Below are 121,595 nucleotides of genomic sequence, written 5' to 3'. Positions count from 1 at the left end.
GGTCATCATAAAGAGTTCTTGTCTTTAGGGGTAGTTCTGAGTTTATATTATTTTGAGAAGGTGGCAATTTTATGATAGATGTTTCAACCATATCATGGCTTGATTCAAACAAAAAGGAAGAGCTGTAGCATTACGACTCTGGAGTGTTTATGGTGTTAATGGGGGAGGGGGTAGTTGAAAAAGGGTAAATGACCTCCTATAAGTAGTCATAAAAGGTGATGATTTTAATCCTCCAATGGCCTGTAGGAAGACTTGTTGGTTAGTTCCATAGAGGGTGGTGGTTTAAATAAACAAGTCTGAGCTTGGAATGTGACAGTACAATGTGCCACTTCTTTATTTAAACCATGAATTTCAAAAGATTAATAGATCATGAAATTTAATAGGATTTTTTTTCAAGTTTAAAAGAACATAAAAACAAAAACATTATGTATAGAATCATAGAGAAAAATGGAGAAAGATAATCTGAACAGGTAAATATGTCCCCCAACACACATTACCTCAAATGCAAAGGTTTAACTAAAAAGTTTAAAGAAAGAAATAGCAGGCTGAGAGAGGGAGAGGGAGGTATAGAGAGAGAGAGAGAGAGAGAGAGAGAGAGAGAGAGAGAGAGATATAGAAGGATAAAGAGCCAAACACACTGTCAAATGTTTGTCAAAACATCCGTCACTGCATCAGAAACTCTATACTAGCTCAGATCTACTGAATTAGAAAGTTAAGAGCCTCTTATTATTGAATGTGGAGCTTCTCGGTTTGTTTTCCACAGCATGACCAATGTGAACATTTTGGAGAGAACATGCAGTACCACACCTTCTCACTGGGTGTATGAGCTTTAGGCTTGACTTGATGTTCAGCATAGGACATAACATTTCATTTAATGCTTATGTTTTACAAATAGTGTAAAAATAAAGAGGTGGTTTTCCCCAAAAATAGACAGAAATCTGGGATGTGTAAGGTTACACTCACTACTGCTGATATTCTCCACAGCTTTTAGTGCACTTGTGTGTCTTTGCAGTCTTTGAATGCCTGAAATTTTTCCCACACTCTGAGCAGTAATACGGTTTCTCTCCTGTGTGAATGCGTTGGTGTTCTTGTAGATGACTCTGTCTATTAAAACTCTTCCCACACTCTGTGCAGTGATATGGCTTCTCTCCTGTGTGAATGCGCTGGTGTGTTTTGAGATGACTCTGTACAGTAAAACTCTTCCCACACTCTGAGCAGTGATATGGTTTCTCTCCTGTGTGAATGCGCTGGTGTATTTTGAGACTACGCTGTTCAGTAAAACTCTTCCCACAGTCAGAGCAGTAATATGGTTTTACTCCTGTGTGAATGCGCTGGTGCTTTTGGAGATTATTCTTTTGAGTAAAACTCTTCCCACACTCTGAGCAGTGATACGGTTTCTCTCCTGTGTGAATGCGCTGGTGTAGTCGAAGATTACTCTGTTGTCTAAAATTCTGTCCACACTCTGAGCAGTGATACGGTTTCTCCCCTGTATGAATGCGCTGGTGTCTTTTGAGATGACTCTGTTTAGTAAAACTCTTCTCACAATCTGAGCAGTGATACGGTTTCTCTCCTGTGTGAATGTGCTGGTGCATTTTGAGATTACACTGTTCAGAAAAACTCTTCCCACACTCTGAGCAGTGATACGGTTTCTCTCCTGTGTGAATGCGCTGGTGCTTCAGGAGATTACTCTTTTGAGTAAAACTCTTTCCACACTCTGAGCAGTGATAGTGTTTCTCTCCTGTATGAATGCGCTTGTGTCTTTTGAGATGAGTCTGTTTAGTAAAACTCTGTCCACACTCTGTACAGTGATACGGCTTCTCTCCTGTGTGAATCCGCTGGTGGTCTTTGAGATGACTTTGTACAGCAAAACTCTTCTCACACTCTGAGCAGTGATATGGTTTCTCTCCTGTGTGAATGCGCTGGTGTGTTTTGAAATGACTCAATACAGTAAAACTCTTCCCACACTCTGAGCAGTAATATGGCTTCTCTCCTGTGTGAATGCGCTGGTGTATTTTGAGAGTACCCAGTTCAGTAAAACTCTTCTCACACTCTGAGCAGTGATATGGCTTCTCTCCTGTATGAATGTGCTGGTGTGTTTTGAGAAGACTCTGTTTAGTAAAACCCTTCCCACACTCTGAGCAGTGATATGGTTTCTCTCCTGTATGAACGTGCTGGTGTGTTTTGAGATGACTCTGTTTAGTAAAACTCTTCCCACATTCTGAGCAGTGATACGGCTTCTCTCCTGTGTGAATACGCTGGTGGTCTTTGAGATGACTCAGTACAGTAAAACACTTCCCACACTCTGAGCAGTGATACGGTTTCTCTCCTGTGTGAATGCGCTGATGGTCTTTGAGATGATTCTGTATAGTAAAGCTTTTCCCACAGTCTGAGCAGTGATACGGTTTCTCTCCTGTGTGAATCCGCTGGTGTGCTTTGAGATGACTCTGTACAGTAAAACTCTTCCCACACTCTGAGCAGTGATATGGCTTCTCTCCTGTGTGAAGGCGCTGGTGTATTTTAAGAGTACTTGGTACAGTAAAACTCTTTCCACACTCCAAACTGTAGTGATTTTTCTCCTTGCTGTGTTTCTGTGTTTGTCTGTGAGATGTCTTCATGTGGAGGGTACCAAATGACATTTGCTGAGTATGTTTTCTTGATGCCATATTCTTTTACCTCGCCTGTTTCAGCAGCTTAACTTTCCTCTTGGTGGAATTTCCTGACGTGTTTACAGAAGCACATTTACACTGAGTAGAAAAGTGTAGGAGAAGTCTTGAAACAGGCTATCATTCATTTCTGCAAGAAGAAGAAAAAAGGAAACTATAAACTCAATTTGCAATGCAACAAAACTAGTCAAATTCAAATCGACAATTACATCAACTGGCAGAAAGTGTAAAGAAAGAAAACTTCCATCTGATGTGGAAAAGCCAATAACCTAATAAATCAAGCTCCTTAAATATACATATAGACCTCTGAAGCCATGTCGCTATGCTGATATTGGAAATTGCAGGACTAAACTGGATTTCTCCTTGGTCAAAATGACTGGGATCATTCAAAAACCACCACCATTTCATACTGTCATCAAATTTGCAGATGACACCACGATTGTGGGCTGGATCTCCAATGACAATGAGGAGGCCTACAATGTCAACAAGACCAAGGAGCTCATAGTGGACTTCAGGAAACAAGAGAAAGTGCACACCCCCATCACTATCAATGGAGCCACTGTAGAGAAGGTCAGCAGCTTCAAGTTCCTCGGTGTTCACTTTTCAGAGGAACTGACACGGACCAAACACACCACACAGGTGGTAAAGAAGCCACAGCAGTACCTTTTCTACCTCAGGTGGCTGAGGAGGTTTGGCATGAACCCCTGCATCCTCAGAACATTTTACACATGTACTGTGAAGAGTATTTTAACATCACCACCTGGATTTGGTTTCCAAACCTCCTGGATTTATACACCAACCACTGCCTGAAGAACACCAGAAGATTCTAATGGACTCCACCCACCCAAGCCACTGTTTATTCTCACAGCTGCCAAGTGGGAGAAAAAACAGAAGCATAAGGTCCAGGACCAGCCGGTTCCAAGGCAGTTTCTTTCCCCGGGCCATCAGACTGCCTAATAGCCAGTAGTGCTGGTGCATTGGTCTGTGAGCCTGTCACTACACGTCTGAATCATCATGATGATAATCTCCATGGACAATACACACTGCATCCACACCTCAAACAGACTCAATTTGATCTCACTGTAACTTCTGTCTAGCAAATCTATGCTGGCACATTTAGATGCACATCTACTCATATCTTGCATAATCTGGACATATCTGTACATATCAGTATTCTATTAGTATTGAGAACTTCCCCGTTGTGGGACTAATAAAGGATTATCTTATCTCCTGTGTACTCTGCATCTCATTTATCTACATCAGACTCACAAATTGCATACATGGAAATGTGTAAAATTGTACATGTTACAGCTTTTAATTTCATAACTATATTAGTTTGCATAACTGTACATTGGAAATAGTGCAATCGTGGTGTTTCAATTTCAGTTTCTTTGAGCCCATCTCCCTTTCATTTCTAAGATCAGTGGTTTTTCACATGAAGCTTACATCCTCTCCCAGTGATATCATTCCCACTTCTCTCTTGAAAGAAATACTTGACACATTAGGTCCCAGTTTGTTATTCATAATCAATATCTCCCTATCTTCCGGCACTGTTCCTGCTTGTTTCAAGCATGCTGCTGTCCAGCCTTTACTTAAAAAGCACAATTTTGAGCTTCAACACATGGTAGGCCTCAATGGGACAGTGCTGAGCTGGTTTAAGTCCTATCTTTGTAACTGAACTTTTACAGTACACATTGGTAATTACCATTCCTCTACTTCTACCATCAGTTGTGGAGTTCCTCAAGGATCCATTTTAGGTCCAGTGCTGTTTTCATTATACATGCTTCCACTTGGAAAGATCATTAGAAAGTATGATATTAGCTAGATTGCTTAGCCAGCTGGCTAACTAAATTCAGTTTTTTGCTTTGTTATTTAAACCTGAGCGAATGTCCACCACACTACCACTCCCTGCTTTAGGGGACAAAAACTCTTTTCTGTTATTTTACTGCTATTTACAGTCACAATTTATGATCGCGTAGATATTGTAGGACATATTCCAAGTAGTGGTGAAGCTGTGTACTCCACCCACCCCTTAGCTATGCCCTCCAAACACTCAACCTACCCAAGTGAAGAAACGATAGGTGGTGACGAAAAGGAAGAGGGGGAAAAAGAAAAAAGAGGAAAAAAATGAATAACACAATCATTCAAGGAAGTCTACTCTTATGTTCTGCAATATATTGAGAGTTAATTCCTCGTCCCACATTCTCTCTGTGAAAACATTAGAAACACATGTATAAGTTCACTTACGTCATGGTCATAGTATGTAAAACGTTGGGGAAAAGCTCTTAATATATTGTAGAAAGTAAGGGTTTCCTCGAATGATTTAGTCTTACTTATTTATTTAGATCTGCTCTGAGTCGGTCCAGGTTGGCGTGATCTTTAAAGCCGGTGCTTTATGGAGATTTGGGTTCTGTCTTTCCAGTTCAGTAGAACACTTTTCAGCAATGGTGAGTGACATTAATATAAAGGGTTTAAGATATTTTGGAATTGTTAATGAGACGTCATTAAAGAGGAATTCAGAGTGGTTTGGTGTGAAATGGTTCAGATTTCTTTACAGTGGTCGCCATGACTACAACACAAATATAGCCATTTTATTTACTATTCAAAACCACCAGTGAACCTACAAGTGTCTTCTGAGCTTTTACATAGAATGTTGATGATGCTAAAATAGTAGAAAATCTGAAATATGAGCTTTCTTTTTCTTAGGGGACTAAAATTCATAGTAGACTATTTTGCCTAACAACATCCTGCAAGTTCCGCTCCAGCATTAAGATATTTTTTTTTTTTTAAAATGCCTTGCATGAAAATCTTCATATATATTTAGTATTCATATTCAGCATATTCATAACCATTTCATGTAATAAACTTCTATGAGGGAGCATTTAGAGCAAGGGTGTTCAATCTGATCAACAAAGGGCCAGTGTGGCTGTGTTTTTATTCTAACAAAGCAGGAGCTCACTTGATCAGTTGTTTGAAAACTGAGACCAAAAGATTAGAGAAAAGTCAGGTGTGCTCCTGCTGGTTTAGAATGAATACAGGATTCACAGCGGCACTTTGTGGATCAGACAGGACACCACTGTTTCAGAGAAATTACACTCCTTAGACATCTGGTTCCTATCACCGCCACTGTGAACAATTCTGACTCCAAGTTTCTCTAAAATGGAGCGTTTCACAACTAACCACACTGAATGAACACCGTTTACATCTTCACCATTTAATTATGCAGAAATTTTGAAAAGATTCAAGAGCCTGTGAAAATGGAGAGACTATGTAAAAACAGCTTTAATTCTTTAAAAGTTAATGCAATCATTTTGTTAAAACACCTGATTTAAATATAAAAATCTAAACTTCAATCAAATCATGACTGGCATTTCAAATACATTGTGGTGGTGTACAGAGGCAAAATTACAAATATTCTCGTTGTCCAAACACTTATTATTTAACCCTGATTAGATACATCTATGGCTTTAGACACGTACTCTTTATTAAAGCGATACCTAATTTTCTGCTGAAAATCAGTTTCTGTATTTGGAAAAGTCAGTCTCTGAAAATTTTTACCTCAAACACCAATGAATCTGCATTTAATTGTGCTGAAGTACTGTTTACTATTAAGACCACAAAGCATGAATATGACTACCCACCCAATCACATCTCAACTAGACCATCAAGCTCCTGAACTGCTCTCACACACACTACACCTCCTCTAGAACAAACTACTATTTATTCTCTACATTCATACATATAATGGACTCCTTGGAATTCAATGATGAATCTGGTAGAATTTGTTAATATTTAGCTATACTAGCTAGATTCCATTGTTAACAGCGGCTATTATCCCAAACTGTTATCTGGCTGACATAAAGCAGCTGTCTGAATCACATTTATCTGAGATTTTTGTACTCATGTCTTTAAAAGGCTGATGCTCCAGACAATAAACCACCAACAATGTAATTTCTCTGACATCAGCTCAGTATAAACAGCTAACATTAGTGTAAAGTCTACTTGTGTTTAGGTTTACCTTATTAATTAATTAATTAAAGGGTCCCAAAATACAGCAAATCTAACATTATTCACAATTTACTGAAAGAACATCTGAAAGTCAATATATGATTCATGCCATTATAAAAACACCATGTATCTGTAATGTAGAGGATCAGGTTCAACCTTAAAAAGACTCACTACAACCAGAACAAATGACTAGTTTGGTTGAGTCATTTGCTACGGGATAAACACTCATTTAAGATTATATTAAGCAGTGACTGATTAATCCATATCCTACAAATAAATACAAAAAGCATAATCACTTTATCACGTAATCAACTGCCGCAGCCAGTGTATAAACCCACTTTAAGCTTCGTGTATTCTTATAAAAACACCTCCATATCATACACAGAAAGGGAAAAGCCACATCTGCGTCTCCTCAGACACACAGCCCATTTACAAACCACCATCTGAGACACCCAAACACACATAAATTAAGATGTTTACATTAACTATCTGAATATTTCAGACGGTAGACATTAATAAACACAGCGTGAAGAAACACATAAGTTCCCCAAACCCGATCACAGCAGCTCCTCCTCTAAATCACTGAAGGATGAGCAGCATTTCCATCAATGAGGCTCTACCAGACATTTAAAGACCCTCATCAGTCAGTTACACCGACATATAAAGACTGAAACCAGCTTAAAGCAGCACTTACAGCTCTTTAATCTCAGACTGAGTCTCCGTTTCAGAGTCTCCCCCAAACACACCGCGCTGTGTGGAGACTACAACAATAGCGAGCGGAGTCCGACCACAACCGGAAGTGTATTTTTCAAAATAAAAGTTTCTAGCGCTCAACACGTTTTACATTAAACAAGCGTCACCACACATGTAGGAGTCTCTCAGACTGTGGGTCTGAAATGCCTTGTAGCCTATTTCATTCACATTAATGAAGGATGGACATAGTTTTAACTGCCTAGTGTGTAAACAATTCACTGTGTCAACATAAACCCACACTGAAATGAAATCACCAGACCCTCCTCTGTCTGGAAACATGGAGTTTTATACCAAACAAGCATCACCACACACGTAGAAGTACTATGGGTGTGACATTCCTTATAGCCTATTGCTTTATTTTAATAAAAGATGGACTATTGTTTGTTGCTTCATTGTTATAATTAATTCATCAGTTTGTATATATTTTTGTTTGTGTATGAAAAAAATGTGTTCATTAAAGGTAATTGTTGAAAACTTTTGGTGATTGTTTAAAAGTCCTAGGTATGATATGGGGGTGTAGTAGTGATGGTACACTCTGTATACTCAGCATGCCATACATACTCTAGTTACTTAAATTGTTATATTGGTTTATATACTTACTAAATATTACATAACATCTGAAACATATTTTTTAATGTCTTACAATTTTCTACTAAATAAATAAGCAAATAAATAAAATGTCATGGAAATATGGAGATTATTAACCAAACAATCAAATTATGAATCAAATAATCAGAATAAAGAGTTATGAGAAACTTTATATAGTTAAAAACAAAAAATTGTTATATTTTCTTAAATTTATTAAAATAAGCATTAAAACAAAAATCTTTTTTCTCAGTACATGTAAGGTTGCAAAAATACAAATTGTTCACCTTGTAAAAAAAATAGCAGTTGAAAATCAGATGAAAAAATGTGAAAATTCACATCCATACAATAAATATTAAAACACCTTAACTGCAGTGTGATTCATAGAACTTTTTGTCTTGCACATACATAGCGTTTTTGAGGTGGTCCACCGGCAGTTAAGCGGAGTATTAGACAAAATTTCACTTATCATCACTCCTTTTCTACTCTAAGTCCAATTTACTTATTTTTCCTTCCTTCCTGTCTTACTTATACTTTATAAATTAGTTTAGTAAATAATTTTACTGTAGCTCAGTGTCAGCAACAACATTTACTATAAAATCATTTTACAGGCCTCGTCAGTATTTTTGTCTCTCAGTTGTTTGTAAAATTTGTGTAAGTTTATTTTCTAAAATAAAAGTCTCTGTGCATTTAAAGTCTGTTTGAGGAGAATAAAAACTAGTTAGAGCTTATATGCAGGACAGTAATCCAGGTGGTCCGAGGGTGAACCAGCAGTGGCAAACAGTCAGTGGGTTGCCAACCTTATCAAGCCAGCGGACTGATATATGCTCGCTGTTTGGGTATTCTCATGACTGATTTTCTTATGTATTAAATGTCTGTTGAGACAGCATATAAATATCAGGGTGGGCAATTATTTGATTTTATGAAAATCTCTTTAAACCAGTGGGGTTTAGCTCCACTCCTGGTGGGTGGAGTCCATCACAGTTTGGAAATGTCATCTATTGCTTAGCTGAATTCTGTTACAGCAAGAAAGTTACCAAACAGGGCTGGACTAAAACCGGGATTGGAGTTGAACACCCCTCACATTACACTCTTCTATTTCATGTCATCTGAAATGTTTAAAGATTCAGTTGATTTAGTTTAAATATGAGTTGGAAATGTGTAGATGACAATACAAGCTACAGCTATATAGTTAATTTAAGGAGGTTTAAATAATAAAGCTGTCGTGTAAAGTCCTTTAAGCAGAATGAGATGACTTCTCCATGAGATGGAGAAGTCAGCTGTTAGCTGTTTATACTGAGCTGATGTCAGAGAAATTACATCGTTGGTGTTTTATTGTCTGGAGTATCAGCCTTTTAAAGACAAAAATCTCAGGTTAATGTGATTCAGGCAGCTGCTTTATGTTAGCCGGAAAAAATTGGGATAATAGCCGCTGTTAGCAATGGCTGCCAGTTAGTGTAGCTAAATATAACAAATAAAAATATATAAAAATATAAACAAAGTCTATCAAATTCATCATCAAATATCAAAGAGTCCATTATATGTAGAACTGTGGAGAGGAGAATGTAGAATTTGTTCTAAAACAATATGAAGTGCTTCCTGAGAGCTGTGAATGTCTGGGCTGCACCCCGCAGGTCAATGGCTGGTAGATCTGGTGGGAGTGTCTATGGTGGGTGTTTGAGGTGGTCTGTTTAGAGGGGGGTGTAGTGTGAGAGCTGTGAATGTCTGGGCGGGGGGTGCAGATTAGGGAAAGTATCAGATTGTGTATAGTGTGCACCCTTCAGTTCCTTGATCTTTCAATCTTTCTTCAGTGTGAGGGTGTGGTGGGGCGGGTAGTCCTATAATGAAGTCATTCTTGCTGTAGATCTTTGTGGTCTAAACAGTAAACAGCACTTCAGTACCAATAAATACAGATTCATTGGTGTTTGAGGTAAAAAGATGTTTTTTTTTTATAGTTCATAGAGCTAAATGCTTTGGTAGCAAACATGCAAAACTGAATCATTACTTCAGTATCAAAATAACAGTCAAAATAGGCCTTAGTTAATTTCTGATGTGGTGGATCTTTGTTTTAGGGATTAATATGTAGGAAAGTCTTTTAATGGTCAGAGAATTCCTGTCTAGGCCTGACCACTCACAATTATTACATCATCTCCTGACTTGGATTATTTGTGCTGACTGTTATTATTCGGTCTGACAATGATCAGTTCTTTCTGTATTTCTTTACTAGGTGTGTAAAATACACAAAAATTGATTCAGTGTGATACGGGGCTGTCTTAGTATGGTTTATTAATGAGCAGTGCCTTAATATGTGCCTCATGATCATGTTTTAATGTCAGTATGTTAGTCGTTTATTCATCAAATCCATTTTAGCAAACTTTAGTTTTGTTTAGACCTTTTTAACATCAGTGACACTAGCTGTGCGGCTAACTATCATTTTCAGCAAGTTTACAGTTCAGCTGTGTGTGTATGGTCAGTTGTTTGGTAACAGGCATGACAGTTGATTGTCTACTTTAGTCTAGTAGTTTTTAAATAAACTTCTTACCCTTATTCTGTGTTGAATGGCAAGTTAGGGAACCCCTGGTCAATTTTTTGTTAATGGAAATAGTAAAGTGAGTAGAAGATGAACTGATGTCTAAAAGACATGAAGTTAAAGATTAAACATTCTTTTCAACGTTTTAAGCAAGATCAGTGTATTATTCTACTGTGCAGTGACACCTACAGAAATATGACCTTTGTGGAAGAGTTACCAGAGGAAAAGCTTTCCTGCATCCTCACCACAAAATTCAGCATCAGAAGCCATTGATGTATCTAGTCATGTCCATAAGTATTTGGACAATGACAGATTTTGTAATTTTGCTTCTGTACACCACCACAATTGAAATGAAGCAGTCATGAGTTGACTGAAGTTTAGATTTTATCTTTAATTTAAGTGCTTTAACAAAATTATTGCGTTAACCTTTTAGGAATTACAGTCATTTTTTTACATAGTTCCTCCATTTTTACAGGTTCAAAAGTAATAGGACAAACTAACTTCATTATAAATACAACAATTATTTTAATATTTGGTTGCAAATCCTTTTTTCATCTGATCGTCAGTCAACTGTCCAGTTACGTCTGAGGAATGAAAATGGAAGAACTCTCTAATATTTTCGCAATATTTTGCTTAAGTCCTTGAATTAAGCTGAAAGTCTGAACTTCAGTCACATCTTGATTACTTCATTTCAGTTCCATTGTGGGGGTGTACAGAAGCTTACAACTTACAAAATCTCCAAATGTTGTGGATTTGCTGTATATTATTTAATAAAAACAATTCTTTCTCTGTAGCCCCTGTGTTTGTTGTTGTGTTTGTTGTTATTGTGTTTGTTGTTGCTGTTGTTAATGTGTTTATTGTTGTTGTCTTTCTGTCTCTGTCCTGTTTGTGCCTCTGCCTCACTGTTGTTTTCTCACAGAGATCCACACTTACTGCTGAAAATGTAATGAAATCCTCAATTATAGTTTTTCTCCTGCTGAGCTTAGTTCTTTATATGAGGTGTTTATTAAGTCATTTGTAGGGAGTTGTCAGGTGGTAGCTATGTGTTGTTGAAAATAAATGAAAAAGAAAAGACAAACAGATGAGTCAGAATGCAGGTGTAGTTATGTTCAGGTCTGTCATTGGTGATGTGGAGAAGGGCATGTGAGTGCACAATCATGGGGATTTACGCAACTTGAAGAAATAGTAATGAGGATGATGCTGAGCCAGGGGATGCTGGCATTGTGATGGAGGGCATTAGGGTGCTCAACAATCTTGGAAGTTTATTCACCGAGGATTTTGGGCTCATTCATGCTTTTGATCTCAGCTCTTTGGGCTGTTTTTCTCCAGCTCTGCTCTCAGCTTGGTGGTGCTTTATTAAGCATAAAAGAGAGAACTCGTGCTCGTCCTCCTGATTAGGATGGGGGTCTGTGCTGACAGGTGGGCATATGTCACGTTTAACTGGCAATTACGCAACAATGTATCTCAGTAATGCAGAACTAACATACCGAGTACATTGATGAATTACTGTCAACAGGGAGTAAATCATTTAATAAATACAGTACTGCAGTACTGTAACATTAATGAGTCAGTCAACACTGTTTTAGAGTAACAACGCTAACACTGATGCAGGGCCCCTACACTAAAATACTTGAGTTTTATTCATTTTACTGCATTTGGAACTCTACAGAAATATATTCAATGTATATACAGCTCTGTGAAAAAAAGCTTCCTAAACAGTGTTTAAACCATTTATCTCAGAAGTGAGTGTGATTTTACATCTACATACCATTAGAATAAATGAAAATAAAACATCAGTACAGTAAACTAACACAGTTTATATGTGTGTATAATAAATGTGTTTGTGTAATAATACATATATATATGGTATTTCAGATTCAAAAACACGGTCATGTATTTCTGTTTTGTTTACTGAATCTTTTTTCTGAACTCACATTTTAGAGAAAACAGTTTATTTTTATTCTCTTTTTACTTATTTTTAATAATTACAACACATTTGATTTCTTACATATTTTCATGAACATGCTCTCTCTCTCTCTCTCTCTCTCTCTCTCTCTCTCTCTGTTACTTTCACTGAGGAGTCAGGAGGAACACAGAATCCAGCGTAGAGCGGTTCAGTGAATGTGGTGGTGAATGTGTGTAGGTGGGTCAGTGTGTGTGTGTCAGGGGAGATGGTGTAGAAGGACAGGGAGCCGGACACTGAGTCTAGATTCACTCCTACTCTGTTAGAGGGGGAAGGGGTGGCAGGTAGGTCAGTTCTCTGAGTTCTCTGATTATTGTGTCAGACAGAATAATTATTATTATAGCTCTCCAGACTCCAGGACTGACACACAGTCCAAACATACAGTCATCGCTGACTCCTTTCCTCCTGATTCCTCTGTATGATAGTGATATTTCAGCTCCTTCACTCCACTGAACCTCCCAGTATTATCGTCCAGTCAGACTCTCCACACTCAGAACTTGCAGCTGATACTCAAATCTGTCTTGATGATCTGGATAATGCTGATCTTCTCCCATATACTCCACCTTTCTGTCCCTCTCAGACAGCGAGAGATCACTGTTCACTGTGTTTGGATCCAGAGTGAGATCACACACATCTGTACACACACATAGAGGAGACAAAAACAGATAGAATTGATGTGTATGTGTGTGTGTGTTGTGAGTGTGTATGTGTGTATGGTGTGTATGGTGTGTATAGTTTCTTTGTATGATAAAAATGTGTGTGTGGTTGTGTATGTTTGTATATGTGTGGGGGGGTGTATAGTATGTATTGTATATTGTGTGATAGTTTGTGTTTGTGGGTGTACAGTGTGTATAGTGTGCACAGTGTGTTTGTGTGTGTGTTACATTTCTTCCGTCCTGGTTTCATCCTGATTTTCCCTCCATGATCCACCCTGAAGAACAATCACACATAATTATACATTCATTAAACTTCATATCAAATGAAAACTAAAACACCACTAAAGAATAAAACAGATCGTTGCAGTACAAAACATCCCCCAGATCTTAAAGTCCAGATAAAACTAAACTAAAATAAAGAAAAAAAACAGATCAATCAAACTGCCATGTTAATTAGTTTTAAATTACACTGTCAGGATAGCACGCTGCTAGGCTAGTTGGCATTATGTCACATTGCTAGGATAGTTAGCTCTAATTTACACTGCTAGGCTAGCGTGTCTGTAAGAAGTTAAATTTAGTGTGTAAGATGTGTTCAGTCTATAAGAAGTTAAACTCAGTATGTAAGACGCATTCAGTCGCTCTGTAAGAAGTTAAACTCAGTGTGTAAGTTGTGTTCAGTCACAATTCAAAAACAAACACATCTACAGTAAAATATCATAGTCAGTAATGTGTATATTTAAAGTTAGTGTATAGAGACAGTAAGTCAGTAACTCACTGTAGCTTCTCTAATGTGCAGTGTGGATCCTCCAGTAGATCAGAGAGCAGCTTCACTCCAGACTCTCCTGTTTGATTATAGGTCAGATCCAGTTCTCTCAGGTGGGAGGGGTTTGATTTTAGAGTTGAAGCCAGAGAAGAACAGCCTTCATCTGTAACCATACAATCAGACAATCTGCAGAATGGAAGGTAAAAGGGAGACAGATGGCATTTACAACACCAAAGACAGACAAAGAAAACTGGCTACAGCTCTCCTCATTGGAAAGCTTTTTAAAGAGACCCAAACACCTGCAAGCTGGGGTGTCTCAGTAACCAATTAAGTCAGAGCTCTGCCTCCCATTTTTTAAACCCTTACCTTGGACAAGGTCTGTAAAAACAAGTAGCTCTTTGCAGTGGCACCAAAAAATAGCTAAACTAATGCTACAAACCTGAACATTATTGGCCCTGACTGAAAAAAGACACCTCTATCAGACTCTAACAATTGAAAATAAATTGTTCAGAAGCCCCAGTGTCATGCAAGACTTTCCCTGCCACCCTAACCCCATCTCCTTGCAGGGATACAAAACCGTCTGATAAAAAGAACAAAAAACTAGAACCAACAGAACAAGACTCACTGGAAAGTGAAGATGGGTAGAAAACGACAGAACTTGAACCTGAAGAAGCCAAAACAGTGGGCTTTACTAAACCCTTGCATGCTTTCCTTTTGCTTTTAAAATAGGGCAGTTAAATTTCCAATGATCCTTTCCCACACAATACACATGATTCAGATCTGACTTTCCCAGTGAACGCTCATGAGATGCCTCAGCAACCGAACCAGCAACATGGTTAGCAAAACGTGGAGGGGAATTTCCTTGATTTGGTGTTTAGTGGATCAAAACATACTTGTATGCTGTACACAGTATGTTCGCTAACATCCATCACAATTAACAAGTAACATCAGATTAAATAGACCTGAGGCAGTTTAAACCAATCAGCTACATCTTGTAACTGCTGTAAGAAAAAAAAACAAAACAGTCAAGCATGGTGGCAGAAGGAGCCTGAAAAAACCCTCCAGCTATGACTAAAAATGGAGATAATTGAGCCAAATCAAAATTCAAAAACACAGGAAATCCCAAAACATTTGCCAACCATAAGACTAACCCTCAAACTTCATGCAGGCACAATACATGATACAAAAGATGCCAAACAAGTGTGTGAAAGCCCCTCTCCACCTGACACTAATAAAAGACAAATAAGTAGACCTTGGTCTGTGAACAGTTAGTGGTGGCAGGTTTTTATGCACTGAACCCGCAAGTGCCAAATAATCCCAATAACAGGCCATTCTCAGCACCTCAGATGTGCCCCCAAACAACTGCTCCAACCACAGTCACAATAAAAAACTAAAACCAAAAATGGCTGATGTGACCAAATGGGCATGCCGCTGTACCTACCAAGGGAGAAGGCTTCCAAGTGATGGAATAAAATGAAGATTTCTAAAATAATAATCAAACATGATGGTTAAAGAGAACATCATTGATAAGAGGTATACACAGGAAAATGGAAAGTACTAAGAAAACATACTTACTGCATGCAAAGTAACTCTGTAGGGATGTTCCAGAAAACTTTAAGCCCTTTAAGTAAACATTTGAGCCTTAAGCTAGTACATTTTTGAATCTTGAGCACAAGTAGGCCAGTTGTATAACAGGTTGTGTAAGTGTTTATATAAGGGTTTGAAAAGGACCAAAGGATGCAAGGTACCAAGGACAGCTGGACCTTTTTCAATTATGGTTTGGATTTAATTGGGTCCAAAAAAGTGATATATTTTCAGGTTTAATGATGGGCAAAACAGGTTATGAAACATCAGAAGAGAGAGAGGTGATTACCTCACCTCTGAAAATTATATTTCAAAATTGGAACTTTGTACATTGCATTGGCATTGGTCTCTAGAGCCCATGTCCAGGCTGAAATGCTTTTTGCTAAGCCTTAAGTAGAGATCGAAGCCTATTTAGAAGTAATTATTTAACATTTGTCTGGTGTAGGTGATTTCTGTCATGGAGATTTGTGGAGATATAATTAGCAAGACATTTTGTGAAGAACTGACATGATTTTTCTCCTGGAAGCATCACAGAGTGAAGATATACATAAATAGGCATCCAGGAAATTACATAAACACCATTTAAAGTAAACCAAATTTCAGTTGGAAGAAAACATTTCCTGTGACCTCATCACAAAAATCAATGTCTGAGATATCTAGGCAATGTTGGCATGCATCACTGTGACTAAATCCCATATGGTGTAGTTTAGGGTCTGTAATGTTTGTTCTGTGAAGAGTTTCATGTTGAATTAACTGGAGTTTTGAATTGCTGGTCATAGAGAAGATGTCGTTGCATGTATTTTGCCAGTTTAGATTATATGTTTCTTTTATATCTTAGGTCCATTTTTCCATTGGAAGTGAGATAGTGTTGTCCTTTGAGGCTATAAGTTCATGTATTTGTAATGACATTTTTTATAGTTTAAGGCAGTGTAGTTTTAAAAAGAGGAAGGGAGTATGATTGCAGAAATTTCCACTATTAACTGTTTTTTTTTATTGACATCTTTGGGTAGTATATACTGAAAATGACAGTTATCTGATATACTGTATTTTTCTTAGATGTCATCAAAGGTCATGAGCAAGCCATCAGAGAACAATGGTGCCAGGCTGGTTATTCCTCTCTGCTTCCAGGCTTAGAATTTACATACATACATACATACATACATTCATCATCTAAACCGCTTATCCTTCTGGGTCGCGGTGGGGTGCTGGAGCCTATCCCAGCTGTCATTGGGCAGAGGCTTAGAATATAAAGCCTTTTTATTTATTAAAAACATGGGATTGTTCTATATAGGAGTTTCACCAGAGGAGTTTAACCACTAGTTGTTTTTTTTCAGCATCACACAACTTTACCAGCCTTTTGTTGCTCCATCTCAACTGTTGTGTTTGTACTATTTTCAATGAAATATAGTTTGAATGATCTGCAAATCATTGCATTTTGCTTTTATTTACATTTTGCACAGCATCCCAACTTAGAAAATGGGGTTGTATTTCAACACCTTGTAAAAATACTCTGGCACCTCCCATCCAAGAGATTTCTGAGGAAAATATTTTACCAATTTTTTTTAACATCACAGTAACTACAATTAAATAACAACGTTGTAAAACTATTTAAACTACGTGGTCTTAACGCCTTAACAAGTCATGAGCCCACTGTTGGGCCCAAAGTTTCATTACACACTTATGTGACCCAAGAATAGCTCCGTTAGTTTGCATTGAAGTACTTGTAGCTACTGAATAATAAGATATTACTGCTCCACTTCTAAATTGAAGTAGGATTAAATAAGTTTAGTGAAAAACATTTCACTATACAAATAAATGTAGAGTTGTGTCATGTAGTCTGTGATCACTATTTAGCCTATCAGAGCACATGCTAAATACTAGCCATTACAATAACGTTTTTGTATATAATTACAATAAGCTTTATAGCAGAAACAAGAAAACTGAAAAAGAAAATCTAAAAAACATTTTGTTTTTCATTTTTACTGGTGGTTAGTCTAGTTTCTTGCAACAGACTCAAAGAAAGATTTCTGAATTGAATGAGAGAGAACATGCCATGACAACTCATTACAGAAATCAGTACAGAGAGAGAGACAATAGAAAAAATTATGTAAATTTATTGAATTGCTAGTTCATTGATTCTTTCTTTAACTTTTTTTATTCAGGATTGAATTCACAGATGCTCACCTGAGTGTCTCCAGTTTACAAAATAAAGTCTTCAGTCCAGCAGAGAGCAGCTTCACTCCTGAATCCTGCAAGTCATTGTTGCTGAGGTCCAGCTCTTTCAGAGAGGAGTACATTGATTGTAGATCTGATCCCAGATTTTCACAAGCTTTCGCATCAAGACTACAGATATGCAGTCTGCAAGCAGGCATTACAATGTAGTCAAATAAGGATTTATAAATACAGTAACAAAATAGGTATATCATAATTTTTAGATAACATAATACAATTTTTGTTTATTTTTATATTACTGTTAGGGCTAGAATGAGAGAAAACAGAATTCTGACATCCAAAATAATTGTTAGTACTTTATTTTTAGATTTTAAAGTACCTTTTCAGCTTATTACCATTCAAGAATTAATTCACATGAAGCTCACCCGAGTGTCTTTAGTTTACAATATAAGCTCTTCAGTCCAGCAGAGAGCAGCTTCACTCCTGAATCCTGAAGATCATTGTTACTCAGGTCTAGCTCTTTCAGAGAAGAGTTTACTGATTGTAGAGATTCATCAGATTGTGGTGAGATTACACCCAGCTAGTCTGTAAAAATCAGAATAAATGCAGTATATGGTGTAATCAGGGGAACTGTAATAGAATGACCTTACTCTCCATGTTCTACTTTGTCTTTACTTACAGAAATAAGTACACAAGATATTCTTAGCTTGACTATTCGTCCACATGATCCCATTTAAAACAGAAAACATAGCTATTGTTTTTTTCTAAGTAGAAGCTACCTGTTTAGTAACATAAAAAGTTAACTGCCACAATAATCCAGTCAATATATGATACAATTAAACTCAGAACAGATCTTGCAATATACTGAAAGAAGCATGTCTGAATAGATTAAGAGAAAAAGAATATCATGTTTTTTCAGTAGCACATTACACTTTTAGTGTGTTTTTATACTTCAGGCATGGCTAGAGAAAGAGATTCAGTAGAAGTCTAAAACCATGTGAAATGAATATTAATATTACACATAAATCTACTATTGTAAGGTTACAGTTTATTATGGCTTGTCAAATTTTTTATTATAAATGAATTCACAGAAAGTCCACCTGAGCATCTCCAGTTTACAGTGTAAGTTCTTTAGTCCAACAGAGAGCAGCTCCATGCCTGAATCCTGAAGGTCGTTACTCAGATCTATCTCTTTCAGACAAGAGTTTACAGATTGTAGAGCTGATGATAGATTTTCACAGGAATTTGTGATGAGACTACAGCCACCTAGTCTGTAAAAGTCAGAATATAGTATATGTCCCACTGTACTAGAATTACCTTACTCTCTATATTCTATTGTCTTTACTTTCAGAAATAAGTACACAAAATATTTATAGCTTGATTATTCATTCATATGATCGCATTTACAACAGAAAACATAGCTATTGTTTTTTTTTCTAAGTAGAAGCTGCTTGTTATTAGCATAAAAAGTTAACCATCACAACCATCAATATATCATACAATCATATAAAAGAGAACGAGATAGTACCTTGGATTCAGATTGGATAATAAAATCAGCTTTGACCAACATGTAATGGACCTCTATAACAGATTTCAGAAGACTTCTTGTTATCAGAAAGCTAAGGGCACTTCATGTAGCTCCATCATTGCTGCTGCTACTCTACAGAAGCATAATTGAGCCTATCATCCTGTACTGCTCAACCTGGTTCTTTACAATGTTAAAAGTGTCAAACATTAACAAACTCTTACACATTACACATATAGCTTCAAAAATCATAGGTCTTCCCACACATAGCCTGTCACATCTAAACAATAAGGTGAAGTCAAGAGGCTTTTATTTTTATTCCATCTACAAGTACACAGTGGAGCTAAATTACATTCCTCCAGGACCATGGTGCAACATGGAACAAAATAGACAATACAGACAAAGTGCAAACATGCAGAGGAGCAAGTAAGTATGTGTGTGTGTGTATGTGAGTTTAAAGTATGAGTGTGAGGGGGTTTCAGTTCAGTCCTTGTGAGTTTAAAAATCTGATTGCTTGCAGGACAAAGCTGTTGCAGAGTCTGGCAGTGTTGGCACAGATGCTCCAGTACCCTCTGCCAGATGGCAGCAGTGAAAAAAGTCTGTGTGAGGGATGGATGGGGTTGTCCACCATGCTGGTGGCTTTGAGGATGGAGCGTGTGGTGTAAATGTCCATGATGGAGGAGAGAGAGAACCCGAAGATTGTGGTCAGAGGCATTGCAATACCCAAACCAGGCGATGATGCAGCTGCTCAAGATGCTCTCCACAGTCCCTCTGTAGAACAGGGTGAGGATGGGAAGGGGAAGATGAGCTTTCTTCAGTCTTCGCTGGAAGACTGAGGTAGTAGAGGTGCTGCTGAGCTCTCTTGGCTATGGAGTTGGTGTTGAGGGACCAGGAGAGGATCTCTGTGATGTGAACACTGAGGAACTTGGTGCTCCTGACAATTTCCACAGCAGACCCATTGATGTTCAGTGGGGGGTGGTCACCTTGCATTCTTCAGAAGTCAACCACCATCTCCTTAGTTTTGTCCACATTTAGAGACAGGTTGTTGGTTCTGCACCAGTCCGTTAGTTGCTGCACTTTCTCTCTGTATGCTGACTCATGTACTTTGCAGTACAGTCGTGGGTCAGCAGAGTGAACAGCACTGAACTAAGCACACAGTCCTTGGGGGCATGTTTTGGAGATGGCCTGGCTCTGCCAATTGCAAATTAAAATTCAAACAAAAATGCAAACAAAAAATTGCAGTTACTAGAGACTAGCGCTGCATTTTTACACCATTCAGTGTTGATGTAAGCACACGGGCCCCCTCCTCGAGTCTTACAATCTTTGTTCAGCGTCTCTTCCAAGAAGCAAACGTTAGAGAACACGACCGATGGCACAGCTGGTCGCCTGGAGTTAGCCATTAGCCTAGCATGCACCCCAGCTTGTTTGCCTCACTTCCACCTTCTCGCACACTGTTTTCAATGAGCCAATGATTTCTCAGCTGTTGCAGGCTCTGGCAATGGCAGACGTTGGTGCTCGTTGTTGTAGTCATGATTTTTGAGATTTGGTCAGGTTACAGCAACAGATAAAACAAAAACAAAAACAAAAAGAGCAAAAAGCACCGCTTTGTTGTTCCCGAAGTGCCCGCTGCAGCTATACACTGCACCACCAGAAGTAATGAAAAGACCTAAATCACCCACTGCACCCTTTCTTTACTTCCATCAGGCTGGAGATATAGAACGCTAGTATGTAAGAAAAAAAACCCATCTTGCAAAAAGTTTCATACCTTCAGCCATATCAGCACTTAACAAGCTACCCTGCTGAAACAGATGTTTAAAGCCTGCTCTCAAAGAGAGTAACTGATGTGTATATGTAGGCCTTATGTGTTTAAATGTGCTTTTTATGGATGGGTTTGGTTGCTTGCACTTTGTCTTGATAGTGTTTATCCAAGTGTATGTAATTTTTCAAATGTCTGATCTCGTATGTGCCATAACACTGCATGAATGGCACAGGCTGTGAAAACAAATTTCCTCTATTGGGGACAATTAAATAAATTCATGATTTTACGTAAACATACATTTATTATTGTATGCACAGTTTATTATTTTATTTTCTGTTAAAAAAATGCATTCACAGAAAGTTCACCTGAGTATCTCCAGTTTACAGTGTGAGTTCTTCAATCCAGCAGAGAGCTGCTTCATTCCTGAATCCTGCAGGTTATTCTTACTGAGGTCCAGTTCTATCAGAAAGTTCACAGATTGCAGAGTCGACCACAGTTTCACAGGAGTCCTTGGTGATATAACAGCCAATTAGTCTGCCAAAAAAAAGATAAATAAATACAGCACAGCGGCAGAAAGAGACTAGCATGAATCAGAACATAGTAGTTCAGCTCTGCACCCCTGCACTGGCTGCCACACAACCACAAAGCATAAAAGATCCTCCCCTATGCTTTTGACTGAATATTAAGATAACACTGGACATTTCCTCAGCTGCAAAGACATTCCCCGCGATACAATGCGGTGCAACTTTGTAACACTATGACACTTTTGGCCTTTGAGGCTTCCTGGGCTGGCTGCCTGTGTGACGCACCGTAGTTGTGGAGTGAGACTTTCCCCATGGCTAAAGACTCTTTTTGGGCTAGCAAAGTGACCCTATATTGTGGTCATTGTAATCCCCCCTTGCTAGCTGTTGGAAATCTAGTGGTGTGTGTGTGTTTTTCTATATTGTTTTATTTATTGTTATTATTTATTGTTTGTTGTGTTGTTATTTTCTGATTTTTCACCTCATTTCATTGGCCGCATCACTGGTGAGATACATGATGCACAGTGGAACAGGGCATTGAAAAAACAGTAACACAAACCAACCAGCACCTTCATTAAGTATACCTCATTTTGTCTACAATCTTTATCCATTTTATAGTTTTACTCTCTGCTCTCTGCATAGTTTGTTAGCACACGTCCCCATCTGATCCTTTTGTACCAGTGCAACACACACTAATGCCACCACCACGTCAGTATCACTGCAGTCCTGAGAATGACCCACCACCCAAATAATGCCTGCTCTGTGGTGGTCCTGTGAGTGTCCTGACCATTAAATAACAGGCTACCAAAGTATGCAGAGAAACAGATGAATTACAGTCTGTAACTGTAAAACTATATAGTGTTTCTATATGGTCAGTGGAGCTGATAAAATTGAACAATGAGAATAGATACAAGGAAGTGAACTTAATAAAGTGGCTGGTCCGTGTATATGTTTATTTATGGAAATTCATTGTAAATGAATTACTTACTTAAATTACTTACTTAAACTGTAATAATATTACTGTATATAGTTGCATAAATAGTTTGTGTCATGCATCTGTCCAGCACTGACTCTCTTGTGGACTGATGGTAAAACGCTGAGGTGATTCTGACGGCTGGGGTCAGTAAATACCGGTCGTGTGCAGTGGGCAGGAACAGGGGTGACATTGCTGTCTAACTAGAGCAGCAGTGTCCTGACTGTGTGGCTGCAGGTTTTCAAGCTCCACAATGGACAACATGATGCACACCATGACGGAGGACAGCTGTGGCTGGCTGTGTTTCACTCCATCAATAATCAGAGTCAAAGTCAGCTTCATTCTGATCAGCTAAGACTGTGAAACACTGTTAGTTTATCAGAACAGCTGCTGTTCCCTGAATATCCAGAAGATAGCGCCAGAGTGGAGCTAATGACACCTCCTACTGTTTGGCATTGCATTTTGTCTCCGTTGTCATGCCATAGTTTTCTTCGCTCTGTGTACTTTTTAATAGGTTGATTGTTTCCGAGATTCTTTATGAATGGACTTAAAATACATTTTACAACAACAGTCTGTCCGAACTTTCATGACATCAACTCATGGTGCTCTAAAGGCCTAGCACAGTATTTTTCCTCCTCACTTGAAATCTTATTGTTGTTGTTTATTAGCAGGTAGCAGGAAGTTTGTGATTATCTTCATACTTCTGATTCAGTCCAGCATTTACAGCATTGAAAAAAAGATTCTTTGACTCAACAAGCCTCACTTACAAAATTCAGTTGCTTCTACTTTACACCAAAATCTTTTTAGCTTTACTTTTGAAATATGAGCAACGTACAAATGTAATTATTATCTGAATACATTCAATTAAATAAATTAAATGAAAGAATAATAGTCAATTAATTCAACAACAAGTTAAATTCAAATTCATCCAGCTTATTTTAGTTCAGTAACTACATCATATTCGTCCTGAGCCGCATTTTACAAATCCTCACAGTGCAGAGATCTTTTTTAATTTTTGGAAATTACCACTTTTGAACGCAATTCATTATATTTGTGCCGTTTTATGTTTTGTGCTTTGTGGCCAGTAAGACAGTTATGCTATACTATGCTACGCTAGGTAAGCAGCTAGTGACTGCTAGCTAAAGAAAATGAATAAAGTTAGCTATCGTGAAATAGCTAACCTTAAAAAAGTGATGTTTCTTCAGCCTAAAATTTTAAGATACTCTCATGTATAAATTGCTAATGTTGTATAGTTGCTTTAGAGACACAGAGACTTGTAAAATTGTAACCTGCCTCATTAGCTGTTTGGAATAATAGCTGCATCTGGACCACTGCAAGGTAAAATTAACCTTTACTAAACCTTAGTTAGCTACTGTCAACAGTTTGTATTAGTTTAGTGATTTAAAGCTTTTTTGATTTATCTGTTTATTGAAAAACAATGTGATTTGAATTTGAGGGGCTGTTTAATGCAGCTGAGGTCGAGTCGGAGGGGAGTGAGAGAGCGAGAAGCAAGTGCAGGACCTTACTTAAAGTTAGCTTGATTCGCAAGGCTGCCTAATGCTACTACATGTAATTAGCAAAGTTGTCCAGGCTGAATTTGCTTTCGCCTTGCTAGGGTTTTCCACTTCATGAAAATGTGTGACCGTGAGATGATAATGTGGTCATCCTGAACAACATTATTCATGACTCAGTGCTCTACAGGTGTTTAATCTGCTACCCTAAAAGTTCATGATTAATCGAAATTTTAAGGCAGTTAAAAAAAAATCTCCTGAGGGAGCATGCTACCACACTCCCTTAGTAAAGGCTTAGCCCCCATCCATAAATCTGTAGTGATGTACCTGCTCAGAAGCTAAAGCAGAGTAAAGCTTATCTAGTGTCGGAAAGATTTACCACAGCCTAAGATAAAAAATGAGAAATGTATGAAAACACCCATTCATAGAACCCAGAAGCTAAAAAGAGAAGACCACAGAGTTGTAGCAGTAGGAGCAATCTAACTTACTTTACACACGGTTTTATTCAGTCTCAAATCTGGGCCATGAATTCCTTTGTAGGCAGGGATCTGAACAGGCAGTTACAAAATCATCCACACAACGGATAGCTTCAATAATGGGCTTATTTATTCAGTAACCAGTAAATAATGCATTACAAGGTAAACATTGCATTAACTGATGGATTTAATTGACTAATATGCATGAGAAATATTATTTAAAGAATAAAAATAGATAAAATGGTGAAAGAAACCAGTAGGCTGAAAAAAAAGAGAGAGAGACAGAAGGATAAAGAACCAAGCACACTGTCAACTGTCACTGTCAACTGTCAAATCATCCATCATTGCACATATAATACAAATGAAACGCATTTGGGGGAGAATATGCAGTACCACACTTTCTCACTGAGTGTATGAGCTGCGGGCTTGACTGTGTTCAGTAACAGGAACATAACAGGAAATTACATTTCATTTTATGCTTAGCTTTTAGAAACAATGTAAAACAAAATGACAGCGTAAAACAAAAAAAACATCTTGAAATCAGGCCTGAAGTCACTTTAATTCCCCGCAGGCCTTTACTCTCAAGATGTTATGTGCTTTGGTTATTGGTCGTTACTGCTCATTTCCAACACTGCCCTTAGTGCACTTGTGGATTGTCCCAGTCTTAAAATGCCTGAAACTCTTTCCACACTCTGAGCAGTGATACGGTTTTACTCCAGCGTGAAAGCGCTGGTGTGTTTGGAGATTACGCTGTATAGTAAAACTCTTCCCACACTCTGAGCAGTGATACGGTTTCTCTCCTGTGTGAATGCGCTGGTGTGTTTTGAGAATACTGTGTTGACTAAAACTCTTCCCACACTCTGAGCAGTGATATGGTTTCTCTCCTGTGTGAATGCGCTGGTGTCTTTGGAGAGAGCTCTGTTGACTAAAACTCTTCCCACACTCTGAGCAGTAATACAGTTTCTCTTCTGTGTGAATGCGCTGGTGTCTTTGGAGAGAGCTCTGTTGACTAAAACTCTTCCAACACTCTGTGCAGTGATACGGTTTCTCTCCTGTGTGAATGCGCTGGTGTGTTTTGAAATTACTTTGTACAGTAAAACTCTTCCCACAGTCTAAGCAGTGATACAGTTTCTCTCCTGTGTGAATGCGCTGGTGTGTTTTGAGAATACTCTTTTGAGTAAAATTTGTCCCACACTCTGAGCAGTGATATGGTTTTACTCCTGTGTGAATGCGCTGGTGTGTTTTGAGATGACTCAGTTGCGCGAATCTCTGTCCACACTCTGAGCAGTGATACGGTTTCTCTCCTGTGTGAATGCGCTGGTGTATTTTTAGATTACTCTGTACAGTAAAACTCTTCCCACACTCTGTGCAGTGATAAAGCTTCTCTCCTGTGTGAATGCGCTGGTGTGTTTTGAGATTACCCTGTTGATTAAAACTCTTCCCACACTCTGAGCAGTGATACGGCTTTTCTCCTGTGTAAATGAGCTGGTGTGTTTTGAGAGCACTCTGTACAGTATAACTCTTTCCAGGATCCAAGCAGAAGTGATTTCTCTCCCTGAAGCATTTGTAGGATGTGTTCACATGGAGGGTACCAGATGATGTTTGCTGGGCAGTTGAACATCTACTGGATGCCATATTCTCATACTTCATCTGTTTCAGCAGCTTAATATTCCTCTTGGTGGAATGTCCTGATGTGTTTAAGGAGGCACCTTTAGGCTGAGTAGGAAAGTGCAGGAGAAGTCTTCAAACAAAACATGATCCATTTCTGGAAGAAGAAAAAAGAAAAATCTCAACTAAACTCAAAGTGCAATGCAACAAAAACAGTCTGATCCAAATGATGAATGCTCCACTTACAGCAACTGGCAGAAGGTGTAAAGAAAGAATGAACTTCCATCTGATGTGGACATTCACAGCTCTCACACTACACCCCCTTTACTAAACAGACCTCATACACCCACCATAGACAGCTATTGACTCGCTATAAATTCTTGTCTGCATTAAAAATGTTCTTCCGAGTGAAAATAAAGATTGACTGACTGAAGTAAGAAGAACTTAGCAAAAAAGTTTTTTGTATCTCTATATTACACACAAACTTTAGGAGTTTCATGACCATGTGTACTTCTAAAGTGGTGCTTAATAAATAAAAGGAAATAAAGCAACCTAACCAGGCTGAGACGTGTTCATTTTTTCTGCTCTGTCCCATCAACAATCTTTCCGCCTGCCTTGGAGGCATCTTAACTAAGTCATGTTTAAGAAATTAAATAAAGTAAATCAAAATAAGGATGTCAAGCAACAGGGTGAAAAGGCCTTCACTGGCCTTCTAATCAGCCTGGGTGGTGTTAATTTTTAGTATCATCCTTTAAGACCACCAAAAAAGCCAGATATTCAATATGAAAATATAAATAAAAAAAAAAATATATATATATATACATACACATATACGTATGTATGTATGATGACAGAGCTGGTGGTCCAATGCCATTTTGCTCAGCGTTTTCTGGCAAAACTTTGCTTATCATTTTTCAACCAAATTTCTGATTTTTCCTTCATTTCTTTAGTTACACTTTGTAAATTAGTTTGGTAAATAATTTTAATTTAGCAAAGTGTCAGCAACAACAGTGACTATAAAATCAATTTGTTTTAGGCTTAGTCATTATTTTTTTCTCAGCTGTTTGCAATATTTGTCTATAAGTTTATTTTCTAAAATACAAGTCTCTGAAAAATGAGTTTGAGGAGATCAAAAACTAGGTACAGCTTGTATGGAGGGTCCGAGGGTGGACCAGCAGTGGCAAACAGTCAGTAGGATGCCAACCTTTTCAAACCAGCAGACTGATACATGCTCGCTATCTGGGAAGTCTGACTGTAAGCAGTGTCCAAAAAGTCTTACTTACATGAAATACAGCCATATTTTTATTCTTCTCCATTCCAGTCCTTCAATGCTGACTCTGTTTACTGGAACCTTAGCTTACTAGCTAGCTAGCCAACATGCTAAAAACATTCAGAGCTGCTGCTCTGTTCAGCTCTCCAAACTCAGTAATGAATAGTTTTAAGTAGTTTTACTGATTTATCAAACACTGCAGTCGTATTTATAACTGATATCACTTTACAAACAACGTGCATCTTTATGTTTTTATGATTATTACTTACTGAACATGTAGCAGCTGCAGTGACTGTCTATCTGTCCGAGACTGAGCCGCTGAGATTTTGAATCCCAGCGCAGCTCCGTGATTCCGCGAGCTCATTGGTCGAGCTCGAAGGCGAAGCTGTCAATGCTGTTATATGATTGGCTGTGATCGAGGAGGCGGGACGTAGCCTGGCAAGCTGAGCAGCCTGTAAATCCACGTTCAGAGCCATGAGGACCGCGTGTTGTGTTTGGGGGAGACTCTGAAACGGAGACTCAGTCTGAGATTAAAGAGCTGTAAGTGCTGCTTTAAGCTGGTTTCAGTCCTTATATGTCGGTGTAACTGACTGATGAGGGTCTTTAAATGTCTGTTAGAGCCTCATTGATGGATATGCTGCTCATCCTGCAGTGATTTAGAGGAGGAGCTGCCGTGATCGGGTTTGGGGGAACTTATGTGTGTCTTCACGCTGTGTTTATTAATGTCTGCCGTCTGAAATATTCAGATAGTTAATGTAAATATCTTAATTTATGTGTGTTTGGGTGTCTCGGTGGTTTGTAAATGGGCTGTGCATCTGAGGAGCCGCAGATGTGGCTTTTCCCTTTCTGTGTATGATATGGAGGTGTTTTTATAAGAATACACAAAGTTTAAAGTGGGTTTATACACTGACTGCAGCAGTTGATCATGTAATTAAGTGATTATTCTTTTTTTTTTTTTGTATTTGAGGATATGGATTAATCAGTCACTGCTTAGTATAATCTTAAAATTAGTGTTTATCCTGTAGCAAATGACTCAACCAAACTAGTAATTGTTCTGGATGGAATGAGTCTTTTTAAGGTTGAACTTGATCCTCTACATTACAGATCCGTGGTGTTTTATTAATGGCATGAATCACATATATTGACTTTCAGTTATTTCAGTAAATTGTGAATTATGTGAAATTCTCTGTAGTTTGGGACCTTTTATTAGTAAGGTGAACTTAAACACAAGTAGACTTACACTAACTTGAGGTGTTTATATTGAGCTGATGTCAGAGAAATTACATTGAGTGTGTTTACATGCACTCAATAATCCAATAACTGCAGAAAATCAGATTTTGTCAGTAATCTGATCAACACGTTTACATGCACTTGAGTAATCAGATAATGGGAAACTCCAGGACTCACAGAAGAAGATATGACGAAAATGTAACGTAAAACCTTATACCGTGGCTTTTTTTTTTAAACATTGCGCCACTTTACCTGAAAATATGAACATACATCATTGAGAAAATGAAGAATTTTTAAATCCTTTGTTACATATTTGGTTTAAGCACCACTCCATCAGTGTTTTGCTGCGTCTCGCGACATCCACCGACTGAGAAATCCAATTTCTGCAGCTATCCGATTATTCAAATTATCATGTAAACATCATACAGTTAAGAGTCGTTGCCATGGCAGCAGCATGGGGTATGTGCTTTGGTAGCAAACATGCAAAACTGAATAACGAAACACTTCCTTATTAAAATAACAATAGGCCTTATTAAATTCTGATGCAGTGGATCTTTGATTTATGGATGTAATATGTAGCCAGTGCTCTTACAATTGTTACATAGTCTCCTGACTGTGATTATTTGTGCTGACTGTTATCATTCAGTGTGACAATGATCAGTTTGCAGTCATTAGATTTTACATTAGTATCTCCCTGTAATTGATTACTAGGCAGGTCAAGATATACAACATGTAAAATTTGATTTCGTGTAATACAGCGGTGTCTTAGTATGCAGAAATAAGTATTACCTTAATATGTACCTCATGGTCATGTACTAATATCAGTATGTTAATGTCTTTTCATTAAATCCAGTTTATCATACTTTTGTTTTGACCTTTTTAACATCAGTAACATTAGCTGTGTGGCTAAATAACCTACATTTTCAGCAAGTTCAAATCAAATCAAATCAGATTTATTGTCACATCACAAGAGTACAGGGACACAGGTGAGTGAAGTTTACATTTGAGCTGTGTGTGTATGATCGGTTGTTTGGTAACAGGCATGACACTTAATTGTCGGCTTTACTTAAGTAGTTTAGGATTTAAATAAACTTAATTTATTCTGATTTATTTATTTATGTTAGTTCAGAGAGACTTGTAGATTCTTATTGTCCTTATTTTGTGTTAAATGGCAAGTTAGGGAACCCCTGGTCAAAATTTCTGTTAATGGTAATAGTTAAGTGAGTAGAAGATGAACTGATCTCTGAAGGGTGTAAAGTTAAAGATTAAACATTCTTTTCAACATTTTATGCAAGATCAGTGTTTTATTCTACTGTGCAGTGACACCTACACAAATATGACCTTCATGGAAGAGTCATCAGAGGAAAAGCTTTCCTGTATCCTCACCACAAAATTCAGCATCAGCGATTTGCAGAGGGCCGTCTAAACAAGCCTACTGCATTTTGGAAATGAAGTTAAACTATAACTTTTTGGCCACACTGAGCAAAGGTGTGGTTGGAGAAAAAAGGGTGCAAAATTTCATGCAAAGAACACCTCTCCAACTGTTAAGCACAGGGGTGAATCGATTATGCTTTGGGCTTGTGTTGCAACCAGTGGCATGAGGAACATTTCGCTGGTAGAGGGAAGAATGGATTAAACTATTTCAGGAGTTTAATGTGCAGCTGTGTGGTAAAAGCCTGATCGATGCTGTAGTGATTAAATTTTTCTCTAATTCAGTTCAAAACCTCAGTGTGTGCAATACAGCATTTAATTAAAACATGCCATGAAGTTCACAAAATATCATGGTGGGAGGTACACCGATCAGGCATAACATTATGACCACCTCCTAGTTTCTACGCTCATTGTCCATTTTATCAGCTCCACTTACTATAAGGTGCATTTTGTAGTTCTACAGTTACAGACTGTAGTCCATCTGTTTCTCAGCAAATTTTGTTTGCCCTGTTTTACCCTGTTCTTCAGTGATCAGGACTCCCATGGACCCTCACAGAGCAGGTACTATTTGGGTGGTGGGTCATTCTCAGCACTGCAGTGACACTGACGTGGTGGTGGTGTGCTGGTGTGTGTTGTGCTGGTATGAGTGGATCAGACACAGCAGCGCTGCTGGAGTTTCCTTCCGTCCATGTCGTTCGTTTTCATGTCAGCTAATCATTTAAAAAATGCTATGGACATATCTTTAAGTGAGTGGCTACATGGTCTTAGTTGATTCCTAATAGAAAAGACAGCATTGTGCACAGTGAGGCCCAGTGACGTTCAGATGAGATTTCTGTATATTAGATCTTGAATAAATATTAAGCTTTTACATTTAATATGTTAGGATAGGTAGGGCATGCTTAGTTAGACAGTACATTGTCAATTACACACTTCATCCACTGCTAGCTTGCCTCCTGGTACTCTGGGGAGTATAAAAGGCCCAGAAATAGAGTGTCAAGAGAGAGAGTCGGCATGACGGAACGTGTGGTGGCACCGAACTTGAAAGTTAAAGCCGACAGCCGTCCTTCTCTGCTGAGTCGTTGTATGGTGTGGGGAATGTGTCCCAGCTTCCCACTTTTAAACCTCTGCACAGAACTAATGGGCTTGTGCTTGTGGAGGGACTGTGCTTGGGCTGGCCTGGAGTGGTGGAGGTAAACTGACCACACTGGTCATCCCAGGCCTTTCCTGGCCTTCCACTAGCTCTCAGGATTCAAATGGCAGAGATACTGGTCAGGGCCACTGCAACCTTTCTGAGATGGAATTTATTTCCACTTCCAAGCAGGCACACCAGTCTCACACAACAGAGGAACACATTTTCCCCATGCACGCACACACGAGTTCCAAACTCAAGTGAGCCACAGGTGAGCTTAACAAGGAAGCAGTGAAACAATGTTAGTTCGTAAGAGCTGCCATGCCATTGTAGAGAAGAGAATTACCACTCTGCAATGTCTTCCGGGTTTCTCAAACACTAGAGGGCGCTTCCAAGCGAGTCCAAAATGAATAGGTTGATATGGAGCATTTGAGCAAAATTATTGTTTCTAAATACTTAAACATTTTTAATGTAAAAGAATGCAATAATTTCCTGACAACAGAACAGCATAAAGCATTTTAATCCTGCTGTTATATTTTAAGAACTTTTAAACTTGAGCTATAGGAGTTTAAAACTGCACCCCATGTATGTCCATTATGTCAGTGAGCGTGAACAGCCAATGAGCTGCTCCGCTCGCCAATCAATCAGCACTCACTAGCAGTAATGCCTGCCTTCTGCTGCCCAAAACCCGTTTGCTATAGAAAAAAGGAAAAAAATAGGTAAGATTTCTTTGTTTTTTTTAGTGAAATACTTCTATTTTATAAAATTAAAGAAACGTTCTGGGCAAGTGATTAGAAACTATTTTAACTTTTCGTTTTTTTAGCCGTTTTACTCCCATTCATTGAGGACTCCCTTGTGGGCATCCTCTGCTTTTTAGCAGTCCTGTTTTTGATATATAACGGGGGAATAGGAAGTGGCTAGGCTCCTCATAAACCAGCTGTGCCTTTGGGTCCTACTGTCCCTCAGTTAGCTGTAGTGCTGCCGGGTCTTACTGCTGTTCTATTAGCCACAGCTGCTGGGTCCTAGTGCCCTATAGTTCACCCACTGCTCCCCAATCCTCTTAGCTCCTACCGGTTACGTACATAACACTAAATATATTTATGTGTTAGAGCCATAATTAATCTTTTAGTACTTTCACTTTTGATACTTAAGTACATTTGAAGGCAAATACCTTTGTATTTTTACTCAAGGGAGGACTTCTACTTTTACTGGAGTTATCTTTTTTTTTACCGAGCTGGCAGGGGACCACAGATGAATGCATCAATTTTAAATTTGCTCATGAAGTCCATAAGTTCACAGAAATCCCTTTTCAGAATTTCAGTGGTTTCTTGAATATCATTTCCTACAAGTATAACAATGCAATTTGCCGATCAGTGATCCGCAAAAATTTTGGGGAGTTTGTCTTTGATGTCTGCAACCATAGCACTCGGGAGGCAGCGGGTAGTGAAGTTCTGGTTGGCTACGTGTCTGACTATCAAATCCTCCACTATCAGTGTGCTTGGTGCGGCTTCATATTCAAGTATATTCAAATCTACGCTGGTCAGAAAACAATGAAAAATATCTGCTTTTGGCCACATAATGCTCTTGACCTTTCTATATATAACAAGCTCAAACCTTGTAGCTTGAAAAAAGAATATAAACTTTTGAAAATAAAAAGCCAAATGAAAGATAGCATAGCTAAACAAAGAAGCATCTGAATAGCACAACACAGTCTTAATACAGATTAAAAAGATTTTTTATTCTTTATTGATAAAGATTCAGATGTGTTTATTCTCTGTTAATACAGATTGACAAGATATGCTTATTCTTTATTAATAAAAATTGTTTTTTTATTAATACAGTTTAAAATTTGTTCATTCTTTATTAATACAGATTGAGAAGAGTTTATTCTTTGTTAACACAGATTGACAAAATGAGTTTATTCTTTATGAACACAGATTGACAAGACATGTTTATTCTTTACAGTGATGGGGATAGAAACAAGGGGTCACCATGACTACAACACAAATATAGACACTTTATTTACATCCAAAACCACCAGTGAACCTACATGAGTCTTCTGAGTTTTATATGGAATGTCGATGATGAGCAAATATAAGGTATATAAGTTATATATAAGGTATAGTTCCCGTCCAATGGTCAGTGATCCACACTTCTGCAGTGTGTATGGTCATTCAAACAGCCCAGACAGTATAAATGAAGTGCTGTCTGGGCTATTTGAATGAGAGCTGCTGTCTGTACTTTTACACTCTGATTAACCTTTAATTAGTCAGATTAAGTTTAATCAAACACTCTTCACTGTGTGATGTATCAGCATCAGTTAAACACATCCATTATATTAAATGGTCTGTTTTGTACAGTAGTGAATAAAAGTCTTAGATCAGTCGAGAATCAGCTGTTTCTGAGACTCTAATAGTTTAATGCATGTTTGTCAGCGTTCACGGCTCCAAACTGAACTAATAAAAACCTAAACCTGATAAACCTAAGTGTTAAACTCCATCATGGAGAGAACAACAGATCTGATCCAGATTAACTGATCTGAACTAGATTAACTCAGTAACTCAGGATTAGATAAGCAGTGTGTTACTGGATTTGAATCAGTAATTTCAACAGATTAGTAAACCCAAAAACTCAGGACAGTTATGATGTTTTGCAGGGATCCTCGGCAGGGGTCTCTACAATGTGTAGTTTTTTCTTACAATGCCCTGTTCTGATATCCATCCTTATTCCTGAACTGCTTGCTGGATGAACAAACAAACTTGGTAACATGATGGCTCACTATTTGGCAGGCAGACTAGCTTGAGTGGTTGCGGTTTAACTGTTTAATCTCAGCACATGCAGTGAGCTGTGAGGGTCAGACCTAATAAATGAATCTCTGGACAGCCACAGCAGACCATAGTTCTGAAAGAACAGTGCTGTTTCAGAGCCGTGTCAGAGTGTGTCTGCAGAGGGAGAAGAGACTAGATGAGTTAACCAGCTTAAATATTTGATGGGAAAAGAAGGTGCTTCATTACTGTCACCCCTAAAACAAAGCTTGCTCCTGCCCCCTTGTGACACCCGGTGTGTGTTTTTCTGAGCTGCTGCTCTGTGCAGCAGAAATGAAGTGCAGTTGGAGCCTCAGCAGTGTTGGGGGTCCATAACAGCACTGCTGAAGGGTCTTCAGTACTGACTTGACTCCTGTGCGGGCTTAGTGTGCTCCCCCCACAGGTAATATCATAATAATTTCAGGTGTTTTAGGGGAGATTGCTGTTGCTGCGATCATCAGCTGTGGATGGAATAGTATAAGGAAGAAGATTCAGAAAAGAGAGATAGAGAGACAGATACGGAAGTGCCAATCAATGCCAACGTAGATGGTCTAAAACAATACCATCCAAACACCAATGTCAGAATGAGCTAGATGATCTATCAGCCGCTGATAGATTATTTACTAATAAATGAAAACATGCGATTATGATATTGATCTCACTAACTGATCCATCTGTACAGACTGATGTTCACGGCTCTTCACATGAGGATCAGTTTAATATCTATCAGCCATAATTAACTGCTGTCAGTCAAAGCAGATTTGTAATTTATAATTAAGCATGTAAAAAGTAATGTTCTTATATAATAGATTACAGATGCACCATAAATTAAGCTAAAAATGTTGTAACCAATGCTGTCAGGGCCATGTCGGCACTGCTGCAATACTACATTTTTGTAATTTTCATTTTGATGTTATCCCAGTAAGCATTGAATCATGGGTAGTTGGTTAGAATGACTGCATTATCATCTGACTGTCACACATTTCCATGAAGTGGATGAGAAACTTAGAGGAGAGAAAAATTAGTTTAACAATGTTTTCAGATATAGTTCCTTCAAAAAGAACCAAAGTGAACCTGAAAGGGAACCAACTGCAAATGACCTCCAGTTCTGTTTGTGTTCACAATGTAAGAGAACTATAAAGAGAACTCAGTTTTCTTTCTGGTCTTTTGAGATTTTGGACCATTTTTTGTTCAGATCACAATACTAGTATTAATACTAGCATGAATAGTATTAGTGCTGATAACAGTGGAACTGTGATGTGCAGGGCACAATAATTTGGTGTGTTCTCTGCTGTATCAGATTTCATTCAACTAATCAGGGACTTCTTGTGTTAAAGTGGGTCTGTTGAAGCAGGACAAACTAAAAACATACCTGCCAGGGGGACTGCAGGATCCAAGCTGGGAGACACTAAAATCCTACCTGCTGGGGGACTGCAGGATCCAAGCTGGGAGACACTAAAGTATACTTGCTGGGGGGACTGCAGGATCAAAGCCGGGAGATGCTAAAATATACCTGCTGGGAGGACTGCAGGATCAAAGTTCGGAAGCGCTAAAAACATACCTGCCAGGGGGACTGCAGGATCCCAGCTGGGAGACTCTAAAATCTACCTGCCAGGGAGCCTGCAGGATCAAAGCTTGGAAATGCTAAAATATAGATGCGTTAAATATTGGTGGGTTATTATTGGGCAGTTCTTCCAAAGGCCCTGGACATTTTTTTCAGATACAAAGTATCACAGACTCAATCAAGTCTCGGAAGAAATAAATTCAATTCCTGGCTACCTCAGCCAGGAAGCTTAACACTGGCCATAGTTTGGTAAGCACTTGTATAGCAGCATTGTACCTGTACCTGTATAGCAGCAAGGAAAGGAGCATTAGTCTGGAACTAGCCATAATACAGGCACCAATGACAGTTCTAATAACTCATATTCAGGTGAGCAGTATAATATGTGGAAATTCAATTTAGCACACTGACAATAATATTACTACAGTCTGCATCATTTTATATGCAAGTACATTCTACTCATGCTAAAGAAAAAACACTGATTACACAATTCATAACAGGCTATTAAGAAAACTATTAATGCTGGAATTACATCCTCTTCCTGATCACTAAAAGAAGACATTATTGTAGTCTTTCAAAAAGAAAAAAGAACAAAAATATGCAATTCAGAGTTATATGAGAACTAACTACATCTTAGTGAAGCTTAAGACAATTTCAGTGACAATTGGGAGCAACAAATTCATGACTACAGACACAGAAAACCTTTTCAATATTTGATATTTAACCAAAATATGAGTCCTCTGAAAGCCTTAAATTTTAAACATATGACAGTTCCTACTTGAGCCACTGGATGACACTGTGGACATGTGTGACAGAAGCAGAGTCTTTTATCATAATCCATTTTATGGATTATTTATTTATTGTGTTGGGGCGGTATTTCAAAAGATTAATATTTTATGAAATTTAATAGGATTTATTTTCAAGTTTACAAGAACATAAAAACAAAAACATTATGTATAGAATCAAAGAGAAAAATGGAGAAAGATAATCTGAACAGGTTAATACGTTCACAAACACACATTACCTCAAATGCAAAGGTTTAACTAAAATGTTTAAAGAAAGAAATAGCAGGCTGAGAGAGGGAGAGAGAAAGAGTGAGAGAGAGAGAGAAGGATAAAGATCCAAGCACACTGTCAAATGTTTGTCAAAACATCCGTCACTGCACCAGTAACACTACATTAGCTTAGATCTACTGAATTAGAAAGTTAAGAGCTTCTTATTATTGAATGTGGAGCTTCTCGGTTTGTTTTCCACAGCATGAGCAGTGTGAACATTTTGGGGAGAACACGCAGTACCACACCTTCTCATTGGGTGTATGAGCTTAAGGCTTGACTTGATGTTCAGCACAGGACATAACATTTCATTTAATGCTTATGTTTTAGAAACAGTGTAAAACTAAAGAGGTGGTTTTCCCCAAAAATAGACAGAAATCTGGCCTGGAATCACTGCAGACCTTTACACCCGGGATGTGTAAGGTTACACTCACTACTGCTGATATTCTCCACAGCTTTTAGTGCACTTGTGTGTCTTTGCAGTGTTTGAATGCCTGAAATTTTTCCCACAATCTGAGCAGTGATACGGTTTGTCTTCTGTGTGAATGCGCTGGTGTATTTTGAGATGACTCTGTACAGTAAAACTCTTCCCACACTCGGAGCAGTAATATGGTTTTACTCCTGTGTGAATGCGCTGGTGCTTTTGGAGATTATTATTTTGAGTAAAACTCTTCCCACACTCTGAGCAGTGATATGGTTTCTCTCCTGTGTGAATGCGCTGGTGTGTTTGGAGATTACGCTGTATAGTAAAACTCTTCCCACACTCTGAGCACTGATACGGTTTCTCTCCTGTGTGAATGCGCTGGTGGTCTTTGAGACTACGCTGTTCAGTAAAACTCTTCCCACACTCGGAGCAGTAATATGGTTTTACTCCTGTGTGAATGTGCTGGTGCTTTTGGAGATTATTCTTTTGAGTAAAACTCTTCCCACAGTCTGAGCAGTGATACGGTTTCTCCCCTGTGTGAATGCGCTGGTGTTTTTGTAGATGACCCTGTCGATTAAAACTCTTCCCACACTCTGAGCAGTGATACGGTTTCTGTCCTGTGTGTATGTGCTGGTGTATTTTGAGATTACACTGTTGAGAAAAACTCTTCCCACACTCTGAGCAGTGATACGGTTTCTCTCCTGTGTGAATGTGCTGGTGTATTTTGAGATGATTCTCTACAGCAAAACTCTTCTCACACTCTGAGCAATGATATGGTTTCTCTCCTGTGTGAATGCACTGGTGTATTTTGAGATGACTCAGTACAGTAAAACTCTTCCCACACTCTGAGCAGTAATATGGCTTCTCTCCTGTGTGAATGCGCTGGTGTATTTTGAGAGTACCCAGTTGAGTAAAACTCTTCCCACACTCTGAGCAGTGATACGGTTTCTCTCCTGTGTGGATGCGCTGGTGCTTTAGGAGATTACTGTGTTGACAAAAACTCTTCCCACATTCTGAGCAGTGATACGGCTTCTCTCCTGTGTGAATCCGCTGGTGTGCTTTGAATTGACTCTGTACAGTAAAACTCTTCCCACACTCTGAGCAGTGATACGGCTTCTCTCCTGTGTGAATGCGCTGGTGTATTTTAAGAGCACTCGGTACACTAAAACTCTTTGCACACTCCAAACCGTAGTGATTTCTCTCCTTGCTGCGTTTCTGTGTTTGTCTGTGAGATGTCTTTATGTGGAGGGTACCAGATGACATTTGCTGAGTATGTTTTCTTGATGCCATATTCTTTTACCTCGCCTGTTTCAGCAGCTTAACTTTCCTCTTGGTGGAATGTCCTGTAGTGTTTATGGAAGCACGTTTAAACTGAGTAGGAAAGTGTAGGAGAAGTCTTGAAACAGGCTATCATTCATTTCTGCAAGAAGAAGAAAAAAGGAAAATATAAACTCAATTTTGCAATGCAACAAAACTAGTCAAATTCAAATCGACAATTACCTCAACTGGCAGAAAGTTTAAAGAAAGAATAAACTTTCATCTGATGTGGAAAAGCCAATAACCTAATAAATCAAACTCCTTAAATATACATATAGACCACTGAAGCCATGTCGCTATGCCAATATTGGAAATTGCAGGGCTAAACTGGATTTCTCCTTGGCTAAAATGACTTGGATCATTCAAAAACCACCACCATTTCATACTGTCATCAAATTTGCAGATGACACCACAATTGTGGGCCGGATCTCCAATGACAATGAGGAGGCCTACAGAGAGGAGGTCAGCTTCCTGACACACTGGTGCCAGGAGAGCAACCTCTCTCTCAATGTCAACAAGACCAAGGAGCTCATAGTGGACTTCAGGAAACAAGAGAAAGTGCACACCCCCATCTCTATCAATAGAGCCACTGTAGAGAGGGTCTGCAGCTTCAAGTTCCTCTGTGTTCACATTTCAGAGGAACTGACATGGACCAAACACACCACACAGGTGGTAAAGAAGCCACAATAGCACCTCTTCTACCTCAGGCAGCTGAGGAGGTTTGGCATGAATCCCTGCATCCTCAGAACATTTTACACACGTACTGTGGAGAGCATGTTAACAGGCTCCATCACCACCTGGATTTGGTTCCCAAACCTCCTGGATTTATACACCAGCTGCTGCCTGAAGAACACCAGAAGGATTCTAATGGACTCCACCCACCCAAGCCACTGTTTACTCTCACAGCTGCCAAGTGGGAGAAAAAACAGAAGCATAAGGTCCAGGACCAGCCGGTTCCAAGGCAGTTTCTTTCCCCGGGCCATCAGGCTGCCGAACAGCCAGTAGTGCTGGTGCATCAGTCTATGAGCCTGTCACTACACGTCTGAACCATCATCATGATGATCTCCATGGACAATCCACACTGCATCCACACCTCAAACAGACTCAATTTGATCTCACTGTAACTACAGTCTAGCAAATCTATGCTTGCACATATAGATGCACATCTACTCATATCTTGCATAATCTGGATATGTACATATCAGTATTCTATCAGTATTGAGAACTTGCCGTTGTGGGACTAATAAAGGATTATCTTAGCCCCTGTGTACTCTGCATCTCATTTATCTACATCAGATTCATAAATTGCATACATGGAAAAGTGTAAAACTGTACATATTACAGCTTTTAATTTCATAACTATATTAGTTTGCATAACTGTACATTGGAAATAGTGGAAACAGTTTCTTTGAGCCCATCTCTCTTTCATTTCTGAGATCAGTGGTTTTTCACATGAAGCTTACATCCTCTCCCAGTTATATCATCCCCACTTCTCTCTTGAAAGAAATACTTGACACATTAAGTCCCAGTTTGTTATTCATAATCAATATCTTCTGACACTGTTCCTGCTTGATTCAAGCATGCTGCTGTCCAGCCTTTACTTAAAAAGCACAATTTTGCGCTTCAGCACATGGTAGGCCTCAATGGGACAGTGCTGAGCTGGTTTAAGTCCTATCTTTGTAACTGAACTTTTACAGTACACATTGGTAATTACCATTCCTCTACTTCTACCATCAGTTGTGGAGTTCCTCAAGGATCCATTTTAGGTCCAGTGCTGTTTTCATTATACATGCTTCCACTTGGAAAGATCATTAGAAAGTATGATATTAGCTAGATTGCTTAGCCAGCTAGCTAACTAAATTCAGTTTTTTGCTTTGTTATTTAAACCTGGGCGAATATCCACCACACTACCACTCCCCGCTTTAGGGGACAAAAACTCTTTTCCTTTATTTTACTGCTATTTACAGTTTATGATCGTGTAGATATTGTAGGACATATTCCAAGTAGTGGTGAAGCTGTGTACTCCACCCACCCTTTAGCTATGCCCTCCAAACACTCAACCTACCTAAGTGAAGAAACGATAGGTGGTGACGAAAAGGAAGAGGGGAAAAAGAAAAAAGAGAAAAAAAATGAATAACACAATCATTCAAGGAAACCGACCCTTATGTTCTACAATATATTGAGAGTTAATATTTCGTCCCACACTCTCTCTGTGAAAACTTTAGAAACACATGTATAAGTTCACTTACGTCATGGTCATAGTATGTATAATGTTGGGGAAAAGCTCTTAATATATTGTAAAAAGTGAGGGCAGGTTTCCTCGAATGATTTAGTGTTACTTATTTATTTAGATCTGCTCTGAGTCAGTCCAGGTTGGCGTGATCCATAAGGAGGTCGAGCCGGTGCTTTATGGAGGTTTGGGTTCTGTCTTTCCAGTTCAGTAGAAAATTTTTTAAGCAATGGTGAGTGACATTAATATAAAGGATTTAAGATATTTGGGAATTGTTAATGAGACGTCATTAAAGAGGAATTCAGAGTGGTTTGGTGTGAAATAGTTCTGATTTCTTTACAGTGGTCGCCATGACTACAACACAAATATAGCCATTTTATTTACTATTCAAAACCACTAGTGAACCTACAAGTGTCTTCTGAGCTTTTACATAGAATGTTGATGATGCTAAAATAGTGGAAAATCTGAAATATGAGCTTTCTTTTTCTTAGGGGACTAAAATTCATAGGAGACTATTTTGGCTAACAATACCCTGCATGTTCCTCCCCAGCATGAAGATATTAAAAAAATGCTTTGCATCAAAATTTTCATATATTCAGCATATTCATAACCATTTCATGTAATAAATTTCTATGAGTGTTCAGAGCAGGGGTGTCCCATCTGATCAGCAAAGGGCCAGTGTGGCTGTGTTTTTATTCTAACAAAGCAGGAGCTCACTTGTTGATCAATTGTTTGAAAACTGAGACCAAAAGATGAAAGAAAAGTCAGGTGTGGAAAATAATAATAAATAAATAAATAAAAAAAACTCTTTTTACCTCAAACACCAATGAATCTGTATTTAATTGTACTGAAGTACTGTTTACTGTTAAGAACAAAGATTTGCAGGAAGAATGATTTCAGCATGAATATAACTACCCACCCAATCACATCTCAGCTAGACACACTACACCTTATATAGGGTGGTTGTTGTCGAAAAAGGAAACAGAACATATTGTCCTTTTTTAAAATGATCTCATCTATCTGGAACTAAGAGAGGAAGGGAGAGGAAGAGAGAGGGGCCCATTCCCTATGGGACCTTGACCCTTGGACCTTTGGACCAGGGGCCCCCTAAATTAACATTCCAAACCTGCAACGTCAGATAACACATGGAACTCCGAATACTACAACCTTCTCTAGAACAAACTACTATTTATTCTCTACATTCATACATATAATGGACTCTTTGGTATTTGATGATCAATTTGGTAGACTTTGTTTATATTTAGCTACACTAGCTAGATTCCATTGTTAACAGCGGTTACTATCCCAAACTGTTATCTGGCTGACATAAAGCAGCTGTCTGAATCACATTTACCTGAGATTTTTGTACTCATGTCTTTAAAAGGCTGACGCTCCAAACAACAAACCACCAACAATGTAATTTCTCTAACATCAGCTCAATATAAACGCCTAACCTTAGTGTAAAGTCTACTTGTGTTTAAGTTTACCTTATTAATAAAAGATCTCAAGATACAGTGAAGTTCACATAATTCACAATTTACTGAAAGAACTGAAAGTCAATATATGTGATTCATGCCATTATAAAAACATAGATCTGTAATGTAGAGGATCAAGTTCAACCTTAAAAAGACTCACTACAACCAGAACAAATTACTAGTTTGGTTGAATCATTTGTTATAGGATAAACACTAACTTTAAGATTATACTAAGCAGTGAAAGATTAATCCATATCCTACAAATACATACAAAAAGAATATTCACTTAATTACATGATCAACCGCTGCAGCCAGTGTATAAACCCACTTTAAGCTTTGTGTATTCTTATAAAAACACCTCCATATCATACACAGAAAGGGAAAAGCCACATCTGCTGCTCCTCAGACATACAGCCCATTTACAAACCACCATCTGAGACACCCAAACACACACAAATTAAGATATTTACATTAACTACCCGAATATTTCAGACACCAGACATTAATAAACACAGCGTGAAGACACACATAAGTTCCCCCAAACCCGATCACAGCAGCTCCTCCTCTAAATCACTGCAGGATGAGCAGCATTTCCATCAATGAGGCTCTAACAGACATTTAAAGACCCTCATCAGTCAGTTAGACCGACATATAAAGACTGAAACCAGCTTAAAGCAGCACTTACAGCTCTTTAATCTCAGACTGAGTCTCCGTTTCAGAGTCTCCCCCAAACACACCGCGCTGTGTGGAGACTACAACAACAGCGAGCGGAGTCCGACCACAACCGGAAGTGTACTTTTCAAAATAAAAGTTTCTAGCGCTCAATACGTTTTAGTTAATATGAATAAATATGCATGTTAATAATTCACGTTCTAAAAATGTTATAAAACACTTTATGGTTTTACATCAAACAAGTGTCACCACACATCTCTCAGACTGTGGGTCTGAAATGCTTTATAGCCTGTTGCATTTACATTAATGAAGGAAGGGGAGTTTTAACTGCCTAGTGTGTAAACAATTCACTGTGTCAACATAAACCCACACTGAAATGAAATCACCAGACCCTCCTCTGTCTGGAAACATGGAGTTTTATACCAAACAAGCGTCACCACACATGTAGGAGTACTATGGGTGTGACATTCCTTATAGCCTATTGTTTTATATTAATAAAAGATGGACATAGTTTGTGTGTTGTTTGTTTCTTCACTGTTATTATTAATTTGTCAGTTTGTAAATATTTTTTGTTTAGTTGTGTGTGAAAAAATGTGTTAATTAAAAAGTAATTGCTGAAAACTGTTGGTGACTGTTTAAAAGTCCTAGGTATGCTATGGGGGTGAAGTAGTGATGGTACACTCTGTATACTCAGCACTCCATACATACCCTACTAAATTCTACTAAATAAATAAGCAAATAAATAAAATGTCATGAAAATATGGAGATTATTGACCAAACAATAAAATTATGAATCAAATAATCAGAATAAAGAATTATGAGAAACTTTATATAGTTAAACATCATTGTTATATTAAATTTATTAAAACAAGCATTAAAACAAAGATCTTTTTCCTCAGTATATATGTTATAGTTTGCAAAAATACTAATTGTTCACCTTATAAAAAAATAGCAGTTGAAAATCAGATGAAAAAATGTGAAAATTTATATCCATACAATAAATATTAAAACACCTTAACTGCAGTGCGATTCATAGAACTTTTTGTCTAGCACATACCCTGATAGCAAGAGGACAGTGGACCACTGTCGGTCTGCTGATGAGCTGGTGGTCCACTGGCGTTTTGCTCAGCGTTTTCTAGGTGGTCCACTGGCAATTAAGCAGAGTATTTTAGAGTATAAAATTTCACTTATCATCACTCCTTTTCTACTCTTGGTCCAGTTTACTTATTTTTCCTTCCTTCCTGTCTTTAGTTATACTTTATAAATTAGTTTAGTAAATAATTTTACTGTAGCTCAGTGTCAGCAACAACATTTACTATAAAATCATTTTACAGGCCTCATCAGTATTTTTGTCTCTCAGCTGTTTGTAAAATTTGTGTACGTTTTTTCTAAAATAAAAGTCTCTGCGCATTTAAAATCTGTTTGAGGAGAATAAAAACTAGTTAGAGCTTATATGCAGGACAGTAATCCAGGTGGTCCGAGGGTGAACCAGCAGTAGCAAACAGTCAGTGGGTTGCTGACCTTATCAAGCCAGCGGACTGATATATGCTCGCTATCTGGGTATTCTCATGGCTGATTCCCATACGTTTTAAATGTCTACTGAGACAGCATAGAAATATCAGGGCGTGCAGTTATTTGATTTTATGAAAATCTCTTTAAACCAGTGGGGCTTAGCTCCACTCCTGGTGGGTGGAGTCCAACACAGTTTGGAAATGTCATCTATTGCTTAGCTGAATTCTGTTACAGCAAGAAAGTTACCAAACAGGGCTGGACTAAAACCGGGATTGGAGTTGAACACCCCTCACATTACACTCTTCTATTTCATGTCATCTAAAATGTTTCAAGATACAATTGATTTAGTTTAAATATGAGTTGAAAATGTGTAGATGACACTATAAGCTACAGCTATACAATTAATTCAAGGAGTTTTAAATAATAAAGCTTTTGATGGAGAAGTTCATACAACAAATGGATTTAGTGGATTTTTGCAAAATGGATTTTGCAAAACGGATTTAGTGGAACATTGAATAACACTGCCTTTGTAAAGAAGCACACAAAAAGACCCCAGTCGCCACCACACATTTGCCTCCAAAAATGAGGGCACTTGTGATAAAATTCGTATTGTAAAGACATGTCTATAATTGTTCCATGTAATGCCAAATATTGGACAACCATATTTTTTTGTATTTTAGGAAGAACTTTCAGAGTTTCATGTTCATATGACTTTAATGTTTGTCTAACAGATTTTGTGTCATATTGAAAACAGCAGTAACTCAGTGTACAGAGCCTATATTACCTGGAATAACTACAGTGTTATCTCCACCAGTGTCTTTTGACTTTTGGATCATCTGGCAGAATTTCTATCTTTTCACAGTATGAGCTGCAAAGCTGTTGATCTGCAGATGTGGATCGGCATGTCAACACCTCTTTTTCCTTTACCTTTTCTTACCTTTTTATCAACTCTAACTCCTCATCAAATGCATTTTTTTGAAGATCATAATGGTTCATCTGAACGTTTGTAAGGGTTGGTTATCTCACATGGCTCTGTACATTCATGTTTTGTCTCCTACCATTTTAAAGTTAAATCTCCAGTCTTTGCACTTACTGAAAATATAAAACTGTTAGAAAAAGTACAAAAATAAAAGGTGAAAAAAGTAAAGATAAAGTGCAACCCAGTATTTCTGAGGACACTTTAAAGTGTATTCTGTCTGACTTTGCAAGCTTTGCAAATTTTTGTGTTGACATCCCAAATTCCACTACTTTTACTTCCTCAGAGGAGGAGTGGCATAAACTACGTACAGAACAAAGGAGTGATATTTAAAACCCTATCACCTCGGGTGTTTTCTATGAAAAACACAAAGAATCCATACTGCATACAGCTGTCCAAGAACCACTCATTTAGCACATCATCCTCCTCCATCAGCAGCAGTATCCCCCTCACTCCCTCACCATCTCCACTTCTTCCACGCCCCTATTCACTCCCCGCCAGCCAGTGTGTGAAGTCTTGCACCCCAACCCCCCCCAACGAGGTGACAATCAGCCAGGTGAAGAGACAGCTGGAGAAGCTGAAAGTGAGCAAAGCTACTGAACCGCATGGGATCAGCCCGAGAGTATTGAAGGTCTGTTCGGCTCAGCTATGTGGGATTCTTCAGCATCTCTTCAACCTGAGCCTTAAACAAGGGTGTGTACCTGTGCTGTGGAAAACATCCTGCCTGGTTACTGTTCAACACTTGACACTTTACTTGACAACAAACTGAACTGGAGGGCCAACACAGCAACAACACAGCTGTGTACAGGAAGGGGATGAGCAGACCCTACTTTCTGAGAAGGCTCAGGTTCTTTAATGTGTGTAGCAAGATGTTGGTGATCTTCTACCAGTCTGTTGCTGTGGGTGCTGTCTTCTTTGCAGCAGTCTGCTGGGGAGGCAACATCAGAGGGGGAGATGCAAAAAAGCTCAACTAACTGTTTAAGAAGGCTGGCTCAGTCTCGGGCTGCTCACTAGATGGTTTTGCGGTAGTGGTTGAAAGGAGGTCACTTAATAAACTCCCTGCTATCCTGAACAATACAACATACCCCCTTCATGACCTACTGGTCAGACAGCGGAGCACCTTCAGCAATAGACTTATTCAGCTCTGCTGTAGTAAGGAACGGTACAGAAGAACCTTTTCACGGTGCCGGGACATTATTGTATACCGAGCCACTGACAGGACAGGCTGTCTGGGCACCAGCTGGACATTAAATTATATTTCTCTACTCATATTACTGTGCACTGCAACTTTGTTTATACACTTATATGCATTGCATATTATACTGACACTCTGTGTATACATCCATAAATATTGCACATTGCCCTATCACTTTGCTTATACATCCATAAATAGTTCATATTGCACAACTGTTAACATTTGTCATCTTTTACAGTGCATAATCACTCGGTTCATTCACTGGAGGAGACGTGCACCACTGCAATGTCAACTGCATAGTATTTATGCAATTTTACTATTTATTTTTGTACTGTACATTATATTTTATCTTGGTTTTTGTTTTTTTATTATTTTCTTCACTCTATTTATGCATCTGTAAATAGCTTACGCCAATATTTTGCTCCTGTTTAGCTCTTGTTTTGCTGCTGTACTCTACTAGCCATCAGTGGTCTATTTGGTATTTAAGGAATATAAATCATAAGGTTATTGGGTTTTTCCACATGACATGTAAGTTTATTCTTTCTTTACACTTTCTGTCAGTTGGTGTAGGTGAAGCATTCTTGATTAGACTAGTTTTTAGACTAGTTTTGTTGCATTGCAAATTGAGTATATATTTTCTTTTCATTTTCTTCTAGAAATTAATGACGTCCTGTTTCAAGTCTTCTCCTGTACGTTCCTACCCAGCTTAAATGTGCTTCCGTAAACACCTCAGGACATTCCACCAAGAGGAAAGTTAAGCTGCTGAAGCAGTTGAGATAAAAGAATATGGAGTCCAGACGACATTCCCATACTCAGCAAAAGTCATCTGGTTCCCTCCACGTGAACACATCTTGCAGACAAACACAGAAACACAGGAGAGAAACCGTATCACTACTCAGAGTGTGGGAAGAACTTCAGGCTTTCAAAGACTGTAAAAACACACAAGTGCACTAAGGACAGTGTTGGAAATCAGCAGTAATGAGTGTAACCTTAACACAGTCTGAGAGGAAAAAAGTCAACAGGAAACAGTGATTCCAGACCAAATTTCAGCCTGTTTTTTGGGGACAACCACCTCTTGTTTTTTTTTTGCAGTTTTTTTGCAGTTTTTAAACAATCTAAGCCTAAAATTAAGTGTAATTTCCTGTGCTGAACACAAAGTCAAGCCTAAAGCTCATCCACCCAATGAGAAGGTGTTGTACTGCATATTATCCCCAAAATTAGTTTTATTTCTATTATATGTGGAAAACAATCAAGAGGCTCCACATTCAGTATTAAGAGGCTCTTTTTAATTTAGCAGATCTAAGCTAGTGTAGTGTTTCTGATGCAATGCTGGATGTTTTGACAAACACTTTGTTTTGGTTTAGTTAAGCCTTTGCATGTGAGGCAAAGCGTGTTTTTGTAAACATGTTAACCTGTTGAGATGTTTTTACTCCATTTTCTTTATTATTATTGTTTTCATTTTTTTTAATTCTTCTTCTGAAATTCACTGTTTACTAAAGAACTGGTCCATTTTGCTGTCACATGACAAGCTTACACTTGTTTTTAAACCACCACCCTCTACGGGGCCAGCCAACAAGTCTACCTAGGCGTCGACTTTTCCGACTGTATTAAACCCTACCCTCCCACCTTCACACCATATACACTCCAGAAAGTTGTGAAGCCCCCCCAGGGAATCTACAGCTCTTTCTTCTTGTTTGAATCAAGCCATGATATGGTTGAAACCTCTATCATAAAACTGCTTCTCAATATAAACTTAAAACTAACCCTAAAGACAAGAACTCTTTATGACGACCCAGAGAGCTCAAGAATCACACCCATGCTATGCTCCAAAGCAGAGAAATAAATTTTCATAAAAGACTCTGCCTCTGTCATGTGTCCACAGTGCCATCCAGTGGCTGAAGTGGGAAGTGTCATATGTTCAAAATCTCACACTTTCAGACGAGTTATATTTTTGGTTAAACGTTAATTATTGAAAAGGTTTTCTGTGTCAGTTGTCATGATTATGTTACTTCCAATTAGAAACTGTCATAAACTTAACTAAGAGCTAGTTAGCCTCATATAACGCTGAATTCATAATAGCCTGTTATGCATTGTGTAATCAAAATGTTTTTCTTTGTTTCTTCTTTTTGAAAGGTATATTCTTTAGTGTAAATAGAATGTATTTGCATAAGAAAGGATGCAGATTGTAGTAATATGAATGTCAGTTCGCCATATTGACTTTACATGTATTATACTGCTCGCCTGAATGTGAGTTATCAGAACTGTCATTGGTGACTGTATTATGGCTTCTTCCAAACTAATGCTCCGTTCTTTGTTGTTTCTTTATTGCTTAATTGTCTGTATTGATAACATTCTTTATTGTTTATCTTTTCTATCTTTCTTTCAAAATATTAACAACTTATTTGAGTTGCAATAATAAAAAAGCCAGAAAATCATATCAGAAAACAAATATTTTTCTGAAATGTAATTTAATTTAATAAGCTCCCTGTACAAAACATGAATCACTTTGTGTGTTTAAGGTGGTAGTAACTTCAGGCTACTGCAGATGCTGTTGCACAAGGATGGTCGGGCTATAAATACCTGTGGGGTGTGCGATGGGATTCATAGATTGAGAAGAGGTGGTACAGAGCAGTGAATGTCTTATTCGATGTGTGGAAAATGGGTCGCAAAGCAGATGTTAGTGATTGGCTAAAAGGAGTGATTGAATTTGGGCCAAAGGCCATAGTGTGAAGGAAATAGCTGAATTTGTAGGTGTATTGAAGCATATGGTCATACGGGTCTACCAGCAGTGGCAAAAATCCCAGGGCACAGGATATACTCGTCAGAATTGTCGGCGAAAGATGAAACTGATGGACAGGGACTGCCGGTGTGTTTCACGGCTCGTAAATAAAAAGCGCTTCCCAGCGAGTTCTTTCAGAAATTGGTTGCCTGAAAGTAAAGCAATTTTTATTCACAAGCTGTGAAACATGCCAGCGGTCCCTCTCTTACACACCCAGCATTGCTCACAGCCTACAGTTTACCCATTTAAAATACAGCCTGGTTTAGCTGCTGTTTTGGAGATAAATGGTTGTGAACAGCTACAAGAAATCTAGTCTAACACAGGTTCTTCATAAGTCATTGTTTAAGCCTGATCTGATCCCTCCCCACCTTCTCTCTGTCTCTGTCTCTCTCTCTCTCTTCCGCCCTCTCTCTGTCTCTCTCTGCCTTGGTGTTTGTCTTTAGCTGTGAGAGGCTGTTTAACTGTAAAATGAAGTAATAATGTCTGATTCTGTATGAAGTGATCAGCAAGCTGGGTAAGTTGCTGATGTTCCTGCTGATTTTAATGGTAGAAAAAAATCAGTGAAAATGGGCAGCAGGACTCTCACTAAAATTACATTACTGATTAAGCAATCTACTCATAATTTTGGCTCAGTTTTTTCTCTTAAATGAACTTCATTAAACAGTAATATTCTCTGCACAGTCTTTCAGGGATTTTAAATGCTTTACTGGACACAGATAAACTAGGAAGTCTTATATAATTATCTAACCATGAAATGCATGCAGTTTAATCTAAACCTTGTTCCTTACACAGTTCACAGAAAGGTGTGTAAATGTGCACTAGCAGAGCGGACTGTGATCAGTCTCAGCTCTCAGAACTTTTTTCTCACATAATATCATGTTTGCAGTAGTGTTTTTCTGTGCAGATTATTTCCAGTGATGTAGCCAAGTCAACTATTTTCAGGTTGTGACAGCAGAAGTACAAAAAAGTAACTTAGTAACTTGAGTACTTTGGTAGTTTTTCAATAAACTACTGATTTACTTTTACTTGAGTAATTTTGTTTACTAATACTTTTACTTGTACTTGAGTAAATGATCACTACAGTAACAGTACTTACAGTAGACAACAGTAAACAGTAGACTTTCAGTACTATTTACACCGCTGGTTGCTGTACTATCCGAAGTGAGTGCTAGGGTGTTGCTAGGAGGTTACTTTGGTGTCCAGGATCACTGCTATGGTGTTGCAAGGTGTTTGGTATGGTATCCATGTGCATGGCTGTAGACTTCTGGTTGCTGCAGTGTTGCTATAGGGTTGCTATAGTATAACAGAGAGTTGTTAGGGTGTTGCTAGAAGGTTTCTATGGTATCCAAGGTGGTTGCTAGTGTGTTGCTAGGTGGTTGCTATGGTAACACGGGTGGTTACTAAGGTGTTGCTAGGCGGTTGCCATGGTATCTGAGGTGGTTGCAAGGGTGTTTTTAGGTGGTCGCTATGGTATCCCAGGTGGTTGCTAGGGTGTTGCTACGAGGTTGCTATGATGTCCAAGGTGGTTGCTAAGGTGTTGCAAGGTGGTTGCTATGATGTTGCAAGGCATTTGGTATGATCTTCCAGGTGATTGCTATGGTATTCCAGGTAGTTACTAGGGAGTTGCTATGCAGTTTCTGTGGTATACCAGGTGGTTGCTACGGGGCTTCTAGACAGTTGCTATGGTATTCTATGCAGTTGCTAAATTGTTGCTAAGAGTTGCCATGGTGTATGAGGTGTTTATTGACAGTTGTCAGCTGTTGGCTATGTGTTGTTGAAAATGAATGAAAAATAAAAAACAAACAGATGAGTCAGAATGGGGGTCAGAACAACATTGAATTCATGCTCGGGGGCCTGCCCTGAGACAGTATATGCAAAACTAATTACACCACCTGTTGTTTACACATAAGTAGTCAAAATTGTCATGTGTTATGTAATTGCAGAGATTACTCATTTAACAAAATATGCACTTTCACTAAATCTGTGCAATAACAGTGTAAGCAGTAGTTTCATGAAGGTGGTGCTGTACAAACTTTAGAACTGACAGAATACTAATATGAATCCTGTAAACATTAAGTGCTCATTGACATATATAACTCCCATGATTAGATATAACCAAGATGAGTCTTTGATTATTTTATTTATTTGGTTAGATTCTGATCTCTGAAGGTTAGGAAACATATAGAGTCCCAATGAAATTTGAGATGCTACTTCAACATCAGCAGTATGAATTCTATCTACAGCTGATTCAGAATTGAACCAAGTCATAAATCAAAGACAGGTAAATCTAGTTATGGCAATTAAGTCAGTAAATAAGTGCTTTAATATTTCTAATATTACTGACAACATTAACAGCAGAAAACATCTGAGTCTGATTGAATTTGAGCTAATGTTGGTGAAGAGCTGAGCTACAGTTGTGTTTTTCACAAGCCTTAGAAAGACAGACTTCTGCTTGTCTACCTCTCTGACCAGTCAGTGATTATGTGTTTGTATTTATGTTCAGGTCTGTCATTGGTGATGTGGAGAAGGACATGTGAGTGCACAATCATGGGCATTTACACAATTTGAAGAAATAGTATTGAGGATGACACTGAGCCAGGAGACGCTGGCATTGTGATAAAGGGCATTAGTATGCTCAACAATCTTAGAAGTGCATTCATCATGGATGAATGAATTTTGATCTCAGCTCTTTGGGCTGTTTTTCTCCAGCTCTGCTGTCGGCTTTGTGGTGCTTTAGTAAAGAGCATAAAAGAATGAACTTGTGCTTGTCCTCCTGATTAGGATGGGTGTCTGTGCTGACAGGTGGGCATATGTCAGGTTTAACTGGCAAGTATGCAACAGTGCACCTCAGTAACGCAGAACTAACATACTGAGTACATTAATGAATTACTGTCAACAGGGAGTAAATAAATTAATATATACAGTACTACAGTACTTTAACATTAATGAGTCAATCAACACTGTTTTAGAGTAACAACGCTAACACTGATGAAAGTGTTACACTAAAATACCTGAATTTTATTCATTTTACTGCATTTGGAATTTTACAGAAATATATTTAGGGTATATACAGCACTGTGAAAAAAACTCCCTGAACAGTGTTTAAACCATTTATCTCAGAAGTGAGTGTGATTTTACATCTACATACTATTAGAATAAATGAAAAAACATCAGTACAGTAAACAGTAACACAGTTTGTGTATGTATATTAAATGTGTTTCTATAATTTTGTGTGTATATATATATATATATAATATACATTTCATATTCAAAAACATGGTCATGTATTTCTGTTCTGTTTAGTGAATCTTTTTTTCTGAACTCACATTTTAGAGAAAACAGTCTATTTTTATTCTCTTTTTACTTATTTTTTTTATTCCTTACATATTTTCATGAGCATGCTCTCTCTCTCTCCCTGTGTTATTTTATCTCACACAGACTCACTGAGGAGTCAGGAGGAACACAGAATCCAGCGTAGAGCGGTTCAGTGAATGTGGTGGTGAATGTGTGTAGGTGGGTCAGTGTGTGTGTGTCAGGCGAGATGGTGTAGAAGGACAGGGAGCCAGACACCCAGTCCAGATACACTCCTACTCTGTTAGAGGGGGAGGGGGGTGCAGGTAGGTCAGTTCTCTGATTATTGTGTCTGACAGAGTAACTATTATTATAGCACTCCAGACTCCATGACTGATTACTGAGTCCAAACACACAGTCATCGCTGACTCCTTTTCTCCTGATTCCTCTGTATGATAGTGATATTTCAGCTCCTTCACTCCACTGAACCTCCCAGTAACATCGTCCAGTCAGACTCTCCACACTCAGAACTTGCAGCTGGTACTCAAATCTGTCTGGATGATCTGGATACAGCTGATCTTCTCCCATATACTCCACCTTTCTGTTCCTCTCAGACAGCGAGAGATCACTGTTCACTGTGTTTGGATCCAGAGTGAGATCACACACATCTGTACACACACATAGAGGAGACAAAAACAGATAGAACTGTTGTGGATGTGTGTGTGTGTTGTGAGTGTGTACATGTGTATGGTGTGTACACATGTACACACCATACACATGTACACACATGTATGATAAATATGTGTGTGAGTGTGTATGTTTGTATATGTGTATGGGTGTGTGTGTATATAGTAGGAGTCTTTAGGCACCTCACGATTTGATTACGATTCAGAGGGCTGCAATGCGATTATAAAACGATTATCGATGCATCTCGATGCATCTTTTTTCTCTCTACAGGATTTCTATTTTCTTACAATCTGAGAACTTGGTAGTTTTAAAACAAAGTATTTGTAATGATGCATAATGCACTTACATCCAATATCTTTTATTAATAAGACAAATGGAAGTGATGTGGCAAGTGAACTAGAAGGCTCTCATTCGCTGCTCTTGTTTGGAGACGCTGCTACCACTCCTCTGTGATAAAATGCACTGTTACGGTGAAATAAGATCCAGTGATAATGGATGACCACGCAGCACATTATAGCTGTCCTACCCATTTTCTTTAGTGATTTTATAACTTCGGTTTTGGTCTCGTGATAGAGGGGCAGGGGCTCGAAAGACTGCAGGTCACGTAGCAACGAGGTTTCGCCGAGCGAGTAGCGAACGAAAAGGAAAAGAGAAAGACAGACGAACATCTGGAGATGAATGGACTTATTTGCATTTATAAGCAGCGCACTTGGTTTCCTGGTACGTTAAATCTGCAACGAGAGACTGTCAAACACTAACTAAAAAGTTGCGAAGATGAAGTCGCTTCTCTGTCTAATTTTCCTGTTCCATCTTAAATGGTGCCGCAATTACATTCGGCGTCTCAGTCAGAATTTAAGGTGGAACGGAGAGTGAGAAGCGACTTCAGCCTCGTAAAACAGCCGAAAGCTGAGAGACATTTTACAAGAAACTATTCAACTTTTGAGGAAAAGTTTTCTGGCGGAGATGGAAGAAAAGCGGCTATAGCTAACGCTAAAGCTTAAAGCAGAGCAGAGTAAGTCTGTGTTTTCATTTATATTGTTTAGCCTAAACTAGGACTTTAACACATACTGACACATACTGGACATTAAATGTTGTGGCTCCCAAGGTGGTTTGATTTTTGTTGAAAGGTCAAAATGGCTCTTCTTATCATTTGTGTTGTGACTCCTGACCTCACCTGGCTTTAATGCAGAGGGAGCCGGTTGGATTTCTCACTCATCCAGTAGTGTTTTTGTTATGTGCCGCCACAGACTGTCCGGGCACTACACTTACCCACTTCCAAGTTCCGATTTTTGTGAATCGATTCAGAATTGTCCACGTCTGCATCGCGATGCACCTAAGAATTGATTTTTTCCCACACCCCTAGTATATAGTATGTATTGTATATTGTGTGATTATGTATAGTTTGTCTTTGTGGGTGTACAGTGTGTATAGTGTGTACAGGGTGTTTGTGTGTTACATTTCTTCAGTCCTGGTTTCATCCTGATTTTCCCTCCATGATCCACCCTGAAGAACAATCACACCTATTTATATATTCATTAAACTTCATATCAATTTAAAACTAAAACACCATTAAAGAATAAAACAGATAATTACAGTATAAAACATCCCCTCAGATCTTGCAGTCCAGATAAAACTAAACTAAAATAAAGAAAAAAAACAGATCAATCAAACTAACCATGTTAGTTAGTTTTAAATTACACTGCCAGGATAGTTAGCTGTAAGGGACCCTGCTAGGCTAGTTAGCATGATGTCACATCATTGCTAGAATAGTTAGCTCTAAATTACACTGCTAGGCTAGCATGTCTGTAAGAAGTTTAATTTAGTGTGTAAGATGTGTTCAGTCTATAAGAAGTTAAACTCAGTGTGTAAGATGTGTTCAGTCACAATTCAAAAACACATCTACAGTAAAATATTACAGTCAGTAATGTGTATATTTAAAGTCAGTGTATAGATACAGTAAGTCAGTAACTCACTGTAGCTTCTCCAGTGTGCAGTGTGGATCCTCCAGTAGATCAGAGAGCAGCTTCACCCCAGACTCTCCTGGGTGATTATAGGTCAGATCCAGTTCTCTCAGGTGGGAGGGGTTTGATTTTAGAGTTGAAGCCAGAGAAGAACAGCCTTCGTCTGTAACCATACAACCAGACAATCTGCAGAATGGAAGGTAAAAGAGGGACAGATGGCATTTACAACACCAAAGACAGACAAAGAAAACTGGCTACAGCTCTCCACATTGAAAAGCCTTTTAAAGAGACCCAAACACCTGCAAGCTGGGGTGTCTCAGTAACCAATTAGGTCAGAGCTCTGCCTCCCATTTTTACCTGCAGCCCACTCAGGACAAAACAAATCGGAGGGTCAGGTGGGTCGTCATACCACCTCCCTCAAAAAAAGAACTGGCATGAACCCACATGAAAATAAACTTTATCCACCACCAACCACTGAGATATGCAAAAAATATTAATTTTGGACATCTCCCATCCAGTACATCCTTCCACTACCTGGACCATGGGATGTCAGTAAAGACAGCAAAAACAGAACACCAATAACATGTATAAGCATTAAGACACTGGTTCCTGTGACAATGCTTCAACTATCACATTGTCAGTAACTTTAATGTGAATAGTAAGAACATAAGGTTGTAAGAAAAGGCACCAGCACATCAGGCGTTGATTTGGGTTCAACAAAGACATCAGAATGTTGCAAGGCCCAAATTAAATGACGTGCTCCCTTTTCAATCCCTGAAAGGAATTACAATTTTTAGAAATAAAAAACATACTGGGCATTCTTTTTTGGAACGTGGTGTTGTCATCAAAATCAAAATGGGCATATATTTAAAAAAATAAAAATCTCAGTTTCAAAATTTGATATGTTGTCTTTGAAGCATTTTTGATTAAATATATGGTTTAAATGATTTGCACATCATTGCATTTTGTTCTTTCCGTCCCAACTTTTTTTGGAAATGGGGTTGTAGAAGTGGATGTTACCAGTAGAGATGATGACACATCACACCAAACATGCCCCCAACCAGGTAGTTTCTCCAAATCCAAACCCTTACATTGGACAAAGTCTGAAAAAAAAGTAACTCTTTGCAGTGGCACCATAAAATAGCTAAATTAATGCTACAAACCTGAACATTATTGGCCCTGACTGAAAAGACACCTCTATCAGACTCTAACAAAAACGGCAAAACAGAATATTTTCCAAAATAAATTATTCAGAAGCCCCAGTGTTATGCAAGACTTTTACCGCCACCCTAACCCCATCTCCTCACAGGGATACAAAACCGTCTGATAAAAAAGGGCAAAAAAAACTAGAACCAACAGAACAAGACTCACTGGAAAGTGAAGATGGGTGGAAAACGACAGAACTTGAACCTGAAGAAGCCAAAGCAGTGGGCTTTACTAAACCCTTGCATGCTTTCCTTTTGCTTTTAAAATAGGACAGTTAAATTTTCAATGACCCCTTCCCACACAATACACATGATTCAGATCCGACTTTCCCAGTGAACGGTCATGAGATGCCTCAGCAACCGAACCAGCAACATGGTTAGCAAAACGTGGAGGGGAATTTCCTCAATTTGATGTTTAGTGGACCAAAACATACTTGTATGCTGCTACTGCTGCCTAAGCCACAGTGCACACAGTATGTTCACTTACATCCGTCACAATTAACAAATAACATCAGATTAAATAGGCCTGAGGCAGTTTACAACAATCAGCTATCTCTAGTAACTGCTGTTAAAAAAAAGAGTCAAGCATGGTGGTAGAGGGCGGCTGAAAAAACCCTCCAGCTATGACTAAAAATGGAGATAATTGAGCCAAATCAAAATTCAAAAACACAGGAAATCCCAAAACATTTGCCAACCATAAGACTAACCCTCAAACTTCATGAAGGCATAAGACATGATACAAAAGATGCCAAACAAGTGTGTAAAAGCCCCTCTCCACCTGACACTAATAAAAGACAACTAAGTAGACCTTGGTTTTGAACAGTTACTGGTGGCAGGTTTTTATGCACTGAACCTGCAAGTGGCAAAAAATCCCAATAACAGGCCATTCTCAGCACCTCAGATGTGCCCCCAGACAACTGCTCCAACCACAGTCACAATAAAAAACTAAAACCAAAAATAGCTGACGTGACCAAACGGGCATGTAACTACCAAGGGAGAAGGCTTCCAAGTGATGGAATAAAATGAAAATTTCTAAAATAACAATCAAACATGATGATTAAAGAGAACATCATTGATAAGAGGTATAGACAGGAAAATGGAAAGTACTAAGAAAACCTGCATGGAAAGTAACCATAACTCTGTAAGGAAGTTCCAGAAAACTTTAAGCCCTTTAAGTAAACATTTGAGCCTTAAGCTAGTACATTTTTGAATCTTGAGCACACGTAGTCCAGTTGTATAAAAGGTTGTGTAAGTGGTTAGATAAGGGTTTGATAAGGACCAAAGGATGCAAGGTACCAAAGACAGCTGGACCTTTTGTAATTAATGGTTTGAATTTAATTGGGTCCAAAAAAGTGATATATTTTCAGGTTTAATGATGGGCAAAACAGGTTATGAAACATCAGAAGAGAGAGAGGTGATTACCTCACCTCTGAAAATTATAGAAAAATGGAACTCCGTACATTGCATTGGCATTGGTCTCTAGAGCCCATGTCCAGGCTGAAATGCTTTTTGCTAAGCCTTAAGTAGAGATCGAAGCCTATTCAGAAGTAATTATTTAACATTTGTCTGGCGTAGGTGATTTGTGTCATGGAGATTTGTGGAGATATATTTAGCAAGACATTTTGTGAAGAACCAACATGATTTTCCTCCTGGAAGCATCACAGAGTTAAGATATACATAAATAGGCATCCAGGAAATTACATAAACACCATTTAAAGTAAACCAAATTTGAATTGGAAGGAAACATTACCTGTGACCTCATCACAAAAATGTCTGAGATATCTAAAACAACATGTAGATGAACCAGAGGCATTTTTAAGCAATGTTTGCTGATTGATGATAAAAAATTTAACTCTTTGGTCACCAGTGATGGGGCAGTAACTAAAAAGAAGTAAAATAAGTTGTTAATTACTCCTCTCAAAATTTAGGGTGATTCTATTACCTATTACTTCCTGAAAAAGTAACTCATTACACTTTACATGTACGTTACTCTGTAACCCACTTCTGCCACTCTCTCTGGCTAATGTAGATAGAAGACAAAGGTTGCATGACTGCCTTTTTGAATGTGTTGAAACTCAAATTGTGAGTTAACAAATTTTTCTTTAAATCTTTATATCTTAGATTCTGTTAGCTTTTTAGTAAACATTTAATAAAAATTCAGTTTTAGAGCAGCCATGTAAATGTAAGATAAAACTAATCATTTTACAATGAAATGGGGAGTGTATCACCCAAGAAGGTTCTAATAATTTGTTTTTTCATTAATTCTTTTTTTAGTTACACTGTTAATGTCAGAACTCATTGTTTATCAATAACAAACCCACCCCTCCACCCACCATTAATGTAAAGGATTTGAGGTGATTGGGTGCTGAAAGTGGAAAAAAAGGTCATGAAGTAGTGCTACAATGGGACAGAAAGGGATGACAAGGCCCAAAACCTGGATAGCCTGTCCATGACCTCCGATCAAAACTGCTGGGTAGGAGGAAAAATCCAGAAAGCATGATAGTAATTGTCTGTTGTCTGGTGTACTTTAGGGGCTGTAATGTTTGTTCTGTGAAGAGTTTCAAATTGAATTAACTGGAGTTTTGAATTGCTGGTCATAAAGAATATGTTGTTGCATGTATTTTGCCAGTTTGGATTACATGTTTCTTTTATATCTTCGGTCCACTTTTTCCACTGAAAGTGAGATAGTGTTGTCCTTTGAGGCTTTAAGTTCATATATTTGTAATAACATTTTCTATGGTTTAAGACAGTATACTTTTAAGAAGAGGGAGGGAGTGTGATTACAGAAATTTCCACTATTAACTGTTTTCTTATTGACATCTTTGAGTTGTATATACTGAAAATGACAGTTATCTGATATACTGAATTTTGAGCAAGCCATTAGAGAACAATGGTGCCAGGCTGGTTATTCCTCTCTGCTTCCAGATTTAGAATATAAATGGTTTTTTATTTATTAAAAACATGGGATTGCTCCATATAGGAGTTTCACCAGAGGAGTTTAACCACTAGTTGTTTTTTTTCAGCATCACACAACTTTACCAGCCTTTTGTTACCCCTGTCTCAACTGTTGTGTTTGTACTATTTTCAATTAAATATAGGGCTTGAATGATTTGCACATCATTGCATTTTGTTTTTATTTACATTTTGCACAGCATCCCAACTTCGAAATGGGGTTGTATTTCAACACCTTGTAAAAATACTCTGGAACTTCTCATCCAAGAAATTTCTGAGGAAAACTTTTACCATTTTTTTTAACATCACAGTAACCACAATTAAATAACAACATTGTAAAATTATTTAAACTACGTGGTCTTAAGCCCTTAACAAGTCATGAGCCCACTGTTGGGCCCAAAGTTTCATTACACACTTATGTGACCCAAGAATAGCTCTGTTAGTTTGCATTGAAGTACCTGTAGCTGAATAAGATATTCCTGCTCCACTTCTAAATTGAAGTAGGATTAACTAAGTTTAGTGAAAAACATTTCACTATACAAATACATGTAGAGTTGTGTCATGTAGTCTGTGATCACTATTTAGCCTATCAGAGCACATGTTTAATACTATTCATTACAATAACGTTTTTGTATGTAATTGCAATAAGCTTAATAACAGAAACAAGAAAACTGAAAAAGAAAATCTAAAATTAACCGGTGGTTAATTTTACTGGTGGTTAGTCTAGTTTCTTGCAACAGACTCAAAGAAAGATTTCTGAATTGAATGAGAGAGAACATGCCATGACAACTCATTACAGAAATCAGTACAGAGATAGAGACAATGGAAAAAAATGTTAATTTATTGAATTGCTAGTTTATTGATTCTTTCTTTAACTTTTTTTTATTCAGGATTGAATTCACAGATGCTCACCTGAGTGTCTCCAGTTTACAAAATAAAGTCTTCAGTCCAGCAGAGAGCAGCTTCACTCCTGAATCCTGCAAGTCATTGTTGCTGAGGTCCAGCTCTTTCAGGGAGGAGTATGTTGATTGTAGAGCTGATCCCAGATTTTCACAAGCTTTCGCACCAAGACTACAGATATGCAGTCTGCAAGCAGGCATTACAATGTAGTCAAATAAGGATTTATAAATACAGTAACAAAATAGGTATATCATAGTTTTTAGATAACAATACAATTTTTGTTTATTTTTATATTACTGTGAGAGAAACAACAGAATTCTGACATCCAAAATAATTGTTAGTACATTTTTTTTTAGATTTTAAAGTACCTTTTCAGCTTATTACCATTCAAGAATTAATTCACAGGAAGCTCACCTGAGTGTCTTTAGTTTACAATATAAGCTCTTCAGTCCAGCAGAGAGCAGCTTCACTCCTGAATCCTGAAGATCATTGTTACTCAGGTCTAGCTCTTTCAGAGAAGAGTTTACTGATTGTAGAGCTGATGATAGATTTTCACAAGAACTTGTGGTGAGATTACACCCAGCTAGTCTGTAAAAATCAGAATGCAGAATATGGTGTAATCAGGTGTAATAGAATTACCTTACTCTCCATGTTCTACTTTGTCTTTACTTACAGAAATAAGTATACAAGATATTCTTAGCTTGACTATTCATCCACGTGATCCCATTTAAAACAGAAAACATAACTATTGTTTTTTCTAAGTAGAAGCCACCTGTTTAGTAGCATAAAAAGTTAACTGCCACAATAATCCAGTCAATATATGATACAATTAAACTTAGAATAGATCTTGCAATATACTGAAAAAAAGCATTTCTGAATATATTAAGAGATATACATGTTTTTTTCAGTAGCACATTATACTTTTAGTGTGTTTTTATACTTCAAGGATGGCTAGAAAAAGAGATTCAGTATAAGCCTAAAACCATGTGAAATGAATATTAATATTACACATAAATCTATTATTATAAGGTTACAGCTTATTATGGCTTGTCAAATTTTTTTGTATAAATGAATTCACAGAAAGTCCACCTGAGCATCTCCAGTTTACAGTGAGAGTTCTTCAGTCCAGCAGAGAGCAGCTCCATGCCTGAATCCTGAAGGTCATTGTTACTCAGATCTAGCTCTTTCAGAGAACAGTTTACAGATTGTAGAGCTGATGATATATTTTCACAGGAATTTGTGGTGAGACTACACCCACCTAGTCTGCAAAAGTCAGAATAAATATAGCATATGGTGTAAAGTTTTTTTAAAAATATTTTTATGTCCCACTGTAATAGAATTACCTTACTCTCTATATTCCACATTGTCTTTACTTTCAGAAATAAGTACACAAATATTTATAGCTTGATTATTCATTCATGTGATCACATTTACAACAGGAAACATAGCTATTGTTTATTTTCTAAATAGAAGCTGCTTGTTGTTAGCATAAAAAGTTAAATGTCACAACCCAGTCAATATATGATACATTTAAACTTAGAACCAATTTTACAATATACTGAAAATGTATTTCTGAATAGATTAAGAGATAAAAGAATGTCACGTTTCTTCAGCAGCACATTATACTTTTAGTGTGTTTTATGTTGTATTTCAAGGATGGCAAGAGAAAGAGATTCAGTAGTACCTTGGATTCAAATTGGATAATAAAATCAGCTTTGACCAACATGTTATGGACCTCTATAACAGATTTCAGAAGACTTCTTGTTATCAGAAAGCTAAGGGCACTTCATGTAGCTCCATCGTTGCTGCTGCTACTCTACAGAAGCATAATTGAGCCTATCATCCTGTACTGCTCAACCTGGTTCTTTACAGTGTTAAAAGTGTCAAACATTAACAAACTCTTACACATCACACATATTGCTTCAAAAATCATAGGCCTTCCCACACATAGCCTGTCACATCTAAACAATAAGGTGAAGTCAAGAGGCTTTTATTGTTATTCCATCTAAGTACAAGTACACAGTGAAGCTAAATTACATTCCTCCAGGACCATGGTGCAACTTGGAACAAAATAGACACTACAGACAAAGTGCAAACATGCAGAGGAGCAAGTAGGTGTGTGTATGTATGTGTGTGTGTGTGTGTGAGTTTAAGTTTGAGTGTGAGGGGGATTTCAGTTCAGTCCTTGTGGGTTTAAAAATCTGATTGCTTGCGGGACAAAGCTGTTGCAGAGTCTGGCAGTGATGGCACAGTTGCTCCAGTACCCAGTGCCAGATGGCAGCCATGAAAAAAGTCTGTGTGAGGGATGGATGGGGTCGTCCACCATGCTGGTGGCTTTGCGGATGCAGCATGTGGTGTAAATGTCCGTGATGGAGGAGAGAGAAAACTTGAAGATCTTCTCAGCTGTCCTTACTATTCACTGTAGGGTCTTGCGGTCAGGGGCATTGCAATTCCCAAACCAGGTGATGATGCAGCTGCTCAAGATGCTCTCCACAATCCCTCTGTAGAACATGGTGAGGATGGGAGGGGGGAGATGAACTTTCTTCAGTCTTTGCCGGAAGACTGAGGTAGTAGAGGTGCTGCTGGGCTCTCTTGGCTATGGAGTTGGTGTTGAGGGACCAGGTGAGGATCTCTATGATGTGAACACTGAGGAACTCCTGACAATTTCCCTAGCAGACCCATTGATGTTTAGTGGGGGGTGGTCACCTTGCACTCTTCAGAAGTCAACCACCATCTCCTTAGTTTTGTCCACATTTAGAGACAGGTTGTTGGTTCTGCACCAGTCTGTTAGCCACTGCACTCTCTCTCTGTATGCTGACTCATCATGTACTTTGCAGTACACTTGTGGGTCAGTAGAGTGAACAGCACTGAACTAAGCACACAGCCCTGGGGGGCACCGTTGCTCAGTATGGTGGTGCTGGAGATGTTGTTACCAATCCTGACTAATTGAGGTCTCTCAGCCAGGAAATCCAGGACCCAGTTACAAAGGAAGGTGTTTAGGCCCAGCAGGCTCAGTATTCCAATCAAGTGTTGAGAGATGATGCTGAAGTCTTTGAACATCATTCTGATATAGGTGATTTTATTATCGAGGTGGGTGACAGCCAGGGGGAGTGTGGTGGAGATGGCATCATCTGTTGAGCGGTTGGGGTGATATGCAAATTGCAGTGTGTCCAGTGGAGGGGGGAGCTGGTATTTGATGTGCCTCATGACAAACCTTTTAAAGCACTTCATGATGATGGGAGTGAGTGCAACGGGACGGCAGTCATTGATGCAGGACACTGGAGACTTCTTCGGCACAGGGATGATGGTGGTGGACTTGAAGCACACTGCAATGACTGCAGTGCTCAGAGAGATGTTGAATATGTTCATGAGAACATCTGCCAGCTGCATTCTCTGAGCACTCTGCCTGGTATGCTGTCAGATCCTGGGGTTTTCGTGGGTTGACTCTTTGTAGAGTTCTCCACACATCAGCAGTGATCAGACACAGTACCTGTTCAATTGGAGGAAGTGTGGTCTTCCTTACTGTCATGCAGTTCTGTGCTTCACACCAAGCTTAGAAGTTATTCAGCACTGGGAGGAAGGAATCACTGTCACAAACAGGTGAAGGTGTCTTGTAGTTGGTGACGGCCCGGATGCCCTGCCACATGCGGCGTGTGTCAGCAGTGTCTTGGAAATGTTCATGGAGTTTCTTTGCGTAGGCGTGCTTTGCCTCTCTGATGGCCCGGGAAAGCTTGGCCCTTGCTGTTCTGAGGCCTGCCTTATCCCTTTACTTAAAGACCTTATCATGGGTTCTCAGCAACATGTGCACCTCTGCAGTCATCCATGGCTTCTGATTGGGGTGTGTTGTAATGAGTTTGGAAACAGTAACATCATCAATGCATTTGCTGGTATAATCAGTCACTGATTCTGTATATTCCTCCAGGTTGATGGAGTCACTGGAAGTTGCTGCTTCTCTGAACATCTCCCAATCAGTGTGCTCAAAACAGTCCTGAAGAGCAGAGATAGCTCCTGGCAGCCAGGTTCTCACTTGCTTCTAGTCTGGTTTGGCACGTCTAATGAGCGGTCTGTATGCTGGAATGAACATCACAGAGATGTGGTCTGAGTAGCCATAGTGGGGGTGGGGCTCAGCACTGTACACGCCGAGGATGTTTGTGTAAACAAGATCCAGCACGTTAGCCCCCCAGGTTGCATAGTCCACATACTGGTGAAATTTAGGGAACACTGACTTCAGATTAGCATGGTTAAAATCTCCAGCGACAATAAACAGTCCGTGCATGTTTTGGAGACGGCCTGGCTCTGGCAATCACAAACTCCACCAACGGTGAGCAGTGACTAGAGACTAGTGCTGCATTTTTACACCATTCAGTGTTGATGTAAACACACAGGCTCCCTCCTCGTGTCTTACTGTCTCTGTTCAGCATCTCTGTCTGCCCAGAAGCACAGCAGGCCATCAAGCTGAATGGCTGAGTCTGGAGTGGAGCTCATCATCCACGTCTCTGTAAAAACAAAAACACAGCAGTCCCTGAATTCACGCTGGGTAGCCCGCTGGATCCGGAAGGTAGTTCAGTTTATTTTCCAAGGAGCAAAGATTAGAAAGCACGACCGATATCACAGCTGGTCACCTCGAGTTAGCCATTAGCCTAGCATGCACCCCAGCTTGTTTGCCTCACTTCCACCTTCTTGCACACCATTTTCGACAAGCCCCATTTCGGCCAGCAGGCTCACGCAGTGCTGTGGGTCATAGCAAGCCTAGCGCGCACAGCTCTTCTCGCAGTCTGTGTGAAAGCAGAAATTGTGGCTGATTTCTCAGCTGTTGCAGGCTCTGGCAATGGTAGACGTTGGTGCTGGTTGTTGCAGTCAAGATTTTTGAAATTTGGTTGGGTTACAGCAACAGATAGTAAAACAGAAAGAGCAAAAAGCACCGCTTTGTTGTTCCCGAAGTGGTCGATGCAGCTACACACCGCACTGCCAGAAGTAATGAAAAGACCTAGATCACCCACTGCACCCTTTCTTTACTTCCATCAGGCTGGAGATATAGAACGTTAGTAAGTGAAAGAAAAAAAAAAAAGCCTTAGGCCTTATGTGTTTAAATGTGCTTTTTATGGATGGGTTTGGTTGCTTGCACTTTGTCTGTCTTGATAGTGTTTATCCAAGTATCCATGTAATTTTTCAAATGTCTGATCTCGTATGTGCCATAACACTGTATAAATGGCACAGGCTGTGAAAACAAATTTCCTCTCTTAAGGACAATTAAATAAATTCATAATTGTACATGAACATACATTCATTATTGTATGTATAGTTTGTGAAGGCTTGTTAATTTTTAGTTAAAAAAATGAATTCACAGAAAGTTCACCTGAGTATCTCCAGTTTACAGTGTGAGTTCTTCAATCCAGCAGAGAGCTGCTTCATTCCTGAATCCTGCAGGTTATTCTTACTGAGGTCCAGCTCTTTCAGAACGTTCACAGATTGCAGAGTCAAACAGAGAGTTTCACAGGAGTCCTTGGTGATATAACAGCCAATTAGTCTGCAATAGATAAACACAAGACAGCAGCAGAAAGAGACTATCATGAATCAGAACATAGTAGTTCAGCTCTGCACCACTGCCACTGGCTGCAGGGTTTGAGAAAGGGGCTTTATAAATTGAACTATTATTATTATGAACTTATTATTATTATTATTATTATTATTTTTATTATTATTTTTAATATGCTGTCTGCTGGTAGGGAATACTGTGCAAAGGGCCCTGCACTGTTTCAGGCAAGCCTATATAAATACATCCAAAAACTTTGCCTGATGATTATACAGAGCCTGCAACTGCACAGGTTCTCCAGGAGCTTTAGTTCAAACATGGCAGCCACCTATATACATGCATGATTAATGCATGTTTCCCCAGCCTTACAAAACCTTTTAAATGCTTTGCGATTCTTAATTTTTTGGGTGCTGGGAGAATTCACCTCATTTCATTGGCCACATCACTGGTAAGATACATGATGCACAATGGAACAGGGCATTGAAAAAAAGACAAAACATGGTAATACAACCCGACCAACACCTTAATTAAGTACACCTCATTTTGTCTACAATCTTTATCCATTTTATAGTTTTACTCTCTGCTCTCTGCATAGTTTGTTAGCACCCGTCCCCCTGTATGATCCACTTGTACCAGTGCAACATACACTAATGCCACAACCACGTCAGTGTCACTGCAGTGCTGAGAATGACCCACCACCCAAATAATGCCTGCTCTGTGGTGGTCCTGTGAGTGTCCTGACCATTAAATAACAGGCTACCAAAGTATGCAAAGAAACAGATGGATTACAGTCTGTAACTGTAGAACTATATAGTGTTCCAATATGGTCAGTGGAGCTGATAAAATTGAACAATGAGAATAGATACAAGGAAGTGAACTTAATAAAGTGGCTGGTCCGTGTATATTTATGGAAATTCATTGTAAATGAATCACTTACTTAAATAATTAATTACTGTAATATTACTGTATATAGTTGCATAAATAGTTTGTGTCACGCATCCCTCCAGCCGTGACTCTCTGGTGGACATTTCCCAGAATGTACTGGGAGAACACATGAATGTGACATCACACCAGCCGACGTATCAGAGATCTGCCTCACCTGATTACTGAGTGCATCACCTGTTTCTCTCATCATGTGATTAGTCCATGTTATGTCCCTAGGATGACTGTTTTTGTTTTGCTTGTTTCTCTCTTGTTCTCTTTCTCTCTCTCACTCTCATCTACTAGGACCCGCCCACTGGTGTGTGTGATTGGCTGGAGTCCTGTGATTATGCTTGCATCTGATTGAATGGCTGCAAGTGTATGGGGTATTTCTTCTACAGCTGTGCCTGATGTCCTCAAGGCTTACCTCCATGGCAGCTTGGGGCTAGATGTTTGTTTTATGGGTAGTGTACTGTCTCTGTCTCTTTCTCAAAGGTATTAACTTAGCACTACTATGTCTTCTGCTCAATGACTTTTACTGTTTTTACTTTTTACATGAGCAGTAAGCTCATGATCCATCTCTATACCTTTCACTCTCTTATGCTGACCAAGGTGTAGGGGTGGGTGCCATTTCTTTTGAATCTAATATTTTCTCCTGTTTTTTGGTCTAGTCAGGGAGACAGTATGTATTTTTGTTTCTTTATTTTGGCCTAGGTAAGTTAGTTCTCTAAAATCCCCAAATAGACTGGTTATGTTGTTTTGGGGCATGCCCACTCTGAAGTTCGTCCTATGTTGTGCAAACAAAAGAGCAGCTAAAGAAAAGAAAATAACGACTTCATCTGTTTAAACGTTAAATGGCTCTCTTTTGTCTTCTTTATGTTATGACTCCAACAAAACTCCTAGACAGGTTGTAACAGTCCAGTTAGTATTTAAGCTTGGGCTTTAGTTTAGCTCAGTGTAAGGTATTGCTTCTTTCACAGAGCTACTGAGCATTCTTTCCAGTGTTTTGGTTGACTTCTTGTGTACCTGCCTGGTCTTCTGTAATTTTTTACTTTGTCTTTTGCTTGTTCCCTGTTTGGATATAGTTTGCCTGGACTTTCTTCTGTTGTGTTTATCTATGTTGTATATGGCTCATTTTGGATGTGACCTCTGTCTGTTTTTTGACTATGACTTTGGATCACGTTCAAACCAGTAAAGCCTTCTCAGAGTATTTTAACTGCGCACATCTGACTAGTTGTCTCTCATTACAGATTGCTAGTTTGAATGACTGTATATTTGTGGTGTATGTATTAATGTGTATGTGTTATTTAAATATTCAAAACAAATAAAACAGTATCTGTTTTCACTATTTATCTATCTGGCAGCTAGATTAACCTTGTATGATGTGGAGTTTACTGTTGTTTTTTTCCCTTAAGAGCACTCAGAGGACAGTTTACCTTTGTAAATTTTAACTGTTCAAGAGCAGCAAGTAGCACTCGATTTCTTAATTTCGGCATCTGACCACAACTCCTGTCTATTCTGCTGTTTCATTCAGAGCAAATACAATTAAAATCACTATTTAAAAAAAGAATCCATGATGGTAAAACGCTGAGGTGATTCTGACGGCTGAGGTAAGCAAATACTGGTCATGTGTAGTGGGCAGGAACAGGGGCGACATCTTTGCTGTCTAACTAGAGCACCGCAAAGGGCCGGTGTGGCTGCAGGTTTTCACTCCAACACAGCAGGAGCTCACTTGATAAAATGTTTGAAGACTGAGACCAACTGATTAAACAAGTTGAGACAGGTGCACTTCAGTTTGTTTGGAGTGAAAACCTGCATCCATACTGGCCCATCGGAGATAAGATTGGACACCCCTAAACTAGAGAATTTCATTTATCTGTCCTATAAGGTTTGATGATAGCTAGAACAAACACCCTTAATGTTTTAACTTATCAACTTTATTATCTTTTGTAAATATAAGCTTATTCAGATATTGATGCAACACGTTCCAACAAGTTGGGATGGGGCAAATTAACACTATGAATGTTGAAAACATTTTAAAAGAAGAGATGTGATCATGCTTGGCATAAAAGAAGCTTTCAGGCCTAGTCCTGTAAAGGCAAGAATGGGTAACTAGCAAAAAATCCAAATGTCTAAAAACTGGATTTTAACTACTTCACCCTCAACGGCATGTAATATTACGAAAAGGAATCCAGTGTTAGAACAGCATGGCTGCTTAGTCAGAGAGTGAGGTTGCTAGCCTGACCTAACTGTTTCTTATTGAAAATGTGTGGGGCATTATGAAGAGCAAAACACAACAATAAAGGCGCCACACACCTGGTATAGTAGAAGAATGGCAAAAAATCCACTTACAAAACTAGATCAGTTTGTGTCTTCAGTCCATATACAATTATTTTATGCAGGTAAAACAAAAGGTGATGTAACATTGTGATAAACATGCTTGTATCCCACCTTTTTTGAACATGTTGAAAGCATTGTGTTCAGAATGAGTATATATATAAAAAAATAAAGTTCATAAGGTAAAACATAAGGTAAAATAATGTTTCTGGGCTGTTGTCAATTTAACAGCTCCAACAGTTCACTCATCACTGCTTTCTGTATTATTGTATTATTATTACTGTTCCAACTTTTTATAGAATTGGATTTGTAATTTGGCCAGGGGTGCTCAGACATTTGTATAGAACTGTATCTAGTACATGTATTCTGTCATGTCAAAATATTGGATTTTCTGAGTTATGTCAAAATATTGGATTTTTAAAGTTTGATACAATAGTTTACAAAGTTCTGATATTTGAGTTTTTTTCAACACCACAATATCAAAACAAAAAGCATTATTTACATAACAATGACTGTTCACATCAAATGTATTTTTAAACAATAGCTTGTATACAGATATCACAGCTTTAAGTGACCAGATTAAAGTTCAGGTTGATTTAGACTTACAGTAAAGATGTTAAGTCTTATCTACAAAGGGCCAGTGTATCTGTAGATTTTCAATCCAGCTAAGCAGCAGCACCTCTTAACTCAAGCCCAATGTCAGAACTGTCAAATAAGAATGTCCCTTAGGTCTCCTTTCATTGGACAGTGATTGCTATGAGTTTAAGTTATCTGGTGTTGGAAATTGTTTTGTTTTCTGGTTTTCTGTTCTTTTCCTTTGTTTTAGTTGTTATTCAATGTTAAACAGTATGTTTTGCGGTGGCCACTTACAGCAAATTGTCCTTTACAACACTTCCTAAGGACAGGAACAGAACACAGTTTACAACACCGAATCTGTCCCTTTTACGGCAGGATTTCTCAGGTCTCTGAGAACATCCACTCTCTTTCTTGGGGGTGGGGAGATTTAGAGTATAAAGCTTTGGTTCCACAAACTGGTCTTGAGAATGGGGTGTTGGTGGCACAGCAGACGTACAGAGCTCTGAATAAAATAAAATTGGAGGCTGCAACTGAACTGCTGGTGTGTGACCCCCCTGTACTTGTCCACCTGACGCACCGCACTCTGTAGTCCTTATGTTTCCAAGTTCACCCCGTGTACAGTGATACTTATGAGAAACACAATGGGCTCACATTTGTGGTCCAAATGTCAGTTGTGAAGCTCATGGCTTTAACATCTAGCTAACTGTGCCGCTAACTGTGATGACACTTGGTTGTACAGTTCAGGTACGGCTGTCTCTGAACAGTATTTTCTGGATGGCAGATTAAACCTGGGCAAAACTGGACATTTTCCACTACAGAGAGTGGTGGGTCATCGAGTACAATGAAGTTCAGCAACTTCTCTGTAATCCCTTTAGGCTTTGAGTTGTCTACTGTAAGTTTATTGCATTTCTAGAAAGCATCAGAGAGTTGATGCCTGGCGGTGTCACCCTGACTGTTAGCTAACATGAAATGCTTCTACTCCTTTATGTGAAACCTCTGCAGGTGTTCGATTAAACTGGTTGTATTGCATGACGCATCTGCACTTCCACTTCTCGGCATGCTGGACAGTTACAAGTAACTGCCTTGCTTTTCGGCATTTCCAGATAAAAATATCTCCAAACAGATGATATTTTGATCAAACCAACAACTAATGTCATTTGCACTCAGTTAGAGACTGAAGTTGCCACAGGTTCACGGTAAGATGTGGAACTGAATATGGATCAGTAAGTGGATCGGCCCTGTCCATCTGATATCCGATGAGTGAATTACTTCAATATCGGTCCCAATACCAATATAGGATCGGACTGGTCCCATCTCTGAATACTATTGTAAGGGCCCAGCCTGCGCCGCCGGCCGCCAGCAGAGGGAAATGGTGGCAAGGTGCCATAACTTCTGGGAACTCCAATTCCCAGAAGCCCTTGGGCTGATTAGGCCCAACCACACACACCTGCGGACTCCTCTACTTAAGGCTGTGTCAAACAGCAGCCCTTTGTCACACCTTTGTAGAAAAGAAAAACAAAAAGAAAAGGAAAGAGGGCTGGAAAAAAACAAAAGAGAGTAATTGCCCCAAAATTACTTAAAAACCTCAAGAAGTCTTGAGCTACAAACTGCTCCAAACCATACAAAAGGTGTTCAATTAAGAGCAAACAAGTGAAACACAAAGTCTATCTCCCCCTCTTAATTACAGAGAAAGTAACTTTTGTTTTCAGAGTATCTCTTCTTTCATGTTTCTAATTCAGCTTTTGTTTGAGCACACTGCTTTCAGTGTTTCCTTTGTTTGCCCTTTTTCCTGCCCCTTGAGTTGTTTTCCCCATTATTGCCCCTGTTTCCCAGTGGCGTAGCACTAACTCCACGGACTACAACCAGTATATCGGCGGTTCGAGCCTGGCTCTGGGTCACCTCAACTCTGTGCCAAATTCCCACTCCATGGCCTCAATAAACTTATTTAACACCCTTTCTCACAGGTTATCCTCTTTGCACTTGAGTCCGTCTCCCTGCCGTCCTGTAACAACTATAATAATAAAAATCATTTTTAATTGTATAAATGAAGATCTAATGTGGTCAGCCCTAATCAATTGTTGGTAATCAAATATTAATCTGTTGTATTAATGTAGATATAACACTCACTGAGCTTTTCTGCAGATGGTCAGAGCTGGGATCAGTCTTCTATAACCCTCCTCTGATGTGTTGTATTTCTTTAGGTCCAGCTCATCCAGAACCTCCTCTGAGGTCAGAATCATATAGGCTAACGCTGAACACTGCCCAGGAGAGAGCTTCACCTCTGAGTGTTTCTCTGATTTGAGATACTCCTGAATCTCTCTGGAGAGAGACTGGTCATTCATTTCAGACAGACAGAGGAACAGATTGATGGATCTCTCAGTTGAGATTGGATCTTGTTTATCATCATCATCATCATCAACTCTTTTGATTAAGTATTTGATATGCTCTCTAGTTCTCTCTGAGCTGCTCTGTGTTGGTGTCAGTAGACCCTGTAGGAGTCTCTGATTGGACTCCAGTGAGATGCCCAACAGGAAACGGAGGAAAAGATCCAGGTGTCCATTCTGACTTCTTACTGCTTTATTCACTGCTCCCTTCAGCACCGCATCCAGTGGAACATTCTCAGACCTCTTTCTGTACCATGGGTGAGGAAACCCCAGTGGATCATCCTCAGACCACTCATTGTACTGTGCTTTAAATATCTGTAGTTCCTCCATGTTGCTGCTCTCATAGCAGTGAAACACAAAAACAGCAGCCAAGAATTCCTGAAAGCTCAGATGAACAAAGCAGTAGACCTTCCTCTGGTAAAGCACACATTCCTCCCTAAAGATCTCAGTGAAAATCCCTGAATACATTGAGGCCTCAGTGACATCAATGCTGCTCTCTCTCAGGTCCTCTTCATAAAACATCACATTGCCCTTCATCAGCTGTTTGAAAGCCAGTTCAGCCAGTTTCAGAAGAATGGTTCTGCTGGATTCCAGCAGATTCTTTGGGTTTCTCTCACCTTTCTCCTCATACTTCTCATTCTTCATGTTTGTCTGAGTGATCAGGAAGTGTGAGTACATTTCAGTTAGAGTTTTAGGGATTTCTGTATTACGCTGTTTCATGATTCTCTGAAGAACAGTGGCTGAGATCCAGCAGAAGACTGGAATGTGACACATGATGTGGAGGCTCCTCACTGTCTTAATGTGGGAGATGATTCTCTTGGCTTGGTCTTCATCACTGATTTTCTTCCTGAAGTACTCCTCCTTCTGTGGCTCACTGAATCCCTGAATTTCTGTCACACGGTTGATGTATTTAGGAGGGATCTGATTGGCCGCTGCTGGTCGGGAGGTTATCCAGATTAGAGCAGAGGGAAGCAGCTCTCCTTTGATGAGGTTTGTCATCAACACACCCACTGATGATGTCATGGTGATGTCAGATACTTTCTCACTCTGTTCAAAGTTCAGTGGAATTCTGTTTTCATCCAGACCATCAAATATAAACACAGCTTTGATCTGATCATAAATGTTTGGGTCCAGATCTTTGAGCTCAGGATGGAAGTCGCAAAGAAGTCCTTGAAGACTGTATTGATCATCTTTAATCAAGTTCAGCTCCCGGAATGGAAGCACAAACATGAAATCTACATCCTGATTGGCTTTTCCTTCAGACCAGTCCAGAATGAACTTCTGCACAGAGACGGTTTTTCCAATTCCAGCGATGCCTTTAGTCAGTACACGTCTGAGCTCTGGCACTTTTGGTCTGTTGCTTTCTTTTCTTTCTTTGTGTCTAAGAGTGTTAGCCATTACGGCTGTAACATTCTCTTCTTGTGTTTCTCTTTCAGGACCTTGTAGAGGTTTAAAAATATCTAAGCAGTTGATTGGAGAGTCTTGTAAGTGTCTCCTGGGTGTTTTCTCCATCTGTAAAACCTCGTGTTCTTTATTCACTCCTTCGCTCTCTCCCTCTATGATGTAGAGCTGTGTGTAAATCCTGTTCAGGAGGGTTTTATTCTCTTCTGTTCTGATTCCCTCAAATAAGCTCTCATACTTGTTCTTCATGCTGCTTTTGTGTCTCTCTAAGACTCTGTGAAGGACATCATCCGCTGGTTGGTAAATATCTGCCAGAGTGTTTATCTTCAGTGCTGCTGGTGAGGTGCGCTGCCTAACAAGGGTCAAATAAAATAACAAACATCATTAACACAAATACCCATAATAATATACTAACCACGTTTCATTAAAGTTCAGCTATTTAGTTAAAAAAGATACTTTTTTGGTTTACCTCAGAGTCCCAAGATATATTTAAAATAAAATATTCCCAGACAATAATGTAGTAATATATATATATATATATAACATAAATTGAGGTTCAACTTGGTTTTAAATATTATAGAATTGGTTATTGATGGTTAAAGGTTCACTAACACACACTGTGATCTGAGCAGCAGTCAGCAGTCAGAATCAAACCTGTACTGAGGTGTGTGGCACTGTTTGAGTCTCTAGCCTGCTCGCTAAGCTAAAGATAAGTTAGCCAATGAATCAGAGCAGGCATCTTAATCACACAAATCACAGTGAGCATGCTGAAAGTGATATGATGATGATGATGATGATGATTATTATTCAACAATACAAAAAAAAAAATCAAATTCAGTTAATGCATTAATTAATAAATTCATGCAAATTAAAAATATACAACAGTATGTAAAAACAAAGGATTCATGAAAAAAGTTTATGTAAATATCTTAAGTCACTGGAAATTATGTACTGCGATTTCCTGTCACTACTATTAAATTGTTTTTGTTGCAATAAACATCATCAAAGAGGAACTTAATTAAATTGATTAAATTACCACTACAAATTATTGTTTACCATATGAACACGATAGTTCTGAAATGAATGGAAGTGAATGGGGCACTTCTGGATGTTTGCAGGTATAAGCCATCAACTTCCGATCACTTTTTAAAGCTTAATAATCAAAAGCAGATCTATTTGGGCTTCCCTGCTGTTTGAAAGATCAAACAGCATTTAGTGCTGGTTTAAAAAAAACATTAACACTATTTTTACACATTTCCTAGAACTGTATGATACTAATTACTTGGCTCAGTATAAATGTAAAGCATTCACTCAAACATCAACTTTTATGGTATAAATTATCTCAATCAATTAAATTTGAACATTTTGATAATTAATATCTAGAAAACATAAAACTTGGTGTCTTCACATGTAGACTGTATTCACTGTATTATTAAAAACAACTCTGACGTGCATGTGTTTCATGACACCACATATACACAGCACCACTGGTTAAACATGACACCAGGTTAAGAGCATGTCATCCATCACCTCCTGTCAATGATACCCTGATGTCCTGTGAGAGCCCAGACATCACCAATACACCCTTTTGGGATCCTGTAAAATATCAGCAAGACTTATATTCTGACAGTCGTTTCTCCAGTGCCCAGCGAAGTGTATCTGAAGAGTTTCACTCACTGTAGGTCACATCACTCTTTATAGACATCCAGCTGGACACAGGAGAAACTGGGTTTCAGTCCTGCTAATATTATATATGTGAAAAACTCAACATGTAGCCCAGAGCTCAGAAACATATTAGAAATGCTTCATTATCAGAACTGTTGTTTATGGTAGCAGTTATTTACCATGAGTCAGAGGTTCCTCTACCTCCACTGGACTGTGCTGGCACCAACATGGACTGTTTACTTTTCATACACACACAGCTGGGTTCTCCTCCTCCACTGCTGAACTTAGGAGGGTTCCCTATGGACTGGTCACTTTTCATAGACACACAGCTGGGTTCTCCTTCTCCTCTGCTGAACTTAGGAGGGTTTCCTATGGACTGGTCACTCTTCATAGACACACAGCTGGGTTCTCCTTCTCCTCTGCTGAACTTAGGAGGGTTTCCTATGGACTGGTCACTCTTCATAGACACACAGCTGAGTTCTCCTCCTCCTCTGCTAAATTCAGGAGGGTTCTTCATGGACCGGTACCTCTTCACAGACACACAGCTGGGTTCTGGAGATGCTGCACGCTTCACTCTGAGAAAAGTTCATCCACAATGTGATTTAAGTCTTGAGTAATTATGTTCTATAAACAGACTTAATCTTAGCATAAGTCATGATTTCCTCTCTTTTTAATCAGGTTAAGAACTGACAATGTTACTCACATTGGGTCAGAGGTTCTTCCTCCACTGCTGGAGTTATGAAGCTCCATCAGTGAGGTTTTACTCTTCACACACAGCTAGACACTGCAGATTCTGCTCTCTGTGAACACTTCATTAATGTAGCATGAAATAATACTTGGTTAATAAATATAACTACAACATATGAAATCTGCCTGTCATGAAATAGTAGATAACATTTTGGGCGATGGATGTTTTTTCATTAAAAATAATCCAACACTATTTAATACTAGAGAGGTGGTTAAAGTAGACACACAAATCTAGTGGCACCATCACATCTCCTGCTGCTCCGCATTCTTTATTTATCATAATCAGTCATTATATGATTACTAATCTGAAGTCAGGTCCAGCACTCTGAGCTGCTGTAATTCAGCCGTGTACAGATGACCACTCTACTCAGAGCCAATACAGGCTCAGATCTCTCCATTAGGCTACAGTTAGGTCATATTTAGTTTACACAGGATTAATCCTGTTATGTCATCTTCAGGATTTTCATATATAAGTAGTTGATGGAATCATTCAGGGACTGATGAGCTGAGCTTTTTAATGTAGTTTCAGGTACAAATAAGACACATTTTGTCCGTGTGTTCTGTACAGTTCATGGGCTTCTCTTCCATACACATTTGAGGGAGGATAACTCAGAAAATGGGCGGAGCTGATGAAGGTGCAGCTGATTACATTTACATCTGATAACAAATCTGAGGAACTTGCAGCAGACAGTTTTGCGTCAATTTTTTCCCACCTTTTAAAACCAGAAGTAAATTTTTGTTAGCGTTCTTAAGTCACAATGCTGAGAAACTTCCTTTAACAATGTCAGCAAACACAGCAGACAGATGGAGACGTGTGCCTCAAACACGAGTTGAAAGAATGTTTACCATCAGAATAACACTGTTTAAATTATCAGGATCAGATGGACGTGTGTGAGTATGCACTCGTGTTACAACATGTCCATGTTACTATTTCACAAACTGTGTTTTTATTTTGAGCAGATCATCACCCCTGTAAAGGTTTTGGAGAAAAATTTATTTATTAACATGACTCTTTCTCTGATCTATCAGTTCATTATTAATAAACTATATTTACTGATAGATTCTCAGTACAGAATAAACAGACAGTAGAACTGATCACCTCTATAATCTTATAATCATCATCAATAATGTTACTGTCTCTGATCTCAGTTCATTATTAATAAACTGCATTTAGTGATAGAATCTCAGTACAGTATAAACAAACAGTAGAACTGATCATCTCTATAATCCTGATAATCATTATCAATAATGTGACACTTCATGGACTTGTAGCTGAGATCAGGTGAGTCTGGTCTCTCTGAATCACACTGAAACATAACAATGGTGGATACTGGAGTCATATATGCAGAAAATATATATAATATACACTGCATAGTTTAAAACATATATATATAGTAAAGTTTGACAGTTTGTTATGGTACTACAGCAAACGAGTCCTCCACAGCTCAACTACAACACGAACAAACGAGTCACCCAGCTGTTAGCATTTAGCTGTGTTAGCTGTTAGCGTCTTTACCCAGAATAAAAGTCTTTAAGAAGCTCGCATTCTAAACTATTTATATATGGTGTTTTGCATACATTAAAAATTCTCCTCACAGAAAGAGGCTCTGATGCTCTAAAAACTTGAACATTTTTGCTGGGCTCATTGGCTGGGTTACCTGAGCATTAGCATAGCTTAGCTTCAGTTAGCTGACTTTATCGGGCACTTTAGACAGAAAATAAAACAGAACCCAGCAGCTGTTTCTCTCAGATCAGTGTGAGTTCTCAATGTTCTCCTCAGTAAACTGTGTGTGTTGATCTTTAGTAATTACCTCTGAGCTTTTCTCTGTTTATGATCTTCTCTTTACTGAACAGTCGCTGCTCAACTTTCACTTTAAACCGGTGATCCGATTCAGCTCCTCCTCACCTGGGCGCGCGCACAAACCAACGCCGAGCAACACCGAGCTACGGAAAGAGAAAAGGTTCAAAAAAACGTTTGTAGGTCCGCGTGTGCTCATCCAATCGGCCACGAACAGCACAGAATGGGTTGATCAGTACGATTGATCACTGTTTACTGGAATTAAAATAATGTATTTCACTGAATCTCAATGATGCCCTGTTTATCTCAGCATCGAGTTATTTCACCATGCTGAATGAATGAATGAATGAATGAATAAACAAGCAGATTTCTTTCTGATTAAGAATGATGTTCATAATAATCAATCTGTTGTTAGTGTGATATTATCCAGATGTGGAGTTTTAGGGAAAACACTTCTACTTTAATCCAGCAGAAACAGCCAGATCCGTTTCTTCTGCCAAATACAGTTTAGAGAAGCTCCATAATGGACAACATAATGCATACCATGACAGAGGAGCCCTGTGACTGGCTCTTTTTCACTCCATCAATAATCAGAGTCAAAGTCAGCTTCATTCTGATCAGCTAAGACTGTGAAACACTGTTAGTTTATCAGAACAGCTGCTGTTCCCTCAATATCCAGAAGATGGCGCCAGAGTGGAGCTAATGACGCCTCCTACTGTTCGGCTTTGCATTTTGTCCCCGTTGTCATGCCATAGTTTTCTTCGTTCTGCGTACTTTTTAATAGATTGATTGTTTCTGGATGGACTTAAATGGATGGACTTAAAATACCTTTTACAACAAGTCTGTCTGACATCAGGCAGCGTTTTTAGGTTTAGGTGTTAATTATGAGTAATAAAATCAGTTTTTAATATTAGAAAGGTGATCTGGAAACAGTGTGAATACACAGAACATCAAACACTCATCAGCTTACTATATACATAGTTTCAGAGTATTAAATTAAAATAATAAACTTTTAAAACAGTTTATTTTTATTTATATTTTTATCGGAAATACAGGAATAAAAGATACAAAGATAAAAAAATATATAAAATATAAAATTTTTATGACATCAACTCATGGTGCTCTAAAGGCCTAGCACAGTATTTTTCCTCCTCACTTGAAATCTTATTGTTGTTGTTTATTAGCAGGAAGTTTGTGATTATCTTCATACTTAAATCAGTCCAGCATTTACAGCATTGAAAAAAAGATTCTTTGACTCAACAAGCCTCACTTACAAAATTAAGTTGCTTCTACTTTACACCAAAATTTTTTTAGCTTTACTTTTGAAATAAATATGAGCAACACACAAACGTAATTATTTTCTGAACACATTCAATGAAATAAATTAAACGAAAGAATAATGGTGAATTAATTCAACATCCATATTCTTCCTGAGCCGCATTTTATAGAGTCTCACAGTGCAGAGATCTTTTGTAATTTTTGGAAACGACCACTTTTGAACGCAATTCATTATGTTTGTGCTGTTTTCTTATGTTTTGTGCTTTGTGGCCAGTAAGACAGCTATGCTATACTAGGCTACGCTAGCTAAGCAGCTAGTGACTGCTAGCTAAAGAATTTGAATAAAGTTAGCTATCGTAAAATAGCTAAGCTTAAAAAAGTGATGTTTCTTCAGTCTAAAATTTGAAGATACTCTCATGTATAAATTGTTAATGTTGTATATTTGCTTTAGAGACATGAAGAGACTTGTAAAATTGTAACCTGCCTCATTAGCTGTTTGGAATAATAGCTGCATCTGGACCACTGCAAGGTAAAATTAACCTTTACTAAACCTTAGTTAGCTACTGTCAACAGTTTGTATTAGTTTGGTGATTTAAAGCTTTTTTGTTGAGTATTTATCTGTTTATTGAAAAACAATATGATTTGAATTTGAGGGGCTGTTTAATGCAGCTCGGGTCGAGTCGGAGGGGAGTGAGAGAGCGAGCAGCAAGTGCAGGACCTTACTTAAAGTTAGCTTGATTCGCAAGGCTACCTAATGCTACTACATGTAATTAGCAAAGTTGTCCAGGCTGAATTTGCTTTCGCCTTGCTGGGGTTTTTCCACGTCATGAAAATGTGTGACCGTCAGATGATAATGTGGTCATCCTGAACAACACTACTCATGACTCAGTGCTCTACAGGTGTTTAATCTGCTACCCTAAAAGTTCATGATTAATTGAAATTTTAAGGCAGTTAAAATAAAAACTTCCTGAGGGAGCATGCTACCACACTCCCTTAGTAAAAGCTTAGCCCCCATCCATAAATCTGTAGTGATGTACCTGCTCAGAAGCTAAAGCAGAGTAAAGCTTATCTAGTGTCGGAAAGATTTACCACAGCCTAAGATAAAAAATAAGAAACGTATGAAAACACCCATTCATAGAACCCAGAAGCTAAAAAGAGAAGACCACAGAGTTGTAGCAGTAGGAGCAATCTAACTTACTTTACACCTTTACAATGGACACGGTTTTATTCAGTCTCAAATCTGGGCCATGAATTCCTTTGTAGGCACAGATCTGACCAGGCAGTTACAAAATCATCCAAACAATGGATAGCTTCAATAATAGGCTTATTTATTCAGTAACTAGTAAATAATGCACTACAAGGTAAACATTGCATTAACTGATGGATTTAATTGACTAATATGCATGAGAAATATTATTTAAAGAATAAAAATAGAGAAAATGGTGAAAGAAACCAGTAGGCTAAAGAGAGAGAGAGAGAAGGATAAAGAACCAAGCACACTGTCAACTGTCACTGTCAACTGTCACTGTCAACTGTTTGTCAAATCATCCATCATTGCACATATAATACAAATGAAACGCATTTGGGGGAGAATATGCAGTACCACAGTGTATGAGCTGCAGGCTTGGCTGTGTTCGGTAACAGAAACATAACAGGAAATTACATTTCATTTTATCCTTAGCTTTTAGAAACAATGTAAAACTAAATGACAGTGTAAAACAAAAAAACATCTTGAAATCAGGCCTGAAGTCACTTTAATTCCCCGCAGGCCTTTACTCTCAAGATGTTATATGCTTTGGTTATTGGTCGTTACTGCCCATTTCCAACACGGCCCTTAGTGCACTTGTGGATTGTCCCAGTCTTAAAATGCCTGAAACTCTTCCCACACTCTGAGCAGTGATACAGTTTCTCTCCTGTGTGAATGCTCTGGTGTCTTTTTAGATTACCCTTTTGATTAAAACTCTTCCCACACTCTGAGCAGTGATACGGTTTTACTCCAGCGTGAATGCGCTGGTGTGTTTGGAGATTACGCTGTATAGTAAAACTCTTCCCACACTCTGAGCAGTGATACGGTTTCTCTCCTGTGTGAATGCGCTGATGTATTTGGAGATTACTCTGTTGCCTAAAACTCTTCCCACACTCTGAGCAGTGATATGGCTTCTCTCCTGTGTGAATGCGCTGGTGTGTTTTGAGAATACTGTGTTGACTAAAACTCTTCCAACACTCTGAGCAGTGATACAGTTTCTCTTCTGTGTGAATGCGCTGGTGTCTTTGGAGAGAGCTCTGTTGACTAAAACTCTTCCCACACTCTGAGCAGTGATACGGTTTCTCTCCTGTGTGAATCCGTTGGTGTGTTTTGAAATTACTTTGTACACTAAAACTTTTCCCACAGTCTAAGCAGTGATACAGTTGCTCTCCTGTGTGAATGCGCTGGTGTGTTTTGAGAATACTCTTTCGTGTAAAATATGTCCCACACTCTGAGCAGTGATATGGTTTTACTCCTGTGTGAATGCGCTGGTGTCTTTTGAGATGACTCAGTTGCGTGAATCTCTGTCCACACTCTGAGCAGTGATACGGTTTCTCTCCTGTGTGAATGCGCTGGTGTATTTTAAGATTACTCTGTACAGTAAAACTCTTCCCACACTCTGTGCAGTGATACAGCTTCTCTCCTGTGTAAATGCGCTGGTGTGTTTTGAGAGCACTCTGTACGGTATAACTCTTTCCAGGATCCAAGCAGAAGTGATTTCTCTCCCTGAAGCATTTGTAGGATGTGTTCACATGGAGGGTACCAGATGATGTTTGCTGGGCAGTTGAACGTCTACTGGATGCCATATTCTCATACTTCATCTGTTTCAGCAGCTTAATATTCCTCGTGGTAGACTGTCCTGATGTGTTTAAGGAGGCACCTTTAGGCTGAGTAGGAAAGTGCAGGAGAAGTCTTCAAACAAAACATGATCCATTTCTGGAAGAAGAAAAAAGAAAAATCTCAACTAAACTTAATGTGCAATGCAACAAAAACAGTCTGATCCAAATGATGAATGCTCCACTTACATCAACTGGCAGAAGGTGTAAAGAAAGAATGAACTTCCATCTGATGTGGACATTCACAGCTCTCACACTACACCCCCCTTTACTAAACAGACCTCATACACCCACCATAGACAACCATTGACTCGCTATAAATTCTTGTCTGCATTAAAAATGTTCTTCCGAGTGAAAATAAAGATTGACCGACTGAAGTAAGAAGAACTTAGCAAAAAAGTTTTTTGCTCTCTATATTACACACAAACTTTAGGAGTTTCATGACCATGTATACTTCTAAAGTGGTGCTTAATAAATAAAAGGAAATAAAGCAACCTAACCAGGCTGAGACGTGTTCATTTTTTCTGTTCTGTCCCATCAACAATCTTTCCGCCTGCCTTGGAGGCATCTTAAATAAGTCATGTTTAAGATATTAAATAAAGTAAATCAAAATAAGGATGTCAAGCAACAGGGTGAAAAGGCCTTCACTGGCCTTCTAATCAGCCTGGGTGATGTTAATTTTTAGTATCATCCTTTAAGACCAACAAAAAAGCCAGATATTCAATATGAAGAAAAAAAAAAATGATGACAGAGCTGTTGGTCCAATGCCATTTTGCTCAGCATTTTCTGGCAAAACTTTGCTTATCATTTTTCAACCAAATTTCTGATTTTTCCTTCATTTCTTTAGTTACACTTTATAAATTAGTTTCGTAAATAATTTTAATTTAGCACAGTGTCAGCAACAGTGACTATAAAATTATTTTTTTCCTCAGCTGTTTGCAATATTTGTCTAAGTTTATTTTCTAAATACAAGTCTCTGAACAATAAGTTTGAGGAGATGAAAAACTAGGTACAGCTTGTATGGAGGGTCCGAGGGTAGACCAGCAGTGGCAAACAGTCAGTAGGATGCCAACCTTTTCAAACCAGCAGACTGATACATTCTCGCTATCTGGGAAGTCTGACTGTAAACAGTGTCCGAAAAGTCTTACTTACATGAAATACAGCCATATTTTTTTATTCTTCTCCATTCCAGTCCTTCAATGCTGACTCTGTTTACTGGCACCTTAGGTTGCTAGCTAGCTAGCCAACATGCTAAAAACATTCAGAGCTGCTGCTCTGTTCAGCTCTGAAAACGCAGTAACGACGAGTTTTCAGTCGTTTTTACTGATTTATCAAACACTGCAGTCGTATTTATAACTAATCTCACTTTACAAACAATGTGTATCTCTATTTTTCATGATTATTACTTACCGAACATGCAGCAGCTGCAGTGTCTGACTGTCTGTCTGTCCGAGACTGAGCCGCTGAGATTTTGAATCCCAGCGTAGCTCCGTGATTCCGCGACCTCATTGGTCGAGCTTGAAGGCGGAGCTGACAATACTGTTACTTGATTGGCTTTGATCGAGGAGGCGGGACGCAGCCTGGCAAGCTGAGCAGCCTGTAAATCCACGTTCAGAGCCATGAGGACCGCGTGTTGTGTTTGGGGGAGACTCTGAAACGGAGACTCAGTCTGAGATTAAAGAGCTGTAAGTGCTGCTTTAAGCTGGTTTCAGTCCTTATATGTCGGTGTAACTGACTGATGAGGGTCTTTTTTCAGGTAAAGTGGCGCAATGTTTTAAAAAAAGCCACGGTATAAGGTTTTACGTTACATTTTCGTCATATCTTCTTCTGTGAGTCTAATGGCTGGTGGCAAAGCAGAAATAGACCCGGAGTTTCCCATTATCTGATTACTCAAGTGCATGTTAACGTGTTGATCAGTTTACTGACAAAATCTGATTTTCTGCAGTTATTGGATTATTGAGTGCATGTAAACACACTCAATGTAATTTCTCTGACATCAGCTCAATATAAACACCTCAAGTTAGTGTAAAGTCTACTTGTGTTTAAGTTCACCTTACTAATAAAAGGTCCCCAAAAAGGTCCCAAAAGAATTTCACATTATTCACAATTTACTGAAAGAACTGAAAGTCAATATATGCGATTCATGCCATTAATAAAACACCACGGATCTGTAATGTAGAAGATCAAGTTCAACCTTAAAAAGACTCATTCCATCCAGAACAATTACTAGTTTGGTTGAGTCATTTGCTGCACTAATTTTAAGATTATATTAAGCAGTGACTGATTAATCCATATTCTACAATTAAATACAAAAAGAATAATCACTTAATCATATGATCAACTGCTGCAGTCAGTGTATTAAACCACTTTAAGCTTTGTGTATTCTTATAAAAACACCTCCATATCATACACAGGGAAAAGTGACATCTGCTGCTCCTCAGACATACAGCCCATTTACAATCCACCATCTGAGACACCCAAACACACATAAATTAAGATGTTTACATGAACTATCTGAATATTTCAGACGGTAGACATTAATAAACATAGCGTGAAGACACACATAAGTTCCCCCTGTTGCATCCGATTCAGTTCCCCCTGGAAATCATGTTCCCTTTGAGAAATCAGGTCTTCGGGCACGCGCATTTGGGAAACAGAAACCAACGTCAGGGAACGCTGGAACTACGGGAAGCGAAAGGGTCCAAAAAGCGTGTTTCCACTGGCGGAGAGCAATACGAAAAGTATTTCCCAGTAAAATGCTACCAAAATCGGTCTTTTGTATGATTTATTTCTGTTCACTGTGAGATAACATTATTTCTGAAATGTCAGTTCTGTGTTTGTTGTATTTATTAACCACCGCTCGTGAAAATAAAAATATAGTCATCACGATAGTCTCATGGTTGCTGTTTAAGCACGTAACACGTGTTGTTGCAGTGTATAACACAAACATATTACTCGACTCAGTATTTTTATGCGGTACAGACTTCACCATGCTACAAACAGTGTAAGCAATACGACCATATGTAGACGAGTGAATAGCCTCATCCAAACGTGTTCCCCCTACCAAATATAACTTAAGAAGTATCTGTTATAAAAACTTATATACGGACTCTATTATTCTCCTAACTTAGTGTTACGCCTGGGTGATTACTGTGGAGCAGAGTTTTTTTTTCTTTTGGGAAATACTTTTTGAATTCATTAAATGCCTTGTCCACAGCTGTTCCAGCAAATAAAGCTCAGGGAAGGGGTCTCCTTAACACCAAACCATAGTGATGAAACACTTAAGGTCATACTAAGCCATGCTGCACCAATTATTAATGAGAACCTGTACACAAAGAGTTCAGTAAGGGGAATCCATTTCGAATGGGACAAATGCCTCATCTGTATCTCTCACCATTCACAAACACAGCCCAGAGAAATACTTAAAATATTACTCCATTATAGGTCAGAAGGGCTTTGTAAACAGCATATATATGACATACATTGCTTGTTTACCAGTGTTACACAAATATTATTGTTCTGGCACTGATGATTCAGTGTTTCCGTATAAAAGGAGTTCTTCCAAACAGTTGATTCCAGTGTAACTCATTGCTTTTTCTTATTATGATAGAAAACACTGATTCAGACATATGTATGACCTTAAATGACCACAATGATTGTTTGATTAAAGACAGAACAAAATTCCTTCACACAACATAAATCATAGTATTTTGCAAAGTTATTCAATCATTTTATTTGTTCCACATTTCTGTTCAATATTTGTACAAGACCAGTGTGTATGCATGTATATTGTCCCTCCAGCTCAGGGTTATTGACGCAGCCTGTGTGGAACCACCTTTCACATTTATCACAGGCAATCTGTGTAAAACAAAAAGAAAAGGTGTCTGCTTTTTTCAAGTTTACATAATAAAAATAGTAGTGGACAAAGTGCAAAACTCATGTATTTGAGGGAACATAGAAAATCTAAACTTTATATTCATATTTATATTAATACTCATGTTAATACTAGAGTTTCTTCCCGCATCCTTACACCCTTAATCAATGTTAAAAGTTATTATTCATTAATTTCCATTACTTTGCTTAACACATTTGATTAAAGAGATATGAGTGGCTACAGACACAGACAATGAATTCCATTCTTCATGTCTGTTTCAACAAAGGTCTCCTTAATGGAACTTTAACTCTATTAGAAATATAGATTTTGTTTTGTACTTTGTCAATCACTACAAAGAAGCATTTGAAAATACTGTAGTACTCTTATGAAGTAATAAATGTATGTACAGCCATAATGTAATAATTACCCAGAGAATTTCTGCAGCTGACTCTTGATGTAATTCTGTCTCTCCACAGAAATGGCATAAGTTGCTAAGGTCATCTGGTGATTCAATCATAGGGTTAGTAGAGTAAGTAGTCTAATTTACACATGAACCCAACATATTCCCCATTCCCATTTACAATTGTGAAGATGCTTATGTGCTCATAAGTTGCTATGTCTTAAGAGGGTTCTTTAACTACATGAAACATCATTCTATTGCTCCAGCAATGAGAATTTTTATTTCTTGCCAACATATTGTGTACAACAAATATATTTGTACTGGCTATCAGTTTAATTATGAGTCTGAAATGCTTCCTAAATGTGGGACTGAACTATGTACTACTGGTATCCTTGCTGATGATGTGAACTACTTACCAGATTCACAAATCAGAGTGGTTGTTATGTCCCACCTCATTCTTTTCACTGATTCTTGATCAGCTGAGAAACTGACTGGCTTGCCAGCCAATATTAGCTCTGCAAACTAAGGCACAATAATGTATTACTGTCATGTCATGTGATAAACAATCACCCAGTACACTCTCGTGTTTTTATGTTTATGGGATTGTGTTAAAATAATGATTGCAAATCTTCAACCTGTGCTGATAGTGTTTTGACAGATATGTTGCAAATTTGTTCATACACACCTTCAGTGCAAATACACCACAAGATGTAGCATCTAGTTGAAGTGGGTGAGGCATTGTTTCACAGCACTACCTTGAGACTGGCAATCCTGTTTTTCTCATCAGCGCTCTCCAAACATATAAAGACATTTTTTTGTTTAAGTATTTAGATAGTAGCTTTTGGCAAGACAAAACAATATTATAATATGATATAACAATCTAAACGTCACCTGGTTGACTCCAAACACCTTTTTTTCTTATGTTCTGATTCTCCCAATGAATCAAGGAGAACAGTTTTTTTTTCTCGCTGGGATAGATGACCTGAATTGTAGCATATACAATTATTTAGTCCACACATATTACAAAGCGCCTTATTTAAGAGATGTCTAATTGTTATGGAATAGGTTTAGGGGTGCCATTAAAACATACTTACCACGAGAAACCAGTGATGGAGGTCGTTCACCACATCCAAGATGATGCTGTATCTAGATGGGTCCCACTAATAACATATATATTTTAACTGTACTTCAGCAAGACAAGGTGCAAAACAGTGACCCGTTGTTAACAATCGGTAAGATACATGACAATTATATAGAGATGTAACAGACACAGACCTCCATTTGTTATAAAATGGTGTGCAGTGTGCGAGGACCCAAAGGAGGCATGCAGCCAGACACTTTATAGAAAGTATAGAAGTTAATTGGAATAAGCTAACCTACATTAAGTAAATTATGTAGGAATAATCAGCTAACCTTCACTCTTAGAGTTTTGTTATTCCAAATTGCTGATATTGCAAAAGAATCTATGTGCAATGCCTCCTCACCAGACCGCTTATTGTGATTCCTCACCAGGATGTTAATGTATGCATTCATTGCCTGCATGGATATACAAAATAAGAATTAGTAAGATCGCTTCATTTAATACATAGTTAAAAATTATGTGAATTATTAATAGAACACACCTCACTTTCCACTTCTTTTCCGGGGCCTAATCTCTCAATATCTGAAAAAAAAAATTTATATGGCCCTACTTTGGCCATTAAAACATGGCAATTTTTTCCAGACCAAGCATCAGCGAGACCTTTTAGAGAAAAATATTACTTTTCAATACAGATTTCAATTTTCACATTATTGTTTCTGATACAGAAATCATGCAAAAAACATTTTCCTCTTTCACCTTTCACAATCTGGTTAAGTTATACTTACACTTATGCACTTTGTCCAAGGAAGTATCTGATGAGCCAAGCTCAACTAATGAACTGCCTTTAATAGGCGCAGACAGCAGGACAGATTGCAGTGCCAGATTACTTTGCTTAACTGTTTTAGACAGTGGAGCAGACTGCGGTAGTGGATTTTTGCGTTTAAGTGTTGCAGACTGCTGTGACGGGGGGCTGCCTGTGAGTGATTCACTTACAACAGCAGACTGCTGTGACGGGGGACTGCCTGTGAGTGATTCACTTACAACAGCAGACTGCTGTGACGGGGGGCTGCCTGTGAGTGATTCACTTACAACAGCAGACTGCTGTGATGGGGGGCTGCCTGTGAGTGATTCACTTACAACAGCAGACTGCTGTGAAAGAGGACCTCTCTCATATGCATGTTGGTGAGAAACTGGGGACACACTGCAGGTGCCAGCTTTGCTTAGGATTTTATGTGGAATCCTTATGTGGAATATTATTTTTTTTAGGCAGAAAGATGGAATCTTGCTTCATTACAGTATTATTCCACCCTTCTCATTTTATGGGTTTTACATACTGACAAGGTTAATTACAGTCATGATATTCATGATCACTCAATCCCTCTTGTGTTCTCTGTCGTAAAATGCATTTTAAACAAATTATAACAACTGTTTGTACTGGTCTTTCAGTGTTATTTAAGTACTTATTTAAGTAAATAGGACAGGCTCCTATTAGTTGTCACTATTAAACAATAAGTGCAAAGTCTACTTAACAAGTTAGTATTCACACTGTAAATCACTGGTATTTTGTGTTGTGTTACAACGTATGGTTAGAGCCCAAATTGAAATTAGTTTTTGCATATAATTAAGTAATCATTAAATTACAGAATATGTTTTTTCAGAATTATTTCGTAGACATTTCACATCCAGGTGAGTGAGTATCAACTTTATTTTTCTGGTCTGTGTCTTTTCAGTGACTACATTTGGCAATACAGGTAGACTAAAACAACAAGGCATAGTGATACATGTCACAGAAGACCAGTGATTTTTTTTTTTCAGTAGGATATTGACTGTAGTGCTTTTAAGACATTAAGGTGACCCTCTCTACTCCGTCCAGACTCACAGGACTGAAAAGTGCACTGCATGCACAGATACTCAGCTATTTCTGTGCATTATTTGAATAACTTGTATAAAAATAATACATGTGACCGCTGGAAAGAAAAGCTTGGGTGCTCCAGTCCTGGAGGGCTGGTGTTCAGCATAATTTGGTGATTTCTCTGCTTATTCTCTTCACCTGGTCCAACTCAATTTTTATTTGCCAGGTTTAGTGCGCATGATTATGCACACTGTCAAACTGCGCTGGGCACCAGCCCTCCTGAAGAGAAGATGTACACCTCAGATCTTGGACTACCCAAAAATATTTGTAGATAGTGACAGACTCACTGAGCTGGCGAAATCATGTTCCCTAGTTTCTTAAAGGGCCTCTGGAGCTGATACAAGTGTGTAGGCCTATATTAACTCACTACTATATTTTACAACTTAACTATATTAAACAGAAGCCTTACCATCAACTTCAAAGTTTGAGCATCGTCTTCGAGTAACATATTTTTGTTCTTTTGTGAGACACCTTGTGTCTTGTAATTTAAGATTTCACTAGAAAGTGCTGGATCCATGTTTAACCTGTGTGTCTAATGGTGATGGTCGACTTAGGTTCTCTTAATGATGGCCTCATGACCTCTAAAGATACGTGAGCAGCAGTTTATGTAAGTGGAGAAGTGGAGTGAAGCGGCACTTGTCCCGCAAAGCATCATGCAGGCTAATCACTCCACTCCGCTTGCTTCGTGTATTTCATGTTACGAACACGGTGAGCATAGAGGAAAGTGTGTGGTAAATGGATTCCCCTTACTGAACTCTTTGTGTACAGGTTCTCATTAATAATTGGTGCAGCATGGCTTAGTATGACCTTAAGTATTTCATCACTATGGTTTGGTGTTAAGGAGACCCCTTCCCTGAGCTTTATTTGCTGGAACAGCTGTGGACAAGGCATTTAATTAATTCAAAAAGTATTTTCCAAAAGAAAAAAAAACACAAAGCTTAAAGTGGTTTAATACACTGGCTGCAGCAGTTGATCATGTAATTAAGTGATTATTCTTTTTGTATTTAATTGTAGAATATGGATTAATCAGTCACTACTTAATATAATCTTAAAATTAGTGTTTATTCTGTAGCAAATGACTCAACCAAACTAGTAATTGTTCTGGATGGAATGAGTGAACTTGATCCTCTACATTACAGATCCGTGGTGTTTTATTAATGGCATGAATCGCATATATTGACTTTCAGTTCTTTCAGTAAATTGTGAATAATGTGAAATTCTTTTGGGACCTTTTTGGGGACCTTTTATTAGTAAGGTAAACTTAAACACAAGTAGACTTTACACTAACTTGAGGTGTTTATATTGAGCTGATGTCAGAGAAATTACATTGAGTGTGTTTACATGCACTCAATAATCCAATAACTGCAGAAAATCAGATTTTGTCAGTAATCTGATCAACACGTTTACATGCACTTGAGTAATCAGATAATTGAAAACTCCGGGTCTATTTCTGCTTTGCCACCAGCCATTAGACTCACAGAAGAAGATATGACGAAAATGTAACGTAAAACCTTATACCGTGGCTTTTTTTTAAAAACATTGCGCCACTTTACCTGAAAATATGAACAAACATCATTGAGAAAATGAAGAATATTTAAATCCTTTATTACCTGTTTGGTTTAAGCACCACTCCATCAGTGTTTTGCTGCGTCTCGCGACATCCACCCTATGTTCTCAAGCATGCGCAGACTGTGAAATCCAATTTCTGCAGCTATCCGATTATTCAAATGGTCATGTAAACATCATACAGTTAAGAGTCGTTGCCATGGCAGCAGCATGGGGTATGTGCTTTGGTAGCAAACATGCAAAACTGAATAACGAAACACTTCCTTATTAAAATAACAATAGGCCTTATTAAATTCTGACGCAGTGGATCTTTGATTTTTGGATGTAATATGTAGCTAGTGCTCTTACAATTGTTACATAGTCTCCTGACTGTGATTATTTGTGCTGACTGTTATCATTCAGTGTGACAATGATCAGTTTGCAGTCATTAGATTTTACATTAGTATCTCCCTTTAATTGATTACTAGGCAAGTAAAGATATACAACATGTAAAATCTGATTTTGTGTGATACAGGGGTGTAGTATACAGTAGTATAGAGTTTAGTATACAGAAATAAGTATTGCCTTAATATGTACCTCATGGTCATGTATTAATGTCAGTATGTTAATGTCTTTTATTCATTAAATCCAGTTTATCATACTTTTGTTTTGACCTTTTTAACATCAGTAACATTAGCTGTGTGGCTAAATAACCTACATTTTCAGCAAGTTTACATTTGAGCTGTGTGTGTATGATCGGTTGTTTGGTAACAGGCATGACACTTAATTGTTGGCTTTACTTAAGTAGTTTAGGATTTAAATAAAAAGCCTGATCGATGCTGTAGTAATTAAATTTTTCTCTAATTCAGTTCAGAGCCTCAGTGTGTGCAATACAGCATTTAATTACATTTACAGCATTTGGCAGACGCTCTTATCCAGAGCGACTTACAATGTGATCATTTTTACACAGGTAGGCGAAGATGGTGTTAGGAGTCTAACCCAAGGACTCTTATTGGTATAGTGTAGGGTGTTTGCCCAGGTGGGGATTGAACCCCAGTCTACAGCATAGAAGGCAGAGGTGTTACCCACTACACCACACCAACCACATGCCATGAAGTTCACAAAACATAGGTACACCGATCAGGCATAACATTATCACCACCTCCTTGTTTCTACGCTCATTGTCCATTTTATCAGCTCCACTTACTATATTGGTGCACTTTGTAGTTCTACAATTACAGACTGTAGTCCATCTGTTTCACTGCAAATTTTGTTTGCCCCGTTTTACCCTGTTCTTCAGTGGTCAGGAGTCCCATGTACCCTCACAGAGCTGGTACTATTTGGTGGTGGGTCATTCTCAGCACTGCGGTGACACTGATGTGGTGGTGGTGTACTGGTGTGTGTTGTGCTGGTATGAGTGGATCAGACACAGCAGTGCTGCTGGAGTTTCCTTACGTCCATGTCGTTCGTTTTCATGTCAGCTAATCATTTAAAAAATGCCATGGACATATCTTTAAGTGAGTGGCTACATGGTCTTAGTTGATTCCTAATAGAAAAGACGTTGCATTGTGCACAGTGAGGCCCAGTGACGTGCACAAACTTTGTGTAATCACATTGATATGCAATGTGATTTGTTTTCTGTGAGTGCTGTCACTGTATTATAGCCAGTCGAAATCTGCCAAGCTCTGTGTTATTTTTCTCAACCCTCCAATCACTGCTTAGCAACTGGTACTATTCTCAACTACTTCAGTATGTTAGCAGCATGTTCATGAGTAGCATTGGGACTTTATGATATTCATTGTACATTGTACTATGTACAGTATGTACTCTGCCTTTGCAGGCTAGCTGAATGAAATCTCACCACATCTCACAACATCCTGTAAAACTGTCATCAGCTCTACAAAAACTCCCTAAAGGGCTGGACCTCAGTAACAATGCAAGATTCAGGAGTGGAGCTGCTGTCTGCTGGACTGTGAGTTCACACTGTAAACTGGAGACACGTGTATATTAGATCTTTAATAAATATTAAGCTTTTACATTTAATATGTTAGGATAGGTAGGGCATGCTTAGTTAGACAGTACATTGTCAATTACACCTTTCATCCACTGCTAGCTTGCCTCCAGGTACTCTGGGGAGTATAAAAGGCCCAGAAATGTGCCTAGAGAGAGAGTTGGCATGACGGAACATGTGGTGGCACCGAACTTGAAAGTTAAAGCCGACAGCCATCCTTCTCTGCTGAGTCGTTGTTTGGTGTGGGGAATGTGTTCCAGCTTCCCACTTTTAAACCTCTGCACAGAACTAACGGGCTTGTGCTCTCCGTCCTGGAGGGACTGTGCTTGGGCTGGCCTGGAGTGGTGAAGGTAAATTCTCCCCCCCATTAACACTCACTTTAGCATTGTAGACACTGATAAACACATCACCTGCACGCACCTTGGTTAGGGGTTTCGATTGAGTATACATTTTTAAGATCCCTAGACTAGAACAATAAATAGTCGTTAACTCTTAACATAATATATGACTGATTTTCAGGAATGAACACTCATACATTGAATGTTATTTTTTGTAACTTTGTCATTTTGAATGACACATATACTAAATGAATTAATGTCAGTTTGGGGATGTTGGGTATTCCTGCTCCCAGCAGAGAGAATTTCTAGTGTTGATATACCATGTTAGGTCATCTGAAGCCTTAACAAGCTTAGTTGGTCCAGAATGCTGCAGCCAGAGTCCTTACAAGAACCAGAAAGTTCGACCATATCAGCCCAGTTTTATCAACCTTACACTGGTTGCCAGTTAAATTTCACATTGATTATAAAATTCTCTTACTGACTTATAAAGCTCTAAACGGACTCGCCCCTCAGTACCTGAGTGAACTTCTCTCTCACTATGAACCATCACGCCTACTTAGATCACAAGGTGCTGGCTTACTATTAGTACCCAAAATTAATAAAGTTACGTCAGGGGGGGAGAGCTTTCTCATACAAAGCCCCCCGGCTTTGGAATAGTCTTCCTGTTAATGTTCGGGACTCAGACACAGCCTCAGTGTTTAAGTCTAGGCTAAAACTTACTTGTATAGTCAAGCCTTTGGTAATTAGTTTTCCCTGTCAGTTCTATATCTGCCAGAGTCTCTGCTAACACTGTAATTTGTGATCGGTCACCCATTACAGAACTGACTCTGTGTGTTTTCCTTTCTTTTCTTAGCCGAGTTGAACAAGCTACCCATCCTGTGCGTTCTGATGCTGCTGCCTTTTCTGCCTTGATCGGGTGCCACTGCTCGCCAGCCCTCTGGACCGGCTTACCAACATTGAGCCTCCTGCTGTACAACGCCGTGCAAACCTCACCCTCACAACCTGACCCACTGATACTACTGCTGTTGCTGCATGAACTAATCAAAATTATTCACTTGAACCAATCATTCAAACTAATTCAAATTAATCAATCACCCATTGCAGAACTGACTCTGTGTGTTTTTCCTCTCTTTCCTTTGCCGAGTTGAACAGCTGCCCATCCTGATGCTGATGCTGTTGCCTCTTCTGCCTTGATCGGGTGCCACTGCTCGCCGTGCAAACCTCACCCCCACAACCTGACCCCATTGATGCTGCATAAACTAAACTATTCAAATTAATTGTTTCCTCCACCTTTTACCCTGTTTTTGTACTATAATACTTTATACTAACAATGTTTACTATCCGGTGTCGACCAGAGGAGGATGGGTTCCCCTTCTGAGTCCTGGTTCCTCTCAAGGTTTCTTCCTGTTTCTCTTAGGGAGTTTTTCCTTGCCACTGTCGCCACTGGCGACGCTCATGATGGCTCGGACCCGGATTTCTTTTTGTAATGCTCATTTCCTTGTAAAGCTGCTTTGTGACAACACCTGTTGTAAAAAGCGCTATATAAATAAACTTTACTTACTTACTTACTACTATATTGGGAATACATATGGAGATTACAGAAATTTTCTCTGAATTACAGAAATGATCATCTGAAGTTCAATTTTGTAAATGCAGTATTCAGAAAACCATCAGCTTTAACGTTTTTAATGAATACTTTTAAAATACTTACTATATATATAAATACTAAATATAAGAAATGTGCATGTGTGCACAAGCAGCAGTGCTAGTCTCCTTATAAGGGACAGATATCCAACTACGCCACTCTCAGTTAAAAGATGAGGGCAACCTTTGAGTTAAAAATATATACAAAACAGACTATTAAACACTAACACCATTTATTCTTTCCCACACGAGGTCGGTTCAAATAAATGAACATCAGATGACAGATGTACAACAGGATAACAAAAACAAAACAAATTAAAGCTTATTTGTAATCAAGTTCCACCATTGAAGTCTTAATCATACTTATATGGCTAGTACAATGGCTTGATTCCCAAGCGTTAAAGAACACCCACTGGATTTAACGCAAAGCATTCCACCTTAAGTGACACCTCAAAAACAAGCAACCAGCAAATTCCAGGACCATGAATAAAAGAACAAATAAAGCAAACAGTCAGGCAATATAAAACAAAGCAATGAAAAAACAGAAGAAAAAGCACAAACAGTGGCTAGTGCTTAGCTATCACATGCTCCTGTGTAGTAAACTGCCCCTATAACTGCAGCAGCTATTTACTACCTGGATAGTGTCCATGAACTGTCATGAAGATTTAAACTCTGGTTGGAGTCATCTGACAACAGTAAGAAGGTTTCAACTGAGCACCACTCAGGTTAAAGTTGGGAACAACACTGGTTATCCGAGGCGTTTCCTGGCCTTCCACTAGCTCTCAGGATTCAAATGGCAGAGATACTGGTCAGGGCAACTGCAACCTTTCTGAGATGAAATTTATTTCCACTTCCAAGCAGGCACACCAGTCTCACACAACAGAGGAACACGTTTTCCCCATGCACGCACACACGAGTTACAAACTCAAGTGAGCCACAGGTGAGCTTAACAAAGAAGCAGTGAAACCACGTTAGTTCATAAGAGCTGCCATGCCGTTGTAGAAAGGAGAATTACCATTCTGCAATGTCTTCCAGGTTTCTCAAACACCAGAGGGCGCTTCCAAGTGAGTCCAAAATGAATGGGTTGATATGGAGCATTTGAACAAAATTATTGTTTATAAATGCTTAAACATTTTTAATGTAAAAGAATGCATCCATTTCCTGAAAACAGAACAGCTTTTAAACTTGAGCTATAGGAGTTTAAAATTGCAACCCATGTATGTCCATCAGTGAGCGCGAACAGCCAATGAGCTGTGCCGCTTACCAATCAATCAGCACTCACTAGCAGTAATGCCCGCCTTCTGCTGCCCAGAACATGTTTGCTGTAGAAAAAAGGAAATATATAGGTAAGATTTCTTTGTTTTTTTAGTGAAATACTTCTACTTTATAACATTAAAGAAAAGTTCTGGGCGAGTGATTAGAAACTATTTTAACTTTTAGTTTTTTAGCCGTTGAGCGCCATTTACTCCCATTCATTGAGGACTCCCTTGTGGGCGCCCTCTGCTTTTTAGCAGTCCTGTTTTAGATATATAACAGGGGAATAGGAAGTGGCCAGGCTCCTCATAAATCAGCTCTACCTTTGGGTCCTACTGTCCCTCAGTTAGCTGTAGTGCTGCCGGGTCTTACTGCTGTTCTATCAGCCACAGCTGCTGGGTCCTAGTGCCGTACAGTTCACCTACCGCTCCCCAATCCTCTTAGCTCCCACCAGTTACGTACATAACCCTAAATGTATTTAGGAACTTAGAGAAACACCATCAATGTTTAAAATCAGCGCATATTATGTAAAGACATACTCTATTGAACAATTTAAAAACGGCTTCTTTACAAATACTGTTTTCACTTCTATACTTTTTAGATTTTGTTACTGTGATATGGTGAATTGTTTGTTTAGTTCATCAGATGGCAGTGGGACTATGGGAGCAGCAGTGAGCTGAAGCAGGCTGAGGCTGATTGAGCCAAAATAATGTTAATGTTTTGTCCTTATTTAACTGAAGGAAATGATGTGCCCATACATTCGCACAGAGAGTCTGTTAGACTGTAATCATCTGGTGAGAGAGTCAGGTATAGTTGTGTATCATCTACATAACTATGGTAATCATTGTTGTCATTCTGTTGGAGTGATGGGGTAAAAAGCAAAAAGAAGGCTGTTCTTCCATCCAGAATAGAATGTTGGAAAGCTCCTCATTATTTCAAAGACAGCCATTTTAACACTGATTTGCTCTCTATGTTCTTGATAATGGAATCACCCACGATTAGTGTTCAATGCAGTGTTAGTGTCAGCCAAGAACAGTGGTGGACAGTAATGAAGTAAATGTAATTTGTTACTGTACTTAAGTAGTTTTTTAATGTATCTGTACTTTACTGAAGTATTTCCATTTTTGGTGGCTTTACTTTCACTCCACTACATTTTTCCACACGCACTTTGTTTTGAGCTTGTTCTGACCTGTTGGACACAATAACCCGGTGCAAGCATACGGTTCAACGTCAGTGCAGCAGCGTAAAGTTTTGGGAGTAGTTATGCCAACATAAATGATGGTAGAAACTCCTGACTCTAACCTAACTTTGTGTAAATAGACCACAATATAGAAATATGTACACATATGCCAGTCACAACTGCATGTTTCTTTTTTCTGAATTTATACAAACACTTTCATTTTATAGTAAATTAATTTTGGCTTGTTTATGAACATGAGACCCACAGATGCAATATATTACAGGAACACTCATTTGGGAACCTGTGTTAGCTTGCTTGTAAAGCAAGATTTTATTAAATTTAACCTTGTTTAAATGTAAACTAATTTTTATTTAAACTTCAGAGCCACTTGTTTCTACCTAATGGAAATTGTTTGCCTTCAGTGTTTTGTGCTTTTGATAATTTTAATAGACAGCGTCAGACTAATTAATGACATTTTATTAAAATATTGTTTTTCCAAGAATGACACTAGAGTAGTTGATAAAGCAAGAGTTCTAAAAATGATAATAGGACATTAGAGCCATAATTAATCTTTTAGTACTTTCACTTTTGATACTTAAGTACATTTGAAGGCAAATACACTTTGTACTTTTACTCAAGTGGAGGTTTAAAGGGAGAAACTTCTACTTTTACTGGAGTAATTTTATACCTTTTTTTTTTTTTACCGAGCTGGCAGGGGGCCACAGATGAAAGCATCAATTTTATATTTGCTGATGAAGTTCATAAGTTCACAGAAATCCCTTTTCAGAATTTCAGTGGTTTCTTGAATATCATTTCCTACAAGTATAACAATGCAATTTACCAATCGGTGATCCGCAAAAATTTTGGGGAGTTTGTCTTTGATGTCTGCGACCATAGCACTCGGGAGGCAGCGGGTAGTGAAGTTCTGGTTGGCTACGTGTCTGACTATCGAATCCACCACTGTCAGTGTGCTCGTGCGGTTTCATATGCAAGTATATTCAAATCTTTGCTGGTCAAAAAACAATAAAAAAAATCTGCTTTTGGCCACATAATGCTCTTGACCTTTCTATATATAACAAGCTCAAACCTTGTAACTTGAAAAAAGAATATAAACTTCTGAAAATAAAAAGCCAAATGAAAGATAGCATAGCTAAGCAAAAAAGCATCTGAATAGCACTGTGCAGTCTTAATACAGATCAAAAAGATTTTTTATTCTTTATTGATAAAGATTCAGATGTGTTTATTCTTTGTTAATAAAAAATTGAGTAGGTTTTCTTTATTAAGGGAGGGAGAGAGGGAGGGAGGGAGAGAGGGAGGGAGAAGAATAAAGAGCCAAGCACACTGTCACATGTTTGTCAAAACATCCGTCACTGCATCAGAAACAGTACACTAGCTTAGATCTACTGAATTAGAAAGTTAAGAGCTTCTTATTATTGAATGTGGAGCTTCTCGGTTTGTTTTCCACAGCATGAGCAGTGTGAACGTTTTGGGGAAAACATGCAGTACCACACCTTCTCATTGGGTGTATGAGCTTTAGGCTTGACTTGATGTTCAGCACAGGACATAACATTTCACTAAAGAGTTGGTTTTCCCCCAAAATAGACTGAAATCTGGCCTGGAATCAGTGCAGACCTTTACACCCGGGATGTGTAAGGTTACACTCACTACTGCTGATATTCTCCACAGCTTTTAGTGCACTTGTGTGTCTTTGCAGTGTTTGAATGCCTGAAATTTTTCCCACAATCTGAGCAGTGATACGGTTTCTCTCCTGTGTGGATGCGCTGGTGTCTTTTGAGAGTACCCAGTTGAGTAAAACTCTTCCCACAGTCTGAGCAGTGATACAGTTTCTCTCTTGTGTGAATCCACTGGTGTCTTTTGAGATGACTCAGTACAGTGAAACACTTCCCACACTTTGAGCAGTGATACAGCTTCTCTTCTGTGTGAATGCGCTGGTGTATTTTGAGAGTACCCAGTTGAGTAAAAGTCTTCCCACACTCTGAGCAGTGATACGGTTTCTCTCCTGTGTGAATGCGCTGGTGTGCTTTGAGACTACGCTGTTCAGTAAAACTCTTCCCACACTCTGAGCAGTGCTGCAGCTTCTCTCCTGTGTGAATGCGCTGGTGTATTTTGAGAGTACCCAGTTGAGTAAAACTCTTCCCACAGTCTGAGCAGTGATACGGTTTCTCTCCTGTGTGAATCGACTGGTGTCTTTTGAGATTACTGAGTACAGTGAAACACTTCCCACACTCTGAGCAGTGATACGGTTTCTCTCCTGTGTGAATCGACTGGTGTCTTTTGAGATAACTCAGTACAGTGAAACACTTCCCACACTCTGAGCAGTGATACGGTTTCTCTCCTGTGTGAATGCGCTGGTGTCTTTTGAGATGACTCAGTACAGTGAAACACTTCCCACACTCTGAGCAGTAATACGGTTTCTCTCCTGTGTGAATGCGCTGGTGTATTTTAAGAGAACTCAGTAAAGTAAAACTCTTCCCACAGTCTGAGCAGTGATACGGCTTCTCTCTTGTGTGAATCCGCTGGTGTCTTTTGAGAATACTCAGTACAGTGAAACACTTCCCACACTCTGAGCAGTGATACTGCTTCTCTCCTGTGTGAATGCGCTGGTGTATTTTAAGAGCACTCGGTACAGTAAAAGTCTTCCCACACTCTGAGCAGTGATACGGTTTCTCTCCTGTGTGAATGCGCTGGTGTGCTTTGAGACTACGCTGTTCAGTAAAACTCTTCCCACACTCTGAGCAGTGATGCAGCTTCTCTCCTGTGTGAATGCGCTGGTGTATTTTGAGAGTACCCAGTTGAGTAAAACTCTTCCCACACTCTGAGCAGTGATACAGTTTCTCTCTTGTGTGAATCCACTGGTGTCTTTTGAGATGACTCAGTACAGTGAAACACTTCCCACACTTTGAGCAGTGATACGGCTTCTCTCCTGTGTGAATGCGCTGGTGTATTTTGAGATGACTCAGTACAGTGAAACACTTCCCACACTTTGAGCAGTGATAGAGCTTCTCTCCTGTGTGAATGCGCTGGTGTACTTTGAGAGTACCCAGTTGAGTAAAACTCTTCCCACAGTCTGAGCAGTGATACGGTTTCTCTCCTGTGTGAATCGACTGGTGTCTTTTGAGATTACTGAGTACAGTGAAACACTTCCCACACTCTGAGCAGTGATACGGTTTCTCTCCTGTGTGAATCGACTGGTGTCTTTTGAGATAACTCAGTACAGTGAAACACTTCCCACACTCTGAGCAGTGATACGGTTTCTCTCCTGTGTGAATGCGCTGGTGTCTTTTGAGATGACTCAGTACAGTGAAACACTTCCCACACTCTGAGCAGTGAAATGGCTTCTCTCCTGTGTGGATGCGCTGGTGTCTTTTGAGAGTAGCCAGTTGAGTAAAACTCTTCCCACAGTCTGAGCAGTGATACGGTTTCTCTCCTGTGTGGATGCGCTGGTGTCTTTTGAGAGTACCCAGTTCAGTAAAACTCTTCCCACACTCTGAGCAGTGATGCAGCTTCTCTCCTGTGTGAATGCGCTGGTGTCTTTTGAGATGACTCAGTACAGTAAAACTCTTTCCACACTCCAAACCATAGTGATTTCTCTCCTTGCTGTGTTTCTGTGTTTGTCTGTGAGATGTCTTCATGTGGAGGGTACCAGATGAAATTTGCTGAGTATGTTTTCTTGATGCCATATTCTTTTATCTCGCCTGTTTCAGCAGCTTAACTTTCCTCTTGGTGGAATGTCCTGATGTGTTTACAGAAGCACATTCAAACTGAGTAGAAAAGTGTAGGAGATTTCTTGAAACAGGCTATCATTCATTTCTGCAAGAAGAAAAAAAAAAGGAAAATATAAACTCAATTTGCAATGCAACAAAACTAGTCAAATTCAAATCAACAATTACCTCAACTGGCAGAAAGTGTAAAGAAAGAATAAACTTCCATCTGATGTGGAAAAGCCAATAACTTAATAACTCAAACTCCTTAAATATACATATAGACCTCTGAAGCCATGTTGCTATGCCGATATTGGAAATTGCAGGGCTAAACTGGATTTCTCCTTGGCTAAAATGACTTGGATCATTCAAAAACCACCACCATTTCATTCTGTCATCAAATTTGCAGATGACACCAAAATGGTGGGCCGGATCTCCAATGACAATGAGGAGGCCTACAGAGAGGAGGTCAGCTTCCTGACACACTGGTACCAGGAGAGCAACTTCTCTCTCAATGTCAACAAGACCAAGGAGCTCATAGTGGACTTCAGGAAACAAGAGAAAGTGCACACCCCCATCTCTATCAATAGAGCCACTGTAGAGAGGGTCAGCAACTTCATGTTCCTCGGTGTTCACATCTCAGAGGAACTGACATGGACCAAACACACCACAACAGGTGGTAAAGAAGCCACAATAGCACCTCTTCTACCTCAGGCAGCTGAGGAGGTTTGGCATGAATCCCTGCATCCTCAGAACATTTTACACACGTACAGTGAAGAGCATTTTAACAGGCTCCACCACCACCTGGATTTGGTTCCCAAACCTCCTGGAAGAACACCAGAAGGATTCTAATAAACTCCACCCACCCAAGCCACTCTTTATTCTCACAGCTGCCAAGTGGGAGAAAAAACAGAAGCATAAGGTCCAGGACCAGCCAGTTCCAAGGCAGCTTCTTTCCCCGGGCCATCAGGCTGCCGAACAGCCAGTAGTGCTGGTGCATCAGTCTATGAGCCTGTCACTACACGTCTCTCCATGGACAATCCACACTGCATCCACACCTCAAACAGACTCAATTTGATCTCACTGTAACTACAGTCTAGCAAATCTATGCTTGCACATATAGATGCACATCTACTCATATCTTGCATAATCTGGATATGTACATATCAGTATTCTATCAGTATTGAGAACTTCCCCGTTGTGGGACTAATAAAGGATCATCTTATCCCCTGTGTACTCTGCATCTCATTTATCTACGTCAGACTCATAAATTGAATACATGGAAATGTGTAAAACTGTACATATCACAGCTTTTTATTTCATAACTATATTACTTTGCATAACTGTACATTGGAAATAGTGCAATTGTGGTGTTTCAGCTTCAGTTTCTTTAAGCCCATCTCTCTTTCATTTCTGAGACTAGTAGTTTTTCACATGAAGCCTACATCCTCTCCCAGCGATATCATCCCCACTTCTCTCTTGATAGAAATACTCAACACATTAGTTCCCAGTTTGTTATTCATAATCAATATCTCCCTATCTTCTGGCACTGTTCATACTCATTTCAAGCATGCTGCTGTCCAGGCTTTACTTAAAAAGCACAATTTTGAGATTTGGTAGGCCTCAATGGGACAGTGCTGAGCTGGTTTAAGTCCTATCTTTGTAATAGAACTTTTACAGTACGCATTGGTAATTTCCATTCCTCTACTTCTACCATCAGTTGTGGAGTTCCTCAAAGATCCATTTTAGGTCCAGTGCTGTTTTCATTATACATGCTTCTACTTGGAAAGATCATTAGAAAGTATGATATTAGCTAGATTGCTTAGCCAACTAAATTCAGTTTGCTAACTAAATTCAGTTTTTTGCTTTGTTATTTAAGCCTGGGTGAATATCCACCACACTACCACTCCCCGCTTTAGGGGACAAAAACTCTTTTCCTTTATTTTACTGCTATTTACAGTCACAATTTATGATGGTGTAGATATTGTAGAACATATTACAAGTAGTGGTGAAGCTGTGTACTCCACCCACCTCTTAGCTATACCCTCCAAACACCCAACCTACCCAAGTGAAGAAACGATAGGTGGTGACGAAAAGGAAGAGGGGAAAAAGAAAAAAGAGGGGAAAAAAATGAATAACACAATCATTCAAGGAAACCGACCCTTAGGTTCTACAATATATTAAGAGATAATTCCTCGTCCCACACTCTCTCTGTGAAAACATTAGAAACACATGTATAAGTTCACTTACGTCATTGTCATAGTATGTAAAACGTTGGGGAAAAGCTCTTAATATATTGTACAAAGTGAGGGCAGGTTTCCTCGAATGATTTAGTGTTACTTAATTATTTAGATCTGCTCTGAGTCGGTCCAGGTTGGCGTGATCCGTAAGGAGGTTGAGCCGGTGCTTTATGGAGATTTGGGTTCTGTCTTTCCAGTTCAGTAGAACACTTTTCAGCAATGGTGAGTGACATTAACATAAAGGGTTTAAGATATTTGGGAATTGTTAATGAGACATTAAAGAGGAATTCAGAGAGGTTTGGTGTGAAATGGTTCAGATTTCTTTACAGTGGTCGCCATGACTACAACACAAATATAGCCATTTTATTTACTATTCAAAACCACCAGTGAACCTACACGTGTCTTCTGAGCTTTTACATAGAATGCTGATGATGCTAAAATAGTGGAAAATCTGAAATATGAGCTTTCTTTTTCTTAGGGGACTAAAATTCATAGGACACTATTTTGGCTAACAATACCCTGCATGTTCCACTCTTTTTACCTCAAACACCAATGAAGCTGTATTTAATTGTGCTGAAGTACTGTTTACTGTTAAGACCACAAAGATTTGCAGGAAGAATGACTTCAGCATCCATATGACTACCCACTCAATCACATCTCAGCTAGACTATCAAGCTCTTGAACAGCTCTCACACAGACTACACCTTACATAGGATGGTTGTTGTCAAAAAAGGAAACGGAACACATTGTCCTTTTTTAAAATGATCTCATCTATCTGGAACTAAGAGAGGAAGGGAGAGGAAGAGACAGGGGCCCATTCCCTATGGGACCTTGACCCTTGGACCTTTGGACCCGGGCCCCCTAACTTAAACATTCCAAACCTGCAAAGTCAGATAACACATGGAACTCCGAATACTACAACCTCCTCTAGAACAAACTACTATTTATTCTCTACATTCATACATATAATGGACTCTTTGGTATTTGATGATCAATTTGGTAGACTTTGTTTATATTTAGCTACACTAGCTAGATTCCATTGTTAACAGCTGCTACTATCCCAAACTGTTATCTGGCTCACATAAAGCAGCTGCCTGAAGCACATTTACCTGGGATTTTTGTACTCATGTCTATAAAAGGCTGATGCTCCAGACAATAAACCACCAATGATATAATTTCTCTGACACCAGCTCAATACAAACGCCTAACCAAAGTGTAAAGTCTACTTGTATTTAAGTTTACCTTATTAATTAATTTAACATTATTCACAATTTACTGAAAGAACATCTGAAAGTCAATACATGCGATTCATGCCATTATAAAAAAAAACACCATGTATCTGTAATGGAGAGGATCAGGTTCAACCTTAAAAAGACTCACTACAACCAGAACAAATTACTAGTTTGGTTGAGTCATTTGCTACAGGATAAACACTAATTTTAAGATTCTACTAAGCAGTGAAAGATTAATCCATATCCTACAAATAAATACAAAAAGAATAATCACTTAATTACATGATTAACCGCTGCAGCCAGTGTATAAACCCACTTTAAACTTTGTGTATTCTTATAAAAACACCTCCATATCATACACAGAAAGGGAAAAGCCACATCTGCTGCTCCTCAGACATACAGCCCATTTACAAACCACCATCTGAGACACCCAAACACACACAAATTAAGATATTTACATTAACTATCTGAATATTTCAGACAGTAGACATTAATAAACAAAGCGTGAAGACACACATACGTTCCCCCAAACCCGATCACAGCAGCTCCTCCTCTAAATCACTGCAGGATGAGCAGCATTTCCATCAATGAGGCTCTAACAGACATTTAAAGACCCTCATCAGTCAGTTACACCGACATATAAGGACTGAAACCAGCTTAAAGCAGCACTTACAGCTCTTTAATCTCAGACTGAGTCTCCGTTTCAGAGTCTCCCCCAAACACACCGCGCTGTGTGGAGACTACAACAACAGCGAGCGGAGTCCGACCACAACCGGAAGTGTATTTTTCAAAATAAAAGTTTCTAGCGCTCAACACGTTTTACATTAAACAAGCGTCACCACACATGTAGGAGTCTCTCAGACTGTGGGTCTGAAATGCTTTTTATCCTATTTCATTCACATTAATGAAGGATGGGCATAGTTTTAACTGCCCAGTGTGTAAACAATTCACTGTGTCAACATAAACCCACACTGAAATGAAATCACCAGACCCTCCTCTGTCTGGAAACATGGAGTTTTATACCAAACAAGCGTCACCACACATGTAGGAGTACAATGGGTGTGACATTCCTTATAGCCTATTGTTTTATTTTAATAAAAGATGGACATAGTTTGTGTGTTGTTTGTTTCTTCACTGTTATTATTAATTTGTCAGTTTGTAAATATTTTTTGTTTAGTTGTGTGTGAAAAAATGTGTTCATTAAAAAGTAATTGTTGAAAACTGTTGGTGACTGTTTAAAAGTCCTAGGTATGCTATGGGGGTGAAGTAGTGATGGTACACTCTGTATACTCAGCACTCCATACATACCCTATTTACTATATCAGTTTATATACTTTCTAAATATTACATAACATCTGATACATACTGTTTAATATCTTACAATTTTCTACTACAAAAATAAGCAAATAAATAAAATGTCAAAAATATGGAGATTATTGACCAAACAATAAAATTATGAATCAAATAATTATAATAAAGAATTATGAGAATCTTTATATAGTTAAACATCATTATATTAAATTTATTAAAACAAGCATTAAAACAAAGATCTTTTTCCTATATAATATAAGTTATAGTTTGCAAAAATACTAATTGTTCACCTTGTAAAAGAAATAGCAGTTGAAAATCAGATGAAAAAATGTGAAAATTCATATCCATACAATAAATATTAAAACACCTTAACTGTAGTGTGAGAACTTTTTGTCTAGCACATACCCTGATAGCAAGAGGACAGTGGACCACTGTAGGCCTGCTGATTAGCTGGTGGTCCACTGGCGTTTTGCTCAGCGTTTTCTAGGTGGTCCACTGGCAATTAAGCGGAGTATTTTAGAGTATAAAATTTCACTTATCATCACTCCTTTTCTACTCTTGGTCCAATTTACTTATTTTTCCTTCCTTCCTGTCTTTAGTTATACTTTACAAATTAGTTTAGTAAATAATTTTACTGTAGCTCAGTGTCAGCAACAACATTTACTATAAAATCATTTTACAGGCCTCATCAGTATTTTTGTCTCTCAGTTGTTTGTAAAATTTTTCTAAAATAGTAGTTTTTTTCTTTAGTTTTTTCTAAAATAAAAGTCTCTGCGCATTTAAAATCTGTTTGAGGAGAATAAAAACTAGTTAGAGCTTATATGCAGGACAGTAATCCGGGTGGTCCGAGGGTGAACCAGCAGTAGCAAACAGTCAGTGGGTTGCTGACCTTATCAAGCCAGCGGACTGATATATGCTCGCTGTTTGGGTATTCTCATGGCTGATTTCCATACGTTTTAAATGTCTACTGAGACAGCATAGAAATATCAGGGCGTGCAGTTATTTGATTTTATGAAAATCTCTTTAAACCAGTGGGGCTTAGCTCCACTCCTGGTGGGTGGAGTCCATCACAGTTTGGAAATGTCATCTATTGCTTAGCTGAATTCTGTTACAGCAAGAAAGTTACCAAACAGGGCTGGACTAAAACCGGGATTGGAGTTGAACACCCCTCACATTACACTCTTCTATTTCATGTCATCTAAAATGTGTCAAGATACAACTGATTTAGTTTAAATATGAGTTGAAAATGTGTAGATGACACTATAAGCCACAGCTATACAGTTAATTCAAGGAGTTTTAAATAATAAAGCTTTTGATGGAGAAGTTCATACAACAAATGGATTTAGTGGATTTTTGCAAAATGGATTTTGCAAAACGGATTTAGTGGAACATTGAATAACACTGCCTTTGTAAAGAAGCACACATAAAGACCCCAGTCGCCACCACACATTTGCCTCCAAAAATGAGGGCACTTGTGATAAAATTCGTATTGTAAAGACACGTCTATAATTGTTCCATGTAATGCCAAATATTGGACAACCATATTTTTTTGTATTTTAGGAAGAACTTTCAGACTTTCATGTTCATATGACTTTAATGAGCCTAAGATTTTTAGTCTTTAGTCTTTTTTTTTGTCTAACAAATTTTGTGTCATATTGAAAACAGCAGTAACTCAGTGTACAGAGCCTATATTACCTGGAATAACTACAATGTTATCTCCACCAGTGTCTTTTGAGTTTTGGATCATCTGGCAGAATTTCTATGTTTTCACAGCATGAGTTGCAAAGCTGTTGATCTGCAGATGTGGATCGGCACATCAACACCTCTTTTTCCTTTACCTTTTCTTCTAAAAGAGGAAGATAAGTATCTATAATTCTGTTCCTTAGACATCTTCCACTTTTATCAACTCTAACTCCTCTTCAAATGCATTTTTTTGAAGATCATAATGGTTCATCTGAACGTTTGTAAGGGTTGGTTATCTCACATGGCTCTGTACATTCATGTTTTGTCTCCTGCCATTTTAATGTTAATTCTCCTGTCTTTGCACTTACTGAAAATATGAAACTGTTAGAAAAAGTACAAAAATAAAAGATGAAAAAAGTAAAGATAAAGTGCAACCCAGTATTTCTGAGGACACTTTAAAGTGTAATCTGTCTGACTTTGCAAATTTTTGTGTCGACATCCCAAATTCCACTACTTTTACTTCCTCTGAGGAGGAGTGGCATAACCTACATACAGAACAAAGGGGTGATATTTAAAACCCTATCACCTCGGGTGTTTTCTATGAAAAACACAAAGAATCCATACTGCATACGGATGTCCAAGAACCACTTATTTAGCACATCTCACAAAGTGAAAAGAAAGTGGAAACTGTGCAAATTATCTGTATAACATATTAAAAAGCTCTCAGAGCTGAAAGAGTCCATAGAACTACAGTATGAGTAAGAGTGGCTAAACGTTTGTAGGCTGAATAGGTGGAAGCACATAAATTAGTTGGTCCTCATGACATCACAGAAATTATGTTTTTAAAATAAGATTTTTTAAGTTTAGTATCCATATGTGGACTGTATGGACTGGAGAGTGAATGATACATTTTGAAACTTTAGCAATGTTTACATTTTACTTCAAAGTCTTTTTTAAACTCCTATTTAAAAAAAAAAAAAGTGCAGGAAATGTGATTTTCCATGGTAAGGGCCCTTTAAATCAAGTGTACTGCTGATGGAATTTAAAAAACAATCCATGCGATGGCATCCAGGAGAAATCCACAACCAAACTTTGTTCTTCCAACTAGCAAACAAGGCATCAACTACAGTTTAAAAAATAAGAAATTAGTGTTTACTGTATTTATGTTTATTTGTGTCTGTTCTAATGATATATGGTGTTTTTACAAGGAAAATATCCCACAATGGGGAAATTCACAGTGCTACTAAAGCATTAAAGGGTTAGCAAGGCACTCAAGAAATGAAGTAACAAGAAGAGAATTAACAAGCAAGTCATATATAAAAGCATGACTTGACTAGAAACTCTTACGTTGAAAAATACCTTTCCCGTTGTAGTCTCCACACAGCGCGGTGTGTTTGGGGGGAGACTCAGTCTGAGATTAAAGAGCTGTAAGTGCTGCTTTAAGCTGGTTTCAGTCCTTATATATCGGTGTAACTGACTAATAAAGGTCTTTAAATGTCTGTTAGAGCCTCATTGATGGAAATGCTGCTCATCCTGCAGTGATTTAGAGGAGGAGCTGCTGTGACCGGGTTTGGGGAACTTATGTGTGTCTTCACGCTTTGTTTATTCATGTCTACCGTCTGAAATATTCAGATAGTTAATGTAAATATCTTAATTTGTGTGTGTTTGGGTGTCTCAGATGGTGGTTTGTAAATGGGCTGTATGTCTGAGGAGCAGCAGATTTGGCTTTTCCCTTTCTGTGTATGATATGGAGGTGTTTTTATAAGAATACACAAAGCTTAAAGTGGGTTTATACACTGGCTGCGGCGGTTGATCATGTGATTAAGTGATTATTCTTTTTTTTTGTATTTGTAGGATATGGATTAATCAGTCACTGCTTAGTAGAATCTTAAAATTAGTGTTTATCCTGTAACAAATGACTCAACCAAACTAGTAATTTGTTCTGGTTGTAGTGAGTCTTTTTAAGGTTGAACCTGATCCTCTACATTACAGATCTATGTTTTTATAATGGCATGAATCACATATATTGACTTTCAGATGTTCTTTCAGTAAATTGTGAATAATGTGAACTTCACTGTATCTTGAGATCTTTTATTAATAAGGTAAACTTAAACACAAGTAGACTTTACACTAAGGTTAGGCGTTTATATCGAGCTGGTGTCAGAGAAATTATATCATTGTTGGTTTATTGTCTTTAGCATCAGCCTTTTAAAGACGCGAGTACAAAAATCTCAGGTTAATGTGATTCAGACAGCTGCTTTATGTCAGCCAGCAATGGCTGCCAGTTAGTGTAGCTAAATATAAACAATGTTTATCAAATTCATCAAATATCATAGAGTCTGTTATATGTAGATTTGTGGAGAGGAAATAGTTCTTTGTTATAAAACAATATGAAGTGCTTCCTGAGAGCTGTGAATGTCTGGGCGGGGGTGCAGCCCAATGGTTGGTAGATCTGGTAGGAGTGTCTGTAGTAGGTGTTTGAGGTGGTCTGTTTAGAGGGGGGTGTAGTGTGAGAGCTGTGAATGTGTGTGTGGGGGGTGCAGATGAGGGAAAGTATCAGATTGTGTATAGTGTGCACTCTCCAGGTCCTTGATCTTTCAATCTTTCTTCAGTGTGAGTGTGAATAGGGTGTGGTGGGGCGGGTAGTCCTATAATGAAGTCATTCTTGCTGTAGATCTTTGTGGTCTAAACAGTAAACAGTACTTCAGTACCAATAAATACAGATTCATTGGTGTTTGAGGTAAAAAGATGTTTTTTTATAGTTCATAGAGCTAAATGCTTTGGTAGCAAACATGCAAAACTGAATCATTACTTCAGTATCAAAATAACAACAGGCCTTAGTTAATTTCTGATGTGGTGGATCTTTTGTTTTAGGGATTAATATGTAGGAAAGTCTTTTAATGGTCAGAGAATTCTTGTCTAAACCTGACCACTCACAATTATTACATCATCTCCTGACTTGGATTATTTGTGCTGACTGTTGTTATTCAGTCTGACAACATGAAAAATTGATTCAGTGTGATACGGGGCTGTCTTAGTATGGTTTATTAATGAGCAGTGCCTTAATATGTGCCTCATGGTCATGTTTTAATGTCAGCATGTTAGTCTTTTATTCATCAAATACATTTTAGCAAACTTTTAGTTTTGTTTAGACCTTTTTAACATCAGTAACACTAACTGTGTGGCTAACTATCATCTTCCGCAAGTTTACATTTCAGCTGTGTGTATATGGTCAGTTGTTTGGTAACAGGCATGACAGTTGATTGTCAACTTTAGTCTAGTAGTTTACGATTTAAATAAATGTCTTACCCTTATTCTGTGTTAAATGGCAAGTTAGGGAACCCCTAGTCAACATTTTTTGTTAAATGGGAATAGTTAAGTGAGTAGAAGTTGAACTGATGTCTAAAAGACATGAAGTTAAAGATTAAACATTCTTTTCAACGTTTTAAGCAAGATCAGTGTATTATTCTACTGTGCAGTGACACCTACAAAAATATGACCTTTGTGGAAGAGTTACCAGAGGAAAAGATTTCCTGCATCCTTACCACAAAATTCAGCATCAGAAATTTGCAGAGGACCATCTAAAAAGCCTGTTGCCAAGTTAAAATCTAACTTTTTGGCCACACTGAGCAAAGGTATGTTTGGAGAAAAAAGGTGCAGAATTTCATGCAAAGAACACCTCTCCAAATGTTAAGCACAGGGGTGGATCGATCATGCTTCAGGCTTGTGTAGCAGCCATTGGCACAGGAAACATTTCACTGGTACAGGAAAGAATTGATTAAATACCAGCAAATTCTGGAAGCAAACACCACACTGTCTGTAAAAAAGGGTAAGGATGAAACAAGGATGACTTCTATGACAGGATAATGATCGTAAACGTACTACAAAATCCACAGCACACTACCTCAAGAGGCACAAGCTGAAGATTTTGCAATGACCTAAACATCATCCAAAATCTGGGGACATCATAAGAGCAGTGCATGCAAGGCCTTCCAAGAATCTCACAGAACTAGACGGCTTTTGCAAGGAAGAATGAGTGAAAACCCACAAACAAAAGAATTGAAAGACTCTTAGATGTTACAAAAAGTGTTTAAAAGCTGTGATACTTGCCAAAAGAGTTGTTACTAAGTACTGACCATGCAGGGTGTCCAAACTTTTTCTTTAGGCCCTATTCCTTTTTGGGTCTTTTTAAACTGTAAATTACCAAGAGAAATAAAGTAATCTTACCTAAAATATTAAAGAAATGTGTTATCTTTTAACTTTAGGCCATTTGGAAATCAGGTCATCTTTTTCTCACTTAGCTTTTCACAGTAACAGAAATTTTGACCAGGGGTGCCCAAAGTTTTGCATGCCACTGTATACGGACTTACAAGTGATTTTATGATTATTTTCTAAGAATCTCGCAGAACTAGAAGGTTTTTGAAAAGACAAATGGGTGTAAATCCCCTAAACAAGAATTAAAATACTCTGACCATGCAGAGAGCCCAAACTTTTCATTCAGGCATGTTTCCTTTTTTATTATTTTGATACTATAAATTATGGAGACAAAAAAAGTAATCTTGTTAAAATATTAAAGAAATGTCATCTTTTAACTTTATGCCAGGTCATCTTTTACTCACTAAGCTATTTATGATTGTTTTCCATAGACACAGATTCAGATACTGAGTTTTCCAGATACAGAAACTGAGTTTCAGCAGAGGATTAGATATCGCTTCAATAAAGTGTAAGTGCCTAAAGCCATTGATGTATCTAGTCAGGTCCATATGTAATTTTGTCTCTGTAGACCACCACAATGAAGCAGTCATGATTTGATTGAAGTTTAGATTTTATCTTTTCAAGTACTTTAACAAAATTATTGCGTTAACTTTTTAGGAATTACAGCCATTTTTACATAGTCCCTCCATTTTCACAGGTTTAAAAGTAATAGGACAAACTAACTTTATTATAAATACAAGAATTATTTTGATATTTGGATGCAAATCCTTTTTTCAACTGATCATCAGTCAACTGTCCAGTTATTTCTGAGGAATGAAAATGGAACTGTAATATTTTTGCAATATTTTTGCTAAACTCCTTGAATTAAAGCTGAAAGTATGAACTTCAGTCACATCTTTGCTTGTGTCCCAACTTTTTTTGAGTGTGTTGCAGGCATCAAGTTGAAAATTTGCTTATAATTACAAAATACAATTGTAATGGAGACTCTTCAGACTGATTAGAATCCATGAAGGCTGTTTACTCAAGCACACAAAAACCAATATCAAAGTCAGAAGTCAAAAAACCAGAAAAGATCACAAAAACAGCAGAGGTACCAAAGGGAGATCAAAAGCAGAGTCCAAGAGTTCAGAAAAGGGTCTAAATAATCCAATGACAGCAATCCTAGTTGAAACAAGGCTTGGTATGCAGATGAGACTGGCAATACTTCGCAGTGAGCCAGTGTACTGAGGATCCTTATATAGGAAGGATAACAAGCTGCAGGTGAGAAGGGTCAGGGTTGAACTGGAAAGCACGTCAGTATTCAGGTGATGCTGACCTCTGGTGGCGAGTGTGGTTGTCACACCTGACAACAATCAGTTGGTCAGCCAAAACATTAAAATCATTTGTTTGTACTTTTATCAGTTAAAGGTTCAAGAGAGTTGACAGAATACAGATTCTTATTTTTAAAATGGTCAGAATTCTTCCAGAAATAAGGTTTGTATAGTAGTTGGGGGAAAAAATGAATAAAAGTGTGGTGTGTGTCCAAAAGTTTGGGCACCTTCTCAGTCATTGGTGGAAATAGCCAAAGTGTTCAGTTTTTGTTTTATTAGACCTAAACACTTGATTCTCTGGTTTATCTAAGAGTTGTTTGCAAATTTTAGATGTTGACATTTGTGATGAGATTACAATTAAGGCTACCATCTGATAATCTTTCCATGTCAGTGATACAACCACATTTCCAAAAACACTGTGCAATATGTAAATAAAGATAGAATGCACAAATCATTAAATCCTATATTTAACTGAATATAGTACAAAGACAATATTTCAAATGTTGAAACTGAGAATTAGTGTTATTATTTTGAAAAATGTGTCCACTGAATTTGAATTTGATGCCAGCAACATGTTCCAAAAAGGTTGGAACAGGAGCATGTTTACCACTCTGTTGCATCACCTCTTCTTTGAAAAACACTCTGTAAGTGTTTCTGAACTGAGGAGAACGGTTGCTGTTCTTTTGAAAGTTAAATGTTCTCCCATTCTTGCTTGATACAGGATTTCAGCTGCTCAACATTCTGAGGTCTGCTTTATCATATTTTTCATTCATAATGCACCAAATGTTTTCAGTGGTGACAGGTATGGACAGCAGCCTGGTCAGTTTAGCAGCCAGACTCTTTTACTCTGGAGCCATCCTGTTGTAATACATACAGAATGTGGTTTGACATTGTCTTGCCGAAACAAGCAAGGCCTTCCCTGAAAAAGACGTTGTCTAGATGGCAGCATATGTTGCCAAAACCTGTACATTTTGTTCAGCATTAACGGTGCCTTCACAGATGTACAAGACACTCATGCCATGTGCACTAATACTCCCCCATTTCATCATGGATGATGACTTTTGAACTGTGTGCTAATAGCAAGCTGAGAGGTCTTTTAACTTGGAGGACGCAGTGTCCTTTATTTCTAAAAAGAATGTCAAATTTTGATTCATTGGACCACAGGACACTTTTCCACTTCGCCTCAGTCCATCTTAAATGAGCTTTGCGGCGTTTCTGGATCCTATTTATATGTGGTTTTTTCATTGGATAGAACAATCTTAACTTGCTTTTGTGGATGCAGCAAAAAAAACAAAACAAACAAAAAACGGTGTTCTCAGACAATTGTTTTCAGAAGCATTTCTGAGACCATGGTGTGATTTCCAGCCAATATTGGTTTTCAGCCTTGTCCCTTACATACAAAGATTTCTTTTGATTATCTTTTAATGATATTATGTACTGTAGATGATGGAAAGCAAAGTTCTTTGCTATTTTACATTCAGAAACGTTTGCCCATGCAGTCTTTCATGAGCAGTGAGTCCCTCCCCATCTTTACTTCTAAAAGACTCAGTGGTCTGTTTGCATGTGTACGGACTATAAGTTATAAGGTTATTGGGTTTTTCCACATCACACGGAAGTTTATTCTTTCTTTATACTTTCTACCAGTTGATGTAAAAGGAAGCATTCTTGAATTGCATTAGACTTGTTTTGTTGCGTTGCAAATTGTGTTTATTTTCTCTTTTCCTTTTCCTGTAGAAATGAATGACGTCCTCTTTCAAGTCTTCTCCTGCACTGTCCTACGCAGCTTAAACATGCTTTTGTAAACACGTCAGAACATTCCACCAAGAGGAAAGTTAAGCTGCTGAAATGGGTGAGAGAAAAAAATATGGCGTCCAGAAGACATTCCTGTACTCAGGAAACGCCTTCTGGTACCCTCCACGTGAACACATCTCACAGACAAACACAGAAACGCAGCAAGGAGAGAAATCACCACTGCTTGGAGTGTGGAAAGAGTTTTACTGTACTGAGTGCTCTTGAAATACACCAGCGTACTCACACAGGAGAGAAACCGTATCACTGCTCAGAGTGTGGAAAGAGTTTTAGTCAAAAGATTTCTCTCAGAATACACCAGCGCATTCACAAAAACATCTTGAGATTTCTCTCAAAAGACATCAGCGCATTCACACAGGAGAGAAGCCGTATCGCTGCTCAGAGTGTGGACAGAGATTTACTCACCAGAGTGCTCTCCAAAAGCACCAGTACATTCATACAGGAATAGAACCCTATCCCTGCTCAGAGTGTGGGAAGAGTTTTAATGGACTGGGTACTCTCAAAATACACCAGCGCATTCACACAGGAGAGAAACCGTATCACTGCTCCGAGGGTGGGAAGAGTTTTAATCAACAGGGGACTCTCCGAGATCACCAGCGCATTCACACAGGAGTAAAACCGTATTACTACTCAGATTATGGGATGAATTTTACTCGACAGAGGGCCCTCCAACAGCACCAGCGCATCCACACAAGAGAGAAGCCGTATCACTGCTCAGAGTGTGGGAAGAATTTCAGGCTTTCAAACACTGTAAAAACACACAAGTGCACTAAGGACAGTGTTGGAAATCAGCAGTAATGAGTGGAACCTTAACACGGTCTGAGAGTAAAAGTCAACAGGAAATGGTAATTCCAGGCCAAATTTCAGTCTGTTTTTTGGTGACAACCACCTCTTGTTTTTTTGCAGTTTTTAAAACCTAGGCATAAAATTAAGTGTAATTTCCTGTGCTGAACACAAAGTCAAGCCTAAAGCTCATACACCCAGTGAGAAGGTGTGGTACTGCATATTCTCCCCAAAATGTGTTTTATTTCTATTATATGTGTAAAACAATCAAGAAGCTCCACATTCAGTATTCAGGGGCTCTTTTTAATTTAGTAGATCTAAGCTAGTGTAGTGTTTCCGATGCAATGCTGGATGTTTGACAAACACTTTTTTTGGTTTAGTTAAGCCTTTGCATGTGACGCGTGTTAACCTGTTGAGATTATTTTTCTCCATTTTCTTTATTATTATTGTTTTAAATATGCTTTTTTATTCTTCTTTCTAAATTCACTGTTTACTAAACTGGCCCATTTTGCTGTCACATGCCAAGCTTACAGTTGTTTTTAAACCACCACCCTCTACGGAGCCAGCCAACAAGTCTGTCTAGGCGTCGACTTTTCCAACTGTTTATGGGAAGTCATTTAATCTTTTTTAACCCTTTATTGTTTATTCTTTTGATCTTTAATTCAAAGTATAGCCTTTGTTTGAAGTATAATAATAAAAAGAGAACCCAAATTCTTATCAGAAAACAAATATTTCTCTGAAATGTGTGTGCCACAATTATTGGCACACACATGTAATTTAATAAGTTCCCTGGACAAAAAATTAGTGTGTTTAAGGTGGTAGTACTTTCAGGCCCCTGCACGAGGATGGTCGGGCTATAAATACCTGCGGGATGTGTGATGGGATTTATAGATTGAGAAGAGGTGGTACAGAGCAGTGAATGTCTCGTTCGATGTGTGGAAAATGGGTCGCAAAGCAGATGTTAGTGATTGGCTAAAAGGAGTGAATGAATTTGGGCCAAAGGCCATAGTGTGAAGGAAATAGCTGAATTTGTAGGTGTATTGAAGCATAAGGTCATACGGGTCTACCAGCAGTGGCAAAAATCCCAGTGTACAGGATATTCTCGTCAGAATTGTCGGCAAAAGACGAAACTGATGGACAGGGACTGCCGGTGTGTTTCACGGCTCGTTAATAAAAATCGCTTCCCAGCGGCGAGTTCTTTCAGAAATTGGTTGTGAAGGACCTGCGTTGACTTCTAGAAACAATTCTTGCCTGGAAGTAAAGCAGTTTTTATTCACAACCTGTGAAACATGCCAGCGGTCCCTGTCCATCATTTTTGTCTTTTGGACACACAACCAGTGCCATGAGGGGGCAGGACCGGGCTTTGCCCCCTGAGATGGAATTTCTACCCCCAGTTTAAGTTTTAGGGGCAACATTAATGAAGCACCTCCTTTTTCCATTAAGTGTTTGAGCTGGTTATTTGATCCAGTCTCTTCTCCCTTTGTGTCCCACAAACACTCAGACGTGGTTCTGATCAGGTGCAGAACCAAGGGGGGCCAATGCCACCCTTGAGTGAAGTGCAAGTCAGCTGCTCCTTTTTCTCTCAGAAGGAATAGTGCCCTTTTGGACAAGTTCTAATGTTTAATATGCTGCTGTACAAAACCTGTGTGAACTTAAAATTGTCCCTGGAGAGTTTTGAGAGCTTAGTTTGGTTACATTCATAAAATGGCTGGGAATAGCAGCCTGATTCGCTCATGCCTGAACTCTTTTTGCCTGCCGTTTTCAGTTGACGTCATATGGTAGCATCAGCACCAGCTTCATAACACTCAGGCTTTGTGCCAAACCACGAACGACAGCACTAAATAGTGTTTAAAAAAAAAAAAAAGAGCACCACCTTTTAGAAGTGTGTTCATTTGCGCAGTATGTCAAGCACAGAAATGGCCGATGTGTGACGCAGCCTCACTTACGTCATTTTAAATTTCACAGAACGTGGGACTGTAGGGTACGGTGCTCCATATGGCAATAAATAGAAAACTGTCATAATGAAACGTCTACAGAACCTGTATAGTTTGATACTAATATGAAAACACGCTTTGAGAATCTAGGGTTTAAGTTAGTTAGAGTTCTACTGAAGCTTCACCTGCAGAACTGCCTGAACTCCTACTGAACACAGTGACCACCATGCCAGCTTCTCATTTGAATCCCTTCGACCTTAAATGGTTCAGCAATTACATTCTGATACCTGCACAGGTGCAGTTAACTGCTGCGTGATTTAAGGTAGGAAGGAAAACTTGAACGGGAAGCTGGTGAAGAAGAATTCCTGAAGGATTCCATTCCTGGTTGAACAGAATTTCCTCCGTTATGTGATATCTTACACAATCTCTGCTAAGATGATCATTAGAAATATTAGGGTTATAGCCTTACACTCTAAAAAGGATGAGTGGAAATTGACCCAAATGGTATCATTTTTCCAACCCAGTGCTGGGTCAATACTGGACAAATACAACATGGGAAAGAACTGACCCAGCATATTGGGTTATTATTCTGACCCATCTTTTTGAGACAAGCAATTAACCCAACAGCTGTGTATTTTTTAACTATATTACTGGATTAAATTAAGGTTGGGTTGTTTTTTTATTGCTAAATCTGATTTTATTAAATAAACTGTAATTACTTTACACAGTATTATATCCTTACACAATGCTGAAGCAATGCTGAAATTCAAATAATATAAAAAAAATGGAGCATCACTTTTAACCATCACAAATGGAGTGATGTATTTTATGTATTTATATACAGGACATATTAATTGGTACATAAATCCGTTGAGTAACATGGGAAATTTTGCACCGAATTAACATAAAAAATCAGCACAATTACCACTTACCATAACTCAATTGGAAACGCAAACAATACATTTAAGAATAACAAACATTTGTCAGTGTTGCTTACAAAATGAGTGCCTAGAGATCTTACACAGCAAGAGTCTTCTAACTGTCCCTTCTTATTTTGGTAACTGATCATGGATGGACGATCACTGTTCAGTGGCAAAAATAAATCCAATAAGAGTCATATTACAGGGATTTCTGACCTGGAACCTTAAACACAACAGTCTGCACACTCCCAAACTGGAGAACACTGTTGGGGATAGTTTATATCAAATACAAAGAATGCCTTGAAACAGATGTCAGCTGCTCCAACAAGTGTGCCCTGCTCCACAGCTTGTCCATTAATGACAAAACAAATGGATCAGGTCTGCTGACTTTTGCCTGAGACAGGAACTCCACCATATTGGTAGCAACCTGTTGTTAATATAAAACAAACAGAGCATTAGTTATTTTAAAATGGCAGGAAAATTTTATTTTTACACACATTTTTACACACATTATTTCAATAAATAAGGACATGTATTTATCAGTCTGATATTGATTTTAATAGCTGACCCATCTGTAGATGTTCACAGTACCTCATTTGTAGTGAATCATGATAGTTTATGTGCATTTTTTGGCTGTCGGACCACAGCAGTCCGGGCCACGTTAGCTTGACCCACCTTCGTGGTCTGTCCTCTGTCGGTAATGCAATTTGAGGCGAATAAACCGTCAAAGTGCAGATGAACAGTAAAATAACTTCTGAAGATAAAGAACTTACTGCATCATGAATGAATGTGAAAATTAAGCCTTTATAAAAACCATGAAAAGTAAAAAGAACTAAAACACAGATGCCAGTCTAGGCCACAGTACTGAGGTTAGACTACATCTGTTTAATTAACTAAAAAATAAATAATAAAAATAAATAATATTTATTTTGTATATTAAAATATTGCTTCATATTTCAGTAATTTAATTTCCATCCTATTAAAAAATATTTTATATCTAGTAGGTTAAGCCCACAGTCACTGTAGCTCAGTGTGTTAACTCACCACATTGTATTAATGCAGTGGTTCCTGGATCAAAGCTGACCTTCTGTTTCTTATATTTTTGGAAGTCACTCACAGGATCCACAGCACTGTATACACTGCATGATCTTAAGATTTTTTATAAATACATATCAAGTAAATATGCAGTATATTCTTCATATTTTCACACTATATTTGATAAAATTCTCTCTATGTTAAAAATACTTTTTACAAAAATGTATATTTTGCACTTTGAAAACTTCAGACGGTCACTTACACAGAAACCAACCTCGCTACTGTTGGTCTGCTCATACCTCGCTCGACCAGGTGAGCTACAAGACTCCACATGCATGCGTTCACTACTATTCCTAATTAGCTGTGCAACTGAAAACTATATTGATTTGCTGAAAAAAGCAACTCCTTCATAAACACAACACACACACACACACAACAGCTTGTTATAAGCACAATTTCGAGTAACTAAGAGACTCGACAGAGAAGTGAAAATAGTTGCTTATTTAACTATGAGTGAATCAGTTCTCATTTTCTTACACATAAAATATGTACGGCAGCAATATTGTGTAACAAGTTGACATATAATTTGGGGCAAATTCTATCTTGATTTTTCCCCTGTTGTAGTGTGATGACATTGACTTCAAGAGGGACTGCATCCTTAAAAGCCTTGTCATCTATGTGAAGTCTTTTTTTCAAGAAATATTTGGTATGTTTATGACAGTTTTAATGTACAAGATGTGTCAAGATATTAGACATAACTAGATATTCAGGATATTCTCTCAAAAATAAGACACCAGTGAAAACTAGAATAGTGTTAAAGAAGAGTGATTGCACAGCTTAACCAGTTTGAGAATGTTTGCTAAGGTGTTGCCATGCAGTTGCTGTGGTATTTTATATGGTTGCTAGGTTGTTGCTGTGGAATTCCAGGGGGTTGCTGAGGTGTTGCTAGGTGGTTGCTATAGTATCCAATGTGGATGCTAGGGTGTTGCTAGGAGTTACTATGGTATCCAAGGTCATTGCTAAGGTTGCTATGTGATTGCTATGGTGTTACAAGGTGTTTGGTGTGGGATCCATGTGCATAGCTGTAGCTATTATAGCTATTGTATACCAAGTAGTTGCTAGGGTGTTGCTAAAAGGTTTCTATGGTATCCAAGGTGGTTGCTAAGGTGTTGCTAGGTGGTTGCCATGGTAGCCGAGGTGGTTGCAAGAGTGTTTTTAGGTGGTTGCTATGGTGTTGCTCGACGGGGTGTGACACATCAGGTGTAACTGGTGCTGGGCCTAGGCTTGGAAAATACTGCTCTCGGTGCTCCTCCTCTTCATCTATGGCTCTTATCCACAGGTTGTGAGCTGTTACGAGCTCTCTCTCATGCCATTTCCTGAGCATATTAATATGGAAGCTCTGCATCCCTTTCTTGCGATCTGGCATCATTATTTCATAGGTGGTCTGATTGATCTTCTTGTTAACTGTGTAGGGTCCCTGCCATTTTGCAAGTAAGCCAGTGTCAGATGTGGGTAACAGAACAAGCACTCTCTCACCTGGATTCAGCTCATGGTGTCTTGCCGTCTTGTCATACCACACCTTCTGCTTCGCTTGGGGAGCTTTCATGTTACCTCGAACCACTGCAGAGAGATCTGCCATTTTGTCCCGCATTTTAAGCACGAAGGACGGGATGTTCAACTTTTCAGAAGGGTTGTCACCCTCCCATGCCTCCTTAAGGACATCCAATGGCCCCCTCACTTCACGACCATAAAGCAGTTCGAAGGGAGCGAAACCTGAGGAAGCTTGTGGAACCTCCCTGTAAGCAAAAAGAAGGTACGGTATCCATGTGTCCCAATCAGAGCCGGTGTCATCCACAAACTTTTTCAACCTGGACTTGAGGGTTTTATTAAAACGTTCTGTCAAGCCATCTGTCTGGGGGTGGTACGGTGTCGTTGTAATGCCCTTAATGCCCAACAGAGTATACACATCCTTTAATAATTTCGCTGTGAAGTTAGTGCCCTGGTCTGTAAGAATTTCTCTTGAAATTCCTACTCTTGAGATTAGCTGAATCAGTGCATTGACTATTTGCCTGCCTTTAACCTTTCTAAGGGGAAAAACTTTCGGATACCTAGTAGCATAATCACATACAACTGAAATGTAGCGTTTCCCCTGTCTACTTCTGGTTAAAGGGCCAACTATGTCCATAGCTAGTCTTGAGAAAGGTGTATCAATTATTGGCATATTAATCAATGGTATTACATCTGATTTTTTGGTAGGAGCAGTTAACTGATATTCCGGACAATTTTTACAAAATTCCATCACATCCATATATTGGCGTGGCCAGTAGAATCTTCTAGCAATCCTGCTCCAAGTTTTAGCCTGGCCTAAATGGACCGCCCATGGGTCTGAATGGCCCATTTTACACACTTTTTTCAATTAAGCAGGAAGGTAAGATTAATTACTCTATCCCATTTTTCACTCTGTACAAGCGGTCGCCTTTAATCAGCACTTGGCCTTCTTGTACACCGTTTTTAGAGTTCTTAACCATTTCAAACAAAGGTTCCAGAGCTTTATCTT

The 121,595-nt window shown here is 38.6% G+C and overlaps 3 protein-coding genes across 5 annotated transcripts; all 3 read right to left on the bottom strand.

Moving 5' to 3' along the window:
* Positions 1-310: 310 nt before the first annotated feature.
* On the bottom strand, positions 311-42,759 carry LOC118817046 (zinc finger protein 658B-like). 2 transcript variants are annotated; one of them, XM_036583708.1, is made up of 5 exons: positions 42,659-42,759; positions 37,147-38,371; positions 25,207-25,927; positions 24,246-24,259; positions 311-2,444 (listed from the first exon to the last, which is right to left on the bottom strand). In XM_036583708.1, exons 2-5 carry the CDS (start codon positions 38,239-38,241, stop codon positions 963-965), a joined length of 3,312 nt encoding a protein of 1,103 aa, XP_036439601.1. In that variant the 5' UTR covers positions 38,242-38,371; positions 42,659-42,759; the 3' UTR covers positions 311-962. The 2 variants fall into 2 exon arrangements, with proteins under 2 accessions (XP_036439601.1, XP_036439602.1); XM_036583709.1 differs by lacking the exons at positions 24,246-24,259; positions 25,207-25,927; positions 37,147-38,371; positions 42,659-42,759 and adding an exon at positions 7,366-7,465 and having other exon boundaries at positions 311-2,793.
* A 9,705-nt stretch (positions 42,760-52,464) lies between these two features.
* Positions 52,465-77,592, bottom strand: LOC118817044 (NACHT, LRR and PYD domains-containing protein 12-like). 2 transcript variants are annotated; one of them, XM_036583702.1, is made up of 11 exons: positions 77,479-77,592; positions 75,624-75,729; positions 75,100-75,495; positions 71,598-73,607; positions 65,460-65,630; positions 61,193-61,366; positions 60,518-60,691; positions 60,116-60,289; positions 55,059-55,232; positions 54,542-54,588; positions 52,465-53,066 (listed from the first exon to the last, which is right to left on the bottom strand). In XM_036583702.1, exons 2-11 carry the CDS (start codon positions 75,668-75,670, stop codon positions 52,528-52,530), a joined length of 3,906 nt encoding a protein of 1,301 aa, XP_036439595.1. In that variant the 5' UTR covers positions 75,671-75,729; positions 77,479-77,592; the 3' UTR covers positions 52,465-52,527. The 2 variants fall into 2 exon arrangements, with proteins under 2 accessions (XP_036439595.1, XP_036439596.1); XM_036583703.1 differs by having other exon boundaries at positions 75,624-75,720; positions 77,479-77,574.
* A 2,706-nt stretch (positions 77,593-80,298) lies between these two features.
* LOC118817050 (zinc finger protein 850-like) lies at positions 80,299-104,812 on the bottom strand. The gene is made up of 4 exons (XM_036583715.1): positions 104,712-104,812; positions 98,570-100,675; positions 97,932-97,938; positions 80,299-81,446 (listed from the first exon to the last, which is right to left on the bottom strand). The coding sequence occupies exons 2-4, from the start codon at positions 100,543-100,545 to the stop codon at positions 80,553-80,555; spliced, it is 2,877 nt and encodes a 958-aa protein (XP_036439608.1). The 5' UTR covers positions 100,546-100,675; positions 104,712-104,812; the 3' UTR covers positions 80,299-80,552.
* Between the last annotated feature and the right edge of the window lie 16,783 nt (positions 104,813-121,595).

This window comes from Colossoma macropomum, unplaced genomic scaffold (assembly GCF_904425465.1).
Source record: "Colossoma macropomum unplaced genomic scaffold, Colossoma_macropomum, whole genome shotgun sequence".
NCBI classification, from domain to species: domain Eukaryota; kingdom Metazoa; phylum Chordata; class Actinopteri; order Characiformes; family Serrasalmidae; genus Colossoma; species Colossoma macropomum.
Note: the sequence above shows the minus strand (reverse complement) of the source record. Positions and strands in the feature narration are given on the sequence as shown.

What these genes read in the sequence shown, in the direction of transcription:
- LOC118817046 (XM_036583708.1), bottom strand. Translation starts at nt 38,241, where the DNA reads ATGGCATCAAGAAAACATACTCAGCAAATGTCATCTGGTACCCTCCAC. An exon ending in ACCAGCGCATTCACACAGGA is followed by an intron (nt 25,928 to 37,146) that starts GTAAAACCATAT and finishes AAAACACACCAG; the next exon opens with CTCATTTACACAGGAGAAAA.
- LOC118817044 (XM_036583702.1), bottom strand. Translation starts at nt 75,670, where the DNA reads ATGGAGCTTCATAACTCCAGCAGTGGAGGAAGAACCTCTGACCCAAT. An exon ending in TGTAAACTGGAGATGCTCAG is followed by an intron (nt 60,692 to 61,192) that starts GTGGACTTTCTG and finishes TGATTTTTACAG; the next exon opens with ACTAGCTGGGTGTAATCTCA. An exon ending in GAAACCAGGACTGAAGAAAT is followed by an intron (nt 53,067 to 54,541) that starts GTAACACACAAA and finishes GTGTGTGTACAG; the next exon opens with ATGTGTGTGATCTCACTCTG.
- LOC118817050 (XM_036583715.1), bottom strand. Translation starts at nt 100,545, where the DNA reads ATGGCATCAAGAAAACATACTCAGCAAATTTCATCTGGTACCCTCCAC.